The sequence below is a fragment of the Cupressus sempervirens genome, chromosome 7 (genome assembly GCF_028749045.1).
Source record: "Cupressus sempervirens isolate cs-2001-9-10 chromosome 7, ASM2874904v1, whole genome shotgun sequence".
Classification (NCBI taxonomy): domain Eukaryota; kingdom Viridiplantae; phylum Streptophyta; class Pinopsida; order Cupressales; family Cupressaceae; genus Cupressus; species Cupressus sempervirens.
In genome coordinates, this window is record NC_143124.1 from 809,367,864 (window position 1) to 809,512,042 (window position 144,179).

Consider the following 144,179-nt stretch of genomic DNA (forward strand, 5'->3'; position numbering starts at 1 on the left):
ATCCACAATAATTAGGAATATCCAAGTAGTTGACGTTGAGCCCTATATGGAACTCATCGTACAACTGTTGTGCAAAATAAAGGGGTATATGGTCGTTATTAGGATAATGACCATGTGTAGCTAAAAATCGTGGATAGATCATGCTAGCAATAATAGGGTATGTGCATCGTGTGACTCTGTAGCCTCTCACCCTACCCCGTGTTCCCTCATAAGTTGGAAAGATATCTCTTTGGATGACATCTTTGGGGGCTACCCTCTTGATGTCATCGAATGATGCATCTCCTGAAACCTCAGCCCTAAGCTCCCTAGATATGGAAGCTAATATGGCAGGAGTAAATGAATGGTGAGCTCTAAATCTAGCAGTCAAATCCTGTAAACTCCTACATATCGTAGTACATATGTCTCTATAAAGACCATCATCAGAGGTCAATATAGAGTGCTGCAGTCTACCAACCTCCTGCTCTGAAAATGCAAATAAAGCATTGATATCGATGCATGGAGGTGGTGTAGTAGGACATTTAGCAGGAGCTGCAGGTGCAGCCTGACCTGGAACGAGAGCTGCACCAGGAGCCATGACAGGACCTACACCACCAGGAGCCGGAACATGAGCTGCACGATGAGTCCCACCAGAAGCTGCAGCATGATCCCCACCACAAGCTGCATGAGGAGCCAGATCAAGAACTGCATCAGGTGCTGCAATAGGAACCTCATCAACCTATGCTGCAGTAGGAGCTATAGTAGGAACTACATCAGGTGTCGCACCAGGAGCCACATCAAGATGATCATGTGAAGCCATATCTGTATAAATGTATGAAGAGCTAAACTCCCTACTGTACACACAATTTTTTATTTTTAACATTAAAAATTATACACATGTAATAAAACATACATCACACATCATCGACCTAGATAATCTGTAACACATCCAGACCTAGATTAATTTGCATATAAGTATAAGATAACTTTAAAGTTGAGAGTTTGGTTATGGTTAGAGTTAATTTATTGTTCTAATATTTTATTATACTTTGGGGGGTATTATTAGAGAATTCAATTAAAGGGTAATAAATTATTTATATTACTCTTAAATGATAATGTTTCGAAGTTTAGGTTTCAAGTTGGGTTACATATATATCATTTAAAACAAGGTTGAATACTTCATATATGTACATGTATTTGAATGTATGTGCATGTATCTCAAATGTAATTTTTAACAATTTAAGATTAGGGTCAACTTGTTTTAATTTTATGTAAGTTAGGCCTCAATTAGGTTTTGAAATAGGGTTTTAGTGTAATTAGGCTCAATTTTAGGGTAAGATTTACGACCTTATGACATTGTTAGGGTTTACACAAACTTACATAATTTCTAGCATTAAATTTAGGGGTTAATATTAAGGTCCATGGTTAAGAATTTAGCATAAGGGAACTTAGCATATGAAGTTTATGATTTTGTTCAAGATTATGATTTAGGGTATTTATTATCATTTATAATCATGGGTTTAGAAATTAAATTTTAAGATCAAGGTTAGGGTTAGGTTTAGGGTTTGGATGTACATGTATGTTATATTCCTACGTAGATATGCAAATTAATCTACATTCTTATATATGTATAATTTAGGATCTCCCCTTAAGACATGTCATTGAATAACATAGTTAATTATATACTTCTAATTATCAAGACATTAGAAATAATAACATATGTACATTTAAGCATGAATATTGAAAACATATGTATGCACATCTAAATCTACCACATGAACATATTTTCATGTACATTTATGAAATAAAATATACATTTTAATCTACATTCTTATGTATAATTTATGATCTCCCCTTAAGACATGTGTTATTAAATATACTTAATTACACTTAGTTATAAGATAGATTAAGATCAATAGTTAACATATACACAAATTATACAAATAAAAATGTGAATTTATTAAAAATATATACATACGTCTACTTTTAACCATGAACAAATATACATGTACATTTATGTTCAAAATAAAAAATTATACATTCTAATCTATATTTTTACATGTACAATTTAGGATCTAGACCCTTAAGATATGTCATTTAATTAAACTTCTACGATTAAGACATTAAAGTGAATTTGATATATATATATATATATATATATATATATATATATATATGTGTGTGTGTGTATATATATTTTAAATTTGTTTTCTAAAATTTATATTATTATAAATTTTGTAATGTTTTTCTATTTTTTTAAAAATGTTTTTCTAATGTTTTTCTAAATTTGTTTTCTAAATTTTATATTATTATAAATTTTCTAATTTTTTTTAATGTTTTTTTAAATTTGTTTTCTAAAATTTATATTATTATAAATTTTCTAACATTTTTCTAATGTTTTCTCTAAATTTGTTTTCTAAATTTTATATTAAATTCTAAATTTTCAAATGTTTTTGCAATATTTTTTTTAAAAATTGTTTTCTAAATTTTATATTAAATTATAAATTTTCTAATATTTTTTCTAATGTTTTTTTTAATTTATTTTTTAATAGTTTTTCTAAATTTTATATTAAATTATAAATTCTCTAATATTTTTCAAATGTTTTTTTCTAAATTTGTTTTTCTAAATTTTCTAATGTTTTTGCAATATTTTTTCATAAATTTTCTAATTTTTTTTTAATGTTTTTTCTAAATTTTCTAATTTTTTTTATATGTTTTTTCTAAACTTTTTAATTTTAAAAAAAAAGTTATAAATTTCTTTTTTTAATTTCATATTAAATTATAAATTTTCTAATATTTTTGTTATGTTTTTTTCTAAATTTTTTAATATTTATTTAATGTTTTTTACATTTTTTTTCCTAAATTTATTTTTTAAATTTTATATTAAATTATAAATTCTCTAATATTTTTGTAATCTTTTTTCTAAATTTGGTTTCTAATGTTTTTTCCTAAATTTTTTACTATTTTTTCTAATGTTTTCTAATGTTTTCTATATAATATTTTTCTATTTTCTAAATTAATATAAATAAACAATAAAAATATTAAGTTAACAATTAGATATGTTTTCAAAACTATTAAAAACATAAATAACATTCAAATATATTTTCAAAACATTAAAAAAATGCATTGAAAACATTAAAATCTACTTTGATAATATAAAAAAATACTTCTAAAACATTGAAAATATTAAATTAATAATATTTTGACATACTTGATAACGAAAATTAGAATGAAAACGACAAGATGACATCGCCGGAAGTAGCACAAACCACATGTTTTCCCGAACGCTCAATGAACAGGACTTGCCGTGAAAATGACTTCGAAAAAGTTTAAAAATCGATTTAAACCGTTGAAAATCATTCCAATATGGGTTCGCGTGAACATGTACAATGTGCATGTTCGTGCAAAAATATGTGCATACACGGGCATATGTTCATGCGAACATGCACATTGTACGTGTTCACGTGAACATGTCCAAGGTGTTCACGCAAACGTATGGTAAATCAAGATTCAAAAATTTGCTAGCTTTTTCAAGTTTCTTCCTTCCACTAAAGTGGAACCCATTATTGTGGGTTCACCCTGGTCTTGGGTGAATTTTGATCTAAAGAAAATTCTTACATGGTATTAGAGCCATAGAGGCATCATTTCATAGCCATTGGAGAAGGATTTTGCTTCACCTCTCCAAGTACACCTCGACACAGATCTAGAGAATCCACAGCTATTGGAAGTGTCTAGACCAAAGTGGACCTCACCATTGCATCCAAAGCATCGATTCAGTAAAAAGTGACTATAAATTTGTCTATGTTGGGCCAAAGTCAATTTTGAGACAAATTTGTTTTTGCAAATCAGCACCCGAAGGCCCCGATTTGCAAATCTAGTATGATCTATTAGATCTGCACATTTAATTTGTTTCAAATCTATAATGAATTTTTCTCTACAATTATTTTTGAATCTCTATATTTTTTAGAATTTTTTTTGGCCAGTAGGGCCCATAGATAAATTTTTCTGTAGGAATCAGGTGGTGAAATCTTGGCCCCTACAAGCCGAATATTCCATCGGCATATTATTTGGCATATTCCATCAATGGTTTACTTCATAATTTGGCAAGCTTTCTGAACATTTCCAGCCGAGACCACCAACTGAACAAATCCAAATTTATGGTGGCTTTTTTTACACATTATGGCATTATATTCCATACTTGGAAAACTTGGCAAGCTAGAGCCTAGCAACCTCAACTTCAAGCTATCCTCCATGGCCAAGTGTATTAATACATTTGCAGCTCTCCCCACCATGTGCATGTAGGACTAAGTCCCTACCGCTTTTTACATTTTCGACGTTTATGAAGAGCTTTCCAGTTCGGTGAAGAACTTTCTCAGCAATTCACATAAGTCTCTCCGATTGCCGCCGAATTCTATTTGACTCAGATCCAGTCATCACTTTCTGGCAACCTCGACAGTGAATCCATGTAAGGGACAACTCACCCTCCAATCCACGCATCGCATAGACAATGCCCTCTACGTGGCACATTAGGCTTCTTGCGCAGCCAAGAGACCCCTCTAACTCAGCAAGCTGACTCATCTGCCTTTTCAGCAAGTATGACATTATTGTGTTAGTCATCATACTTTTTTGTACATTGCTAACATCATCCTAATATCATCTAAGGGGCCAATTTTTAACTGACATCATCATTTCACTCTATTAAAATTGATGGTTGTTTGACTATCATCCTGAGGAAAATTTTAATTGTTGCAATAGCCATTTGGACGCCAAATTTAACCTCCTATTTTTCTGATCCAACCCATCTCTAGATTCATTTTTGATTTGGCAATCTAACTTTGGGAGGCCATATCTCACTCATCTGGGCTTCAAATCAAGTGCAATTTAAAAAAAAAAAATTGGCTAGAATTTTCAGAACTTTTTAGTGGTGTAGTTCTTTTCTGGTTTTGGTGCATGGATTTGATAAAAAATTTAGTTTTTCATGACTATACCTATCCAATCCTACATTTTACAACTTCAAACACTCCATACGAGCTCATCTGGACTTGAAATTAGGTTCTAGTTTTTTTGAAAGTGTGTTATTTTTCATCTACTTTCTAGATCTATAATTAGATTATAGGCTTGTGTGGACAAATATATCACTTTCAGAATTAGGTCCTTTTCTGCATTGTAATGCTTCGATATAACTTTAGAATTGTTGTATATCTGAGATACATTGTCATGTTTGAGTTTTGAACTCGAAAAGGAGATTGTAAATAGAAAATAAAAAGTCCACTAATGTCAAAATTGGCAAGTGGCCCTTGTAAATGCACTAAGTATAAAGTGCCAAAATCACTCATTTGAGTGGGGGGGGAGTGTGTTTCCTGATTAAGCAAGTAGGGTATTTCTTGGTGTTATGTTCTTCTTTTTCTATTGTTATCTTTCACTCCTTACATCATGGGATATCTTAAGTTTCCAAAATTAACACCACATAACTATGCTACATGGTCTATTAAAATGCGGTGTCAATAAATGCATAATGAAGTTTCCCAATATGTAGATGGTATCTAAAAGTGAAATTATTGCTTGGGAAATGAAAAATATAAAAGCCTTGGGTGATATTATGTTGGGGGTTGAAGGAAAAATCTTCTATCAGATCGAGAAGTATAAGACATCCAAGGATGCTTGGGATGCCCTTAAAAACCTATATGGTAAAGTATCTAAGGAGGATGTTTACAAAAATTGAAGATGATCTTGTCTCCCTAGATCCTAAGACATTTGATTCTATACATGATTTCATAATTAAGGTGAATGAATTAATAATGAAGCTTGATGATTGTGGTAGTCCTATTAAAGATGATAGTTAATCTATCTCATTCATAATAAGCTTCCATCTTATTACTCCACATTTGTTTCCTCTTACAAAACCACAAAGAATACATTATGGGCTACCTATCAGAAACTCACTTTTGATACTTATGCTCAACTGTTGGATGATGAAGAAAAGAAGTTGAAATCAATGGAAATTCTCAAGTCATCGAAGTCTAAGGCACTAGTTGCTAATAATGAGGGTTCTCAAAATTCAGTTGCTCAAACTTCAAATAAAGGAAAGGGAAAAAAGAAGAAGTGGAAGAATAAAAAACAAGAGGATACAAAAAAGACAACACCACCATCAAATCAATAAGGCAAGTCTTCCTCAAATACAAACAAAAAGGGGGACTCTAATCAAGAGAAGAAAAAGTGTGCTTATTTGTAAAAGGATGTGTCATACTGAACATGAGTGCTATCATAAACATATTTATGAGTTGAAGCACATCATGAAGAAACAAAATGTTTCAGTGTCTAATGCTTATAAGGACAAAGGAAATCCATCCTTAGATTCAAAGGGAAAAGGGCATGCTCTACTCACAAACACTATTAGTCATGGAGAATGGATCATAGATTCAGGTGGCACACATCATATGGGTGCGTCAAAGTGAGGTTTTTCTTCCATGACACATTTATAGGTACCACACATCTTTGTAGGTGATTATACTAAGGTGGAAGTTGAAGTTAAAGGCGATGTTGAGATGAACAATGGAATGTTCAAGGATGTTTTATATGTTCCTAACCTTACATCTTATCTTCTTTTAGTCTACCAAATTACTCACTATGGAGGTGGTAACAAAATGGAATTTCTTCCAAATTCAATGGCAGTGAAAAGCATTAAGGATGACTCAATGATTCAATAGGAGAAGCTAATCATGATTCAAGGCTTTGCAATTTCTCCTCCTTTGTGCCACATCAAATGCACAAGCCTTGTTACTACATTCAAATGTAAAAAGTAAATTGTGGCATGAGAGATTTGGACATCTCAACTAAAGATATCTTCAACAGCTTAGCAACAAGAAAATCTTCAATGGTCTACCTCAAATTCAGTTTTTAGAAGGTGTTTTTTCAAGTTGCTCACTTGGAAAACATCTAGAAAAATTGTATGAAAAGGGGAAGTCTTTGAGAGCACAATGTGCTCTTGAATTGGTCCATTTTGATGTGGTGGGGCCATTTCCAATGCCATCATTTGGCAAGTCTCACTATGCACTCAACTTCATAGATGACTACTCTTGCTTTACCTAGGTTTTCTTCATGACTCATAAGAGTGAAGTATTTGAAACATTTAAAAGCTTCAAGGCTCAAGTGGAAAAGTAGTCAAGGAAATTCATCAAAGTTCTTCGAATAGACAATGGGGGGGGGGGGAGTATGTGAACAAAAGACTAATAGACTTTTGCAATCAAGAGGGTATCGATCTTCAGAATTCACTACCATATATGCCACAAAAAAATGGTGTTGCTGAAAGGAAAAATAGAACTCTCAAAGAGATGACCACTTGCATGCTACAAAACAAGTCTCTTGATTGAATCTTTTGGGAAAAAGTGATGAATTGTGCTAGAACTATATTAAGAACAAAAGTCCTCACAAATATTTGGATGGTGTAACTCCTTTTGAAGCATGGATCAGTGGGAAACCTATAGTTAAGAACTTCAAATTCTTTGGTTGTCCTACATGGGAAAGAATATCTCCATAGAAATGCAAGGCATTAGAAGCTCAAAGAAAACCTTGCATTTTTGTTGGATATGCACTCTCACATAAAGCCTACAAGTTAATGGATCTAGAGACACATGATATATTCTATAAGTGGAGTGTTAATTTTGAAGAAAGGAGTCCAACCTTTTCATCTTCAACTCCTCCTTCTTCCTCCATCATTGAAGAGAGAGATATTGACAATAGTGACTTGGTAGATGTAAGTCCCTGACCAAAACAAAGGCATCAAGTAGTTGAAGTTGAGGATACACTTGCTACATCTTCTTCCACTAGACCTAGATGGGCTAAGCAGACATTGGATGTAGTAGGACCATTGGTAGGGAATCCTTCTAATTCAAGGAGGACAAGATCACAACACAATTCACTCCCACATGCTTATATTTCAGTTGCTTCAGATCTACAGTCATTTAAAGAAGCATCAAGTATTCTGGAATGGGATAGAGCAATGGAGGAAGAATATAACTCTCTTATGAGAAATGATACATTTAACTTAGTCTCTCTTCCTAAGGGAAGAAAATTGGTTTGGTGTAAGTGGATCTATGAAACCAAATTCATAGCGGATGGAAGTGTGGATAAATATAAGGCACGACTTGTTGCAAAAGGTTTTTTCTCAGGTACTTAGGATTGATTACACTAAGACCTTTGCACCAGTGTAGAAGATGAATTCCATTCATTTGACCATAGCTATAGCAATAGCTTGGAGATAGGTTTTTCATTAGATGGATGTAAATAGAACATTCTTGAATGGTGATCTATATGAGGAAATATATATGGAGCATCCACAAGGATTCATATAGGATGCTACCTTGGTTTACAAATTAAAGAAGTCTATCCATGGACTTATAGAAGCTCCCAAAGCTTGGTATGCCAAGATGGATTCTTTCCTTCTCTCCAAAGGATTCACCAGATGTCATTCTGATCTAAATGTCTACATTCTTCAGAGGGATGATTCACATTTTCTCATTATGCTTTATGTAGATGACTTGATTATTATAGGAAGTACTGCATCCATCATTGACAATGTTAAGGCTACTTTTTTAGGATAGGTTTTTGATGATAGACTTGGGACTACTACACTATTTCCTTGGTATAGAGATACATTAGTCTTCATCAAGGATGACACTATCATAGCCCAAGTATGCTCTTGATCTAGTAGCTCAGTTTCACATGAGTGACTACAAGGTTTCATCCACCCCATTCCTTTTCGGTGTTAAGTTAGAAACCAAGTGTTTCACTCCACTTGTCGATGTGACATTGTATAGAAAGTTGGTTGGAAGCCTTATCTACTTGACACATACATGCCCTGATATCTCATTTGTAGTTGGCATGGTTTCTCGCTTCATGCAAGAGCCACATGAACTTCATTGGAAGGCAACCAATCGCATCGTACATTACATATAGGGTACACATACACATGATATACACTATGCAACTAGTATAGGTCTTTAGTTAGTGAGATATACAGACTCAGACTATGCAGGGGACCTTGATTCTCACAAGTCTACTTCAGGATATGTGTTTCATCTTGATTATGGCCCCATTTATTGGTAGAGTAAAAAGAAAAATACCATTTCTCTCTCATCAACTAAGTATAATTTAGGGAATTATAATTCATATTTTATTTTCTTATGTTGTTTATTTGTTTTTACTAATTAAATTAATTTTTTTTAGATTACTTAATGACTTAAATTCAAATTTTCTTACTTTATTTTAGTAAATAATACATTTAAAAATGTTTTATTGTAGTTACCTCAGACTTCTTGAATTGGAACATAACTAATATTACATCTTATTAATCATTGCCTATAGGGAACTAATGTTTTCATTAGCTCTCCATTCTTTTAGTTTTTAGAATGACAAAAAATCTTACAATCTAAAGTTTCAAATGTTTTATTTTAAAAATCTATATTTGGATAATGATTTCTAATTTATGATTGGATAAATCTAATTTTGTTAGGGGTTAAATTATTTTTAAAAGTCCCAATTTAGTTAGAAAATATAGCTAGAAGCTCTAGAATTTTTTATTCATTCCAAGGGATAACTAGAAATGAGAGGATGGTGTGATTTTCTCTCTTCTATGTTGGTCAACATCAGTAAGCTGAATATTTTAATGTAGGTTTGAACAGTGGGTAGAAAATTGTTGTGTGCCTACTTTGCCATGTCAAGTAACTCATTAGCTAATCTTGATGTTAACTTCACCATGTTTATATTATTTTTCACCTTAAAAATTCTAAAATTAAATTTTTTAAAATCTTGTGGAAAACTCCAACCATCTCTTATTAAAATTATTTGGACACCTTGGCTCAAATCTAGAAGCCCTAGTATTTAAAATCTTTATGAACATCACTTTTATCATTTGCAAAATGTTGTGATTATATCGTAAATTTTAAAATTTTGACAAAGCAAAGTAGGTGGTATTGGTGTTTGGTGGGACTATTGTATAAGATCGTTACACAAAGTTTTAGACTTTCCTTTTGAACTTTGTCAATCTATTTGTTTAACAAAGGGGTGATCCCACAATAATGGGTTCCACTTTTTGACCAATTTTGACACTAAAATCAATATTGTTGGAACAAACCTCACGTTCGAGTGACTATATCTTTCAAACTATGAATAATTTCAAGATGGAATAAACTATGTAACCATATTTTTTAATTTTAGAAAAAAAAAAATTATTTCAATTTTTTCTTCTCCTCTGAAAAGTGGTACATGTTAAAATTCAATATTTTTAAAGACTGACAATCTGTTTGACACACAACTTTTTTTCTAGAAAAGATAATGAGGTAATTCTTTGAGTGTTGGATTTTTAACATCAATATCTAGAGGATGCATTTGGTTTGATTCAATTTGGTTAAATATTGTATAGTTTATGAAGTTTTGAAGTGAACAATTGTAATTCAGATATACGTTCATTTTGACATAGATAACTTGAACTCAATTTACCATAAATCTAAATAAAAAAAATTGAATAGAAAGTTATCTCAATAACCTATTTCCTAGATATTTTTCAAAAAAAAAATTAACCTAATTTACTAATTTTTCTGAAGTGTTGAAGTCAGTTGATCTTCAATTGGTAATGAACCTATAATGAGTTAAACTCACATTTGAAAGTCTTAATGAATATAATATGTATTACAGTTATGGTCGTTCGAAAGCTTGCTCCAAGTAGCACAAATTAGCATTTTTTATTTTATAGTAGGAGATCAATTATTTTCAATTTTGGTTGTCAAAAGAGCCAATTTTATTTATGTTTTCAAAAAAGAGGGTCAAAATTTTGTAATTTGACATGTTCATTGCAAACATATTTTATGGGTTCGTTGCAAACATGTGTTCATAGCAAACATCCACACCTAAGTTTTTCGAAGGCCAAAAATTCAATTTAACATGTTTGCCAAAACATGTCACATTGTTTATTTTCACACAAATGTTCAAAAAAATGCTGACACCACTAGCAGATAGGTTAGTTTTAAAATAATGTGAAGTTATATTGCGAAGCTGTACTAGGCAACATGTTTATATAGTTATTGCATGAAATTTATCTTTAGGCAAGGGGTAATTTTTTTTTTAATAATTATTTTATAATGGGAAACAAGAAAGGAAGGAAAAAAAATATGCAAGGAAGAGATCTGACAAAGCAAAACAAAGAAATTTTTAGAAGACTATTGCATGTTATCATCGAATTAAACAAGGTATGTAATTTTATATATTAATTATTTTCTATGGTCTTAAATTTAATTATGTTTCAATGTTATTTTTTTATCTAATTTGATTTATTTATAAATTTGTTGCAAACAATCAACAAGGTGAAGAAAATGTTGAAGAAGGCTCAATAGAAGTAGAAGAAGTGCATATGGGAGAAAGGTCAAGAACACTCCCTATGGAATCTAAAACAATGAATTTTGAAGAAGGTTCAAGAGCACTCCCTATAGAGGTTCAAAAAAAAAGTCGGAGAATGGTCAAAATCTTTCACTATAGAATCTCAAAAAATAAATGTTGGAGAATGCTCAAGATCACTTCCTATAGAAATTTCAATAACAGAAGTCAGAGAAGGGTCGAGATTAGGTGTAGGAACTGGTGTGGGCGAACTCCTAAATATTGCCCAATCTGTAAAGAATGGTATTTCTCATAAAAATTTAGATCATTTACTTAAAATGGATGTGGATAAATTGACAAGACTTGCAACTACTATTCAACCCTTAAGTTTTTCTAAGAAAAGGTCAATGAATAAGAAGATAAGAGAAATTATGACTAAATTTGATAACACCGAAACACTTGAACAAGCTCAGTTGCTTTCAATTTTTCTTACATAAAAGAAGTTGCAAGATGTATTGAAATTATTAGGTGTAGACATAACATCAAAGAAGAGAAAATTTTCTAACATGCAAACTAATGTGATTGAAAATGTTAAACAAGGTTTGAGAAACATAGGAAAATACTCTCAGACTAAAGATACATTTATGGCAAGAAAAGTGATGTTAATGTCTGTTGCAAATAAGAATATGACCCAAAATAGACAAATATCTCCAATTTCATCTGAAATGGGTTTTAGTAGGAAAACAATGAGAGAATATGTTGAGAGAAGATTAATTGTGGATGACAGTACTATGGAGGGCAACTGGGAAATCATATGTAGAGCGCCTCATTCTAACAGGACTAAAGAGTTATCAAAAAATATAGTCATATCATTTTAAATCGATAACACTGATCCTTCATCAAATAGTAGAGATGTTATCAGGCATAGGATTGCATCTAATCAATATGGACATCATACAAAACATTGGTTGGACACAACACAACATGAGTTATATGTGTCATTTTGTAGTGAACATCCTAATGTAAAAGTTGGGCAAACATTGTTTGAAAAATTGAAGCCATACGTTGTGAGTTCAAACAAAGTTTTTGAAACATGTTGTTGTCATCATCATATTGAGTTTGATCTCCACTATTAGGTATTTTGAATGTTTGTAGAAGACACATATGGTTTTCACACTACTCCTCCTAGTAGGAGAAGTGAGTTTATATCATCCATTCTATTTGTAAAAATAGATGATCTAGCTGGTCAAATAAATTGCATCAAAGGATTATGTGAAACATGTTGTGAATTGGCTCTATTTCTTTTGAAAATTGAAAATATTGATGTAACAAAAAAATTGAATTGCAAAAGTTACAAGTATGTGAAGAATGAAACAAAGTTGGGGAAAGAGACAAAAATGTTGGAATATGTTGAAGAGGAGTTACCTAGTCTAACATTTATGGATAGATTTAAGAATTTGATTCAACCTTATATTCATCATGCCTTTTTTGCAAAGTGGCAAGAACAATAGTTTTAAACTTTGAGAGACAATTTCCCACTTGGAATTATTGTATCAGTTGTTGATTTTGTAGAGAACTATTCCTTTGTTCATCAGAAAGAAATTCAATCAGATTATTTCTTTTCTGAGCAGATAACTATTATGGTACATGTTTGTTATAGACATGCACAATTAGATTTGGATGGTGTTCAGAGTACAATTCAAGCACGAGTAATTAAAAGGAATATCATTTTTATATAAGTGATGATAAAGAACATGACATTCTGTATGTAGAACATTGCTTCAATATGTTCTTTTCTTATTTGAAAGAAAGAGACATAAGTTTTGATAAACATTATGTTTGGTCTGATGGATGTGCCACAAAATTCAAATCATCTAGACCATTTTATGCACTAAGTAGATATCATTGCAATGAAAATATAAAACACATATGGAATTTCTTCGAGAGTGGCCATGGAAAAGGTGAACATGATAGTGTTGGAGCTTGCATCAAACGTGCTCTGCGAAAGTATCAAATGAATTATTAGGGAGTTTGTGTAAATGATGCACATGATGTTGATGAATGGTGCAAGACACATTTTGCATCAGATGAGGTTGGGAAATCATCCACAACAAGTTGATAGGTACCATATGTTGGCATTAAGTTATTATTGCCATTAGTGACAACACTTATCTGTATCAATATAGCTACCGAGCTTAGCACTCAGTTTCCTACACTAACCGAGCTTCACAGTTCACACCGAGCATTCTAGTGTTAACCAAGTGTCACAGTTCACACTAAGTATTCTAGTGTTAATTGAGCTTTGCAGTTCACACCGAGCATTCCAGTGTTCACTGAGCTTCACAGTGATTACCGAGTGATGGAAGTGTAGTGTTTACCAACTAATGGAAGCCCAATATTTACCAAGTGATTGAAGTACAATGTTTATCAAGTAATGAAAGTGTAGTGTTTATCGAGTGAAAGAAAGGTAAATAAAGGATTCAGTTTTTACCGAGTGATACTATATCTACCGAGTCTCCAATGGTTACCGATTTCAGAACTACATCAAGTGATTAGTATGGACCGAGCCTTCACTTCTACCGAGTGCATGAGGATGCTGAGTAATGCAGTGGACACTGAGTATCAGAAGGTTGCTGAGTCAGTTCAATGGACCCGAGTTATTTACTGTTTGGCCGACTCAGTAATATTTTGTTCACTTGTGTTTTAGCCAACCTTGCAATTGTAGTTATTGGAATGGTATATGTGTAATATATTATATCATTTACAAGGTATGTAAGAAAGTAAGGATAAAAAGATAGCCATGTAATTTTTTGAGAAGAATGAAAGAAAATTATCAGAAGAGCAAAGTATTCAACAAGGTCTATAAGGAGCAGTAAAGATTCATCAATCACTAGAGGTGATCTATACTTCAAGGATCTAATCAGCAAATCAAGTTTGTAAGTAGATCCACTATTTCATCCTAACAGGTGAATCAGTTTTGTAAATCCTTTAATAGGGTAGACTTAATAGTCTTTGTATAAATCTCCTAACAGAGTGCATACTTCAATGTATGTTTGTAAATCCTCTAACAAGGTGGACCTAGCAGTCCTTTGTGCTCCTAATAGGGCAAATCACCAGAAGTGATCAATGTAAGCCTTAACAAGCCAACTTCATACTTTTGAAAAATCCCAGGCTAAGAACAAAACAAAGAAATACTATTGTGAAACTTGTTCTATATAAAAACATAGAAAATAGGGTCTTATTAGCTACATTCTAACCAAAAAAATTATAGAGTACATAAAATGAAAGTCCTTGAAGATCAAAAATACTTGATATCAAAAGATATCAAAGCTATACTTGACATGTCAAGAGTATTGAAAGAATTGCAACCTGTGTATGTGTAAGCGTTTCACATCAATATTTAAGAATCTTTATATAGGTGATGATAATTTATTGGTATGAAAAGAGTGATCACTTGGAAACATATATATTACTCCTTGAGCTCTCTTTCATATCTCCAAGTGAAATGATGAGAAATAATATCTTTTGAATATAAACAATAAACTTCTCTAAGATATCATAATAAATTTTATGAAATTAAGTTATAAAATTTTATTGTTAAGTTTTATCTTTCTATTTGTTGAAGTTTAAATTTAATTTTTCCATATTTTCAATTTAATGAACTTTCAGGTGTTAGTAGAAAAAAAAGCATGTTTGCAAGAGGATAGAAAAGACATGTTCCTTACATTCAGTCATGAGTATAGATAATTGCAATTGGACATTGAAGACAAGAGAATACTCATGTTTTTGTGATAGTTTCATTGATGAAGACTATCAAGAATGCATCAATCAAACATCTGGATATATAGGTGCATGGATTTTGGTACCACTTGATGTTATCGATACATTTGATAAAGATGATGAAAATTTTGATGATATTCCATTGATTTCTGATGACTATAATCATATCTCTAGATTTGTAAAAGTGGGTAAGTATTATAAAAATTAATCTCAACTTGTCAATTAATTTCAACTTTTTATTTAATTATCAATTTTAACTATCTTATATATACTGTACACATGTATGTATACTTGTTATGCAGGAGATGTCTTTGCAGTGATTGCTAAGCCTAGAAATCATGAATGTGTCAATTATTATTTATTGTGATGTACTGTAGAGAGGACAAAGTTATATGATCCAAAAGAAAGTGATGGAATGTTGTTCCCCATAGGTATTATACATACATGTGTGCATGCACATATATGAATAAATATATATATCTAGGTAACTTTATATCTATCAAATTTTAAAATATTTAAATTTGTGATGCAGGTTCTATTGTGATTGAGGGAACATATTTGAAGCAAGACAAAATAGTCCAACATGAAATACACTTTGTTGATTATCAACCTAACAACAAGATTTTACAATACAACCACTTGGTTGTTGCTACTGGGCTTTGTCTACATTCAGTCAAAATTAAGCATGTATATTGCAAGTGGAGACTAGACAGTGAAGATCATGAGAAGATATTGCATGTTATAAGTGTACATCATGGTTGAACTAACCTTTGAGATTTATTTTTTAATAATTTGAATTAATTTAAAGTTTTTAGTTTACTATACAGGGTCATAACTCTTAGTTTATTAGTTTATTAATGTGTTTTTAAATGTACATACATTTTAATAATATTAATTGCCATGGATGAATTTAATAACAAAAACTTAATATAAATAGGCAACACAAGTTTGTTGGAACTTACACAATCATTAGATAGATATGTATCAAAGATAATTTAATATGTTAGAATTCTTAAATATCAACTTCTTTTGAAACTATTGAATTTCATCTTGAATTAAATGTGTTTTTAATTGTAGGAACATACTCTTAGTTATCATTAGTTTATTAAAAAACTATATAAATTAATAATTTATTAATTAGATACCATGGATGAATTTAATAATAACTTAATCTAAATAAGATTGATCTATGTAAGTTAGTTGTCTAGAACTTACACAATCATTAGATAGATATGTATCAAAAATAATTTAATATAGTTTTTTAAATTCTTTTATCAACTTATTTTCAAACTATTGAATTTAATCTTCAATTAAATCTGTTTTTAAAATTGTACGATCATAAGTTCTTAGTTATCATTAGTTTATTAAAAAACTATATATTAATGTTAGTTTATTGTAAGGTCGTACTCTTAGTTTAAATTAGTTTATTAATGTGTTTTTAAATATTATATTTTGTAAAAAAATTTTAAAATAATGTATGGCTTAACTAGTTCTAGAGCATATTTTTATCCACATAAAACTAATATTTATCTTTAGCCCTACTAGTTGATAATTTAATTTAACAAATATGTATCCTTCTAACTTTGTACTAATTGATTTAACAAATTTGATTATTTGATTATTTTATAATGGTCACAATAAAATCTAAAATCTAAAGTTTAAATATGTTCACAATAAAATTTTATAACAATCATGTAATAAAATCTAAAGTTTAAAATCTATAATCTAATTGATGAAGAATGTTCTACTAATTTTTTTTTAAAATACACATACATGTATGTCTCAAGAATAAACATCTACATCTAATATAGACTAGATACTAAAATGCATACATATGCAAACTATAAGTCTCAAATAAACATGTATATATGTACCAAAAAATAAAAAGTCATATACCTATGATCATCCAAATACTGAAGTACTAAATAGTCAAATAAATAGTGAAACATGTATGTGTTCCATCAAGGTACTAAAATACACGTGTATGTAAGTCTCTAGAATACATACAAAGTCTCTAATATATAAATGCATGCATCTAGTATATAAATCTACTACTACTAAAGGGACCTCTTGTACATCCTATGGCTAAGGTGCATCAATTTAGCCCTGCAAAATACACACACACACACACACACACACACACACACACACACACACACACACACACATACACACACACACACACACACACACACACACACACACACACACACACACACACACGTGTGTGTGTGTGTGTGTGTGTACATGTTCAAATTAAATACGAGTGCATATATATCTAGTTTGAAACATAAATAACTTTACAAACTATTTAAAACTTATACTTGAGCACTAATGGGTACCTCAATAGAATCATCTCTCTGATGTACATGCCCTGATGCAATACTAGATGTAATCATGTGCCTAGCAACCTATGCTTGCATGATTTATTATAGTTCTTAAATTAAAGATCTATCTAAGCTGAGTTTTTTAATTTCATATATTTGAATTTAAAAATAAATTATGTTTGTGCGTGTACCTGAGTCTTCGAAGGTGGAGGATGATCTGAAGAAGAATCCATCATATCAACTCTGATGCACCTCTACTACCTAAAACATCAGTGCATCCCAATACTCTAGCATCATCTCCTGAAACTCTGACACATACTAAACCATCCTCAGCACCACAATCTCCAACTACTAGTAATGATGAGTGAAGTGGACTGTGTAACTGGCTGGGTAATGGTGTAGAATCAGTGTTGGGTATGAATAACATGTCCATGTATGATGATAATCCCATGCTCAGACTAGTATCAATCTCAGAAAGCCCTTGTAACTACTCACCAAAATCATCAAGGCCCTTAGCTATGATCCTAACATCTCCAAATCGTATGCCTAAGCCATCTGTAGAGTGTCATGATCCTAGTGCAAAATGTTGTGAGCTATGCATATGTGTATCGATTGTCACTAGTGTGGTCTGTGCCTCTAGAACTATGGGGCTCTAATGGTGTCTAATGGTGTCCATCACTAAGTGATCCGGCATCCCCTATGTATCATAAATATAACTGATACTGTGCAACAGATCCTCCAAAAAATACAATGCTAAATCCATATGTGTATGTTGTCTTGAAAGAGCACAAACATTGCTTGGTAATAGTAATCTAGCAGCACTATATGCATCATTAGAGGAGGTGCCTAAAGTGCTACTAGATGCCTCTGAAGATGGTCAACTTGGACAACTCTATTAACTATGAATATAATGACCAAAAGAATCAAATTTGATACTAGCAGCCACAGATGCAATGTGTCTAGTGTACAATACTATCAATTGCTCCCCTTTGAGAAGCAATGAAAACTCTATCTGCAATAGGTGCATGTGCTAGAGTCATTGGAGCCAATCAATATCCAATGAATAGTCTCACATCTAGAGGTGGTAGACATTGTGCACTACGATACTAGTCCATGATCTATGATTTGACCACGCCCCTATCTGCAATAACTCAGAATTTCTAAGTAATTGACATTGAGCCCTATGCGGAACTCAACATACAACTGTTGTGCAAAATAAAGAGGTATCCAGTTGTTATTAGGATAATGACCATGTACAGCTAAAAAATGAGGATAGATCATGCTAGCAATAATAGGATTTTTGCATCATGTGACTTGGTAGCCTCTCACCCTATCCTGTGCACCCTCATATGATGGAAAGAGATCTAGTTTGATGATGTCTTTGGGGGCCACCCTCTTGACATCATCAAAAGATGCATCTCCTGAAATCTCATCCCTAAGCTCCCTAGATATGGAAGCTAATATGTCAAGGGTTAATGAATGGTGATATCTAAATCTAGCAATCAAATCCTATAAACTCCTACATATAGCAGCACATATGTCTCTATATAGACCATCATCAGAGGATAATATAGACTATTGTAATCTAGCAACCTCTTGCTCTGAAAATACAAGTAATGCATCAATATCGATGTGTGGAGGTGGTGCAACAAGACCTCCACTAGGACTTGTAGGTGTAGGACCTCCAACAAGAGCTGCACTAGGAGCCACGCTAGTACCTACACCACCTGGAGCTGCACCAGGAGCTGCAACATGAGCCCCACAATGAGCCCTATGACGAGGCATAATAGGAGCCCCACCATAAGCCACATCATGAGCCCAACCATGAGAAACATGATTAATTACATAAGGAGCTGGAACAACAACTTCATTAGGTGTCGCAATAGGAACTGCATCAGGTGTCATAGCAGGAACCGCAATAGGAGCTGCAACAAGAGCTGCAATAGGATCCACAGTAGGAGCCACAACAGGATGATGAGCAAGTTGATCATGTGAAGTCATATATGTACAACATTTGATGGAGCTACTTTATATAAAATTTTTAAATTGTACATATAATACATATGTTATAACATGTACACATGTCTGTCTAAGTTTAGTACAAACAATTTTTTATTTAAATTAAAAGATATATGTAATCGTGTACATCACATGTCTAGATAATCTGTAACACATGTACATATCAATAAAATTTCTATGATTACATACATATGAGAGTTAGAGTTAGAGTTAAAGGGAACTTGAGTTTTCAAAACTTTAGTCCAATTAAAGATTAGTAGCTAGGTTTGACTTAAACTGTTCAATGAGTTGGACTAGGGTTTGATTAGGATTTCATTTAAATTAAAAAGGGTTTGAGTTTTCAGTTCTAGATCACATTAGAGTTTGAGTTAAAGAAATTAGGGTTAAATGAGTTTTCAATTACTTGAAATCTTACATGTTAGAGTTTGAGTTAGATTAAAGGGTGGCATTTCTAGATAGATAAGGGTTTGAGTTTTCAGTTAGGATTCTAATATTAGATCTAGTTTGAGAACTTAGATTATAGTTTGGGTTTGAAGTTAGGATATAATATTTATTAGGGTTTGAAAATGATTTAGAAATACAATTTAAAGCTCACAACTAAAAAAGTGTAGAACTGACATAAAGTAAAGTTATCAAAAATATATATACAATTATAGTTTGTTGTTGTCTATAATAGAAGTCCTCAAATATAAGTTATTTGAATAAGTTGGCACTTGCATCACATATACATGTCTTACAAGTTCATACTAGACCACTCAGGTTTCTAATGGAAGACAGGGAATGAATTGTGAACATAATTTAAATATATGTATATATAGATAACTTAATAAAAGAAAAAATATTGTAATCCTATTAATATTTAGATTAATAAGAGATTTTTTATCATTCTTACTAAACTAAGATTAAATTTGGAGGAAGAGTGGGTCAATATTGGAAAAATGCTAGAAGAATTATAGACCTTAGCCTAGGTAAGATCCTAATTTTCCTTATAGTTCCATCATCAACGTATAGGGGAATGTAAGTGAAATTTAAGGAAGGATGGTCAACATCTTATGAAAAATCCCAGGCTAAGAACAAAACAAAGAAATACTATTGTGAAACTTGTTCTATATAAAAACATAGAAAATAGGATCTTATTAGCTAAGTTCTAACCAAAAAAATTATAGAGTACATAAAATGAAAGTCCTTGAAGATAAAAAATACTTGATATCAAAAGATATCAAAGTTATACTTGACATGTCAAGAGTATTGAAAGAATTGCAACCTGTGAATGTGTAAGAGTTTCACATCAATATTTAAGAATCTTTATACAGGTGATGATAATTTATTGGTATAAAAAGAGTGATCACTTGGAAACATATATATTACTCCTTGAGCTCTCTTTCATATCTCCAAGTGAAATGATGAGAAATAATATCTTTTGAATATAAACAATAAACTTCTCTAAGACATCAAAATCCTTGCAAAGACCTTTGAGTTTGAATAGTTTTGAGCATTATCTACTTCTACATTTGTCTTGATAGAGAAAAAATTTATGGGAGTCAATATTATGAAAGATCTCATAGTGACTTGAAAGGTGTTAAGGATATATATTTTCCTTCTTCCTTCTTACATTATTTGTCTTCTAAAGCTATTCTATTGTTTGGAGGGAATAGGAAAAATATTTTAGAATCCATTAGAGTACCATGGTTAATGACAAATATATTTTTGGAATGTCATGAAACATGAATCTATTTGAAGATTTTTTTGTTCATTTATATCTTACATTTTAAATTAATTTTTTCCGTACACTTGAACATGAAATTTTAGTTAGTCTTAGGGTTGTAAAAGGGATAGCTCAAGTCACCTTCTCTTATAACCACTATATGAAGAGGTTTTATCTTCACTTGTTAACATTATAAAGGATTTAGCAAGTATAATCAATGGTAAAATTACTTAGATAAAGGGTTTGATTACGGTTCAAATGGTTTAGATTAAAGAGTTTTCTGAAAGTTAATGATTACCTCATGTGATTCTAGATTTTGATAAATAGAGATCTATCTAAGGGTTTGGTTACTTGGTTTTCTTTATAGGGAACTTACATGGTTAGATTAATAGGGTTTGTGTTAGATTTAGATTTGATTAGGATTTCATTCTAGGGTTTGAGCTAGGGTAACTTGAGTTAGATTAGGGTTTCAATTTGAGTTAGGGTTTAAAGATTAGGATTTCAGTTATAGTTAGGGTTAGGTTCTAGGGTTATCTAGTTATCCATTAAGATTAGGATTTGAGTTAAAGATTGGGGTTTGATTTAAAGGGTTCAAATGATTTCTAGATTAGGGTTTGAGTGAACTAGATTTTAAATGGTTTGGTTGGGTTTGGTTAGGGTCTAATTTAAAGGGAACTTTCAATTTAGATTATTAATTTAGGGTTTGAGTTAAAGATTAGGGTTTGGTTAGCATTTGATTTAAAAAGAAATTCTAGGGTAAATGAGTATATATTAGTGTTTGAGTTTTTAGTTAGGAAATTAGATCTAAGGGTTTGATGTAGATTAGGGTTTGAGTTGGAGATCTAAGGGTTTCAGTTAAATTTGGTTCGGATTAGATTATGGTTACGGTTCAACCTAGGGTTACATTAGCTTGTTTCAGTTACGAAACTCTAGGGTTAAAGATTTTTCAAATTAGGGTTAGAGTTTGAGTTGGGGTTAGAAACTAGGGCTATAGTTTGAATTAGGGTTAGAGTTATGGTTAGTGTTATTTTTAGGCTTATAGTTAGTTTTAGGGTTATGTCCAGATCTAGCTCGTTCTAATATTGTTTAATTTTCTACACTATTTTTTATTTTTTATTTTTATAATTTTTTTCTAATAATTCAAGTTTAATGTTTTTTCTAATATTTTGTAATTTTTTCAAATATTTTATAATGTTTTTCTAATATAAACTATTTTTTTCTAATATTTTGTAATGTTATATATACTAATTTATTTTCGTTAATGTTAAATACTAATATTTCCTAATGTTATAATACTAATTTATTTTTCTAAAATTTTACAAGAAATTAACATTTTTTAAATATTTCACTTAGTAATGTTTTCCTAATAATTCTACACTTTTATTTTTTAATATTGTATAATTTTTTTCTAAGATTTTCTAATTTTCAAGAAGTTAATATTTTTAAAAATATTTTCTAATATTTTAAATGTTTTTTACTAATATTTTCTAATGTTTTTTCTAATATTTTTTAATATTTTTAAAATATTTTTCAAACTAATATTTTTAAATATATTTTATAGTATTTTTCTAATATTTAAAAATCTAATGTGTTTTCTAATGTTTTTCTAATAAAATTAATATTTTTCTAAATTTGTTTTTTATAATTTTTTTATAATGAAACTTATTTTTTTCTAAAAAAATTGTTTCTAATTAATCTAATTTCTTTCTCTAATAAAACTAATAATTTTCTAAATTTTATTTTATAATATTCTATACTATTATTTTTTTAATATTTTATAATGATTTTCTAATATTTTGTAATTTTCAAGACTAACGTTTTTAAATATATTTTCTAATATTTTTCCTATTATTTTTCTAATATTTTTTAATGTTTTCCTAATATTTTCTAATAGTTTTCCAATAGTTTCCAAACTGATATTTTTTAAAATATATTTTCTAACATGTTTTTGTAATATTTAAATGTAATGTTTTTCTAATGTTTTCCTAATAAAAACTAATATTTGAATGTAATGTTTTTTCTAATATTTTTATGTAATGTTTTTTCTAATGTTATTATATTCTAGATATTAATTTTTTTTAATATTTTATAATGTTTTTCTAATATTCTAAACTATTATTTTTCTAATATTTATCTAATTTAACAGTAATTTTTTTCTAAATTTTTTTCCTAATGCTATATTAATATTTTTCTAATATATAACAAACATATACAAAAAAAGTTATAAAAATTTAATTAATAGAATTAAGTAACATAAATAAACAATAAAAATATTAAATTAATATTAAAATATGCTTTAAAAACATGAAAAAATTCAAATAATAACATATAGACATACCTGAAATAGTGCAACGATGAGAATCTAGAGGAGAAAGACGAGGCATGCTAACCAATCAAGCACGTTCGCTCCTATGTATAAGTGAAAATCAATGGGCCATAAAAATGAATAGTGAAATTAAGAAAATGATGTTTAAAAATGTTACAGTCATCGTAAAGTATGTTCACTATGAACATATTAATTAGGTATGTTCATAGTGAGCATACCTAATAAATGAAAAATATGTTCACTGTGAACACTTTTGTAATATATGTTCACAACAAACATGCTTAATATGTTCATGTGAACAAATGATAAATGCAATTAGAGAATTTTGCAATTTTTTTGGATTTTCTTCATCCTGCAAAAGTGGAACCCATTATTGTGGGTTCACCCAAAGTGTAAAGAAACGATGACATATTTGTCTTTTCAACATTCTAATAGATTATATATATATTTTTTTAAAATTATAAATAATGATTATAAAATGAGTTAAGACTCATAATAAATAATATTGATATAATTATTTTTCTTTGACATATATCTTAATCTTTTAGTAAATTATAATTATGGTTTTTTTTTTTTAAATTTGAAAACATTAGATCACATGAATATAAATTTTCCTATTAAATATTTTTATTTGAAATAATATTTACATTTTTATTTCTATTATAGTAAAAAAATTATTTTAAATATTATTATTTTAAATAATACTAAAAATGTTATTTATAAATTATACTATTATTTATGTTTGACTAAAGAAACACAAGTTGTTGAGGTATTGACACATGGAAACAAGAAATACAAGGCATGAAATGACTTTCGTATATTTTAAAGTGGGGTTCCATTAAAATCTCTTTTTACAATTCAAGTAATGTTGAAAGTGCATATATTCTCTCATTACAAAAATTTGATTCATTTTTATTTCTTAAAAGTTGTAGGTGCTCTCCATAAATCAATTATTCAGAAAAATTATTTGTTTTTTACTTATCACAATAGGCAGGGACTCTTGCTCCCATAGAGCTCTTGTTTAAAATGACATCTTATTCCTAAATCCTAAATTTTAATATTTGAATTCATTAATACTAGTGTAATTACATAAGATCATGAGAAAGCAAGAGCCCTATGAAGTTGGACTCCTTGTCTTGTAAAAGATAAAGTAAAAAGAATTGTTAGAAGGGTGCAAAATTGACGAAACATATAAAAATGTATTGAAGTTTGAAGTAAACATTGTCATTTGTAATGCTTTAAAAATTGTCTAGTGTGTAGCTTAAGTGTTTCAAATTGCTAATTGAAGAAAGCACGGAAAATGCAACCTACATTATTAACATAATTTAAACATTAGTTGTGTGACCAAAATATTCATATTTAGTAAAACATGTCAATATATTGTAATTCAAATAAGTATCTATACCTATATTTGTTGAAATTATAATATATTGTATTTTACTATATATATTACACACCTACACACATTATGAAAAATATTTTAGCAAATATAAAGTACATTGATAATGTATGAAATGTGTGACAATAAATGGACTATTGAATATTATTTTACTTTTTTGCTAGAATTTGATTTTGAACTTCTACACTTAGAAAAATGACAAAATAGACCTAGTGAATTAACAATATATATATAAAAACTAGTAAGAAAATCTTATGACATTAAATATATAGTTAATATGTCTTTCCTCTATAAAAAACAACCTTTATAATATGTCTAACTATGTAACAATTTTTCTTATGTCTTGGTTTATCTCTACTATAATATGAACCCAATATTTGGTTAGTGTTATTTGTAGACATTTGAAGAAGCCAATTAGCTATGTTCTATAGAAAATAATATTTTAAAATACCACGGTTAAAATAGCTTAAATCTTTTCTTGTTTTAGGTATGGCTATGAAAATATTTATTTTTAGATTTTTCTTGTGTTTTCAAAGAAAAGTCTTCAATAGTGAATTCCATAAATTGGGTAATAGTAGATAGTCTTAATATCTTAATATCTTATACATGAATTAATACTTTTGGTTTTTATAGTCTTAGAAGCATGTGATTTTCAAATAATTCTATCATATCTATACCTGCAATCTACATAAAAGTCAAACATTTACACACACACACACACACACACACACACACACACACACACACACACACACACACACACACACACACACACACACACAAATGTGACTACAATTCCCTCCCTTAACCACATCGGAAATGTCAAACATAAAGTAAAACATACATGTACACCATACACATGCAAGTATGGGGTAAATAACCATAAAACCGCATATAAATCATTCAGATAACTTGTAATTTTGAAAACAAGTGAATCACTATATGAAATATACAAAGCATCATCATCGAAAGAATAATGATGAACACATGAAATAACCAAGTATAAAGTAGCTCGTCAAATATATAATCTAAGTATGAAATAACATTAATCAAATTAGGTAACCAAGTACCACTAAATCATAACACATAACCATAAAAAGATGGCCTAAATGAATTCAACAATATAACATGAAAAGTAAACTAGGGGTAGTCACTACATTCTCCATATTCAGAGAGAAATCCCGACCATAATTTAAAGGCTCTATGATATTTTGGAATGAGTCACTATTCATATTTACTGATGACATAGTAGGAAATGGAGCTAAAATAGAAGTAGGAGTAGAAAGAATAGGTTGGGACTATGCATTTAGTGAAAAAGTATACTTATCAACAGAGACATAAGAATAAATTCTTTGATAGGTACTTCCTATGATACTAATTGAAGAACCAAAAAATTTGTCTCATTAAAGACTATGTCTATACTCCACACAATTTTCTTTGTATTGGGATCCCCTAATTGAAATCCAAACTCATCTTCACCATAACCCACAAAGGTACACTACTGTGGTCTTGAATCCAGATTGCTACTTCTACTGTGGTTTTCTTTAGGAACATGAACAAATGCTTGATGCCCAAAAACTCGAAGATGTGATTAAGAAATCCTTCTTCTAATCCATTCTTCTTTTGGAATTCCAAAATCCAAACAAGATGAAGGACTTTGATTAACCAAAATAATTGTTGTATTACAAGTTTGTGCCTAGAATTCTTTGCCTCATTTGGCATTAGAAAGTATGCACTAAGATTTCTCAAGAATGGTTTGATTGAGCCTTTATACTACCCATTTTTGTTGAGGGGTGAATGACAACTTTCACCTATTAAATACCATGATTTGCACAAAATTTATGAGACTCCAATGAATAGAATTCACCTTTATTATCTATTTTTAAATATTTGATTTTGTGCCCACTCTAATTTTCAACAAGAGGTTTAAAAACTTTAAATTTTGAGAAAACTTCAGATTTCCTAGAGATCATATAAATAGAAACAGTTCTAGTACAATCATCAAGAAAGGAAACAAAACATTTTTCTACTCCATAAGAGGTTATCTTTGTGGTCCACCAAAGACATCCAAGTCCACTAACTCCAATGGTGTTGTCTTCTTGTCAAGGCCATTCTTCAAAAACATGACACGTTTTTGTTTCCCATGAAGGCAATGTTCACAAATTTCTAAATCTGTTGATTGGAGACCCAAAAGTTGATCTTGATTAATCATAAATTCTAGCTCCTTTGTCCTCATGTGGCCTAATCTTTGATTGCAAAGTGTGGCATTGATGTCCACAACAATCATAACAGCTCCCACCTCATCATTAGTTTCTACAACATATAGCCTGCCAACTTTATCTACTTTGGCAATAACCATTGAACCCTTGGTAATTTTCCATGTGTCTGTGAGAAGTGTAAGAAAGCCTTGGCTATATAACTAACTTACCGAAATCAGATTCCTTTTTTATTTGGGAACATGCCTAACATCCTTAAGCAATAATTTAGCACCTCTTTCTATTGATAATAGAATATCACCCTTTCCTACAATTTCACAAGCTTTGTTATCACCCAAATAGACATTCCCAAACTTACCTTCTTTGTAATTTTTGAAGGCTTTGATGTAGGAAGATGTGTGAAAGGAAACCCTAGAATCAATTTCCCCATGAACTTGAGGTTGTGTCACTTGCTGCAAGAACCAAAATACCATCATTCTTATCATGAATGATATTTTCTCTGTTGTCCAAAGCCTTTTCTTGAGCACTTTTATATTTTTGACAATCCTTAACGTGACCAGCCTTTCCACAAAACCAACAATCATTTTGTCTACCCCAGGAGTGTGATCTTCTAGCTGATTGAGATATATGATTGCAATTACTTTTGCCTATGATGAGTTTTTCCTCTATTTTTTGTGCTCACTAAATTGTTCTAGAGCATCACCAAATGAAGAATCTTTATTGCTTCTTCTCATGTCTTCACTAAGAGAAGTAGCTACAACTTCATCATAGACCCTTTTTTTTTTCGATAATGGAAGTGTTGATTGACCTGATTACACCATCTTGATTATCTTGCACGGAGCATAAGAAGATCACAAATTTTTCGTCATCTTGAGGCATACTAATGGAGTTTGCATGACATAGAAGAGTATTTAACTAATTTAGGTGACTTGACCTCATTGTCTCCTCCTTCATCTTTAGCTTGTAAAGCTTCTTCATGATGAAAATTGTGTTTGTAGCAGATGTCATTTCGTACATGATTTGAAGCTTGTCCCATATCGCCTTTGTTGTCTTTTCATTATTTATATTGAACAAGACATTCTAAGATAGCAAAAGAAAAAAATTGCCATCGTCTTTTCATCAATTGTATTCCAATTCTCATTTCATCAATTGTAATCCAATTCTCATCTATCATACAAGATGGTTTTTTTGCCTTTCCTTTGATTACGGCTGTGAGATCTTGCTTAATTAATAATGAATGCATTTGACTTTCCATAGAATGAAATTCTTTCCTAAGAATTTTTGCACTTTTGATTCCTCCATGACTGCGGAATTCAATCACTGAAAATGATCATAGGCTTTGATACCAATTGAAAAGAAAATTTGAAAGTGCAAATGAAAATATAGACAAGACACATAAACACATGTTTATAGTTGTTAGCTGCAAATCATGGCTATGTCCATGCTAAGAGCGGAGGAATTATATTGTTTGAAAAGAATGAGTTTACAATAGATGCTATCAACATTTATAGATCACAAATGATCAGCTAAAGAGACACAATAAATTGGAGGGAAAGACCCAAGCGACTATTGGACTTCAAATACTTAACATGAACCTTATATTGGATGTGACTATTCTCTACCAAAGAACCAAAAAAAAAACTTAATATGCATCCCTACAAAAAGTCATTTTAACATATCACAATAGATTTTTATGAATGCCTTACTAATTTGATCTTCATATTTAATTTTACAATGATGTAAAAATGCGATTTTTAAAAAAAATTTATACAAAAGCAATTATGGTAATTTGTTTTTATCAAGTGATATCATTTTATGTGAAGAATAAGCAGAACTAGAAACTTTGAACTCCTAAAATGAAAAGGCGAAAAGAGCTTGAACACGAGGACATACTATAAATCAGATAATAATTTGACTGCCTCTCATTATATAATTATTTCTTTACTTTATTAAAAAGTGAATACATGCATTGCCGTATTGATGTGAGATACCAACAACTGCACTGGATGCAAATTTTCAAACACGTAAGGTGTAGATTCGTTCCATTGAACTCGGAGTTCATGGACACCGTCCCGTCCAACATTACTGGACATGAAAGTTTGCAGCTTTAGTTTTTCTTCTTTGAAAAGCACCCGTACCAGGGACAGATAATATGTGATCCAGCGGGCCCATGAGCATCTTGCACGAGCAAGGAAGCGCTCGTTATTAAGAGTCTCAGCAGAGAAGACAATCTCGCTAAACATCTGTGTCGGAGGTGGAAAATATGAAAGAATTAACAAAGCCTGAGAAGTTTACTGAGCACAGATGGGTTGTTGAAGTTGAATCAGAATTACAAAAGGAAGAGAGATCAGATGAATCCCATGATGCTCTTATTCATACCGTTCCAAAGTCTCTCATGAGTGATAAGACAAAGGTGTTCTATCTTCCCCAAGTCATCTCCTTGGGTTCTTCCCATTTCAAAATAAAAGATCGAAGGAAAAATGACATGGAACGTCTCGGGTCAGAAGTAGCAAGAAAGATGGACCGAAAAATCAGCATAGAAGGTGGCTTAAAGTCAGTGATGGAAAAGTTCAAGGTAAAAAAGATGCTATTGCTTCAACTTTATATTTATGAATATTGATAAGTAGAGTTTGTGACTTTTATAAATGAACGAAATAGTCAGTGATATTGTAGAATGGGGCAAAATGAGGGACTAAGGATTTAATGTGATTGTGTTGGTATGGATGTCATTGATGTCAACTTTTTGTTTCTATCATTTGTAATTATTTTCTATAAATTTTTTCAAGTATATTGTTTCGCATATTCAGTATGTTCAAACATACGTGATGAGATATTAGCTTATTTTTTATTACTCTTTGGAGATATATATTTTGAAGGTTTAGTGGTTTAGAATGAGATACAATGAATTTGATATCTATTTGTATACTACTATGGTTGATAGTGGTTCTATGAGAAAAACATGCTTCATATTTCTTTAAGATTCTTTGATGGTGCACTCCTAGAAATGAGATATTAATGTCCTTAGCTTCATTCATTTCAGATGACAATATATTTTATTTCAAAGACAATTTCAAAGTTCATTATTGTTTCTACTTTGGGTTTCGTCAGCCTTGAAAGTATTTACACTTTAAATTATTGGTCTTGGTTAATGCAATATAGAATGTATTGTGTATAATAACATTTATGGCCCTAATATGGCGTGTTGTGGTTGAATTCTAATTTATTCCCATTATGAAAATTATTAGTGTTGAGTTGCTTTCAAATTGATTTTGGCTAAAGGCTTGGTTGACATTGAGAAAATTCATAAATTATGGATTAGTATTTATAAGGGATAAATCATTATGAATATAAGTGTATAGTGTACTTGGATAATAATTTTGTGCAAGTGCATACTTATGCATAGATGACATATGAAAGAGGATTTGTCTCCTTGATTGTTTTTGAAGTAATTGATAGCAGCAAAAAAGATGGGGGGATGGCCCTAGAGTACAAAAAGGCTGAGAATTCAGCTAGAGGTTACCTCCTAGTTATCTAACCTATACCAACTTTATACTTCAAAAAGCATAATATGGCCATAGCTGAATTGTCAATAGCAACAATCCTTACTCTACTATGCATAAGAAACTATAAAATAAACCAACAACATTTAAACAAATTGTTTCTATTAGTCTTAATAATCGACATAACCCAAAAACCCCCGTAGGGTGTAAAGTTCAAAGACATGAGTATAAAAGACAATGACAAAAAAGGTCCCCCTGATTGTTTGAGGTACTAAATTTTTTTCTTTTTTCTTTTTTCTTTTTTTAACATATAGTGTGGATATTAATGTGTTATCCATAGTTATAGAGAAAATAAATTAGATGAGTTGGTGTTGTTTATCAGTAGTGAATTTATTCTTTTTTATTTTTATTCTCCAACAATGTGTTATCTCAATTTAGACCTTGTCCTTTGGTAGTGGTCATACTTTTAAGAATAAACTCCTCTATGGTTTTTCCCTTAACAAGGTTTTCCATGAAAATATAGTGTTTTATGTATTTGGTGATTTTTGTGCTCTCATATTCTTAACTTTATGCTATTAAGGACTAATGCATGTTTCATGGAACTAGAAAGGTTGTGTTGAGCATTAAAAATTTGCAGACGATTCAGACATCCCATATTAGTTATATTTCATATTCAATAAATAGATTATTTGGCATAAGAATGAAATAAAAAATGGCTTAAGAGAATTTTTATTTTTTTTGAAAAATATTTTTCCACATTTGTACAAAATCTAAATAATACTTGGAGAAGGTGATTTATCACTCCTTATAAATGTTATTTTATTGAACTCCATAATTTCTCTCACATGTACAAAGATGCATTTATTTGCTCCAAAAAGAATTTTATTTTCTCCCAAAATATCTCTTTATCTGTCTAGAAAATGGAAAACTGGTTTTTAGATATTTTAGATTTTCAAAATAATATAAATATTTATCACTTTATAGAATGAAACTTGAATGAGATTATACTTTCACATAAAAATGTAATCTATTGACATAACCCTTGCACCCTTTTTTTGGTGTGTATGCTAGTGACACATTATTGACAGATAAAGACTGATGTGAGATTCCTTTTGAATTTCTGCTCATTGCTACCACATCTAAGCATCATACCTTAGATAAGTAGTCAAATTAAGATTGGTGTTAACACTGGATCCTATCTGTAGAGCTCAAACCTAACCTGAGTGAATCATTTAGAGAAGAAATTTTCTCGGCAACATTAATAGTTGTACAAGTACTTTGCCTCTTTAAATCTTGCTAGCACAAATAGATATTCATAGAAATGCAACTATTTTTGGTGTTTTAAATATTGTAATTCTTAAATAACTACCACTATTACCTCACAAGTCCAAGGGACAAGTGGATTGCTAAATATCCATTATTTTTGTTAGAATTTTGTTTTAATGGATTATGACACTCAATGGTGCCAAGGTGCATTCACATTGAAATCATGTGAATATCATTTTTAAATGTAATCAATTAAAATAGTGGCAGAAATTTTTTGAATCTAATTTATCTTTACAAATATACAAATTATTGACTTTGAATTTACTTACAAATATTACATTATGATTTAATACTGCTTACTTGTCCAAATTAGAAGCAAAAACCCACAATTGCTACTACTCTCCTCTCCCTCATGCTTCTTCTCCTCCACCTATTTTCTTTCTTCCCCACTCCTCTGTCTTATGTTTACTCACACATGTAGATTTTACTTCCTTCCTTCCTATCAATATCTTAAATTTTCCCTCTCTTTATTTAAAATAAAAAAGCACAATTTGTATTATTCATGAGAATTATACAATAATAATTATGAGAAATAAATTTGATACATAAAATAGATTGTTATCATTTTTACAAATCAAATAATAGATTTTATATAAAATAAATACATTTACAATGATTGTTTACCTATATCTATTTACAATGCAATCAAATCTATGAGACATGCAAGAGAAAAATATAATAAATATCAAATTTAATAGTTATACTTCAATTGAATTTACATAACAAGGTTTTAATTGAAATGTCCAAAAATTTATATTTTATCTTAATGAGAAAGCTTTCATGATTTATTGTTGAAGGAATTGTTAACTTCATAATGGTTTTTGACACTTGAGTGCCAATACACTTAACTACTTTCTATATTGAAGCCGAGTACACCATGTATGTTGAGCCACAACAAACACCAAGTCAGGAAAGACTTCCGGTGCCAAGTGATCTTCATGTGCCGAGTAGTTTTCCAATGCCGAGTGAAGATTAAGTGCCGAGTGAAGAACAGATGTCGAGTGACTTTTAAGTACCAAGCAGAATAAAGAGCCGAGTGATATTCAAGTTTCGAGTCATAGATGATGTTGAGTATTACAGAAATGAATCTAGTGCCGAGTAAGCTAGTTTTGTTTAGATGTTGAGTTATCCAAGAAATAGCATGTGTCGATCATCAGCAATGCTTTAGGAGCCGAGTAACTCAGAATATCAGCATAAGAGTTTGTAATTGCACAAACTATGATGCAAACAGTTTTTGTAACCAACATAAGGTAAATCAAAAAGGATTAAATGATAAGATCAAATCTTTTATCTTTCCTATGCAATCTACATGCAGCCAATAAGAAAAATGATGGAGGCATGCAACCAATGGAAGAAGTACAAAACAATAAGTAGAAAATAGAGATTGAATATGGACCGTAGATCCATACCTAACCCTAAATCCTCAAATGTCTTTATAAGGAAGATGAAATTTTATTGTAAGATATACGAGTGGATATACAAGGTTGTATGAGGGAATCGACTTTCAGAACTAGGGTTATCAGATCACAAAGGATCAAGATCTAAGAAAGCAGAACAAGTACCTACATTGATCAATCAAGGATTGTAATCTACCAGGTTCATTGTACCTAATACTTTCTAGCAATTGTATTAGAATGAAAATCCTATGGTGATAGGTTGGCTTAATAGCTATTTCGTAGATCCTTTAAATAGGTGATTAAATCCTTTAATAGGGTGACACTTCATGTAAGTTGTTTGCAAATCCTCTAACCAAGACATTATTAATACAGTGTAAAGCCTTTTACAGGGCAGGCCTTTAACAGGGCAGACCATCAGAAGTGGTTGGACAATATTGCTGCAGTAATTTTTGTGGGTATCATCCCCACTCCAGTTTTACCTTCTTATTCCTAGAGGGTTTATGGGTTACCAAATTCCAGTGTTATGTGTTGTTGATGCATGTCTTAATTTCATGTTTACCTGATGTATTTACATGCATGCAATTTACTTTCAGTTAAAATTTCTATTGGTTAAAGTGGGATACTTCTGATTCACCACCCCCCCCCCATAAGTATTATTCCTATTTGAATATTCCAAAAATCGGTATCAGAGCGTGCAGGTTCTCACAAGGAAAAATTTGACAGCTTGGAGAAAAAGATCTAAAGATGGAAGTTTTCAAACTTGGAAAGATCATTGAAAACCAGGTGATTGATGTGCATCTCGCTCTACAAAAAGTAGAGGAAGCAAGAGTCGAATTAAGAAAATCCTTAAAGAGAAGAAAGGAGATAGCCATAGCTGAAAATGATATACACTACAAAGATGTTGATACCACACAAGTGTTTGCCAATGGAGACACTAAAGAATTTGATGCAGCAATAGCAGAATTGATGGAGAAAAATAAAGTTTAAGTAGAGGAGATAAGATCTCTCAAGATGGAACATGAATCATAGGCCATAATATTATGTGAAATCACTGAAGAAAAGAAAAGAGCAGTTGAGGATAAAGTCATGATGGAAAATGACAAAATAAATCTTGCAAACAGACTTGAAGAAAAATGTACTGAATTGACAAGGATCTCAAACATTCAGATGGATACACTTGCCCAAATAATGAACCTTCATCATGAACTCAATGTGAAAGATATTGAGATCTCTACTTTGAAGATGCAAAATGAACAAATGAAGAATGAATTGAACAGAGAAAAAGAGGTAGCAGAGAATCTCAAAAAGTCAAGTGAAGCCATCAAATATTTTGAACAATTGATGAAAATCCCAAGATCCACCCATAATATATCAAGACTTGGATACAATAGCACTAAAGTTGGAGAATCATCAAAGAGTGTTGAACAAAGAAGTGACAAAGGTAAGAAATCAAAACCCACTTGTCATTACTATAATAAGAAGGGGCATACTGCTAATGTTTGCAGGAGTAGAAGATTTAATCAAACACACCCAAGAGTAAGAGTTTCTGTCACAAGTGCAACAGGCAAGGACATATGACACAAGATAGCAAATCCAATATTTCAAAGACTCATAGATTCGATGGACATTGCTACAATTGCAAAAAGTATGGACATAGAGCATTTGAATGTAGATCAAAGCCTATATGGACATCAAATCAACTAGAAAAATCAAAAGGGAATGAAATTCATTATCATTGGGATTACAACACCAAGCATAGATGTCACTATTGTCAAGAATATTGACATATACCCCAGAACTACATAAGAACACATTTCAAAGGGAACTACAAGAGATGGTTGAACCAAACCACATGTTTTAGTTGTCTAAAAACTGGTCATACCAGTAGAAACTGTCCTACAAGGTCAAAGGCACCCAAGACTGAAGAAAATAAGGGCAAAGAAAAGATTGATGTCGAAAAGATAAGAGGGAAAATGAATAAAATTGGAAAAAGAAAGATGAGTGCAACACATCAAGTGGAGGGATCACTTCACCCAATGGGTCAAGTGATCACACTTCATCAAATTAAGCATGAGAAGTATACAGGACTGATATACAAAGCTATATCACACATCAGTCCCAAGACAAAGAAGCTATGCAAAGTATAAATCTACATAAAACAAGATGTCAAGACAAAATCTGAATGATATTGCCAAGCTATCTTTGATACCAAGTAAAACTCCAACACATGTCGAGCTCCTAACAGCGACTGAGCTGATAATTGATGCCGAGTTGGTCAACTCCAATGGAAATTGAGTAAAATGGAGATGTAGTACAAGCCGAGTTAGGTTAAAAATTTTCAAAGATCGAGTTGGCAGTTGAGCATTTAATGCGATGAAAATAGGGTATATTATCACAATTTCAATTAGTTTTCCTCATCACGATCAAAGAGCAAAGAAGAGGAAAAAGAGTAGAGCGACTTCAAAACAAGAATTTAGCACTTCAAGTAGATTGCAACCTCACTCAATATGTTTTTTCATCGATCTTGAGGTATTTTCATTTGTGCCAAGCTACACAATTTTATATTTCGTAAAACGAAAACCCTAGTTTTCATAAATGGTGTCAAGTTCCAAGAAAAATGAGGAAAAAGAGTCAATTGAAGTTCAGTTAGTGTCAAATGAGGTCAAGCAACCCAAATTTCATCCCATACCTGAAGTTGCATACAAAAATGACCCAGCCGGAGCTCTCTCCCAAATACCCCCAAAAGTTGTAATGGTTCAAGACGTGAGGAAATGCTACAATTGTAAGATAGGTGCTCTAGGAGATATGGAAATAAGGAAAGCCTATGAGAAATTGTGCATAGATGGAGTCTTGAAAGATGAATTCAAAATTTTAGAAAGAAAGGGTTTGACCCAAGTTTTGAGTCTTCCCACTGTATTCAAGACAGAATGGGTTAGACTTGTGCTGAGCAGAATTCATGGTGGTAATCTATGGTTAGAAGATATTCCCATCAAACTAACCAAAGAAATCATACATAGAGTAACAAGTTACCCAACCCTATATCGGTTCAAAACCTTGAGAAGTGAATCGAAGGAGGTTATTGAAAAGAACACTGGTGCTCAGTGGAACAAAAGAGGAATGACAATTCACACCATACAGGATCCTCTTCTTGAATTTTCTATTAGAGTCATCGTCCATAAGTTCTACCAATCCAATAGACTCAATAGTGTACCATGTATTGCAATAGATGTAGGCTACAAATTGGTGAAAAAGGATCATACTTATGATCTTGCAGAACTACAACTACAACAGATTAATGAAAACCTAGCTACCATAAGAAGGATAAAAGGTACTCAATGCAAATTTGGAGCAATTCTAGTTTGTGTATTCTTTTATGTTCAGAATGAGTTTCCCTCTTTTGGCAAAGTGACATGGAGGAATGATAGAACAATCATTTCCCAAATCAATGAATATATAGAACAAATGGGAGAAAATTTTGATACCCTGATGACAAGCTATTTCAAAGATTTCAAGAAATCCATGAAACAAAGGGTGAGAATACAAGTTTCTTTGGTAGAAGAACATGTTAATGATATATGTTTCTTGGTTGATATTGACTTCACATACATCCAAGCATCAATTCCAAGAGTGAGATGGCTAAGGCCATTTGGATATGAAATTAATGTTGATGAGGCATCTGCAGCAATAATTGCATTACTGGCAGAAGAAACAGATAAAAGTGCTCCACATTTTGGCACTTATGATGTAGTAAGGTCTAAAATAAACATGGAATTAAAGACTGCTTCCACATTAAAGAAGAAAGACAAATTGTTAAAGAATATTAAGAAGAAATTTGGTGAAGAAATTGAGGCTGAAGTAGAAGAAGAAGAAGATAACAATGATGATGAAGATGAGCAAGAACAAGGCCAAATGGAATTAACTCAAGGCCTAGGTGAAGACAAGGAAGAAGGTGCAGAAGATAAAGAAGCCAAGGAAGCACCAACTGAAGTTGAGTCAAAGAAAAGAAAGGCAACCGAATAGCCTCTAGCTTAGTAGAAACCTAAGAAATCTGCCATGCCATCACCTCAAAAGCCTACAACACGAGTTGCAACAAGGGCCTCCACTCGAAAGGCTAAAGAGGAAGTTACAAAGAAGAAATAAATCAAGGAAACATAAGAAGAGCCAAGGAAAAGAAGAAGATATGTGGCTCAACCTGATACTGATGAAGAAGATCAATCTAAAAAGGTAAGCCATTCTTCAGTTGATATTTTATGTAAAAAGATTGGAAATGGTGATTTAAGAAACTTAAATAAAGTTGATTTTAATAAGTTTACCAAAGAAGAATAGAATAGGATAGAAGAAATAGTTTATGGAATGATGACATAGTTCAAGTACACTCCACTTGAACTAGATGGACAATTGCCAAAAGAACTGTCTAAAATTGTTGAAGACAGATGGCATTTTTGTTTGAAAATGGAGAAGGAGATGAGGGAATCAACCCTAGCAAGCATATTGCTAGATTTGACTAGGGAACAAGTAAAGAATGCAGTCAAAAGGCATAATAATAGGTTTACACCTAAATACAGGGCATTCTTCGTACTCCAAAATAGGATGGAAGAAATTGTTCAAAGAACAATGAAATCATCGAAAAGCTTGTACAAGAAGATTGAAGATTTTCTTGAAGAAGAATACAAGGAAGAAGCTACCGCTCCACCAGAAGAGAGGAGAAAAAGGAGAGAAGAGAAGATAGTAGTAGACAAGGTAGAAGAAGAAAAGAAGGTAGAAGAAGAAAACAAGGTAGAAGAAGAGAAGAAGGAAGAAGGAAAGAAAGATGGAGAGGAGGAAGAGACACAGAAACAAGATATAACGGCAACAACTGAGCAAGAGCAGCAACTAGATCAGAGTGTGCAAGACACACAAATGCCACCCTCTAGCACTCTTCATGTATCCATCACACCTACAGAGACTGTAACTATTATTGATGTTCCCGACACTTTTGGTCAGAATATCAATCAATTAACTGCAGAAGATCTCAAAAAAATCCTTGACCAATCTACACAACAAGCAATATTATGTGCAAATCCAGTATTGGTCAGTATGGATGAATTGCAAAGACTAGTAGAAAGCACAATTAGAGATAAGGTGAATCCACAAGAACCACCTTCCATCATCTCTATAGCTACTAGTGGTCAACTTCATATGCCAATAGTTATTTCAACAGGCATAGTTGATACTACAATATAGAAGTCAAGTGCAATTGTAGAAAAACAAGCAGAACAAACAGAACAAATCTAGGACAAACTGTTACATCTGATCCTACAGCACAAACACAAGGTGCACTTCCTAAGATTACCATAATTGATCAAGATAGAAGACAATAGGAGGAGGTAACAGTGGAAACCCCTAAAGAGCAGGAGGCAATACAAACATTAATAAATTTGCCTACCTCAAGAACTCCTTCACACCAGCCATTGCAAATATCTGTACCAACATCTAGTACTACAAAGGTTTCAAGGATACTTCACTATAGAGACCCTGAATTAGATGAGGAAATAGTCATACCAAGTTATGACTCAAAAAATATAACCATTGATCAAATAAATGAGGTGCAAGAAGCACTGAATAGGAGAAAGAGACAAGAGATACTCAGGAAGGAGTATAAACAAAAGCAAACACTACATGAGATTAACGACATCTTTATGGATGCCTTCAGTTTGCAATCACCAGATGAGTCAAAGCATATCACAGAGCAATTGATAGATATTATTGACCAAGTGACAAATGAAGACCAAGAGACAAATGTAAAACTTATGGAATGGTCTGAAAGAAAATTCCACGAAAAAGTAAATGAGAAAATATCAAGTCAAATTGTCCTTTCCCAGGTTGAATTGGCAAAGCTAATTGAAAAAGTGAAAAGGTACTTGAGAATATATTCTCATTGTACAAAAAGTTGTGTGACTTTTCGTACTTCACACAGGAGACAATCCAAAAGATAATGAGCTTGGAAAGAAATTTAAATATTTCTAGCATGCAGCTACCTAAAGATCTAGCTCAAAGTGAGAAGCATTTTACCCAGATGCTTCACACTCAAAAGGAAATAGTTGTGTTAATAGCAGAAGAAGCCAATATCAAGGCAAAATTAATACAGCTCTAGTCCTCCATTACCCCACATTTAGAAATACTCCATAAAGAGCAAGTCTATGCTGAAACTGTTCTCAAGAAAGACCCTAATCTTTCTACATTAGATGGACTTATTCATCTTGCTACAGAGACTACCATCCAACATAAGTCACTAGAAATTGCCTTAAACAATTGGGATGCAACTCTTAGGATGATTATGGAGCTAAACAGATGATTTTTGGCTAAATATGGTCTTAACCCTTAAACATTCTTTGACATAAGTGTCAAAAAGGGGGAGAATAAAAGAGACATAATAGGGGGAGATACAGATATTATTACATGAATTAATGGGGGAGAAAAGATAAAAGGAGGAGCATATACAGATAATGTCACATAATTGGCACAATCAACTCAGGGGGAGTTACAAATTTTTTTGAGGTATATATTGTAAGTTACAAATTTTGATCAAGTTTTCTTTAAACTTTGTATATACCAAATAGATTAGTAAATGTACTCATAAGGTCAATTAAGTATTTTTGTCACTCATGTCAAAGGGGGAGATTGTTAACTTCATAATTGTTCTTGACACTTGAGTGCCAATACACTTAACTACTTTCTATATTGAAGCCGAGTACACCATGTATGTCAAACCACAAAAAATGCCAAGTCAGGAAAGACTTCTGGTGCTGAGTGATCTTCATGTGCCTAGTAGTTATTCGATGTTGAGTGAAGAACAGATGTTGAGTGAATTTAAGTATCGAGAAAAATAAAGGGCCGAGTGATATTCAAGTGTCGAGTCATAGATGATGCCGAGTTTTATAGAAATGAATCTAGTGTTGAGTAAGCTAGTTTTGTTTATATGTCAGGTTATCTACGAAATATCATGTGCCGAGTGTCAGCAATGCTTCAGGAGCTGAGTAACTCAGAATATTAGCATAAGAGTTTGTAATTGCACTAACTATGATGCAAAAAATTTTTGTATCCGACATAAGGTAAATCACGAAGGATTAAATGATAAGATCAAATCTTTTATCTTTCCTATGCAATCTACATGCAGCCAATAAGAAAAATGATGGAGGCATGCAACCAATGGAAGAAGTACAAAACAATAAGCATAAAATAGAGATTGAATATGGACTGTAGATCCATACCTAACCCTAAATCCTCAAATGTATTTATAAGGAAGATGAAATTTTATTGTAAGATATATGAGTGGATATACAAGGTTGTATGAGGAAATTGACTTTCAGAGCAAGGGTTATTAGATCACAAAGGATCAAGATCAGAGAAAGCAGAACAAGTACCTACATTCATCAATCAAGGATTGTAATCTATCAGGTGCATTGTACCTAATACTTTCTAGCAATTGTATTAGAATGAAAATCCTATGGTGATAGGTTGGCTTAACAGCTATTTTGTAGATCCTTTTAAATAGGTGATTAAATCCTTTAATAGGGTGACACTTCATGTAACATGTTTGCAAATCCTCTAACTAGGTCACTATTAATACAGTGTAAAGCCTTTTACAAGGTAGGTCTTTAATAGGGCAGACCATCAAAAGTCATTGAACAATATTGCTACACCAATTTTTGTGGGTATCATCCCCACCCTAGTTTTACCTTCTTATTCCTGGAGGGTTTCTAGGTTACCAAATTCCAGTGTTATGTGTTGTTGATGCATGTCTTAATTTCATGTTTACTTGATGTATTTACATGCATGTAATTTACTTTCAGTTAAAAGTTTTATTGGTTAAAGTGTGATACTTCTGATTCACCCCCCACCACCCCCCCCCCCCCCCCCCCCCCCCCCCCCTCTCATAAGTATTATTCCTATTTGAATATTCCAACAGGAATCACCTCCAAGTTTTGTTAGCCTATATTTTCACCTTGTTTAAATCTTGTGAAATTTATTGTGAAAATCCAAATTTGAAATTATGCACTTAGGGTTTGTTTGTTTTCTGTTGTAGAGTTATCTTAGAAAAACCCTAGTTTTTTGTCCATATGTATGTCTAATTAGAAACCCTCCTTATTTTAAAATGTGTTTCATAGCCTTATAATACTTTTTTTGAATTTTAAGATGTGACCATATGATCAAGATGATTGCATGGTCGTGACCTGGTTAAGCTCTTAATCCTTTTACGATAGTCCAATCATAGTCAAAGAGCTCAATGTACACTTTGTCACAACAATTTATTACAAAAGGTCTTTTCAAATAGTAAAGGAACAACATGGTTTGTAAGTAGTGGATCACAGGGTTGCATCATTAAATAGTGATGTTAGAATTGAAGCTGCGACCATGCGAAAAGGGAATTCACTTAAGTGGTAAGTGCACCAAGTTGTGGAGCCAAAAGGGGGGTATAAGTGGCCACTTTTTTTTTTTAAATCAACAATTTCTAAACTTCGACAAGAATTTGTAGATAGTTACGCTCAAAATTTTAAGATATGACACAAACAAAAATAGTAGTCCTTTGAATCTAGCTTCTAAACTACAATTTTTTTTTCAAAATGGTTTAGTTTTAGGTCCTCAAAAATGGGGTCCATAGAAAGTGGTACTATTTTTTCAGAAAAAACATAACATAGTGCAAAATGTGCCTCCCCTAAAATTTTAACTTTAAAAAAAAAAATTCTTTAAGCACTCTTGTCAAAAGTTACCTAGCAATGTGTAGTTTATCCTAGATTTTTTTGGTAGATTTTATAATGTGTATTTTTTTTAAATATGAATTTTTGTAATTGGACACATCCCAAAAAATGTGAAATATATGTGTGCTCCCCCTAGAAATAATTGAAAACTAATCTAAAATCAAAACTTCTTTTTTTCAAAGTGTGTAGAATGGAGTCTAATTTCTTAAAAATTAAGTTGTTGAAAAATTAGATTAATGAGCTAAAATATACACCCCAATTAGTACATGTTAATTTTTGAGAAAAAAATCGACATATGATGTAGAGAGCACAACTAAGAAGCTTGAAATGGGCTTCCCACTCTTGCAATCAACCAAATGGCTATCAAATCTTCAACCTTCTTACAAGGTTTCAGCACACTTCAATCCTTCAAGTGATCAAAGAAACACACTTGCCAACTTCACCAAGAATCCAAGGACAAAGAACCAATCTTGCCCACTTTATGGGTTTTGCACCAATCTCCTACAAGAAGCTCAATACTAGGAAAACACCCTAAAAGTTTGTCCCAACGGTTCTAACATGTTAAATTATCTTAGGGAACCTATTTACCATAGACTAAACCACTAATTTGAATCATACACTTGCACAAAGCCTCAAACCCCAATTTGGCCTAATAGCCCTATGAGCCCCTTTTAGCCCTCCTAAAATGGATTTTTGGATCAAACTTCACAAATTTTCAAAAAAGACCCCAAGTTTTTGAATACCTTATTCAAATTTTCTTCAAACCCCAAAGCCCCAAGTTCTAGCCTCACTCCAACATTCCCTTTCCTTCAAAAAGAAACAATGACCTAAGTAATCAAGTTAGGCATGGTTTACAAAACAACTAGTAGGAAATGGGGTAATGGAAGTAAAATAAATACTTAGGAATGATTGGTAACACTAAAATAACTTATTTCCAAATGCTCATCCCTTCACCAAGTCCTGAACTCCTGCCATTCACAAATCAGCACACTACAAGAGGCCAAATCCTTCATGGCGCTTGACCTAGGGCTTTGTTGGAAAAATCACAAAACACATCCTATAGTTTTGGAACCCTATAATCTTCAAGAAAACCTACTAACTAAAATTTCCCAAATGTCCATGAAATTCCAACCAAGGAAATTGTAGTTAGAGGCCCATCTTTGCCGAATCTAGCAAAATGTTGTCCTAAACACCTAGTTTCACTAAAAATGCACTAAGTTGAACAAGAAAACACTTAGAATGATGAAACTGGAAGAAAATGAAAGATTATTAAAATCTCTAACTCAAAAATCCATCAGATCTAGTCTGATAGTTCGTACAGTATGTGCAACATGCAAAAAACAATAAAAATGACTCCAAAACTGAATTTTTTTTTTGCAACTTCTTCCAATCCATACATTAATGCCCTTAGAACCTAAAAAATGTGGTATATATCTCTCCTATATGTATTTAAATAGTTACAACCAATATCTTAATGCTTATAACCCTTTTCCCACTAAGTTTCAATTTTGAGCAACTTTTACAACTTTTCAACTATGCAACTTTGCACAAAAACTGCAATTTTTGCATTTTCCATTTGATTTCATTTCTAAAGGTTCCAACATACTTAAAAAAAACTAATAAAACCTAATCATATGATTTCTTGACCAAAAACACTAAAAAACACAAATTTTCCTAATGAGCAACTTTTTCTTATAAATTGCATAAAGTGCCTTAAGCATACAAAATGGTATCGTGCTTTGACAACCATGGAATTTTCATCCAAGGTTTGTTTATTCTAGCCTAAGTAGGTGAAAAAAAACATGAAAACCAAAATATAAAGCAAGTTCCTTGGTGCTCTGGACCATACTCCCCAGGTGAAAAGAAAGTCAAGTCTCTTGAGTTGGAATATCCTCAAGTCTGCTCCCAAGCTTGATGATGTCTTTCTCTAAAAGCCAACTTGCATCCTCCATTGTTTTATTTTCCCACTTAACTAGGTATTCATAATATACTTTCCTCCTTTTCTTTTGTATTTGTCTTTTACCCAAAATGGCTTCAATGGTAGGTTTAGGCACTTGTGGTAGTTCTTGTAGTAAATCTGATTCTTCTTGATGTTGCATTGCCTCAACTTCCTCATTATCCTTTGGACCCTTGAATGCATAAATATCTATTACATTAAAGATAGTAGAGATCCATAAATCAATAGGAAAGTCAATGTGATAGGAATTGTTTCCACATTTCTTTAGAATTGTAAATGGCCCTCTCTTCGTCATCATTAACTTAGTATACTTCTCCCTTGGAATTCTCTCCTTCCTTAAGTTAATCATTACTAGACCCCCTACTTGAAAATGTAAGTCCCTTATCTTCTTATTAGTATGTTCCTTTTGCTGGCTGAAAGGTCCAACTTGTCCTTAACTTGTTGATGGATGTCCTTCATAATCTATGCAAAATATTCAACTTGTGTGCTCTCTTGTGACTATCTCCCAAGTATCTAAACTCCAAGAATCCTCTTGGATGGCCTCCATATAAAATATGAAATAGATTTAAACTTGTACTTCTATTCACTAAATCATTATATGAGAATTTAGCCCATGGAACTTGGACAACATCCCAAGCAACTCCATGTTCTTGGTTAGACATCTTAGTAGGTTACCCAATGACCTATTGATAGCTTCAGTTTGGCCATTTGATTAGGGATGGTATGCTAAAGAAAATGATAGTTGTGTGCCTAGCCTCTTCCATAATGTTCTCCAAAAATGTCCAAGAAATTTAGCATCCCTGTTAGACACAATGTATAATGGTAATCCATGGAGTCTACAAACTTCCTTAAAGATGATACTAGCTATGTGAGAAGCATCATGAGTTTGTTTACAAGGTAGAAAATGAGCCATCTTAGAGAACCTATCAACAACAACAAAATATTCTATCAAATCCACTTTTAGTCCTAGGCAACCCCATGAAAAAGTCCATGCTGATGGAGTCTCATGGCTTAGTGGGTGTAGGTAAAGGAGTATATAGTCCAACACTTAATGATCTCCCTTTGGCCTTTTGACACATCATGCAACATTCTAAAAAATTCCTAATATCTACCTACATCTTTGGCCAATAGAAAAATCTTCTAACCTACTCTAAAGTCTTATCAATGCTAAAGTGTCTTGCAAGACTCCCACAATGTTTTTCTTTGACAATTTGTTCTCCCTAACTGATCCTTTAGGTACACAAAGTTGATTACAGTTAAATAATAATCCATCTTGTAATATAAACTCATAAAAATCAGTATGATACCTTTCACTCATTGTTTGACAAACCCCCATATGCCTCCTTGAAGTCTTCATCTATTGCATACATGTTCTTCATGGCTTCAATACTAATACTACTTACTTGAATTTCTTTTACTGTCAAATTCCTCCTACAAAGGGCATTTGCAACTTTGTTTGTTGTCACCTTCTTGTGTTTTGTGGAGAAAGTGTAAGCTTGGATGAATTCCATCCACTTCATGTGCCTATGGTTCAGCTTTTCATGCCTATTCAAGAATCTCAAAGGTTGATTATTAGTAAAAACAATAGATTCTTTGGGAAAAAGATAATGCCTCCATTTTCTCAAGGATTGAACCAAAGCATACATTTCTAAATCATAAGTTGAATAGTTTTGTTAAGCTTCATTTAGCTTTTCACTAAAGAAGGCTATAGGCCTCCCTTCTTGGCTTAAAACTCCTCCTATTGCCTTGTTACTAGCATCACATTCCACGGTGAAGACCTTGTGGAAATCAGGTAATGCTAAGATTGGTTGCTCTAAAACTCTCCTCTTAAGATAATCAAATGACTTATCTACCTCATTATTCCATACAAATTTACATCTTCTTCCACCTTTTATAGTATGAATCAAAGGGGAACAAACACCACTAAATTTCCTCACAAATTTTCTATAAAAACTTGCAAGACCATGAATTTTTTTACCTCAGTGGTTGTCCTAAGTGTAGGCCAATTTAGAATTGCTTCTAGCTTGGATGAATCCATCTTTAACTAATTTTTTGAAGTGATGAACCCAAGGAACACCAACTCCTCCTTCATAAATGAACACTTCTACAAGTTTATCCTCAATTTCTCATTAAGTAACCTTTCAAGGACTAACTCCAAATGCTTTAGGTGCTCCTGCCAACTCCTATGGAAAACAAGAATGTCATCTAGATAAAGAACACAATATTTTTTAATAAATTGCTTTAAGAATTCATTCATAAGTCTCATAAATGTGCTAGGTGCATTGGATAGACCAAATCGCATCACAAGCCATTCATATAGTTCTCATTTTTCTTGAAGGCTATTTTCTATTCATCACCTTCTCTTATCTTGATTTGATGGTAACCACTCTTTAAGGCCATCTTTGAATAGTGACTTGCACCTACTAGACAATCCAAAAGATATCCAATTCTTGGCATGGGGAACCTATATCTGATAGTTTTCTTGTTAATGGATCTAGAATCTATACATATCCTCCATGTACCCTCCTTTCTAGGAGCTAGTATGATAGGTACAACACAAGGACTAACACTCTTCCTTATAAAGCCCTTGGCCAGCAATTCTTCAATTTGCCTTGCTAATTCTACATTTTGTTCAGGGGTAAGTGTGTAGGATGTCTTATTAGGTAATGTAGCACTTGGTATAAAGTCTATGCAATGGCTTATCTCACTTTGTGGTGGAAAACTTTCTAGTTCCCTACCTACAAAAACACTCTTATATTGGTCCAACACCTCCTTGACCTGTCTAGGTCCTACTTGATGTTCCATGCTCTTGGCTTGGGAAATAACTTTAACTTCTTTCTTAGGTCTGACTATGATGGAAAAGCATGGTGTTTTCTCCTCCTTAATGTTTTTCAAAAGTTATTTACCTCCTACCATCATACGACTAGTCACACTATTGCTTCCATCATCATCAAGTGGCCTCATAGTATAGGTTTCTCCATCCTTGGTTATGCTATAAATGTTTTGTTTTCCATTATGCCTAACATCTACATCATACTACCAAGGCCTCCCTATAATTAAATGGAAAGCATCCATTTCTGTCACATTACATAGAATTTTATCTTTATACTCCCTAATTTGAAATTGTACCCATACTTGTTCACTAATCAAGGCATGTTGCTCCTTGTTCAACCAAGACACTCTATAGGGGTAAGGATGAGGTATTGTTTGCAATTCCAACTTGTCTACCATCTCCCTAGAAACCAAATTAATAATTGAACTAGAATCAACAATAACTTTACAAAATTTATCACTTACCTTGCATGTGGTTCTAAACAATGACCTTCTTTGTGGTGGCTCCTTATCAATGAGTACCTTCAAGAGAGTTCTTTTCAGCATGAGGCACTCTCCTATCTCTAGATCTATTTTATTGGCATGAGAAATTGTACTTTGTACATCCTTATCTTGTAACAAGTTGATTCTTCTTTCACTTGGGTTGTTCACTGATCCTTGCTTCTTTGGACACCTAAAAGATTGGTGACCCACTTGATTGCACTTGTAATACATTTCTATGAAAACACTTGTTCCCCTTCCACCAAATCTTCCTCTTTGATTAGGTCTCCTTCCTCTAAAGGAACCTCTACTATTGTTATCATTCTGAACACCTTGACTACTTCTAGCTTCCCCTTGGTTTCTTGGGTAGTTTCCTCTTCCTCTAAATGAGTTCCCTCTTCCTCTACTACTTTTCTCTCCTTTCCTTTTTTTTTTCCTCCTCAATCCTAAGGGAAACCTAATAACATTTGTGGACTAATTCTAGTGTCACCAAGGCTAGTTCATCTCGTATATTATATCTAGGTCCACTATTATACCTTGTATATTTTATGTTTTATAGTATAAGCACTTACATCCATGTCCTTTTCCTTGAGGTTATTTATTCTTTTGTGGACCATCGCTTCAGAGTCTTCTAGAAAAAAATGCTTCATGATTTATGCCATCATCCTCTTCCATGTCGCAATGGGCTACATCTCCTCTTCTATCCTCTCATTTTGGAGAAAGTTCCACCAACTTAGGGTTGGTCCCTTCAACTTGGTCTTTTCCACTTCCACCCTTTGATTTTTAGGTATCTCCTCTACTTCAAAATGGTTTTCAAGAGCCTCCAACCATTCCATGCATGCCTCAGGTTCCAACATTCCATCAAACATAGGTGAATCCCCATTGTCTTTTCTTCCTACCCTTTTTAGGGCTGCTATCATGATTCTCTGATCTTTAGGCACGTTAGGAAAGTTATCTTCTTCTTCTTCTTTTTCAAACTCCTCATGGTCTCCTCTTCGTACTTGCCCTTTCAACTTATCAATCTCTCTTTTTATTGCTCCATTTTCTCCTTTGACCGCCCTGCTCTTAGCCATTTGTTCTTTCACTATATTTTCCAACTCAATGTTGGTTATCATCAAAGGGATACCTTCCCCTTCTATCATCTTTTCTTTCCCAAAAGATACTTAGTGGCTTTGATACCACCTGATGCAAAGAGCACAACTAAGAAACTTCAAATGAGCTTCCCACTCTTGCAATCAAGAAACTAGCTATCAACTCTTCAACCTTGTTACAAGGTTTTAACACACTTTATTCCTCCAATGGATCAAATAAGCACACTCTCCAATTTCACCAAGAATTCAATGACAAAGAACCAGTCTTACCCACTTTATAAGTTTTGCACCAATCTCTCACAACTAGGTCAATACTAGGAAAACACCCTATAAGTTTCTCCCAAGGGTTATAAGATGTTAAATTATCTTAGGGAACCTATTTACCATAGACTACACCACTTTTTTGAATCATACACTTGCACAAAGCCTCAAACCCTAATTTGGCCTAGGAGCCTTAGGAGCCCCTTTTAGCCCTCCTAAAATGGCTTTGTCAATCTAAATACACAAATTTTCAAACAAGATCCAAAAAAACAAGGTTTTGGTATACTCTTTTCAAAGTTTCTTCAAACTCCAAAGCACCAAGCTCTAGGCCCACTCCAGCATTCCCTTTCCTTCACAAAGCAACACAAACCTAAGTAATCAAGTTAGGCTTGATTTACAAAGAAACCAATAGAAAATGCGGTCATGGAAGTAAAATAAATACTTAGGAATGATGGGAAACACTAAAATAACTTATTTCCAAATGCTTAGCTCTTCACCAAGTCCCAAACTCCTGCCATTCACAAATTAGCACACTACAAGAGGTCAAATCGTTCATGTGACTTAACCTAGGGCTTGGTTGGAAAAATCACAAAACATGTCCTCTAGTTTTGGAGCCCTAGAATCTTCAAGAGGACCTTTATAACTACCATTTACCAAGTATCCATGAAATTCCTACCAAGAAAATTGCAGGTAGAGACCCATCTTTGCTGAATGCACCAAAATGTTGTCCTAATACCTAGTTTCACTAAAAATGCAATAATTTGAACAAGAAAACACTTAGAAAAATGAGACTAGAAGAAAATGAAATATGAAACAAATCTCTATCTCAAACATCCATTAGATCTAGCCTGACAATCCTTATACTATGTGCAACATGCAAAAAATAGTAAAAATGACTCCAAAACTGAATTTTCTTCTTCGCAACTTCTTCCAATCCGTACATTAATGCCCTCTAGACCTCAAAAATGAGGTATATATATCTCCTTAGTCTATTTAAATGGTTACAACCAAGATTTTAATATTTATAACCATTTTCCACTAAGTTACAATTTTGAGCAACTTTTACAACTTCTCAACTATGCAACTTTGCACAAAAAGTGGAATTTTTGCATTTCCCATTTGATTTCATTTCTAGGACTTGGAAAAGATTCCAACATACCTAAAAATAACTAGGAATACCCAATACTAGTATTTTGTGACCAAAAACATTAAAAGACACAAATTTTCCTAATGAGCAACTTTTTCTTTTAAATTGCATAAAGTGTCTTAAGCATACAAAATGGTGTCTTTCTTTGACAACCATGGACTTTTCATCCAAGATTTGTTTATTCTAGATTAAGTAGGTGAAAATAAATAGGAAAACCAAAATCTAAACCAAGTCCCTTGGTGCTCTTCACCAACATACATTCAAAAGAAATTATAGCTGAAAGGCTTTTAATAGTAAGAATTTGCAATAAATTATATGGTCATATAGATAATACAGAGATCTAAAATATCATGTAACCTTATTTTATCGATGCTCAACTAGAAGGAAACTTGAAGGAGAGGACACAAGACAAATCAATCATTTTTTGTATGCTTGTAGCAAAATATGTCTCTGACCAGTTTAGAGAACCCAAGCATTTGGCTTGGATCCCCAAGAGAAATCCAAGCCTTAGGCTTGGTGGTATCCAATTCTTGAAATAGTGTGTGCACACTATATTGTTTGTGTGCTATTTAAATCTTGTTTAAATTCAATGCTTACATAGCTTGCATGCACTATAGTGCACACACTTTGTAAGCCTTTTATTTCAATAGAGAGGGGGAGAGAGAGAGAGAGAGAGAGAGAGAGAGAGAGAGAGAGAGAGAGAGAGAGAGAGAGAGAGAGAGAGAGAGAGAGAGAGAGAGAGAGAGAGAGAGAGAGAGAGAGAGATTTAGCTAGAAAAATATGAAGATGAAGATCAATATAGATACAAAGAGAGAGAGAGAGAGAGAGAGAGAGAGAGAGAGAGAGAGAGAGAGAGAGAGAGTGGGGGGCGGGGAATGGGAGAGGGTGGGATGGGGGGAGAGAGAGAAAGAGAGTAGGGAATGGTAGAGGGTGGAATAGGAAGAGAGGGAAAGGGAGGGAGAGATGGAGAAGGGGAGAGAGAGAGAGAGGGGGGGGGGGGGGGGGAAGAGTTTTCACATAGTGCATATGCACTATATGAAAACACCAAAAAATGGTTACAAGGAAAGCTTGGGTCCCTATTGACCCATATTCTCTTTTTTGTCTATTGTCTTTCCTGTTGCTCGAATACAAAGCACATATTTCATGGTATTGGAAGCTAGCAAACACCAAATTCAATCATTGGATACACTATTTGAAGGGTTTTTCAACATTCTTTGTATAGAAAAGGTTAGTGCAGTCCTTTTTAAATATTTTTTTTACTATAGAGAAAATTTTCATTATGATTTGACAAGTTGTTTAATTTATAGTAACTAATTCATTGAAATTTGTATGTTTGAATGAATTTTTATTTGGAAATGGTTAGAAATTTTAATGCATGAATAATTTATTATAATTTTACAATTTTTTTGATATATATTGTGTATTAATTTAAATAATTGTAATTTGTATATGTATTGGAATGATTTGTTATTTACAAAGTGTAAGTAATTCAGATATTTGAATAATTTGACATATGGAAATCATCATCATGCCAAGGAAGAAACCAAAAACTCAAACAATGGAAGAGAGAGAGAGAGAGAGAGAGAGAGAGATTTGGCAATTAAAAAAGATAAAATGAAAGTACTTTGCAAACAAAGAAAATTACAATGAAATAATGAAGAATTGTCTTTTGAAGAGGAATACAAACCATCAATACAAAGAAACAAAGAAGAAGAATTGGAAAGACAAAGAGAATGAGACTCTTGCACTCAAGAAGACAATTGAATTGTGAAGCTACGCCATCTTCCAATGTCAGCATAAAATCATCATATCATGTTGAAGAGATGCTAATTTTTGCATCTAACAATGTACACACTCCATCATGTCATGTTGAAGGCACAACATCAACATATCAAGTAGGTGATATTCCATCTCTTGTATCTTATTTCCAAGACACATCATCTTTGGTTCAAGGTACAAAAATAACTTGACCTTATGTTGATGGTGAAAATGTTGAGGGAAAGGAAGAGATTATAACACCTTTTAGAATTCATTTTAGAAGACCAAAATATTTGGTTGATATTGATACTAACATTTTGAAATCAATTCCTAACAAGATTAGTAAGCACAATTGTCAAAGAAAAGTTAATCATATGTGGAGATTATTCTTTGAAGAATTAAATATGACAAGTCAATGCCAATTATTTTTTGAAATGATGAAGAATTTTAAATTTAGGCCTATCATGAAGATTCTTGGGTTTAGAACAATGGATAATTCAAACAAAAAAATCATTGTAAAAAATCCAATGAGTGCATATGACAAAGTGGGTTCTATATCATGCACCAAAGATAGTAATATCATGAGATGCATACTTACATCAATATTAGTAAGTACCCAAATGAAGAAAGATCGACTCATTAGAAAAACAAAAAAACATTGAAAATCAGTAGAGGTACTTTAAGGAGAGCCATGGTAAGGCATGTGAGAGTGGAAGATCCAACAAAAAATAAGTTATGGATATTTAGTAGTAGACTACCGCAGAAGGATAAAGAAGTTAGTGAAGCTTTGAAATCATTAGTTGAAGATTTTTGGACAAATAACACATGTGTTTCCCCTAATCAAATAGATGATGTAAGAAGAAATATTGGTAGCTGAAATCATGATCCACATGTGAAACATTTTTTGGACTCAACTCAAACACAATTTTTTGCAAAAATTATTTGTATGTAATATCAAATTCGAATAAGTCAAAGATTTTTTTGTACGGGTAAACCTTTTTATATAAAGATAAATCACACACACACAACTTGTTGTTGTAGGATACATGCATTGAATTTTCTAACCATTTTTTAATTTTTAAGGCATATATGTGTGCTTTTGCATTCAAAGTTTGTTTTGTAGAATTGTGACATGAATGAGCCACCTAGATCTTCAAGAGAATTCATATCCAACATTTTATGTGAAATAGGGGATGGTAATTTTTTTACAAGATGTCATGCTTGGATGGTACGTGCATATTTTGTGGTTCTTTGTAGCTTTTATCAACTTGTGAACATATGGATAGTACACATGCAATTCAAAATTAGATAGTAGATTACAAAAAATATAAGATAGTGGCATATTCTCTAAAAGATGGGAAATAGGGTAAAAGATGTGATTTAGTCATTGAAAACATTCCAGTGTATGAGTTTATGAAGATTTTTTGTGAAAAGATTATTTACAAGAATGCAAGGCATACACATAAAGCTCAATGGCTAGATTTGCAATTCAAGTTGTGCAAGGATACATTTCCACTAGATACCATTATTTTAGTTGTAGACTTCATAGAGAACTACACTCTACAACCACAAAATGATGTGCAAGAAAAGTATTATACTTCTCAATAGGTTTCCATATTTGTTCACATAACATTCATGTATTCAGCTACAAGTACAAAGGATAATAGGAAGATATTGAAGGAGTACCAGTTTTACATCACTAATGATCGACCACATTATACAGAGTTTGTACATGGTTGTTTTCAACTATTTTATGGAGATTTGACTAACAGGGGCATACCATATTGCTAGCACATTATTTGGTTAGACAATTGTGCATCTCAATTCAGGAATGTAAAGATGCTTTATTGGTTAAGTAGGATGCACAAGTTGTTTAGAATTTCATATATGTGGAATTTCATAGAGGTTGGTCATGGAAAGGGAGAGCACGATGGTGTAGGTGCATGCATCAAAAGAGCCTTAGATTGTGAAATTTTAAAGTACTAAATGGAGAAACATTGATAGATGCAAAATCCATTATCTATTGGTGTAACTCTACAATGGGTCCAAGTAAGGAAGGTGAGTCTACAGTTCATATATTTTCTTGGTTAATATATAATACTAACATTGCACCATATGAGAATTTTTACACAGTGATAGGATCAAGTGAGTTGCACTCTTTTAGAATCTCTAATGTAAGTTCATGGAGTATCCACACACAAAAAATTGCATGCTTTTATCCATCATGTGCAGAGGAAAATTGGGATGAGTGTGAGTCAACTAAATGGGTAGACAAATGGAATATACGGATTTTGGAGCCAATTGACACCTATCATCCCCACAAGCACTAGAAATGGTAGAAATGAATTCATCCATTAACTTTGACTTCTTTTCAAATTAAATGCAACTTAGTAATATATATATATATATATTTGTAAATTCAATATTTAACTTTATAACTTTTACCTAAGTATTTGTTGAATTAATGACATCGTTATGTATATTTATTACTGTAGGCTATGTTTTTGTTGTTATTGCACCTAAAGACAATGAAGAAGGGATGTATTATTATTTCTATCATTGTATGTAGGCCAAATAAGATAGGATCACTCAGTTAAAGATGGTAAAGGTTTAGAGTACCATATAGGTGTGGTGGTTTTAATCGGTACATGGATTAGATGATATTCTATGAAGAACCCTAACTTGTGGTTATTCAAGGATTGGAAAAGAGAGAGCATGATTCTTGATTATTCTAACCTTGTTGTCATGTCAAATCTCCACCTAATAAAATATGAAGGAAAACCACATAATAAGACTCTTTGGAAGGTTCATGAGTTAGACCATGAGGCAATACCTGAGACATTAAAATGTAGAGTAGATCAAGCTAGTTCATTAGATTGAATATAATTACCAAAAAAATGATGTAGCATTTATATAATTAAGACCTTGAGAGTCACTAAATGCCATAGGGTAGAAAAATTTGACAAGGCATATCTTGGAGCTCATCCAAAGTATGGATGCAATGTTGGGTTTACAAGATTGTGTTATCAACACCTACAATAACCTCTCTCACTTTTTGGAGATTGGATTCCATTTTGATTTTATAGCCCCATCTCAGGTGTTGTTGAAACTTGTAGTGTTGACCAGTACAAAAACACCAACTATTGAATCTCTCAAACTGTTTGTCATGGGACTCAACTATTTAATCTGTTAGCTTCAAGTGGTTGTGTAAACCATAGTCCCAAGCTCATCCTATCCTATTAAGCACTCAAACATGTTGCAAATTTGTTTAGCACTCACCTCAGGATTTGTGACAAGGGCTTAACTACATCCTATGTACTATAAGTTGAGTGGTTGTATCGGGCATTGATAGATCAACCTTTTGGTGCAATGACAACCCCACTCTAACAAGTGGTATCAGAGCTTGGTCACAAGTTTGAATCCTCAGACGCTTGGATAACATTGAGGGGGAGATTGTTGGAAATTTATTCATCAATCCCCTCAAGATTTGTGACAAGGGCTTAACTTCCTCCTATGTACTATAAGTTGAGTGGTTGTATCGACCATTGATGGATTGGTCTTTTGGTGCAATGGTAGCCCAACTCTAACAAAACATTCTTGAGCATGTTGAACAAAATTGACCCTGAGGGTCACTATATATACCATAGGGAAAAAAACTTTGATGAGGCATATCTCAAAGCTCATACAAGGTATGGATGCAATTCTAGGTGCTACAAGATTGTGTTGTTGACACCTACAATAACCTCTCTCTATTTTTTGAGATTGGATTTCATTTTGATTTTGCAGCCCCATCTCGATTGATGCTGAAACTTGTAGTGTTGGCTACTACAAAGTCACCAACTAGTGAATCTCTCTAACTATTCATCGTGGGATCAAAATTTCTACTCCATTAGCTCTAAGTGGCTAGGTAAAACCTAGTCCCAAGCTCATCCCATCCTGTTGATTATTTGAACGTTCTTGAGCATGTTGAATAGAATTGAACCTAAGAGTCACTAAATACCATAAGGGAGCAATCTTTGATAGGGCATATCTTGGAGATCGTGTGAGGTATAGATGCAATTCTGGGTGCTACAAGATCATGTTGTTGACATCTATAATAACCTCTCTCTCTCTCTCTCTCTCTCTCTCTCTCTCTCTCTCTCTCTCTCTCTCTCTCTCTCTCTCTTTGGAGATTGGATTCTATTTTAATTTTGTGGCCCCATCTTGGGTGACTCTGAAACTTGTAGTTTTGGTCAGTACAAAGTCACCAACTGGTGAATCTCTCTAACTATTTTTTGACTATCATCATGGATGTACTAGTGGATGGGGAACATTTTAGTTTTATTTTTAATAGCCTCTTGTTCTCTTAGCTTTTTAAATGATGCACAAATGTTACCTTTTGTTATGTCTTTGTTTTTACATCTTCATAGGATTATTTTTTTGCATAATATCTTCTTTGTTTTTCTCCCTTAACATGCCAAATATCCAATTGACCACTAACAAAAGCTACCTGGATCATAATGGACTTAAAGGAGGATGTCAGTTGTTCTCTCATAGAATTAGTTTTCCCACAAGCTTTTAACCTACCAATGATTACTTGTAATTCAATTTCCCCAGTTTCTGTTTCATTCATTATATTATCTTTGGTGCAAGGAGGAGGTCATTCAATTGGTGGAGGTTATGGAGTTCTTTCTTTTCCTCATGAAGGTTTCTATTTTGATCTTGGGGAGGGTTTTCATTTTGATCTTGTGGAGGGTTTTGTTGTCACAAAATTTTGCACACTTGTCCAAATTTTTTAACTAAGGAAAACCTTGTGAAACATGGAAACAACCTCCATGTTGTGGCACTTGAACTATGACATTGAGTCTCAAGAGAATGCCAACTTCCTTTGCTATTAGGATGCACCTAACTACTTTTGGAGGGGAAAGGGGAAGAAAGTATGCATAAAAAATTAACTTAATCTATCCTAAGGTTGTGATGCACTAAAATACAGTGTTCAAACCAATCTCTGCCCATACATGCACGCTTAAACTATTATGAAATCAAAGATATACACATTTAGACTTGTTTAAACCCAATAATCACATGCAGATCAGATAACCAAAATGAATAACACAAAGAAGAAAGGAGTTTACTTACATATCATCCATAGGTCAAAGACATACAATCATGCAAATTGTAGAAAGCCACAAAACATTGAAGAGAGGCCAATGAATCTTGCATAGTATATCAATAGATGAAGGGGATAAGGAAGAATTCCATTGGGTCCAAAAGAAAAGAGAATTTACAGTAAACTCATACAAAAATATCAGAGAAAACAAAGAAGAGTCAACCATATGAAGGGCTCTGAAATGTATCTTTATAGCTCAAGAATAGACTCTAGATCACTTCACAGCCTAACTAATACATTGAGTATGGTCAAAAGACAATTGGATATGATCCGATCAATAGATTTGATATGGTACATCTTTGGAGGTGATAAATCATCAAAACCCTAACCTAGAGGAAACCCTAAAGGGATAGAAATGAAGTTATTAATTTCCCTAACAAAGTAGATGGATAACAAAGTGATGGTCAAATTTTCTTTGTACTATTTCTATCCCAACATTTGTTTAGAGTGGTGAAGGTAGATTGTGGAGGTCAGATCATGCAACCAAAACTACCTTCTTCTTCATTTATGGCTTGTCAAACCATCAAAATTAGTAGTCAAATGAATCCACCAACCATAAAAAACCACATGGACCAATGACCTTATTTCAGTTTGTCACCTTAAAAGGTCTTTGTAAGTTTGACCACTTCATAATAAAACCCCCACCACCTTTTCTTATTAAACTTTACATTCACTATGCCAGAAAAATATTACCTGTTACAATCGGCATCTCATTTTAACTATTTGTGGATAACTCTTTGTGAACTGTGGGAAATTTGTACATGTGGTGGCTTGTCATTTTGTCACATGAAATAACTACCTTGCATCTCTACAAAGCAACAAAGTGACAAACATGGATTCTATAGGAGTTTTAAAACTACTGAGCAATAAAAAAGCTCAATACCATAATGATAATACTCAAATAATCTTAAGATAAGCCAATTCCTATAATCAATTACATAATTAGATCATTTGGACCCAACTTTAATGAAACCAAGGATGGTTTCCTACTCTTCAGGCTCTATTAAACCAAGGTTGGTATACCTGAGGATGATTCAAATGCAAACTGATGTATTACAACTATCTTAGTTTCATTCTAATTCTCATCTTCTGTCCTCATGCACTTGCATAGTTTACCGATTTCTTTAATGCTTTCAAATCCGTATGCATCCCCTATAAGAAAATCTAGTCCTAATTCTCCTAGAATTTACAAGTGTTTCTGGGAATAGTAGCTGCCTATGACTCATAAAACTAAATGTAAACAAGTGGTGACTGGCACTATGACCTTGAAAAAAATAGAATGTGGATGATTTTGAATTTATAATATTTTTAGCATGTAGAGGAAGAATTTATTCTCAATCATCTCTGATTTATGAGACCAGTACCTTATCCATTGGGCACAAAGAATTACTTATTGGCAGGAGACCTTTTTCAATTAGCTCATAATTGAATCTATCAACTATAATCACCTATTTCTATTCTTACAAGATATCCTCTTCATAAACTCATGAATTTTACTGATCTATTAAAGCATTTACATAATTCATTGAATTAAAAGAAACAATATAACCAATATACACCCCATCTAGAATGCATTCAGTCAAATGAACATTATCCAAATGATCTGAAAATTGATAAACTCGTGAAAAGGAGATAGAAATAGTGACACATATTTGGTGAAAGTATCCCTTTGAATTATCCTTTTTGCTAACTAATACAATAACCAATAAGAACTTAGTAAAGAACCCAAAAGATCATGCTAGTTCTGCATTTCTATTTTTTATTAGAAGAATACATCACTGAAAATAAACTCAAAACAACCACATATGACTAGACCAAATGTACTTTCTTGATAAACTAAAAACATACAAAATTTTTGGACCCTCACAATGCCCTAAAAACTCATTTATATAGGCCTGTGGGTTGCAACAAGAAAAAGACAAATTTTATTTACAGGTGTCCTTCACATAAGAGATTCAATACACCTATCAAAAAAGATAAAACTGCAAATAACAGAAAAACATGCAGATCAAATATTCCTTTGCAGGTCCCTTTCTATTACATTTCTACATTCTGATTTGGCTTCTACTCTGATTCCTTCATGTATGCAATTGCTTTGTCCACCAATGATAAAATCTGTTCTAATGATTGCAAACTAACCTCAACCCATGGGTTTCATCATCATTATACTATACTATGAGAGTCACTTTTACTTATCATTGTTCCTTGGTTATATCAGTATCCTAGGGTTATTGGATTGTCACTTAATATAAAGCATTTGAGCTTGGAGGAAATGTGGCTGTCAAATATTTAAAAATGGGCATTTTTTGATTCCTTCATCATATCTACATTCAAAACCATTCCTCTACCAAAATGTGTCCCTCTTTTGAAAAGAAAGATGTGCATTAACAAAAAGTAAGAGTAATTATACACATGAAACTCATGGGTATGAAATATTCTTCACCCTCTCCAAAAACAATGCACAAGGCTCTATATATCTCTACTACCCTGGTATTGAAGTATACTTTCTTAAAAAATTCTTTAGAGAATGATGTTATTGCTGATAGGGTTCTAATTTTGCCAAGTTCACCCTTTGCTCTTTTCACTACCTTAGTGGCTCAATCATAGCTCTTTACCATAGTCTCAAGGAGATTATAATCAATAAAAACACTTGGAACTACTAGTCTTCCTTGGTCAAAGTTCCATATCCTAACATGTGGAGCAAACAACTTCTTCTCTCAAACCATCTTTTGAACAAATTTAAAACAATTCGTGATGTATTAGCATCCCAGACCCAATTACCTTCATTAAGCAATCCCTTTGCTATCCACAACCTATGATTTGATGAGTCCATTGGAGGCATTCTTTGACTATATCTTGCAGGACTGGAGCACAAAAAAAAAGAAGTATAGTTACTTACTTGAAGTTCTTTCTTATTCCTTTCTATAATTCCACAACGTCTCCATGAACAAATTGCTTCACACACTTGCCAAAATCAATACAATCTTCTCATTAATTACTTTTGCTCAGAAATGGCTTGAAATTTCTATTCACACAAGGTGGGACTAAGAAAATCTTCTATGTTATACTCTATTTTTTACACATGTGAAGCTTTCATATCTAATAAATACATAGAGTGGCACCACCTTTTGTGCTTAAAATTGCGCCATCGATCTTTAAAAGTCCTATGATCAAGGGATGTAGAAAAAGGTGACAAGTATTCTACTTGACAAGTTGGCCAGTCAATGTAATGAGAACTGACCATGTATACAACTCCCTCGCTGATTGCATCTCCATTTGGACCCACTAGCAACTAAGGACACATGTCAATAGGTTGCTACCTCACTATACATAAAGAATGAGCACCTTGACGTAGCGAAGAAGCAATAGTCATTGATTCAATTTTGATCTTGTGGATGACACGCTACTACATTGCTTAGAAGAATAGTGGTGGGCCCCATATTCACTATCTTGTTGTACATATCCTTTGAGAAACTCTTCATAGCAAGATAGCGACGGCTATTGATCTGAGATCAATCTACGAGTAAAGAAACTACATAAACCTCTTAATATGAGGTGGACCCCATATATGCTACCTCACATAGAGTAAACCATGCACATCTTTTTTGTAGTGAGATAGCGAGAATTGTTGATCTTAGCTTGATCTAACGATCAGAATCCCTCCTATGTTTTATGAATGGGGCATGGGTCCAGAAGACTGATGATGTGATAAATCTTGCATAGCTGGTGAAATAAAAACCATATTTTAATTCCAGTCATCTTTCCATGTTGCTTAGGTCCCACTGTATGCTCATTTTACGAAAACTCGCTATGTCGCTAATGGTGAGATTCCTAGATTTTCTGATAGCAAGGTAGCAACCTCCAGTGACTTAACAAAACTCAACATCGAAAAGAAAAAGCATGTCACATCACAATCACCCACTTTGTGGTTCTAACACGACAATGATATCATCATTTATTATGCCACTTGGGACTCTTAATGACCATCGGGAAGTTTGACGACTACCGTGACATGGGTTTCTAGGTTGATCGCTACCTCGCTATTGATAAGAGACTTGAATTTTTTGACAACAAGGACATAGGTACTAGAGCCTGAAATATTTTTGGGATCCCTGGTTACTTTTCTAGCTTAGGTAGCAAAAATAAAGTACACGTGAATAAAAACCTATACAAACAATTTTTGGTCACTGCCTCTATTTATCCAGGCACCGTAGCTTAGTTTAATGGAAATCTCTATGTTTCTATGGTCACTTCACTCACATCTTATGATAGTGACAAAATGATAGCCATCGATCTTGCTACAATCGAGCAGTGACTCTTAAAAGGAAAAAGATGCAGGGTGTGAAATCTAAAGAATGTAAGGGAATATTCGAAAACTTTAAAATGTTTGCACCCAAATTTAAATAAACACAAGAGACCTAGGGTTCACTTAAGGTATTATAATGGCTGTGTTGAGGGACAAACCTTGAGAATTTAATAAATTTCAACAACACATGAATCAAGGCACAACTAGGGTAACCTAAAATTATGAAAATCATGAGGAGTGAAACCCTATCCTACAAAAATGCAATGACCTAACTGATTTTTCACCAAAATTTCAAACCTTTTCTCTATACTGTGAAAATTAGACCAATAGTGGCTCTCTCTAGGGATGATAGACTACTTGAGTCTATGCAAGAATTTAGAATCTATGGAAGAGTAGACCACATACTTGACTTTCTAAATGACAACTTCTTCAGAGAGCACAGAGCAACACATAGAAACAAGAAACCAAGCTGTATAGAGATTTACAAGGATCTACAAAATATACACAATGTACAAGAACACACGGAACCTAAAATATTGTTCATGGAAAAGAAGATATCTTAAGAAAAATATCTCTTTAATAATTTTCCATGAATTGGCAATTCAAGAATATCTCGAGTTAGATCTCTCAAAAAATATGAATCTTCTCCATTTGTATCACAAATGTTATATGGGCTAAGCCAGATTGGGTAAAATTTACCATGCTTTCCTTTATGTTCCACTTTAGCATTCTACATCAGTACCATTTCACCTATTTTGAATTTTTTCTCAATGGCTCTTTTGTCATATAAATGCTTCATTTGTGATTTTAACTTGGCATTGTGAAAAGAAGACTCTTTCCTTGCTTCCTCTAGTTGCAATATATCATCCATTCTGAGTTGCATTTCATCAATGATATCATCTTCATATAACTGAACAAATTTATACATCACTTTTAGGCTATTCTATGGAAGTCTAGCCTGTATACCATAAACTAGGTCAAATGGAGCACATCCAATGGTCTTTTACACAATAACCCTATCAGCCCATAGGGCTAATGGCAATTTTGAATCCTAGGCTTTTTTATTTTCTCCTAAAATCCTCTTAACAATTTTTAATATACTCTTATTACTTGATTTTTCGTAACCATTTCCTTGGGGATGATAGGGTGATGATGTGTACACTATAATGCCATACTTGTTACAAAATAATTCATATTCCTCTGATCTGAAACACATAGCATTATCAGTTACAATCCTCTGCGGGCATCCAAATTTGGTCACAATATTATTTAGAATGAAATTAATCACCACCTTACTTGTTGCATTCTTAGTAGGGACTACCTCAACCCACTAGGTGAAATAATCAGTGGCTCCTAAGATCCATGAATGTCCACCACTGGATTTATTTGTGATTTCTCCTATAAAATCGATTCCCCATTGTTGAAATGGCACCTACACTTCAACTGGTCTCAATTACAAATTCCTAGAGAATTTTAACTTTCCATTAAACGTTTGACAAGCATCACAAACTTTTACAAATTCATGAGTATATCTAAAAAGTGTTGGCCACCAAAAACCAGCCCTAAGAGTTTTATGAGTAGTGGTTTTAGCCATATAATGACCACCACATGCACCTTCATGCATATCTTTCAAAATTCTTTTAGACTCAATCTCATCCACACACTTTAAAAGTACCCCTTCCATACTTCTCCACCACAATTAACCCTGCACTATAACATAGCTTATGGCTTGCAATTTGAGGGATCTTTTTTGGTTATCTATTAGTGTTGATGGAGATTTCATGTTTTGTAAATAATAAATTACATCTTTGTACCAGTCAAAGGTATCCATATCACAAAGATTATCCTTGCAACTATCATCAAGTTGGTTAATTTGGTTTGCCTCTAGATTGGCTTCTATCATCAATTTGGCCAAGCCTTGAACCCTGACCAATTTGGTAATCTGAATATTAATATTAAATTCCTATATCCTATTAATCCATCTACACGTCCTATCAGATACCTCTTGTTGTGAAAAGATGTTCTTCACAGCAGCAATAGGAACAAAGGCAATGACAATAGCTCCCATTAAGTAACATCTAAAGGCCTTAACCCCTTTCACCAGTGCATATGCCTATTTTTCATTGATGTCATACTTAAGTTCTACTACTTGTAAAGACTTGATGAAGAATGCAATGGGCTGCTCATAACCTTCTTCCTTTTTCTGTAACAATATTGTAGCAACAGTGTGAAACAAGGCAAAAAAAAATATACGCATTGGTTTATCATAATTTGGAGCTCTAAGAATAGGGGCATCTTTAATAGCTTGCTTAATTTATTGAAATGCAGTTGTAGGTTTACCATTCCATTTTATCTCAAATCCTTTCTTTAGCATCCTTGATATAGGCCTACTAATTTCTATAAAATTTGTAAAAATTCTCCTAAGAAAGTTGATCTATCCAAAGAATGACTGAATGCCTTTAACACTTTTGGGTTTATGAATCTTGTCTATTGCTTCTACCCTTTCAGGGTCAATCCTCACTCCATGCTTGCCAACTAAATGTCCTAGCAACCTTCCTTCAGTAACACCAAAATTACACTTCCTTGGATTCAAAGAAATACCATACTTAAGGGCTCTGATAAATACCTTTTCCAAATGTAGGCAATGATCATTCTCATCCTTGGAATAGACAGTGAGGTCATCCTGATACACAACCAAAAATTTGTCAATAATGTTAGCAAAAGCCACATCCATAGCCCTTTGAAAAGTAGCTCTAGCATTAGTAAGCCCAAAAGGCATCCTGACATAAACATAAGTACACCATGGAGTAGTGAAATTAGTCTTGAACTATTTTGATTCTTTACCAACCACTTGATTGTAACCTAAAAATCCATCCATCATTGACATAAGCTATGAACCAGTAACCCTTTGCAACATAGCTTCCATGTTCGGTAGACCATAATTATCTTTTAGTGAAGATATATTAAGATTCCTAAAGTCAACACATAACCTTATATCTCAATTTTTCTTCCTGACAGGAACTAAATTGGATACCCAAGAAGAATGTCTAATAGGCTTTATGATTCTTGCATCTCTCAATTTGATTAGTTCCTATTGCATTTTGGGAGCCAAAGTTGGATTTATTGGTCTTTGCTTCTGCCTAAAAGGTTTGGCATCTAGTTTCAAAGCGATCTCATGTTGAAAAAGATCTTCCCTATAGGCTTTTAGGTCATCATATGACCATGCAAACACATGTCTATACTTCCTTAGTAGGTCTATCAAATCTTTCCTAATTTTAGAAGGCAATTTCTTACCAATATACACCATTTTAGGTGTTTCTTGAGTTCCCAAGTTCACCTCCTCCAAATATTTGGCATTGTATTCATTAGTATTCATTTGTGACCTATCCTAGTTATCAAAAACTATTTCAAAAATAACTAGACCCTTAGGAATTTTATTTGTCTTCAATTGCACAACTTCCTACCCAAAAATAGTATCTTTTCCATCTATATTCTCTACATAAGTTGCGCAATCAATTTCTTGTCCTAACAACATATTATCACAGTTCAAAAATCTTAGGATATCCTTATCATCTTCAAACACTTGCCAATTCTAAACATTATCAGGGATAGAATGTCTAGTTTGAATCTCAATTTTAGATACACCAGCAAATGTGATATCATCAGGCTTTATTGCTATGTTTTCTAGTAAGTCTACCATCTTATTATTTGTCCTATATTTCCAAATTATCCCAAATGCATCAAAACATTCAATCATATCCCACACTGCATTTCTATACTATTTTAATCTTTTGTTCTTTAACACATAAGCATTTCTCACTTGGGATACCACCAATTCAAAATCTCCTACAACATGTAAACACTTTATCCCATGCTTATGAGCTAGTCTAAGACCTAGTAATAAAGCCTCATACTCTGCTATATTATTCGTACAAGGGAAACTTAAAATAAAGGAGAATTTGTATGTTACCCTTGCTGGGGATATCAACAAAATGCCTGCACTAGATCCATCTTTGTAGCATGCACCATCAAAAAACATAGTCCATAGATCACCCTTGTCTATTTTTGTGTCAGCTTCCATTTCCATCTGAGACTTATGCTTGGACTTTTTCAAAGTCAAAACCTCAACTCTAAATGCATTAATATCTATATTCAAAAAATTTGTCATATTGTCTTCTATATCTTCCTCTATCATGTATATACTTTTAGGTTCCCTATTGACTTTTATCAAATTTCCCTCAATATTAAAAGTAGCAAATGACAAATCACACTGTAGAGTCCCACCCATGGCAACACTCCACTTTCTTGATAACAACATGCCATACTATGGTGGAATGTTAATACCCAATACACTCATTGTAAGCTCTTTGTCAGGATAGGTTGTTAATCTATATGGCAAAGAATTTATAATGCCTATGACTGTAACTTCTCTTTTGTCCATGGCACAACATCTTCCTTGAGTAGTATCCACCTTTAAGCCTAATTCCTTCCTTATTTCAAAAGGCATCATAGTAGTGGAAGCTCCAGAATCAATCATACAATATTTTAATGTTTTACCATTTACTAAGATGTTTAAGAAAAATGGTTCAACATTTCCCAAACACTAATTTACAAAATTATCCAAAAACATTTGAAGAATTTGAGAAACAACTACTTCAGCTTCATTGTCCTTTACCTTTTCTTTACTACTCTCTTTGGGACTATGGTTTTCATTGCATTCATGTCTCACATTTGTACTAGTATTCCCAACTATGTTAAAGCTTTATGTTTATGTTCACGGATCCTTAACAATTCAGACAAAGGAACTTTGACAGTGATTTGTGATAACATTTTAGTCATATCTATAAAAGAATCAGATGAGCTATCTATGATTGTACTCCTCTTATCATGATGGTTATAAAAAATACTTACCTCAACTTGGTGATTCTTATCACTTAAAATGATTGCTTTTGGTATCTTCTAATCTAACTTCTTCAGAACACTATCTGGGGACTCACAAACTTTAGGATTATTTTCCTTCTTTGGTTCCCACCTTTTATTTGTAATCTTAACCTTCTTAGCAAAGTTCTCCTTAGGCTTCATAGCTTCCTCCTTTTTAGAATTAATCCCCTTTATAAATATGCTAGCCACCTTATCATTTCCTCCTCTTTTAGCCATGTTTCTAGTCTATACTTGAGCTATCATGTTTGTAGTAATTTGGTCAATCTCTTCCCTAGAGGGCTTTCTTAAAGTGATTTCTTCTTTGGCACTTACCATGTTACATAGTGCCTTCAACATCACTCTCATGAGAGAAAACTTGTTGTTGCACTTTATTCTGAAACTGCCTTTGCTCATTTACATCTCTTTCATGATCCTCATAGTCAGAATAATCATAATGTGACTCAAACATGTTACACCCTACATCTTCTTGGTTTTCTTTATGTTCTTGACATTTTTCTACTACATTCTGATTTCCAATGAAAGAAAAGGCTATTGCACAAGATTCAAGAGCATGGGGCAATTGACACACAAAACACCATATAGGTTTAGTGGTAAAGTCAAGTTCATCTACTACATTCATAGAATTTCTAGATAAGGGATCAGGGATGACCTTTTTGTTAGTATTCTTGGGGGAAGGGACATTAGGCTAACCATCTTTCCAAGAGGTAGTATAAGTGAAATTTTTCAATCTATTCTGTCTATTGAAATTTGACTAATAAGGAGCCCTATTCTCAGTAGGATTCCTGTCATTTTTTACCTGAGGGATATTTAGACTCTTTATAACATTTAGAACTTGAGCTATCTCACTAGGCTCTTACTTCTTGCCACCTACACCTTTGTTATCCTCCTTTCTCTTTCCCTTATTTCCAAACAATCTAGGATCATCTCTTTTATTTTCCAGCCTCCCTGAAATCCTCAAATTGTTTTCCACATTGATAGCAATTTTGAAAGCATCCCTTAAAGTCCTAGGTTCTTTATCTCTAAGCTAATATGCAATTTTTCCATTAAAAGCATTCAAATAAGTAATCAAATAGATCTTTTCTTCAACTCACATGGTTTTGTATGAATTTATACATTCTCTTTTGGAACCTATTATTAAATTTAGTGACAGATTCATTAGGTAACCTCTGAATATCACTGAATTCACTTAGGATATATAACTCTAATTCTGCTTATCACCATATTGCCCTTTGAAGCAGTATTCAATATGCTTCCAATCAAAAATAGATAATTCAGGGAGTCTTTTGAACCATTCTCTAGCATCTTTAGTTAATGACTGAACAAACAATTTCATAATAACATCGTCAACCTCAACCTCATAATCACTCATCATATCAAGAAAAATCCTCAAATGGTCCTCAAAGGTGATAGCATTGTTCCCAACAAATTTAGGCAACCTTTTCCTTATTTCTTTTGGGATGGGGTTAGGGTAACAAAGGATTCCATCAAAAAATATTTTCCTATAACCTTCTAACTTGACATGTCTTCTTTGTAAATCAATTTTAGGTTGATGATCAACTTCTTGTCTAGTATTATCCACAATATTACTAGTGTTAGCATCACCAACAGAGTTGTTAAGATCTACTTTATGTGAAAATGAGGATGAGAAAGGAGCATGTACCTTGGTAGTATTTTGATTTGCATCATTAGATCCACCATTATCTTTAGGCATTACTGCAGATTGCCTTCTAGCATTGTGGAACAATTTGATCTTGTTGTTTATCTTAGCTATGGCTGCTTTATTTTCTGCAATCTCTAGTCTCTTTACTAGAGCATCTTTTTCCTTCCTCTTCTTTTCCAGCTCAATATCTAGAAGTGACATGGAATCATGGATCTGAACAATCTATGATGGTTCATTAATCTTAACACCAATCTCCTTTTGTTTCCCCTTATCTTCAGCCTCAACAGCTTGCCCCACATCTTTTGCTTTGTTGTTGTTAGCTTCCAGAGCACTATAATTTTTAATCTATTTTATTACACATCCTTCTAAGTTTACTTTCTAAGCTTGCAACATCTTTTTTTCCTACATCTTAAGTTGTTCAACTTAACCTATAATCTTTGGTTTCCATGCATTAGCTGTTATTTCATTTTTCTTCTTTAGGGTAGCAATTTTCCTAAGTAATGTCTATTTTTCTTCAAAGGATTTTGTAATATTTTCCTCCCTTTCCTTTTGCAATTTTTTATTTATGGCTTCTTTCTTAGCAAGTTGCATTCTTAGGACTTCAATCTCATCAGGATCTGGGATAGTGAACTCAGAACTAGCAGTTTTTTTCATCATTGAAATTTTTAAGATCTAGATGTTTCAGTGCTACTTCTCTTGAGAATAGTCAGATGAGAAAGGGTTCATACTTTGTTGAAAAATATTATTACTATTCTTTTTTTCTAAACTGAGTGTATTATGCATCTCTACAATTTCTTGGCATATCACTTTAGTTGTGCTAAAAAAGTCATCACCAGATAGTCCAGTATGGGATCTAGAACTTTGGCAAGATGATTCCCTTTCCATAGTAGAGAAATGAACATTATCTCCCCTTATTTCTTGCTCTTGAGGATGGTCTTCTCTATGCACATGAGATCTTTTCACAACCTGATTTTGCCTTCCCCTAGGAAGGAGATCAGTTTGTAATTTGATTCTCGGGTTTTTCTCTACATTTTCCCGTGTGTTTCTTTTGTTTTCCATGATTTTGTGATAAAAAATCTTCTAAATAATGACACTAGTTAAAACCTTATGAGTCACCACCCACCCTATCAGAATGGGAAAAACTTTTGAATGGATCATAATTTTTTTAAACTAAATTCCACAGACAAAATATGAATAACCCTCGAGATCAAAGAAAAGCTCTCAATAAAAACATCTACCTCAAACTCTAACCAAGGGAAACATAGATCTTAAAAGATACACTAGTTTATGACACAAAGCATTATTCCCCAGTAGAGTCACCATTTTTTTGGAGTTTTAAAACTATCGAGCAACAAAAATGCTTAATACCAAAATGATAATACTCAAATAATCTAAAGATTAGCCAATTCCTATAATCAATTACACAACTAGATCATCTAGACCAAACTTCAACGAAACCAAGGACGATTTCCTGATCTTCAAACTCTGCTAAACCAAGGTGGGTATACCTGGGGATGATTCAAATGCAAACAAATGCATTACAACTATCTTAGTTTCATTCTGATTCTCATCTTCTGTCCTCATGCACTTGCATAGTTTACCAATTCTTTTAAGGCTTTCAAATCTGTATGCATCCCCTATTAGAAGATCTAGTCCTAATTCTCCTAGAGTTTACAAGTGTTTTTGGGAATAGTAGCTACCTATGACTCAGAAAACTAAATGTAAATGAGTGGTGACCAGCACTATGACCTTGAACAAAATAGAATGTGAATGATTTTGAATTTATAATAGTTTTAGCATGTAGATGAAGAATTTATTCTCAATCATCTTTGATTTATGAGACCAGTACCTTATCCATTGGGCACAAAGAATTACTTATTGGCAAGAGACTTTATTCAATTAGCTTGTAATTGAATCTGTCAACTATAATCACCTATTTCCATTTTTACAAGATATCCTCTTCATATATTCATGAATTCTACTGATATATTAAAGCATTTACATAATTCATTGAATTAAAAGAAACAATATGACCAATATACACCCCATCTAGAATTTATTCAATCAAATGAACATTATCCAAATGATTTCAAAACTCATAAACTCATGAAAAGGAGACAGAAAATAGTGACACATATTTGGTGAAAGTATCCCTTTGTATTATCCTTTTTGCTAACTAATACAATAACTAATAAGAAATTTGTAAAGAACCCAAAAGATCATGTTGGTTCTACATTTCTATAAGTTATTAGAAGAATACATCACTGAAAATAAACTCAAAACAACTACATATGACTGGACTGAATGTACTTTCTTGAGAAACTAAAAACATACAAAAAATTTTGACCCTCACAATGCCCTAAAAACTCATTTATATAAGCACGAGTTGCAACAAGCAAAAGGAAAATGTGATTTATAGATGTCCTTTACACAAGAGATTTAATACACCTATCAAAAAATACAAAATTGCAAATAATAGAAAGACATGCAGATCAAATATTCCTTTGCAGGTCCCTTTTTGTTACATTTCTACATTCTAATTTGGCTGGTACTCTAATTCCTTGTGTATGTAACTACTTTTCCCACCAATGATGAAATTTGTTCTAATGATTGCAAACTAACCTCAACCCATGGGTTTCATCATCATTATATTGTACTGTGTGAGTCACTTTTACCTGTAACTATTCCATGGTTATATCAGTATCCTAGGGTTATGGGATTGTCACTTAATATAAATCATCCAAGCTTGGAGGTAATGTGGTTGTCAAATATAACAAAATGGGCATTTTCTACTTCCTCGGTCGTATTTGCATTCAAAACCATTCCTCTACTAGAAGATGTCCCTCTTTTGAAAAGAAAGATATGCATTAACAAAACATAAGAGTAATTATACACATGAAACTCATGGGTATAAAATCTTCTTTAGCCACTCCAAAAACTCTGCACAGTGCTCTATATATCTCTACTACCTTGGTATCGAAGTATACTTTCTTGAAAAATTCTTTAGAGAATGATGTTATTGTTGACAGGGTTCTAATTTTGCCACATTAACCCTTTGCTCTTTTCACTACCTTAGTGGCTTGATCACAACTCATTACCATAGTCTCAAGGAGATCATAATCCATAAAAATACTTGGGACTACTAGTCTTCGTCGATCAAAGTTCCATATACTAGCATGTGGAGCAAACAACTTCTTCTTTGCAAACCATCTTTTGAACAAATTTAAAACAATTTGTGATGTATTAGCATCCCGAACCCAATTAGCTTCATTAAGCAATCCCTCTGCTACCCACAACCTAGGATTTGATGAGTCCATTGGAGGAATTCTTTGACTATATCTTGCAGGACTGGAGCACCACAAAAAATATAGTATAGTTACTTACTTGAAGTTCTTTCTTATTCCTTTCTATAATTCTGCAACTTCTCCATGAACAAATTGCTTCACACACTTGCCAAAATCAAAACAATCTTCTCATTAATTCCTTATGCTCAGAAAAGGCTTGAAATCTCTATTCGCACAAGGTGGGACTGAGAGAATCTTCTATCTTATACTCTATTTTTTTGCACATGCGAAGGTTTCATATCTAATAAATACACAGAGTTGCACCACCTATTGTCCTTAAAAACTGCACTGTCAATCTTTAAAAATCCCATGATCAAGGGATGCAGAAAAAGGTGACAAGTATTCCACTTGAAAAGTTTCCCAGTCAATCCAATGAGAATTGATCATGTATACAACTCCCTCCCTAATGGCATTTCTATTTGGACCCACTAGCAACTAAGGACATGCGTGGATAGGTCGCTACCTTGATGTACGTAAAGAATGAGTACCTTGTAGTAGCAAAGTAAGGACAACCATTGATTCAATCTTGAACTTGTGGATGACATGCTACTACATTGCTTAGAAGAATAGTGGTGGGCCCCATATTTTCTATCTCATTGTACATATCCTCCGAGCAACTCTTCATAGTGAGATAGCAAAAGCCATTGATCTGAGATCAATCCAAGGGTAAAGAAATTGCATGAACCTCTTAAGATGTGGTGGGCCCCATATTCACTACCTCACATAAAGTAAACCATGCACATCTTTTTTGTGGTGACTATTGGTGTTTGAAAATGTTACTAGTTTCCAATTACCCTGATGAGAAAAAAACACATCTAGGGGCAGCTAACTCCAATTTTCAACATGCCCATTCAGACACCAGGCCAACTATAAGGCTTGACCCTTCTTCTTCTTTAGGCTCTGCAAAACCTAGGTGGGTGGACCTATAGATTTTTTACATGGTACCAGTTATCAAAGCATACACTAAATCTAATATGAAGTAGATAAAACCCTTATTTCTCCTAATGACTCATGAAATGACATGGATTTATAGTAGCTAAGTGCAAAGATATGAATCTCATAAGCTGAGTTAGGGCACTCTATTATAGCTCTTCAACATGAAAGGGAAAAACATTTGATTATTAATGTTGAGTTTCAACAAATCCTCAGATATGCAGCAGTAAGATTTAATGATCCTGTAGCTGATTAGTGCCTTAACCATTGGGAAAATCCATGAACCAAATGCATACATATGGATATCTAATACTTATGTGTATCTTTAGATATCTGATCTATCTATTCAACTTGTAAATAGACATCTATGTTCAGTTTAATCTCATTCTTACCTGATATCCCCTCAATGAACCTGCAACCCTGTTGAATCTCTAAAGCATTTACACAATTCGTTGAATTATCAGCAATAATGAAACAACATACAACCTTAAGGGACTGCAACTATGACCTAGGCTCTTTGTTCCAAGACCATAAAACATCATAGCTCAATTGATAAAGGAGACAAGATTTAAACTGAAACTTAATCATCTATTGCTCTATATTATTTCCTTGAAATTATACAATCATATGCATAAAATTAACTCATAAAGAACCTAATAGATCTGGACTATCTGTATTTATCTTTATATTGTTGTTCATTCAAGAAGAATTTGCTAAAGAATGGAGGTGGAATCACAATTTTGGATCTAAAGCAATGGTCTCACAGAATGACTGCAAATTTCCTACCAATAATGGTTTCTCAGTAACAAAAAACTAGAATCCTTACAATGGATTAGAGAAAGAAAGATATAGACAAGAAAGAATTCTCGAATTGAATCTGTAACCGACATCTGTCCACTAGGAATTCAATTTTTTGCAACTGAAAACCTCTTTCATTTTTTTACCCATCTGATCTGATCTTTGTTTTCATCATTTCTTGTAACTGATTTGCAAATGTCTGTTTTTGAATGATGAAAGCTTGCTAAGTCACCAAAATATTTGATTTGCCTACTGAAATGCTAGTGAAATTTTAGTTTTTACTGAATGAATCTGAACAAATTTTGACCCAAACTAAATTCTCACTACCTTTTAACCATATTCAAGTCATCACCTCGTTAGAAAACAATTCTAAAATTTCATACCTGAATACAGTTACAATTTGAGTACCTAGTAGAAAACCTCCTATTGCTCAAACAGATGGATTCCTATGCAGAAACTAACCTCATATTCGAAAAATTTAGATCTTCCCAATTTTGGTGGTATATGATAGGGCATACTTAGCCTTCCAGAAACCCACTGAAACTCAGTTTGAAAAATGCCCTCCTTGGTAGAAAACCAGGTCTGTAACTCTTTGATTTTAAATTTTTGAAAAATTCAAAAATTTCTAAAGTTAAAACTTTAGATAAAACCCCTTTTGAATTTAAAAATCACGTGCATCCCTTTTTACAAAAATAATTAAAAATTATTTTTATATTCATCAGAATTTTTCTTTCCCCCTCATTTGGCCCACTAAGCGCCACTCGGGCTGCCACGTGGCAGCCCTTGATTGGCTGTCAACCTGCCACCAGTCTACCACATCACCATCAGCTCGGGCCCCACTTGCCACTTGTCAACTACCTGCATTCCCACAATATTTATCTTCCTTGCATCTTCTTTTTGTGGGAATGCGGGCACACAGGATCTACCACATGGCAGCATCCTATGCCTCTGTCTGTAACTGGTTGTCTACACAATCTCATCACATTTGGGTCCTGCACTGCCACATGGCACAATCCCACTTTCTCACTTTATTTATTGCCCAAGCATCTTGATTTTGTGGAGAAGCAGGCACCAATGATCTCTGCCACATGGCGTCATCTCGCGCAATCTTTATTCCCAGTGCCATGTCACCATTGATGCATCTTCGTTTAAAATTTGACCTACATTATTCTGACGTCACTCTCCATATTTCCACAATGGTCCCACGCACAGTGTGAGTAATAATATTTAAAGGTCTATAAATTTCATTTCCCATCGAATGTGGGATATTACTTTTTACCTCCCTGTGACTGCGATTTTTCTTTTTGTCAGTGTGGCGTGAGCTTCATTTTAACAACGTCCCCTGCCTTGGATGTCTCCTGTCTTTCCACATGAAGCTCCTCTACAATGTGTGGTGTTCATCTTATGTGTATGGATTTTTCTTTGTTTAACGCCTAACTCCACATTAGCATGAGTAATTTCCATTCTTGGAAATCTTTGCCATCTCTTCTGTATTTTGCGTGACTGCAACTCTATTTGGTGATGCCCTTGCTATAAGATGCCTCAAGTTCCTTGTCTTTGGCAGTGTAGGCTTCTTCTTACCTTTCATGGCACAGACTCCTTTTTGAAGCGTCGGCTCCCTTTTCTTTTTATGCTTGTTGAATGTCCCCTGCGCTGGTCTTTTTATGCATTGACTATTTCAAATTCACTTCTCTACCTTGATTTCACGTTGTCCCTACTCCTGTCTTCTTCCTAGTTTAGCATGAAGACTCCATTCTTTACTGGCGGCTTCCCCCCTTGCTCCTACTTTGCACGCGTGGGTTTCACTTTGCCCATTTTCATATCTGCAATGGCATCTTTGATGGCAGCAGGGGGCTCATTTCCAGATGGGTCTCCAAATATCAAAGCATTTCTAAAGAAAACTTAGAGGCATTTAAAACAATGGATTGCAATTAGATTTTTGCAGCTGTAAATCACAGTCAACCTCATCTTATCTCCATGCAGAGACGTATTTCTATTCACAGCATATCTAAATACTAGTTCACCATATTACATCTACTCCATTTGAACTTGGCATGTTCTTCACTCTGGGTGGCTTAATGTTGGACATCACTCAGCGGCTTTTCCTTCTTTTTCTTGCGTGTGATTTGTTTTTTCTTTCTACTGCTCACCCTTGCATCCATCTTGCATGGGATCTTTGATGATGGATTATTCTAAACTCCAATCCAAAAACACATGAAATTGCTAATTTATCAAATTGAGCCCAATCTCTATCACTATGTTTCTACATTTATTCTCATAGGTAACCATGATAGAGTCTTCAATGCCAACTGCGCCCAAGCTTCATCTCCTTTATCATTTATGAATTCAGTAGCAACATAGCTGGGATTCCACAAGTGGTGCGAAGTAAACCATCCCTAACTTGATGAGACAAAGCACTAAGGCCAGAATTAGATATTTTCAAAATACCGTATGCGTCTAGAGACAAACTTTCTAACTTCAAAACTATATGGTAAACATCTCTACTATAGCAATAATCAACAACATTGATGAGTTGCTAGAAATATCTCCTTGTTTCATCTTCAATTTTTGAACCTCGAAAGATGTCCACCCAAAATTATTACAACCTTTCAATCTTAGGGAACTTTTGAACCCTGACATATCCTATTCGTTTGATACCATTTAGTTGGGCCCCAAAGCGGGTCCGGCTAAAAAAATTTCATTTTCAAACAATTGGCATAGCAAATTGATCCATTGATCTTCTCGAACTAATTGAAATTGACTTTGAGCATTAATTTGATCATTAAAACTCATTTGCCACTTTTTGCAAACTATGAATTTGGTGCTAAAAGGTCCATTGACTAGCCTTAAAAACTAACTCAAACCTCTGACCGGGTTCTGAAATATGGCAGACTGAATCTCTGTACCACATTCTTGCACACTATCAAATCTCATCTCATGACGAATTCTCAGTTAAAAGATATTGACCCTTGAAGTTTCCTTCTCAGAATTGTCTGCAAGTGAACACATTAGAAAACAAGAAACTGGGTTTGGATTTGGCTTGGAAAACTGGGGAAACGGACACTTGAAGTTTTGAAAACTAGGACACTGGTACTTTTCAATGAGGATAGTATGATTCTATAATTTTGGCTCATGACGAATCACAGGTCAAATTTGGCAAGCATCTGAAGCTGGCTACTTGGATTTTGCAAACTGGGAACAATGACAGAAAGTGATTTTTGCAAATGGAATTGGCTTGGAAAAGTGTGCATACTAATTCGTCATGACTTGCAAACTAACACACTTGGAGTATTTTTAGAGAAAAACACAGGGGTATAATTCATTTGACTTGACCTGTCACTAGTTTCAAGTTATTATGTCCCGAATAGGGCTACCAAACAATCTACAAATGCTGACACAGTAAAAAGATAGAAATTTCCTTTAGAATTGCGCTTGAAAACTGATCAAACGGATTCGTCATGAGCTAAAACTTGAAACATAACAAGTCTCTAACATCTAAAATATAATGCAAAAGAAATTTTCACGTTTCAATCAACTAGATCAAAGTTATAACATGCCAAACAGGGCTTCCCAAAATTGTGTGCAAAGTGCAAATGCAAGAAAATAGTAATTGACCAACTTTGAGGGATTCAAAATCTAATCAAACAGATTCAAAATGGCTCAAAATTTAAAACATAGGTTCTCTAGTGTGGACACTAAACACTCGCAAAGCGGTGAATCATGACACAATTCTGGGTGCAAAATATTCAATGGAAAACACAGCCTCCTGTCACTATTTGACACTTAGGGTAAAAATGTAGATTTGAAGCTTGCTCAAAACGAGACTTCACGGGAAGGTTCAGAATGTCAATTTATCATTATGAAATGCTTAGGCATGCTAAATGAAAGGTGCTAGAAGCATTGAAAACCTCTTAAGCCTCAAAGGTACAATCAAGTACATATGCATTTATGGGGCTTGATTTGGCTCAAAATTTCAAATGGATGCTCAAAATGGGAATGCAATTTTGAGCGCCAACAGTGACATAGCAAGAATCGTTGATCCTAGCTTTATCTAACGATCAAAATCCCTCCTGCATTTTATGAATGGGGCATGGGTCCAAAAGACTGATGACGTGATAAATCTTACATAGCGGGCAAAATAAAAACCATATTTAAATTCTAGTCATCTTTCCACATTGCTTGGGTCCCATTGTATTCTCGTTTTATGACAACTTGCTATGTCACTAATGGTGAGATGCCTAGATTTTTCAATAGCAAGGTAGCGAGCACCACTAACTTAACAAAACTCGATGGTAGAAAGAAAAAGCATGTCACATCACAATCACCCACTTTATGGCTCTGACACAACAATGATATCATTATCTATTATCCCACTTGGGACTCTTAATGACCATTGGGAAGTTTGACAGCTACCGTGACATGGGTTTCTAGGTTGATGGCTTCCTCACTATTGGCAAGAGACTTAAATTTCCTGACAGCGAGGACACGAGTACCGAAGCCTAAAATATTTTCAGGATCCCTGGTTAGTTTTCCATCTTAGGTAGCAAAAACAAAGTAAACATGATTAAAAATCAATGTGAAACTTTTCAAGTCACTACCTCCATTTATCTGAGCACCATAGCTTAGTTTAACAAAAATCGCTATGTCATGATGGTCACTTCACTCACATCTTATTATAGCGACAAAATGACAGCCATCAATCTTGCCATGATCGGGTGGTGCTTCTTAAAAGGAAAAATATGCAGGGCGTGAAAGCTAAAGAACATAAGGGAATATTTAGAAACTTTAAAATGTTTGTGCCCGAATTTAAATAAACACAAGATACCTAGGGTTCACTTAAGGTATTATAATGGCTGTGTTGAGGGACAAACCTTGAGAATTTAATAAATTTCAACAACACATGAATTAGGGCACGACTAGGGTAACCTAAAATTATGAAAATTATGAAGAGTGAAACATTATCCTACAAAAATGCAATGACCTAACTGATTTTTCACCAAAATTTCAAACCCGTTTTCTATACTATGAAAATTAGACCAACAAATTCCATCACATCTGATGGTCCTAAAGATACACCAAACTTGTCAACACATTGACTAATAGAAACATGACCTCACACTAGCTCATATAACACTTTGTCAACTTCACCCATGGCCCACAAAAGGAAAAGGATCGACCTACCACATGTCACAATGTTGCTATCTTGCTATGATAGAAAGATGTACATTTTTGCATTGTGAGATAGAAACAACCATCAATTTTTCAAGATCTGATGGTGGAGTAAAATTTACTGAAGAAGCACTAGCTCATGAAGCAAAAGTGAAACAAAAATTGCCAACTACACTCCTGTTAGAGGATTACCAGCCACAAATAAAGAAGGAACACTAGGTACATGTGTCATGTTGTCAATTTGTCACATAGAATATATTCTACACACTTTTGGAAGGTGACAAAGCAAGGGATGTTGATTATGGAAGATCAAATGATGGAGAAGTTGAACCAACTGATGACTGTGCTGACCAAGGAAAGGGGCCCATGGAAATATGTGGTAATTTGTCACTTTGTCACTATGACAAAAGAGACTACAGTTTTTGACAGCAATTAAGAGATAACCCTTGATCCTTCTTGATCTGATGGTGGATAAAATATGGGCTTGCAAGGATATTAAAATGTACGTTACTTAGGAAAAATTATAACCTAAGGTCATAACATATATTTTATCATGCCCTAATATTTGAATATTTCAAATATATGAATGTTATATTGTTTAAATTCAAATATTTCCATTTTGGCGGGAGGGTAAAAATAGCCAACAATTCTGTTGACTTAGGTGGGATGCAAGCCTGCTATGCATGGACTAGTAGCTTTCACATCCATTGGGAAATAGTCATAGAAATCATGAAGATCCACCTAGAAAAACCCTAAAATTGTAGAAAACATGCCCAGTAAAACCTCAAAATTGCTCTTTGCAACTGTAAAATGGGAACCAAAACCCTCTACATCAAACCATGTGCTCGTACACTTCTTGGAAAATAGGAACAGTTAGAAAGAAGACTAACTTGCTATGTACATGAAACACTCATTTCTATGAGAAATAGGGCTTGAGGTATATTCTATTGACTAGAATAGAAAAGATTTCCCCATTAGGCCTAGTTAACTGGAAAGCATTAGCTTTCTTACAACTAATAATCACATAGGGACTAGTCCATAATGTCTCAAATTTTGAGTGCCTCCCTATTTTTTCCCTATTTTCATCCCATTTCAGCACAAGGTCACCTTCTCTAAAAGTTCTAGCCTTAGCCTTCTTATGAAAGATCTTATTCATCTATTGTTGGTGTGCTTCCAAGGTTTGCATGGCCTATTGTTTTTTCTCCTCTAACTCCATCAGTTCTGTTATTCTAACAGATACAACATCATTCTCAATTAGTTCCAACTGATTGGCCAATTCTAGGGATGAAAAATCCAATTAGATAGGAAGCATTTCCTCCCTACCATATACTAGCATGAAAGGTGAGTATCCAATAGCCCTCTCAGGTGCTATTTTGTTAGTCCAAAGGGAAATTATCAATTTTTGGTGCTAACACCTTTGATTATCTTTAATTGTCCTCTTAATGATTCTAAGCAAATTCTTATTAGAGGACTCAGCCAAGCCATTACCTTGGGGGTAGTAATTGGAAGTACTCAAGTATATTCCATAATCAATTACCGATGCACAAATATAAGCTCCTACAAATGATTTTGCATTGTCTTAAATTATCGTGGAAGGGGCACTGAACCTTGTGACAATCCCGTCTAAGAATTCAACAACAGAATTCTCGGTAGCACCTTTTAATGCAATTTCTTATGTCCATCTAGTAAAGTAATATGTAGCAGTTAGGATCCATTTATGACTAGAGCTAGAAGGGGGATTGATGGAGCCTATGAAATCTAATCCCTATTGAGCAAAAGGTTGATCAACTTGGATAGGATGAAGTTGAAGGGTAGAAATCCTTTGCTTACCTGAAAAGAAAACACATTTTTCACATTTCCTGACATACCTATGGAAATCCTTGAACAAGGATGGCCAATAATATTTCACCCTAATTATCTTCATGGTAGTTGTTCTTTCTAAAAAGTGGCCACCATTAGGACCATCATGAAGCTCCTTGATCATTCTCTCTACTTGGTTTGCATCAATACATGTTAGCAAAGCTCCATTGAAGTCCTTCCTAAAAAGAATACCATTGACAATGGCATAGGGAATGGACTACAATCTAATCTAGCTTCTTTTAGCCCTATCCAAACATTGAGGATATCCATTACTTGACAAGAAGTTCCTCATGTCCTCTATCCAATTCCTTGGATTCTCATCTCCTACTCCTTATTGTTCTGTCAATACTGTAGCAACTTCCTCATCCAATTCCTAAGATGAGACCATCTGCTTGCACAATCCTTTCCCTCTTACCAACTTGCTAATCTAAAAGTCCACATCGTACTCCAACACCCTGGTGATCCAACCTTATCTTTTCTCACTAATGTCCTTTCTCAAAAGGAAATCCTAGACACTTGCATGAGGGACCAATAAGTGGATCCTGTTGTGTGATAGAAGGTGCTTGAGCTTCTTTAAAGCTGTTATGACTGCAAGGGCTTGCTTCTCCACATAGCTATATTTGTCTTCATACTCTTTAAACCCTTTACTAAAGAAAGAAATAGGTTTCTCTTCATTCTTATCATTTGATTGAGTAAAGATAGTAGAAATTCTTGACTCACCTCCTAAGGTATAAAGAATGAAATCCTTCTCAAAATTTGGATTGATGAGAGTAGGGGTTGAGGCTATGGTTGCCTTGATCTCTTCAAAAATTTCTTTCCCTTCCTTGGTCCATGCAAAGACCATATTATTTTTAAGTATAGTGGTAAGGGTTTCAACATGGTAGCAAGATTAGGATTAAATCTTTTTACAAAATTTATCCTACCAAGGAAACTTTGCAACCTTTCTTGTGACTAGGAAGAGAGATAGAGCAAGTATTGCCTTTTATCTCTTTGGATCAATTGTTAGACCATCTTTAGATACAACATGTCCTAACAAATTTCCTTGATTAGTAGAAAAGACACACTTTCTTGGGTTTAGGGGTACTCTAGACTCTCTACAACTTATGAATACTTGTCTGAGATGGCCAAAATGATCTACTACATTCTTTGAATACACTATGATATCATCAAGGTAGACCAACAAAAACCTTTCAATCATGTTCTTGAATTCCATGAAATGTGGCACTTGCATTTGTTAGCCCAAAAGGCATTTTACTATAGGCATACATGCCCCACTCGATGGTGAAAGAAGTCTTATATCTATCAGCCTCCTTGACTAACACTGTGTTATAACTTGAGAGTCCATCCAAGAAAGATAATCTCCTTGAATTAATTTCCTTAGAAAATATTTGTTCCATGGAAGAGAGAGGGTGATGATCCTTAAGGGAGGCTTGGCTAAGATCCCTAAAGTCTACACATAGTCTAATTTCTCCAATCTTCTTCCTAATAGGGACAAGGTTTTCTACCCAAGATGAGTGCTTGATAGGGAAAATGTTATTAGCCTCAATCAATTTGGATAGCTCTTTTCTCATTAATGACTCAATCTTGGGATTCACTAGCCTCTTAGTTTTCCTAATAGGTTTGACATTATCAACTAAATCTATGATATGTTGAAATAAATCTAGGTCAAAACCCTTTAAATCATCATATGTCCAAGAAAATACATCATTAAATTCTTGACAAAGATGAACAAGACTTTCTTGCTCAGTTTCCAAACATACCTTCCCCATGTTTAGAGTCCTTCCATCAACAATTGCAACTAGTATACCATCATCCTTACTTCTAGCAAGGTTCGTGCATCTATCTCTTGCTTGGTCATCAGGATTGAAGACACTCCCTAAGGTGATGAGACCCTTAGGCAACTTGTTGAAACTGAGATAAATGATTTGATCCCCATATTGGTCATGTAACCTTAACTAATTTCTACCTAAGAGCTCTACTTCATTCTACAAGAAGCTTGCAATTTGTGCATCAGATTCAAAGACTTGCCAATGGGTATTGTTGTCTAGGACTACAAGCCTAACGACCACTCTAATCGTCTACTTCTTCTCATCCTCAAGGCTCTTTGGCACATCATAATATGCACCAATTGTTGCAAGTCTATTAACATGTTTATTCTCTTTTCTAAGAATTCTTTGAATATTAAATACATTGAAACTTTCAAGAAAATATTATACTCTATGTTAATAAGACTTGAGAAAACCATTCTTGGCGATATTTTGGTTTCTCACCTAATCAACAACCAACTTACTATCTCCACAGACCTTCAAGGCTTGATTTCATATTTTTTGAGCAATTAAGATACCTTGAATCAATGCCTCTTATTCTGCTATATTACTAGTGCAATTCTATTGAAGCCTAAATGAGAAGTAGAACCTTTCTAGTGTAGGAGAAACCAACTTCACACTAGCCCCTAATTTAATCTTATTCCTTGACCCATCAAAATACATACTCCATATCCCACTTGTATTTTCTTTGGTCTTCATAAGATTGGGAACAAGAGTATCCTTTTTTGATAGGAAATAAGTACCAAGGCCTACCTATGGGGCTTCTAATATAGGATCAAATTGATATGCATTAGCCTACTCATCCAAAAGAAAATCAAGAACCTCTACCAATGAAGTAGTACACTCCCTTGCTATGTCTTTATCCTCTATTTCATGGATGGTACAATTTAGTTTTATGGGACTTGGTGTGTGGGGCTCAATATGATGGAGGGCTAGAGGCTCTGCTCTAATTAAAACCTTGGTTCCATATCTTGTTCTAAAAAACATGTATGACCAATTAGAGGATATGTAACCACTTATTTAGGTAGTGAAATCTCTTAAGAGACAGATGGAAAAGTGTGGCTTAACTTCAACAGCTGATATATCTTGGACTACAGTACAAATAGGGCATGCATGTAGAGCCATTTCAATATTCCTAAGGATTCCTATAGTCTTGAGAGTACTATCACCCAACTGCAATACATCCCTAACAATGGGCTCATATTTCATTTCTAGGACATTAGCTACACACTTAGGCATCACTGAACTACTAGCCTCTGAATTAATCATGTAGTTGTGGACTAGTTTATCCCCTATAATCAAAGAAACATAAAATGGAGGAGGTCTAAACATTTTACTTGTTTCTACCTCCCTTGATGGTTGTATTAGACTTGTGGCACTCTTAATGCTTGATGGTTGATCCATTGGTTAAATGCTCTCCAACTCTTGTTGCAGTAACTTCTTTTTCATAGGTATAGTAGCAACAACTTCCCACATAGAAATGTTCACATTTTTTTTATTCATCTATTCTACCACACTGTATGATGCATTAGGCACTTTGGTAGAAGCTTTGAGAGTTGCATGAGTAGAAGGTTGAGATGGAATAACTTGGGGGCCATTTACATCTCCTTGGTTGCTGTTATGTCTTTGTTGTTGAGGAGCATTGGCTTGATCATTCAATGCATTTACATGAGGTGTTGCATTTGATGTTGAAGCCTAATTAGGAGGAGAGGCAATAGCATCTGCAAAAACTCTTCTTTTGCTCCTAGTAATATGAGCAATGGAATCCTGGTTTACATTACAATGCTCTTCCACTTGGTGATTCATGAAGGAGCAAAAACCTTGTCATTTCAAATGTAAGGCATTTCTAGATTGGCTCTCCTTGTATGATTTCCCTACTGTGGGCTCTTGAGTGGTCAAAGCTAAATAAGATTCAACCTTTTGACACATACAATGGGCATATCAGTAATTTTAGGAGGGACAAAAATCTTGATCTTGAGCCATATTGTTCTAAGGGACTAGGGCTCTACTTTGATTTGCATTTGAAGTAGAAGCATGATTATTCCACCTATTATGATCAAAAGGAACATTTCCTTGATTATTATTTGGAGTTTGATATTTCAATTGAGGAGCCTTATTACCTTGAGCTTTCTGCCTCTCCAAAGTCACTACTTTATTGCCCACCTTTTGCATCACTGAGAGGCCATCGTCTAGCTTCTTCTCTTGACCTTGCAATCTCTTATCTATGTTTTGCATCATTGACCCTATCATCTCCTTAATTTCATCTATTCCATTTGAAGGTGTGGAGGTTGCAAGAATAATGTCAAGAGATTGTGATGTGGAAGGTGTGGGAATAGGGGCTACTATTGGTTAGTGAATTGGAATATCAAGGAAGAAGGGCATAGTAGGCCTTGGAGTTAATTTATCTCCTTGTATCAAAAGGTTCTCTACCTTTATTGCTATCTCATAAGCATTAGGTAATGTATCTCCTCCCATGGTTTGGATTATAGTGCCAATATCATTGTTAAAGGATATGGGGTAATGTAAGAAAACATTACAAGGGGTATGCTTCACTACAATAGGTATTCTATCCCATGTTTTCTAAAATATCTAATTAAAATCAGTCATGTATTCATGGGGTTCTCTTATAATAGTCAACTGCTCTAAGAGTGAAAGGTAGTCACTTTTATCCTCAAAATATTGGCATGGGGCTGGTCCCAACCCATCCCAATCTATTATAGAGCTATGAGACAACCCTTTATACCATCTTCATATATTCCATGTATATTATAAACATTTTCAATAGTAAACTCAGGTGTACTTTTGAGACCAAATACTTGTATGTCATGTCTTTGAGCAAATAGGAGGAGACTTTCACGATTAAAGGCGGAAAAAAAATGAGCTCTACCATATAGGCAAGTGATCTATTAATATGAGAAGATGGTATTCTAGGTTGAGATCTAACAACATGAGGAGTGAAGATAGATCTTACAAGGGTATGTGTTACTGTTGCACACCTGACTGGTGATAAAGATACTCTATTCCTAGGATTTGGAAATGAAAGCTTTGCATATTGAAACTTACCTCTAGAAGATGCCCTTGTTTTAGCTTTGGGCATGAATCACAACAACTTTCATCTGAAACTAGATGTGGAATGGAATAGAGTTGCCAGGTTCTAGAAAATAAGCCCCTTAAAGGCATGAAATACTAAGAGCAGCATTGTTTCCTCAACATCAACTTGAAATTATTCTCTTTTGACACTAGTAGACTTAAGATCTTGAATATTTGTCCCACCAGGCATGCCAAAAACTATTGTCACAAAACTTTGTACCCTTGTCCAAAGTTTTTACCTAAAGACAACCTTGTGAAACATGGAAACAACCTCTGACCTATGGGACTTGAACTATGAGGTTGAGTTTCCAGAGAAGGCCAACTTCCTTTATTATTAGGATGCACCTAACTAATTTTGGAGGGAAAAGGGGAAGAAGGCATGCACAAAACATTAACCTAATCTATCCTAAGGAGGTGATGCATTTAAATAGAGTGTTGAAACCAATTGTTACCTCTAGTTTTACCGCCAAGAATTTAAATTTTAAAAGTGTGGCTCATGCAATGGCTAGTCTCGAATAAGTGTTTTAATGTTACAACCTGCAAGTTTTTGGCCGTCAGATCTAAGAAGACCAATGGTTGGCACCATCGCGCTATAAGGGAAATGCACGATATTTATTATAGCGCGATGATGCCCTGACAACACGTTGCGGGGGTCGGTCCAGCGTTCTGCGGGTTGGAAAAGGTTTTGGACGCGCTTGGCGCTATGTCGCTATCGCATATCAGCCGAAAAATCTCCATAGCGACATAGCGCCTGGCAAAAATAGTCACAGCAACAAGTTTCAATGACCGATGTGATCAGGTGTTGCGATGATGAATCAGGAGGAACCATGTGTGCTAGGTCAGAGTTCCTGTCAGCATGGCTAACACAGTCGGGGCTTACGTTTGCCACCGTCGGATCAGCTCAGATCAATGGTAAGTGCCATCGTGCTATGGAGGAGTTGCGCGAGGGTTATGACAGTGACATCGCACCCTGGTGATGCATGTCAGGTGGGGCCGTGTCTCAAGCGATGCCAGGTGTATCAACATGGAGGGCGAAAGCACAAGGTACAACGAGTCCTCACAATCGTTAGATTTGGTCGCATCAATGGATGGCACCATCTCGCTATGGTGAAGACATGCAAATTTTATCATAGCGACATGGCAACCATCTGCCATGTGGATCGACAGGACCAGGTCTCACCAAGTCTCGCCAGGTGTCATCCAAGGTGTGGTGCAGTTACAAATATGGCAATGAGTGGGATGGGTCCGATCACAGGTCGCAGAGTACGGTAGGTCAAAGGTTTCATGGTGGCAGGTAGACAGGTTCACGGCCTGAAGGTTTCAAAAACACGGCGAGGCGCTATGGCACCAATGGAAAACCTATGCATTTTCCGATGGTGACATAGCACCCAAGAGGAAGGTTCACCATGGCAAGAAATGATCAGACGGATGGGTCCCAGCGGGTACTGTGCAAGCGCAATCAACGTGGCGAATATGTTGGGGACACACATAAATCTTAGGGCATGCTATCAGTGGGCACCATGGCGCTATGGGAATTTTGCCTCAATTTCCACATAGCGACATGGCACCTAGCTGACACGTAGTCGCTTTGCGGATCAGGTCTCGGGTTGCCAGCTAGTCTTCATCGAACCAAATAAGGAGGTTCCATGTGTATGAATCAGCGCACGGCGTACAGTGGGCTCAAAAATTCAATAGAGAAGGTGGGTCGTGGGAGGACAAGTTTTGTGACCGTCAGATTGGAAATGGATCGGCGGCAGGCGCCATCTCGCCATGGCAAAGCTGCAGGGTTTTTTGCATAGCGACTTGGCACACTTTCGCCATGTGTCAGTGGGGTCAAGTCTCGCTAGGATGCGTCGCTAAGGTGGTGCCAAACAGGATGGGCCCAGTCGCAGATTGAAATGTTCGCGACAGGTCAGAAGTCTCACGACAGGCAGACTGCGTCGTCAAAAAGGTGTACCGACGACGATTAGTTTTATGGTGAATCAGGAATAGCCATGTGTGCTGAATTAGAATATAGACATGAGGTGGCACCAGATCTTAGCATGAATAGCGAGTCTTCACGATCGTCGAATCCACAGGGATCTACGACTGGCGCTGTCTCGCTATCGAGACTTACCCAAGAATTAACGTCAGCGACATAGCGCTCGTGCACCATGTGTCCTAACGGAACCATGTTTCATACAGCTAGTGCAAGAAGGATTAAGAAATTGTCAGACTAATGGGGGAAGTCCCACATGTGCCGCGGGCCCAGTGATTTACAAGGGAAGAGGTTTCAGAATGACGAGTCTCCATGATCGTCGGATCAAGGCCGATCGATGGTAGGCGCCATCGCGCTATGGCGGACATGTGCGAGGGTTATGTTGGTGACACAGCACCTTGTCAACATGCATCCTATCGGCTCAGTCTAGGATGGCAGTTGGCAGTTAGTGTAACCGTCACAGTCATGATAGTATTCAAGGTGGTGCAGTTAGTCCAATGAAGGGTGGTTAACCATGGGAGGACCTCCAGGTGGCAAAATAAAGAAATATGATTGGCCCGCACGGCCTAGTTGACACATAAGGAGCCCGGTTGATCTTTTGACTTCAACAGATTCATGAACCAGGAGGTGAAGATAATCGATTTTGTCATGCGATCTAATCTCCATGATCAATATCGACGTACCAGAGTAAATGTAAAACATAGGATGACACTCCACCCACCCGTTGATCCATCTACCAGGTCGGAGCACAGTTATGGCACTGTTTTTAGTCTTCTTAAGACATTATTGGCGAAAGAGATCAAATTTTCTGGAGATTTTTTCCATGATTGTCTTCCACGGAACTCAATGGCAGGTAGTTGCAGGGTCATTTCAGCAAAAATAGATCTCAGTTACGCCTGAACTATAAAGGAAGATTTTGTACATTTTGTAAGGGTTGACTCTTCCTAATTTTCTCTGTTGTTGCTTGTAGACTTGTGGTGTAAAATCCCTTTGTCTCTGAGCTAAATAAACATCTTGTATCATCTCTTTCAGCCATCAACGTGTATGTGTATTGTTTTGCCCCTTGTTGATGCATTGTTGAGATCATTGGTCTGCATACTGTATCTATCTTTGGCTTATTGAATAATATACAAGTGAAATCTTCCATTCTTGGTGTTATTCAATTGGTCTCTTGATCTATATGTGGTTGTTGGTCGATATAAGTCTGAATGAATGTATGACCTTGAATGTTACCCTGGTTCCGTAGTGCATATATGGGCAGAAATGAGTCTGAACACTCTGTTTTGGTGCATCACTACCTTAGATTAGACTAGGTAGATTTTCTTTAATGCTCTCTTTCTCCCTTTCCCTTCTGAGAATAGATAGGTGCGCCCTGACAGTAAGAGGAAGTCGGCTTTCTCTGAAGACTCAACCTCGTAGTTCAAGTCCCACAGCTTGGAGGTTGTTTCCATGTTTCGCTAGGTTGTCCTCACGCATAGGCCTTGGACAAGGGTGCAAACCTAAGTGACAACAATTTTTGGCATGCCCAATGGGACTCATATCAGAAGATTTCAGGTCTACTGGTGTCAAGAAGAAAAAATTCTAGGGATAAATGCTGAAAAAGTAGTGCTGGATTTAGTTTTCGAGCCTTTAAGAGGCTGATTCTTCAAGTACTTGGCAATTTTGAACATCAAAAAGTTTGGTTCCAGACCAAGTTTGCAGTAATTCATGCCCAGGACTGAAACAAGGGCGTCTTCTAGAGGTAAATTTCAATATCAAGAGATTTCTCTTTCAAATCCTAGGAGAAGAAGGACTAGAACTTCATTATCACCAGTTAGGGGTAGAATAACAGTTGATATACCTGTAAGATCTATCTCTACTCCCCCTACTATTCGAACTTAGCCTAGACTGCCATCAACACTCATCAATAGAACACTTGTTTATATGGTACAGCCAAGAGTTCATGCATTTGCCACCTTTAATAGTGGAAGTCCTCTGTTGTTAGCCCAAAGACATGATATACCAGTATCTGCACTAAAAAGTATACCTAATTTTACTGGTGAAACTTCTATTTCCCCTTTAGAGCATATCCAAGAGGTAGCAAATGTCTGCAATATTCATGGTATTACAGAGGACGATGTTGCTGTTAGACTTCTAGCCTCATCTTTAAAAGGAAAAGCATTACAGTGGTCTAGAGGCTTAGCTCATCGTTCCATAACTGATTGGGATGGACTAGGAGCAAGATTATGCAAACATTTTGAGGATAAGAGTGACCATTTGTCACTACTAGAGCAGCTGACTACAATAAAAAGAGCCCCCCATGAATGTATGACTGATTTTAATTACAGATTCCAAAAGACATGGGACAAAATACCTACTATAGTGAAACCTACCCCTGGTAATGCCTTCTTGCATTACCTTAGAGCTTTCAATAGTGACATTTCCACTACTATCCAACCTATGGGAGGAGATACATTACCAAATGCTTATGAGACAGCTATAAAAGCAGAGAATATCCTAATACAAGGTGGAAAGTTGGCTCCAAGGCCTTCTATGCCTTTCTTTCCTGATGTTCCCAACGACCAACCAGAAATAGCCCCCCTTCCTACAATTTCTACGTCACAAGCTCTTACTCCAGTTCCCCAAGCTTCCACATCCTCGAACGGAATAGAGGAACTCAAGGAAATGCTCCAAGGTCTAGTGCTGAATACAGATAAAAGAGAGAGGACTCTGGATAAAAAATTGCAAGAGCAGGGGAAGGAGTTGAAGGACAAAGGGAAGAGATTAGAGGATAGTTTTTCTCTAATATAAAAAATGAGTAACAAGGTGGTGGCCTTAGAAAGGCAGCAAGCCCAAAGTGGTAAGCCCCCCCAATTACAACATCAGGATCTAAGTGGTGGTAGGCCTCCTAATCATTGGAATAGCTCTTTTGATCAGAATAGACAAAATAGTCATGTTGCTGCTTCAAGCTCAAATTAGAGTAGAGCTTTAGTTCCTCAAAATAACTTAGCCCAAGATCAAGACTTCTGTCCTTCATGTAACTATTCTTATACCTACTGCCTATGTCAGAAAGCAGAATCTTATTTGGCCCTAACTGTCCAGGAGTCTGCAGTAAAGCAGTCACACAAGGAAGATCATCCCAAGGAGGCCTCATATGTTCAGAGGCAGGGTGATTGCTCTTTTATGAATCACCAGATGGAGGAGCATTGTAATGTAAACCAGGATTCTATTGCTCATAACACAAGAAGCAAGAAGAGAGCTATAAAACATACTGCCCCCCTTTCTCCTGAGCAAGCCTCAACTTCGAGTGTTATACCTCATACACAAAAAGCAAATGAGCAGACAAACACTTCACAACAGCAAAGGAAAGGTCCAAGAAAGGAGGATGCAAGTGATCCCTATGTTGCTCCATCTCGGCCTCTCATGGGTACAACTCCCAAAGTTTCTGCCAAAATTCCTAATGCACCCTTGAGTGTGGTAGAGCAATTGAAGAAAACCAATGTAAGAATTTCCATGTGGGATGCAATTGCCACCATACCAATGCAGAAAAGGATGCTGCAGCAAGAATTGGAAAAGATTGAGCCCAAAGATCAGTCATCTACCATGGAGAATGACACTAGTTTAGTACAACCATCGGGTAATGTGGAGACAAATAAAAAGGTTAGACCTCCTCCATTCTTTGTTTCTCTAATTATAGGGGGCAAGTTAGTCCATAATTGCATGATAGACTCAGGGGCTAGCAGCTCAGTAATGCCTAGGTGTGTTGCTGATGCTTTAGGAATGAAATATGAGCCCATTATTAGGGATGTGTTACAACTAGATGGGACTACTGTCAAAACCGTAGGCATCCTTAGGAATGTGGAAATGGCCCTACATGCATTCCTTGGTTGTACTGTGATTTAAGACATATCTATTGCTGAAGTCAAGCCCTATTTTGCCATCTATCTTTCAAGAGACTTCACTGCCCAAATAGGTGGATTCATATCTGCTGATTGGTCTTATATGTCATTTAAGACCAGATATGGGGCTAATGCTTCAATTATAGCAGAACCTCAAGCCCTTCATCACACCAAACCCTACACCCCCAACTTCATTAATATGAATTGCCCTATTTTGGAGATGGATGAAAATGACATAGTAAATGAGCTTGCCACCTCCATAGTAGAGATTCCCGATTTCTTCTTAGATGAGTGGGAAAATACATGTCAGTTTGAGCCTATGTCGGAAACTCTTGAGATAGGCCTTAGTACATATTGCATCATAGAGAAGGAGGCTTAAGTTCTTGATCTTGTTGCAGCTAATGGTGACATAAGTGGAATATGGAGTATCTACTTTGATGGCTCAAGGAATAGAAATGGAGCAGGGGCCGGTGTTATGTTGATCTCTCCTGCACAAATAAGATACTACTTCTCTTTTAGGCTCCAATTTAGTTGTACCAATAATGTGGCCGAGTATGAATCTTTGATCCAAGGTCTCCTACTTGCCCAAAAGAGGGGAATTCAAGCCTTGAAAGTATATGGAGACAGTGAGTTGATAGTGAACCAAGTGAGAAATCAAAATATCACCAAAAATGGCCTGCTCAAGTCTTACAAACACAGAGTCTGGGATTTGCTTGAGGGTTTCCAAGCATTTAATATCCAAAGCATTCCTAGGAAAGAAAACAAATATGCTGATAGACTTGCAGCAGTGGGTGCATCTTATGATGTGCCATGGAATCTCAAGGAAGAGAGGAAGCAACAAATAAGGGTGGTAGTAAGGCCTAATGTTCGTGATAATAACACTCATTGGCAGGTGTTTGAGTCTGATGAGCAGATTGTGAGTTTCTTGCAGAATGAAGTAGAATTTTCAGAAAGAAATTAGTCAAGACTACAAGATCAGTATGGTGATCAGATCATTCACCTCAGTTCCAACAAGTTGCCCAAGGGTCTCATTACCTTGGAGAGTGTCTTTAATCCTGATGATTAGACAAGAGGCAAAGGAATAAATCTAACTGCAAAAAAGGATGATCATGCCCCAGTTACTATTGCTGATGGAAAATCTCTTAACATGGGGAAGGTATGTTCTGAGGTTGAGCAAGAAAATTTCATTCATCTATGTCAAGAATTTAATGATGTGTTCGCTTGGACATATGATGACTTAAAGGGGTTTGACCCTAGTTTGTTTCAGCATACCATAGATTTAGTTGATAGGGTCAAACCAGTAAGGAAAAAATAGAGGCCAGTGAATCCCAAGATTGAACCCTTAATGAGGAAGGAACTATCCAAGTTGATTGAAGCTAACATAATTTTTCCTATCAAACACTCATCATGGGTGGCTAAGCTTGTCCCTGTAAGGAAGAAGAATGGAGAAATCAGATTGTGTGTGGACTTTAGGGATCTTAATCAGGCTTCACTTAAGGATCACCATCCTCTCCCTTCTATGGAGCAAATTCTGTCCAAGGTCAGTGGGTCAAGGAGGTTTTCTTTTCTTGATGGATTTTTTGGTTATAACCAAGTGTTGGTTAAAGAATCTGACAGATATAAGACATCATTTACTACTAAATGGGGCACCTATGCTTATTGCAAGATGCCATTTGGACTAACAAATGCAGGTGCCACATTCCAAAAGGTGATGGAGGTAGCTTTCAAAAGATTAATCAAAAATTTTGTCTTAGTATACCTTGATGATATAACTGTATATTCCAAGAATGTAAAAGATCACCTCGATCATTTGAGCTAGGTATTTCTAAGATGTAGAGAGTTTGGGGTTTCCCTCAACCCAGCCAAGTGTGTCTTTCCTACAAGCCAAGGAAAATTACTGGGACACATTGTATCTAAGGATGGGTTGACCATTGATCCAGAAAGAACAAAAGCCATACTTTCCCTTCCCCTCCCCAAACACAAGAAAGAGCTGCAAATTTTCCTTGGTAGGATAAATTTTGTAAGAAAGTTTATTCCTAATCTTGCCATCATGGTGAAACCCCTCACAGCCATGCTTAAGAAAGATATGGTCTTCTCATGGACCAAGGAGGGGAAGGAGAGTTTTGAAGAAATTAAGGCAGCCATAGCCTCAGCCCCCACTCTCATGAACCCAAATTTTGAGAAAGATTTCATCCTCTACACTTTAGGTGGTGAGTCAAGTGTTTCTGCTGTCTTGACTCAGACAAATGACAAGAATGAGGAGCAGCCCATAGCCTTATTTAGTGAAGGACTCAAGGAATATGAAGATAAGTATAGCTTTTTTGAGAAGCAATCCCTTGCAGTCATTAGAGCCTTGAAGAAATTTAGACACCTCTTATCCCATAATAGGATCCATTTGTTGGTACCCCATGCGAGTGTAAAAGACTTCCTGTTAAGCAAGGATATCAGTGAAAAGAGAGCTGGATGGATCAGGTAATGGAATATGATGTTGATATTCAAATTACCAAGTTGGTAAGAGGGAGAGGATTATGCAAGGAAATGTTATCAGGTCAGGATTCAGATGAAGGGACTGCTATGGTAACTGCAGAGCAGCAGGAGGAAAGAAATGTTAATGCCCCAAGGAGCTGGATGGATGACACGAGGAACTTTTTATCTGGGAATGGATACCCTCAGGGATTGGATAGAGCTAAAAGAAGACAATATAGACTGTAGTCCATTCCCTATGTTGTGATTGATAATATCCTATTCAGGAGGGATTTTAATGGGACCCTGTTGAGATGTATTGAAGAGGATCAGGTTGAGAGGATGATTAAAGAACTTCATGATGGCCCTGATGGTTGCCACTTCTCTACAAGAACAACCACCATGAAGATCATGAGGGCTAGATATTACTGGCCATCTCTGTTCCATGATTGTTATAGGTATGTGAGAAAATGTGAGAGATGTGCTTTTTTCTCAGGCAAACAGAGACTTACAACTCTTCCTCTTCCCTCCATTCAGGTGGATCAGCCCTTCACCCAGTGGGGGTTGGATTTTATAGGCCCCATTAATCCTCCATCGAGTGCAGGTCATAAATGGATCTTGGCTGCTACCGATTATTTCACTAGGTGGACAGAGGCAGTTGCCTTGAAGGATGCTACAGAGCCATCAGGTGTTGAATTCCTTGATGGAATTGTATCTAGGTTTGGAGCTCCTTCTACTATCATCTCAGATAATGCCAAATCTTTTGTTGGAACCCAGATTTGTGCATGGGCAATGAGTCACAATATCTATCTGAGCACCTCATCAAATTACTACCCGCAGGGCAATGGTTTAGCTAAATCTTCCAACAAAAATCTGATCAGAAACATAAGGAGAACGATAGAAGACAATTAGAGGGTCTGGCATAAAAAATTAAGGACCGCTCTGTGGGCTGATAGGATAACACCCAAGAGATCTATTGGGAATTCACCTTTTGTGCTGGTGTGTGGTAGGGAGGCCAGACTTCCAATCTCATTGGAATTCCCATCCTTGGAGTTGGCTCATCAGTTGGAATTGGTTGAAAATAGTTCTGTGTCAGTAAGAATGGCAGAGTTGATTGAACTAGAAGAAAAGAGAAAAAAAGCTATGCAAACCCTAGAGATACACCAACAGCAGATGAAGAAGAGTTTCTATAAGAAGGCAAGGGCCAGAATCTTCAGAGAGGGAGATTTAGTTCTCAAGTGGGACTCAAAAAGAGCAAAACCAGGGAGGCACTCCAAATTTGATCCACTATGGAGTGGCCCTTTTCTGATCTCCGGTTGCAAACAGGCCAATCCATTCTAGCTAAGTAGGCCAAATGGTGAAATTCTGCCCATTCCAGTCAATGGGATCCATCTGAAGCCCTATCTCTAAAAAATTTGTGAATCCATGTGCATAGTTAGTTTAGTTGCTTCCTATTGTTCCCGTTTTACAATAAGTGCGCGTGCACATGGCTCACTTATTGAGTCGCCAGTTCCTAAAGTTTTGACAAGTCTCAGGTTGCTGAGGGGGTCCTATTTTTGTTTTCAAGTCACAAAGACAGAGCCAGAGTTCAAGGGTTCTTTAATGTTTTGATTTCCTCATTTAGGGTTAGGGTTTCGTGCAGCTCTCAGTTCTGTAACTTTTGGGCCCTCTATTCTGACTCCATGGCCCAATGGATCATTCTCAGGCACTGGTCATGCATTAAGCAGGCTCATGCCCCCTACGAGTCGCTAGAAGTGTTACCTCTAGTTTTACCGCAAAGAATTTAAATTTTGAAAGTGTGGCTCGTGCAACAGTTAGTCTCGAATAAGTGTTTTAATGTTACAACTTGCAAGTTTCTGGCCGTCAGATCTAAGTAGACCAACGGTTGGTGCCATCGCACTATAAGGGAAATGCACGATATTTATTATAGTGCGATGATGCCTTGATGACACGTTGCGGGGGTGGGTCTAGCATTTCGTGGGTCAGAGAAGGTTTTGGATGCGCTTGGCGCTATGTCGCTATCGCATATCAGCCAAAAAATCTCCATAGCAACATAGTGCCCGGCAGAAATAGTTAGGGCAACAAGTTTCAATGACCGACATGATCAGGTGTTGCGGCAATGAATTAGGAGGAACCAAATGTGCCAGGTTAGAGTTCATGTCGGCATGGCTAACATATTTGGGGCTTACGTTCACCACCGTCAAATCAGCTCAGATCAACGGTAAGCGCCATCACGCTATGGAGGAGTTGCGCGAGGGTTATGACAGTGACATCATGCCCTAGTGATGCATGTCAGGTGGGGTCGTGTCTCAAACAATGCTAGGTGTATCGACATGGAGGGTGGAAGCATAAGGTATGACGAGTCCTCACGATCATCGAATTTGGTCGCATCAACGGATGGCGCCATCTCGTTATGGTGAAGACATGCAAATTTTATCATAGCAACATGGCAACCATCTGCCACGTGGATCGATAAGACTAGGTCTCACCAAGTCTCACCAGGTGTCGTCCAAGGTGTGGTGCAATTACAAATATGGGAATGAGTGGGACAAGTCTGGTTGTAGGTCGCAGAGTACAGTAGGTCAGAGGTTTCGTGGCAGCGGGCAGACAAGTTCACGGCCCAGAGGTTTCAAAAACATGGTGAGGCAGAAAACCCATGCATTTTCTGATGGTGACATAGCACCCAAGCGAAAGGTTCACCATGGCAAGAAATGATCAAACGGATGGGTCCCAGCAAGTACTGTGCAACCGCAGTCGGCATGGTGAATATGTTGGGGACACACGTAAATCTCAAGGCACACTGTCAATGGGTGCCATGGCGCTATGGGAATTTGGCCTCAATTTCTGCATAGTGACATGGCACCTAGCTGACAGGATGGGCCCAGTCGTAGATTGAAATGTTCGGGACAGGTCGGAAGTCTCATGACGGGCAGACTACATCATTAAAAAGGTGTACTGATGGTGATTAGTTTTATGGTGAATCAGGAATAGCCACATGTGCTAAATCAGAATGCAGACATGAGGTGGCACCAGATCTAAGCATGAATAGTGAGTCTTCACGATTGCTGGATCCGCAGGGATCTACGAGTCATGATGTCTCGCTATCGAGACTTACCCAAGAATTAACGTTAGCGACATAGCGCCCATGCACAACGTGTCCTGGTGGAACCATGTTTCATATAGCTAGCGCAGTAAGGATTAAGGGATTGTCAGACTAATGGGGAAGTGCCACATGTGTCGTGCGCCCAATGATTTACAAGGGAAGAGGTTGCAGAATGATGAGTCTCCATGATCGTCGGATCGACACCGATCGATGGTAGGTGCCATCATGCTATGGCAGAGATGCACGAGGGTTATGTTGGCGACACAGCGCCTTGTCGACACGCGTCCTGTCGGCGCAGTCTAGGATGGCGGTTGGCAGTTAGTGTAACCGTCATAGTCATGATAGTATTCAAGGTGGCACAGTTAGTCCAATGAAGGGTGGTTAACCATGGGAGGACCTCCAGGTGGAAAAATAAAGAAATGTGATTGGCCCACGTGACCTAGTTGACACATAAGGAGCTCGGTTGATCTTTTGACTTCGACGAATTCATGAACTAGGAGGTGAAGATAATTGATTTTGTCATGTGATCTGATCTCCATGATCAATCTCGACCTACCAGAGTAAATGTAAAACACAGGATGACTCTCCACCCACCTGTTGATCCATCTACTAGGTCGGAGCGTAGTTATGGCACCATTTTCAGTCTTCTCAGGACATTATTGGCGAAAGAGATCAGATTTTCTGGAGATTTTTTCCATGATTGTCTTCCACGAAACTCAATGACAGGTAGTTGCAGGGTCATTTCAGCAAAAAAGATCTCAATTATGCCTGAACTATAAAGGAAAATTTTGTACATTTTGTAAGGGTCGACTCTTCCTGATTTTCTCTGCTGCTACTTGCAGACTTGTGGTGTAAAATCCCTTTGTCTCTGAGCTAGATAAATATCCTGTATCATCTCTTTCAGCCATCAACGTGTATGTGTATCATTTTGCCCCTCGTTGATGCATTTTTGAGATCAGTGGTCTGCATACTATATCTATCTTTGGCTTATTGAATAATATATAAGTGAAATCTTTCATTCCTGGTGTTATTGAATTGGTCTCCTGATCTATATGTGGCTTTTCGTCGATATAAGTCTAAATGAATGTATGACCTTGAATATTACTCTGGTTCCGTAGTGCATATATGGGCAGAAATGAGTCTGAACACTCTGTTTTGGTGCATCATCGCCTTAGATTAGACTAGGTAGATTTTCTTTTATGCTCTCTTTCTCCCTTTCCCTTCTAAGAATAGATAGGTGTTCCCTGACAGTAAGAGGAAGCTGTCCTTCTCCGGAGACTCAACCTCGTAGTTCAAGTCCCATAGCTTGGAGGTTGTTTCCATGTTTCACTAGGTTGTCCTCGCGCATAGGCCTTGGATAAGGGTGCAAACCTAAGTGACAACACCTATCTCTACCAATACATGCACAATTGAATAGTTATGACATCAAAGATATAGTGATTCAGACTTGTTTAAATCCAACAATCACATACAGATCAGATAACCAAAATTAATAACATAAGGAAGAAAGGAGTTTACTTATATATCATCCATAGGTCAAAAGAGATATAATCATGCAACTTGCAAATAGCCACAAAATATTGAAGAGAGGAAAATGAATCTTACATAGTACATCAATGGCTGAAGGGAATAAGGTAGAATGTCATTAGGTCCAAAGGCAAAGGGAATTTGTAATGAACTTATAGAGCAATATAAGAGAAAATAGAGAAGAGTGAACCATATGAAGGGCTTTGAAATGTATCTTTATAGCTTGGGCATAGACTTTGGATTGCTTCACAACCTAACCAATGCATTGAATATGGTCACAAGATGATTGGATATGATCTGGGAAATAAATCTGATCTAGTACATCTTTGGAGGTGAGAAATCATCAAAACCTTACCTAGAGGAAACCTTGAAGTGATAGAAATGGTGCCATTAACTACCTTGACCAAGTACATGGATAACCAAGTGGTGATCAGATGTCCTTTGCACTATTTCTAACCTTGCATTCATTTAGAGTGGTTGAGGTAGGTTGTGGATATTGGTTTGTGCAAAGAAAACTACCTTCTTCATTTCTAGCTTTCCGAACCATTGAAATTAGCTATCAAACATGTCCAGCAACTAGAAAGTACCACATGGACCAATGGCCTTATTTCATTTTTCCACCCTACAAGGTCTTTGTAAGTGTGATAACTCCATTCTAAAACCCTATCCACCTTTTCTTATTAAAATTTATGTTCACCATGGCCAAAAAATATTAACTATTACTGTTGGCATCTCATTTTAACTATTTGTAGCTAACTCTTTGTGAACTGTGGGCCATCTATACACATGGTAGCTTCTCACTTTGTCACATGAAATAACTACCTTACATCTCTGCAAAGTGACAATGTGATGACCATGGATCCCATCACATCTGACGGTCCTAAAGATACACAAAACCTGTTAGCACATCAACCAATAGAAATGTAAACCCATGCTAGCTCATTTGACACTTTGTCCACTTCACTTGTGGCCCACAAAAGGAAAAGGACCCACTTGCCACATGTCACAATGTCTCTATCTCATTATGACAAAAAGATGTAAATTTTTATATGGCAAGATAGTGACAACCATTGATGTTCCAAGGTACTATTGGCTTCCCAATTAGATCAATAACCTAGTTCTAAAAATGTAACTCATGGATTGGACATCCAAAATGAGTAGCTATCTTTCTTATGGGGAAGAATCATTTAAATTTTCAACTCAAGGACATATATTTGAAATATATTTATGAGGTATATGCACTACAAAACTCTCTAAGTAATTCTATCACTGTAAAACATAAACTCTAACAATCCTAGAAATAAATCTAAATTCATAGTAATGGCTATAGGAACTCTATATTACAAACTACAACTTATATATATCCATCTATTTGTATACATCTATATCAAATACTTGATTACAATTTTGAATATATAAGATCATTGAATCTCTAAAAACCATCTAATAGGTTTCTCATCATTCCTTTAAACAAGAAAGAGACTTATTACAAAACTAATGCCTAAGTGTGCTGATTTTCTATTCCACATTTTCAGTAGTCCACTCAAATGCATTATACTCCTTTATTATTAGGAATTAGATCAAACCCTTTTACCATTTTGTTCTCCTCCTTTCTATATTTTTATATCGTTTTGAAAATCTAAATTTCATTGAGAAATGTGAAAGATATGATCATTTTACTAAAAGTGGTATTCTGTTGCCTTAAAACATGCCACCTTTTTACTCAGTCAACTTTTGATATGTGGTGATCATTGACTATTCTGAACTAACTCAAATGATCAAAATGGTTTGAGTGCCTTGTTTTGTAGCTTTCTAAATATATAAGCCATTCTTAATTCAATTAATAATTGAGAGAGATGTGCCTATTTTACGAAAACTTAATTTTAACTTTTTTTGCATTTCCTGCAATTGTTGAATATGGACAAGTGTCAACTTGTTTCTCCTTCTTAGCTACATGAACAACTCAATTATCTCAAAAACAACATGCTAATCACCTCAAAATAATTATGATTTAATAATAACCATTTATTATAATAAATCATCATAATTTAGCATTAACTATCTACACATACAAATGCTAATCAATAAACCATTTATCATAGTTAATGCTTCATAAATCAAGTTAATGTATGCAAATGATTTGGAAATATATTGAAATAATGGGGTTAATTATTATAATAAATGGATATAGATATGACAATTTATAGGCTCATCAGATTCAACGGTAGAGTAAAATATTCTGAAGAAACATTGGCCCACAAAGTAAAAGTGAAACAAAAACTGCCAACTGGACTCCTATTAGAGGACTTACCAACCAAAGAGAAAGAAGGCCCACCACGTACACTTGTAACACTATCATTTTGTTTCATAGAATATTATTTGTGCACTTTTGGAAGGTGACAAAGAAAGGGTCGTCGATCATAGAAGATTAGATGATGGAGAAGTTGAACCAACTGATGGTCATGCTAACCAAGGAAAGGGGCCCATGGAAATATGTGGCAATTTGCCACTTTGTCTCTATGACAAAAGAGATTGTAGTTGATGACAGTGATAAAGTGACAAACCTTGATCCTTCTTGATTTAACAGTGGATTTTTGAAATATGGGCATGTAAAGATATTAAAATGTTCATTACTTAGGAAAAGATATAACCTAAGGTCATAACATATATTTTATCGTGCCCTAATATTTGAATATTTCAAATATATTCACATTATACTTTTTAAATTCAAATATTTTCATCTTGTCAGGAGGGCAAAAATAGTCAATAGGTTTTCATTTTGATTTTGTGGAGGGTTTTTTTGATCAGGCTGGGGATTTGGTGGTTGACTATTCACATTTCCTAATAAGAAACCAATTGTATTTTAAATAAATAAACAAACTTGAGGAAAATTTTTTAAAAAAAACATACAAAACTATGCAAAAACAAGATTAAAAAACATACTTGATGAACCCAATCTTGATCTCCGACGACGAGGAGATATTTTGACGAGGAGAGTGAGCAAAGATTTCACCTTCTACAAAAAATGTGTGTGCTATTGTGGGCAGAGAAGGCAACCAAAAAAATAAAAACCAAAAAATGGAATGGGTTGTGGGTTGTAGTCGATAAATAAGTTTTTAAAAATTGTGTACACACAACTTGGTGGATTTGGCCTAAGAGCATAAGGATTTGAAATGTGGAGGCATTTGAGAGGATTTTCTTTTTATAACATAAATTTTATTGTGTGAAGGCATGATTGAAATTAGCAGAATCCCCTTACAGTTTCACAACCTAAAGCCAAAGAAGTCAAAGTGATAGAGTGACTTGGAAATCTCTTTCATCACATAGTCACATAGCTAAGTTTGAAGTTTTTTAGAAGAGTTATTATTGTTAGAGTTTTAGGTGACTCTACAATACCCCCAGGATCAAATGAAAGACCAAGATAACTTCTACAAGAGAATAACAAGACAATTGCATAAAGATGCAAGAATATTATTATTGATAATGGACTTGATTAACATCCAATGGATTGATTTAAAATGTACATAATAGGCCTCCTTATATAGGAGAGGTGATAAGAGACAATGATAAGGAGAAGATAAGTTATCACTCACACAAGGTGGAATCACATGTCCACCAAAGGTGGATCATCCTCCATTATGCAATGAAGTATGTGTGATGATGAGGATGATAATGTGATAAGTACACTAAAGGTGGAATAAGATAACAACTATGACCACCTAGAGTTGAATTCTCCTACACCATGTGTTTAATTGAGGTGCAAACTCATAAGTTTCTCAATCACAAACTACTATGCAATGCATTATCCTAAGTAATCTTAATTAAGTGTAATTAGTGAATATTTAATTACACCAACACCCCTCCTTAAGTGCAACTTAAGGAAATGCAATTGAACTCACAATGCAAGATGGGTTCTGGCTACTAGGCCATTTTAGATACCCATGGACAATATGCAATGCAATGCATGAAACGTAATCTCTCATAAAATGGAGAAAGAGAGAAAACCTAATGGGAAAAACCCTTCTCCAAAAAGGGAGATGAAAACAAGATGCATGGATGGATGGAGTACTCAAGATCCCCCAAAAATTGCATAAAACATGTATATACAAAAAATGATCCCTCCATAGGAAGGTAATAAGGAGACATGATATCCCCACCATAGTGAAGAAGCTCCAATGTAGATGAAGAGTACCTACAAAAAAGAGATAATCCAAAATCTACCAAAAACATGTCTCTCCTTAGGAAGAGATAAATACATCAAAATATGAAGAAGCCACTCCATGTAAAAGGTGAGGAAGGAGGAAGAAGGTCTCCATGTATGCATCTCTGAAGACTAAATAGGTGTCTCCAAGCTCAAAGATTTTTTCACACCATCAAGTTGACCTATGAGATGTGAAAAATTAGGAGAACATGAAGAGTTGGGAAATCCAAACTCCAAAGAAGGTGAAGAAGTATCTCGAAGAGAAACCTCCTCAGATGTATTAACCAAATCTACATTATGAGACTCGTTTGAAAGAGCATCCAAGAATTCATCCCACACTGCAAGATCTAAAGCATAAAGATCATCCTGATGAATAGTAGAGCTCATGTCTAAAGAAGTAGGAGGTGGAGGACCAGGAAGTTCAACATTTGTCTCAAGAACAAAATGATTCAAGTGTCCAATGTTCTCCTCACATGAATTATTCACCCTTGATAAAGGGTTAGGTACATCATGAATATCATCATCATTATCAACAAAATGTGTAAAAGAATACAAGTCTAATGTATGATCAACAACTCCCATAGCTATGACATCTCTAGTCTCCATGTCCCTAATATAGACTTAATCAGGAGTGAACTCAACAATTTTACCTTGTGCACTAAGAGTAATTTGGTAAATGGAAAGGATATTAGTGGTCAAGGATGGTACACAAAGAACATCATTAAATGTACCCTATCCCATAAGAATAGAACCTTTCCCACAAACCTTCATGTATGTATGATTACCCATCAATATAGGTAGAGAATTACATTGCTCAATAGAAGAAAACATATCCATAGAAGATGCCATATGATGTCATGCACCTGAATCAAGAGGCCATTTTCCTTGCTCAAGATGTGTGGAAGCAATGAGTTCTTGTCCTTTGCCTCTAAATGATGATGTAGATGTAGAAGTTGCCTAATATTGAGAAGAAGGAGAAGACACTGATGAGGACAACTAGATATTGTTCTTTTGAAAAATGTGAGTAAGCTCATCAATCTTCTTATGGAAACATTTATGCTCATCACGTCCTAACTTTTTGCAATAAGAAAATTTATCTCTCTTTTTTTCTAGAAGATTCCTCTCTTGAAGAGGACTTGGATACAATATTATGTTGTGAAGGAGAGTCATCACCTTTTTCATGTTGCTTAGGATCCTTGTGTTGTTTGTTTCTCTTTCCTTTGGGAGCCTTTGGAGAGGAGTCATTTGCAACCAATGCTTGATGCTTTAAAGGTTTCAATTGATCCATGTGTGCTAAATTTGCTTGTTCCCTTGTGAGCTAACTTAAAAATTCATCAAGAGAAGGAATTTTGTATACATTACCAAGAGCATCCATAGTAGCATAGAATGTGAAAACAAAGATTGAACATTCAGGACCTAGCTTGGAAAGAATAGATAATATCAATTGCTTATGATCTTTAGTAATACCACAATTAGAAAGCTCCAATCTAATGAAATTGAACTTAGAGAAAAAGTCTTGAATATTCTCAAAATCATAGGGACTTAAGCTCATTCTCTAATTTGAATTTTCTTATCCTATGAGGTCTATCAAAGATTCCTTCTAATGTAATCCAAGCATTATAAAGATGTGTGCAAGATGCAATATGATATAAAAAATCATTGGAGATGCTAGATCTAAGAAAGCCAAGTGCTTTATCCCTTCTCTCAAACAATTTCCTTCTTTTTGCAACTCATGTAGCTAGTTCTAGATCCTATCCAAGAATCATTCTAAGCAATCCAATACTCATAAACTAATTAGAAACTGCGTGTTTCCATTCATGATAGTTATATGGAGTGAGTAATGGTACTTTTAAAAATCCATAATGAATCAAAGAATTACTGAAATAAGCTGATAAGTCCTTCAAATTACTAATTCAATTAAGAAAATTGAAATCCAAGTATTTACCAAGTGCAAATATAGCCAAAAGAGATATATTTCTGAAAGTGATATGTGCACTCCAAATCACTGAAATCTGATTATAGATCTGGAAAGTAGAGCAAAAATCGTACACTCTCAAAAAAGAAATTACACCTAAAAATGTTACTAGATGTGCCCAAATAGAGCCTTGAAAGTTGCAAAAAATGGGATTTGTGATTTTTAGAAAAATTTAGAGACATAGATCCAAAATCACTTGCACCACTATGTAGATTGTGAAATTCTACCCCAAAACAAAAAAGAATACTTGGAAAAAGGAGTCCATATGAGGGAGATATCGTTGTTTGATAATTGCCTCTAAAATTATTTTTTCTGAATCACCACCGCCACACCTTCAAAAATCAAATGGCTCTAGATTTGGCCTCAAATGTTTAATTTGGATGAAAAAGAATTTGATTTAGGGATTTTTGGACCTCCTCTATATGATGCAAACCTTTGATTTTCACCAACAAGCTCCAATTTTCACTTGCAATAGAAGGTCACAAAATAGGACTACCAAAACCTCCTCCAAATTGTGATGTCCAAATTGCCAAATGCTACACCAAAAATGAGTTAAGCCAAGATTGGACTTCTTGAGAAGAAGTCTTTAAACCATGAGAGCTCTAATACCATGTTAGAGTTTTAGGTGACACTACAAGACCCCCAGGATCAAATGAAAGACCAAGATAACTTACACGAGAGAATGACAAGACAATTGCATGAAGAAGAAAGAATACTATTATTGATAATGGATTTGATTGAAATTCAATGGATTGATTTAAAATGTACATAATAGACCTCCTTATATAGGAGAGGTGATAAGAGACAATGTTAAGGAGAAGATAAGCTATCACCCACACAAGGTGGAATCACATGTCCACCAAAGGTGGATCATCCTCCATTATGCAATGAAGTATGTGTGATGACGAGGATGATAATGTGATAAGTACACTAAAGGTGGAATGAGATAACAACTATGACCACTTAGAGTGGAATTCTCCTACACCATGTGTTTAATTGAGGTGCAAACTCCTAAGTGTCTCAATCACAAACTACTATGAAATGCATTATCCTATGTAAGCTTAAGTAATTGTAATCAGTAAATATTTAATTACACCAACAATGATCATGTGAAATTGTTAGTGTAGCAAATAAATTGCTTGATCACTCAGTCATGAGGTCTAACAGGTGCTAAGAAATATAAGCTATGACTTTGCTACATAGTCAAGAGCTTCAAAAGTAAGCTTGGATCATCTAGTTAGAACATAAATAAAAAGGTGAATTCATGACCTAGAAATCTCTTTGATTACATAGTCACATGTTTATATGATGTAGTTAGATGGATGCCTATGAATTGGTGAAGTAGTTAGTTTTGTGTATGAAATGCTTTGATTGCATAGTCACATCATCAAAGAAAGAAGTCAAGTTGTATGCATTAGACATTTTGTCACATGGTCACATAGATAAAACCCTAACGTGAAAAGGAAGTTGTAAAGTAGCAAAATAGTGAAGAGCTTTTAAAAATTCAATGTTTGCATGGTTGTATAGTTAAAATGATAAAAGGAAATGAAGGCAACAACCAAGTGATCACTTAAATATAAGAGGTTTCACATGGTTGCAAGCTTTAAATGTTGATGTTGAATTTGTTGGCAGAATGAATGCTCCTAGAAATGTGTACACCATAGCCCTAGACATACAAGACTTGCACCATTATCTAGGATATGATTTTGTGGCCCACATTATAAATGTGATGCACAATGAGATTACTATTTCTTAGGGAAAAGAGATGGGGGATTTAAAATTCCACTACTCATTCTTGATGCACATAATCCTATACAAAAATATTGGGCATGCTAGTGCTGATTTCATTTAAGGGACAAAGGACAATGGAGAAAGCTTGCTGGTTCAACTATGGACCAGATTTTGGAAAAGGATTTATCCCTATTTCAATTCTATTGCTTTCTATAATCATTTTTTTCCCATTTCAAGTTACATGTTAGCTAATAAAATAAAGAGGGTTCCTAGGGGGTTAGGATGCTAATTAGACCCTCTGTATGCCCTAATGGGGATAGAATGTTAAACCATGATTGGGTACGTCTTTTCCTTTTTGATATTTTTTCTTTAATAAGGGTTTATGGATGGCCCCAAACCCCTCATGTTTTGCCCAAATACATTCCAGAGAGAATGCAAATTGTGGAGTTTTTCTAGAAAATAATAATGATGAACCAAGAGTACCTAGGTCCCACAATAAAAAAATGGTTCTTTTGTCCCTAGAAATATCAAAATAGGGGATTTTTTCATAGGGAAGGATGCAACTAAAAAGATAGATGCATTCATGAGTGAATTCTTACTAGCCCTTAGCCCTTTTTAGGACCTATGATCTTAATGACCTAGTTATCCATGCCCTAAAACAAATGAGAAAGTTAACTGTTCCAAGAAGAAAGCCCTATTGGGAAGAAGATGTGACCATAAAATGCTTAGAAATAGAGGACTATAGAGAAAGAACCCTGGAATGGATAGAGCTTATGAAGGTTGAAGAGGAAATGAAAATAGAAGATCCCTCCTTCAAGGGTTTCTATCCTGAGGAGAGGTATGTGGACAAATTTAATAAATGCATCAATAATTTTGATAGCATAATGTCTTAGGTCCCTCTTGAAATAAGAGATAGAGTAGTACCTCAATTTCTTGAGCATGATGACATTATATATATTGATGTTGAAGATGATCAGCCAGAGAGTTCATTATGGGCCCAAGGTGGAAGAATGAAACAAAAAATGATTGAGATCCTAGAAAAGGCAAGGGAGAAGACATTGAAAATCCTACCAAGGGGGAAAAACTATTTTAATGATATTAGGCACAATTTCATAATAAAGCAAGTAGGCTAGAATGAACGAATCCCTAATAAGTTTGAGCTTGAGGCAAGGATGTTGGATGAAAGGATTATCCAAGCTCAATAATTTATGAAGGATGACGACTTCATAAATTCTAAGGAATTTAAATCATTCATGTTTAATTAAATAGAATGTACTTACTCTTTAACTACAACCAAGAGATTCCCAAGAAAAATTTGGTGAATTGGTGTAGATGATACAAGAGTATGACCCAAACAATGACACTCTCACTATGGATCAAGCTAGAGAGCTGGTAAAAAGAAGTGTGATGTTTCTTTTCCCATGATGGGAGCTCAACTCATCCTTTATTGTTGACCAAACAAGAAGGAAAAATAAATCAATCTCATTTGAGGAGACAAATATTGGAGGAGAATTGCAAGGGTCTATATTTAATGTTGACTCCAAGATAATGGTTGTCTAGAGCATGGACCCTAAATCTAACAAGCCTACTTTGATGGAAGTTAGACTTACCCCAAGGTAATGTGATAGTTTGGAATGTCACAACAACATCAAGTGACTAGATTCACAGCCTACTGAACATTGTGTCACTCATGGGGAAGAGTAAAATGGATATGCTAGAAGAACAATTGTATCAAACATACAACATATCCATTGATATAAGGAAGAAATATCAGGACGAATTGAAGAAAACATATGTGCTAGAGTAAAAAGTGGCTACCCTCAAGAATGAGGTGATGACTCTAAGGAATGTAATCAGACCTATCACAGAGTTTAGAGATCAAGAGACCCAAACTGGTGCTAATACAACAAATGTGGGTGTGGACTAGCAAATGAAAGTCGATTATCTAGAAGTGGGAAGGGAAATTGAAATCAGGACTATGGAGAGCAGGCTCTCTCATAAAATAAATTTTCTCAAACTAGCTTCTTAGAATCTTCAACACAGCTACATCCCATTGTAGGAAGCAGAGTACAAATCTACAAAGACATTATCTATTCTTTCTCCCTTGTTCACTAAGTGGGGTTGCTACATTCCATTCTTTGATAAGTTAGTCCCAGTTTTGGCTCAAAATAAAGAACAACCCAAAGAAATGATCATTTCCACAAGGAAAATGGTAAACATGTTTAAAGAATTAAATGCATTCGTTACTAGTAAGTTGTAGTGATAAGAAATAAAATTAAGACCATTTCCAATGGCACACCTAGTTTTATCCTTAAAATAATTGATGATGATAATAAGTTAAGGGTATGGCAAGAGTGGTCAGATTCTTTTGATAACATTTTGATGCATGAAAGTTTGTTGCCTACAATAATGGAGAAACTAACATAGAAATAATTTTTGATATTGTTGATCTTCTATACAGGATGGAGGTAGACATGAATAAGATAGTTGAAAATGTTAGAGCTTTAATTGATGCAAAATGGAATAAATGCCTAAATAAACTTAATATAGTTAGAGGAGCCGCTTGGCCAGATCAGGAATCATATATTACTATCTGGGAGATTATAGCTAATGACATAAAGGAAATTCAATTTGGAGATAGCGACTTAGCATGCATAGAATAGTAAAAGAACATTGAGAGGGAGGAAAACGATCTAATAGAGACACCTTATCTTTTTGGTTTACCTATTGTGGGTGTGCTCCACTTAGAAACTATGAAGTTCATCCTAAACATCCAGATTGACAGTTGTTCTAATTTTGGCTATCTCCAATATTCTTTTTGTAATTGGTTTGTCTCATATATAAAAGTTGTTGTATCTCATTTTTGAACATGTATCCTCCCATATAAATCTTGTCACAATCCTTATTATATAAAATGATCTCCAAGATGTGGAGTGAGGGTCCTAGATTTTTAGTTTGAGAAGATTTTTGTTCATTTTTTGAGTCTGTCCATAGATTGTATAAGTTTTTTCTAGAGATAATAGAAAGTTAACAATTGCCAATCTAATTGAGTTTTATTTATAATAGCAGTTATCATTGAATTGTATACATTTCAAATAAGTTAATAATAAATGCAGAAAGTTGGCTTTTCATTCTAGATCTTGTCTCTTCCTTTGATTTCCATTTTATTCTCTACAATTTAATAAGCAAAGTTCATTAAATTTTTGTTGTAATTTTTTTTGAATTATATTTCAATTTTCTTTTACTAATAATATAATGGCTATTTAAATTCTTAATGTAAAATTTGAGAATTTTATGGTTTTCATTGAAGATTCTAATAAGTATGAGATCTGGAAATGACTATTGATAATCTTTTCATAAAATGTTAAGATAGATCCAGAAGTAGATGTCAAATTCCTATGAGGTAGTAGCCAAATAGATAAGGCATGGGTCATCCTTCAAGTTGATCTAGGTTGGAATATCCATATGGTACTAAATTCTTCTAAATCAATCATTTTATTATTAGTTTTGTTGAAGATTTGAAACATCGGCCTGGGCTTAATTCATGAATTTTTAGGGTTTGATAAAGTAGCCATTTATCATCTCTTTTTTAGTCATAGAGTTAGAAGAATCAAGGCTAAAATCATCTACTATTTTGGAATTCATGTTGAGATATTGAGTTTTGCGTAGATAAAGATTGAATTCCTAGGTATACCTACCTTAATCTTGCAGAGTTCAAAGTGGAGAAGGCATCAGAGTATTGTTAGTTGGTCCTCTTATTGTGTGCCTCAAAATACCCACTATGGTTTCTAGCTAACTACTAGGTTTTTTGATCTTATAAGAGGCTTTTAAATTTCTATAAAACCAAGAACCAAAAAGATGGCTTCTCTACTAGGGAGTATGTGAAGATATTCATTGGTAAAAGTATTGGAGTCTTTGGTCAAATTTGTACATTTGCAGTCATATATTTCAGTTGTGAATTTCCTATTTGACTTAGCCAACAAGATGGTGACTCTATTGGGGAGTATGTGAAGATATTCATTGATAAAAGTAGTGCAGTCTCGGGTATAATCTATACATTTTTAGTCATATATTGTAGTTTTTTTTGTCCATCTGAGTCAACCAACAAGATGGTGCCTTTTTTGGGGACTACTTGTATTGGTTTTTCTTAATAGATAAACCTTGAGAATCTACAAATTTCTAATACAACAAGAAGTACATGACATGGGTTCTATCCAAATAGTGCCTTCTCTATGTGATAGAGTTTTCATTTACAAAAGTGCATCATGACAAAAGTTCTTGTCTTAGAATTATAGTCAAATATTCTATTCTTGCGTTATTTTTTGTCTTCTATCCATATTAAATAAAATTTCCCCTTAATGGGTGGCAACTTAGTCAAAGGTTAGTAGCTAGTGCTATATTTTAAGTGTTGTGTGAAATGACAAATAGAAGAAAAAAAAAAGTGTACACAAAGGAAAATCTAGAGGCGCCTCTATACACAAAACTACCTCATATGGGTAGGAAGAACCAACCCAAAAGGAAAGGAGTTCCTAAGCACAAATGGAAACCTAGAGAAAATGCCTCAACCCATTCCCAATATCATCATTTGGTAGAGAGAGAATCCTCATCCTTAAATTTTGAATTTGAGAACACTAGACTTCTAGGTGAAATATTCACAACCCCATTACTAGAAGAAAGAATCTACCAAGATAAAACTATCTCTTCTATAAGAGATACCACCTTTAGACCCAATATGTCTAAATAAGTAAACCAATGGTGGGGGTATAAGAACACCTTGAGTGCTAGAAAAAACCTAGGGAAAATTCCATACATTGACATGAATCACATAGATCTAGATGATCATGTGGATTTTGAAATTACCTCTATAGACCCTAATGAATTGTTATCTTAAATTGAAACATTGATGAAGAAAGTTGCTGAGGAAGATGCCAAACACATTTTTTTGGAAAAGGAGAAATAGGAAATTCACATGAATTATCTCATAGAGATAGAAGCTTTTCCTAGAAGGATGGAAGCTCTAAAAGAGAAAAATAGAAAGCTAGAAGAGAAATCTACTACTCTCCACTCTAATATATTTGGAGATGTTGCAAAGATAAGGTTAAAAATCCAAGATCAAGAACACCTTATAAGAGAGAAGGATGGACCTATTATTTTCCAAATCCAACCCTATAAACCTATAGAATAAAATGGAATAGATCTTACTATGAAGAATCCTGATAAAGGAAAGTAGAAGGTTATAGTGATACAAATCAATGAGCCTTAAGTTGCCTCTAAGAACCCTATTATGTCAAAAATTGACTTAGAGTTGGAGAGAGAAAGAAAAAGAGAGGGAAGATTTTGCAAAAGAGTTGGAGAAAGTTGAAAATGAGGTTGAAGCCATAGAAACAAGGAGGCAAATTCATTTCCTTAAATCCACCTCTAGCTTAGCATCTTGGAAAAACCAAACTTCACAAGTTGTACCTACTATCCCAACTTTTGGACCTATAATAAATAGCCAAGGTTTCTCCTAGTCAATACCATCATCCTCTTCCATTACTACTAGTGCAATAACTACAACTCAACAAGTGAAGATTCCCATATAGACCCAAGGGGTTAGACCTAGTACCTCAAATGTCTTACATCTTCAAAAGAGGCCCATTTATATCGAGAGATAAAAAAATGTCCTTTGTAGGTATCTTTGGCTTTCCCCATCCCATCTCCAATGATTTGAGAGATAAAGTTACCTAGCTCTCAACAAAAAATGCCATAACTAGTGAAGAGCATCTCAAACAATTCACTAATATGCTAAATGATTATAAAGTGGAGCATGAGGATGTTTTTATGAAGTTGTTTGTGCATTCACTCACTTAGAATGCAAGAGATTAGTTCAAAATATTGTCTGATGATAGTATTGGTTCTTAAGATGATCTAAAAAAACTTTTCAAAGAGTAGTATGGGTACAACACTAATGCAAGCTTCATATTGAATGAGATCAACAATAGTAAAAAGAATCTAAATGAATCCATATTTGATTTTAATGTGAGATTCCAAAATGGAATATATAAGTTATTTCAAGTTATGAGACTAGGTGAGAATGTGTTTCTCACTACCCATTTCAATGGCTTTGATAGAAAAATGGCTTATATTAAAAGAGATAAATATCCCAGGACATTAAGGGATACTTTCAAGATAGCTATCAATATTGAAAACAATAGAAGAGCATTGGGTAAGCTGGGAAGGAGAGATGATCCAAAGTTGTTCAACCCTAGGGGAAACAAAAAAGAAGGTGATAAGCCTATTACAACCAAAAATCCTAAGGATGACAAAATGGATCACATTCTAAATTTTCTTAAGAGTTTGAACCTACCATTGAACCATGGAAATAAGCCTAATATTGGTGAAAACCCATAGTTCAACAACAACTATAATAGGCAGACAAGATTGTAGAACTACCCTTATAAGGCATAATGGAAGGATGGTAAGCCCATTCCTAACCCTTCCCAAGGCACAAGTGACAAGAAGACACTAGATCCACTACAGAGAAATTATTTAAATATGATGGAGGAAATTCCTTGGTGTATTATTTGCCAATCCTCATTCGTCTTTCTACTATGATGCTTCCCAATCATTTTCTACACACCAACAAATATAGCTCGAGGAAGGAGAGGAAGAAAAGAACCATGATGATGTGGCATGCAACATGGGTAATTTATGTGATAATTATGAAGAGTAATCAAGAAGAATTTGAAATTGATGTTAGCAATCAGTGAAGCATGTATCAATTGTACCAACAAGTTTTCTCAAATAATGAAGATCAAGATGAAGATAAGATGTGTAACATGATATCAAATATTGAGCACGTGAATTTGAGAAAGCCATCCAAAGAATAAATTGACATAATAACTACTAAGATGGTGGCTTGAGTTCACAACACATAGAATCTAAGGAATACGATAGTAAACAATGTTTTTGGGAAAGCATCTAGTATTTTTATTAAGGACAAAACCCATAAGATGAATGATGGTCATAAAGAAGAGATTCCAGTGGTTGTCAAGGTTAAGAACAATAAGGCTAGGAAGAAGGAGCCCAAAAAGAAGATAAATTCTCAAGGCATAGAACCAATTAAGATAAATGCAGAAGAAAAGAAGTCAAAACTTGATGTTGTCAAACAAATGGAGGAGCCTATTTTTCACATGCAAGAAGCTAGAGGTAATCTATGAAAACCTCTTGTTAATGATCTTGTTAACATGATTTCTATGTTATCACATATTACTATTAAGGTCCCTTTATCTGAAATGTTTAGGATAGAGGAACATAAGAGTATAGCCCTTTCTTGCTTAGGAGGGATTAGAAACAGTAATGCTATCAAAGGTGAGGTGTCATTAGGGAAGGAGATACCATTTTTAGTAAAATAAAAGGAAGAAAAAGGAGTCATATCTCAGATACCTTAGATTTATTTGGATAATTCATCTGCAATTTACATAGAAAATATTCATCCCTTCTTCCTTCACCTATTTATAAATGGGAAAAAATTTTTTTTAAATGATTGACTCAAGATCTTCCACTACTATCGTGCTTTTTAAGATCATGGAAGCCCTTGGTCTAAAGGTAGACACAAAATAGGTTAGGTGTAGAGCTATGGATGCTAGAAAAGTCCTTGTTATAGGTATAATTAATGCGTTGGCATTTAGATTAGCTACTTATCTTGATGTCAACATGACTATGACTATCCTAGTAGTTGATATTCCTCCCCAATATGGAATGTTTCTCTCAAGAAAATGGAGTGTTTTTACAACTCCCCATTCAAGAACCCAAAAGAAATAAACCTAATATGTTACAAAGTTTACTGGACTATTTTTCTATTTATAAAGTTTATTCAACATCAAAGTAACAATGCAGAAGCAATATACACAAACAAAACATTTACACATGCAATTATAATATAGATTTCATTCCTCAAGGGTTCCTTCATATTGAGTCATGTTTAAGATTTTTGATTAATTTTTTAAATCTTAAATACAATTCCCATTATCATAAAAATACAACATATTAATCTCATAACAAAAATCATGAATAGAACTGATACAATGAAATATATCTAATGGATAGCATCCATTCCACATGTCACAGGGTATGCAAGAATCGATACAAGTATATCAAAATACAAGATACACGATAACATATAACTATATCAACTAAATAAAAGTCTCCAAGATAGGGATAAGAATGATAAAGTATAACTAGATCATCAAACTTCCAACATTTGTAAATATGAGGAGGACCCAAATGGTAAGAAGTCACTACCTCCCGACTACATGGCTACCAAGCTAGGCTTCCACTCCTACCATGGAGGCAAGATGATGAACGATCCACATACAAATAATCAAATCATAAAACATTCCTAGGAAATGAATCCTAATAGCCAAATCTACATCAAGGGTTACACAAACTACTCAAGAAGCAAAGATAACCAAAGTTGAAAGAACATTCATCCAATACCAACACCACATACCAAGTCAACATACATATAGAAAGTATATATTGAGCACCAAAATCATGAGAAAAATTCCACAAAAGATATGCACCTCAAATCAAAAGACACATGTCAAAAGCACAATCACCATGAATCACCAATCATCATCAATGAAATTAAACACCAACAATAAATACGTCCAATAATAAGAATAACACTAATAACTACACTACTAGAGGCAAATACAAAATCTATGAAGGAGACTTAGGCTACATACTAGGGAGTGTCATCACATGATCAAACTACTTGAGTTACCCTAGACTAGTCTATCATTAGACCCCGAACCCTCAAGCATTGAGTTACCTAGAGTAGTCACTCTAGAACTTGGAACCTCAATGTGACACATGCAGAACTAGAATAACCTCTCATGAATATGAGGAAAAATAGTCATACCTCTCACTAGGTATCATCACATTCTCATCCTTAGCCTATACAAGTAGTCAAGGCATGAGCAAGGCACATCTCTAACTTATCTTTTTAATGTATCCCAAGGAAAAAGGGTTAGGCAAGATATTTTAATTACTATGTTACCACTTATTACACAACTTACAATAGGTTACACTGGTGCTAACCACTTTGGGTCTTGGAGCCCTGATGCAAGCCACTCCCAAAGACACGTACCTAGATAACCTTCCCTAAGCACATAAACCACAATTTTGTCCTAAACCACAACACCCATAATGATAGAAATCTGTTCCTTAACAGGCAACCCCAAAAAAAAAAAATTGGTTCTCAAAACCAAAGTCATCATATTTCCTCACCAAATAAATCTCATAAACATAAGCCCTCAATTTTGAATCATAAAGTACGTCCTGACAGGGTAAAAGCATAGATCTGTGTCAACGTTTGTGATACAAAAACCTGCTTTGGTCAAATCTCATTTCTCTATCAAAACTCAATTTTAAAAAAAAACTAAAAATACCCTTTTATAGATTTCAGATTCAATATCATCATTATATAAATTTTTGAGTGTTTTGATTAGTTATAATATGCTATAATCTAAAAATATTATAAGTCGATATTTCAACATTTCAGAAGATGCTCTCTCAAAAAATGAAAAAAAATAGTAAATCATATCAAAAACATAAAAAAATATGTTTATCACTAGAGGAGAGAATCCTCTTCATGAATATGTAATTTTTTTCAAGAAGGTATAGATTTGATATGGAAGTTTTGACGGGAGGAAAAAATTGTTGGATTCTGACAAGGTCGAACTTGAGTACTTATAACAAATAAAATATACATAAAAAATAATTTTTTTTTTTTTTGTGCACTAGCTATACATGTCATCTATGAAATATTTTCAAATCATAACAAAAAAAGATGATTTGCACATACTTGTTTGACGAGAATTACATCCTATATTTTTTACAGTTAAAAAAGGGACTCCAAAATAAAATAAAATGAATAAATTCTTAGTCAAAAAAATAATAAAAATTATAGGCATAAAATTCATTCAATTCTACACATTTCATCAGTTTACATCATCTTCATATTTTAAATGCAAATACCATTTTTTTTGTCATTAATGTTGAACTATCACATTCTGATATCACTTTTCTTTATAAAAGGTGACACAGGTTTGTGCTTTTACCCGACATCTAGTCAAATAACCATCATAAAAGAAATCTTAAAATACTCCTTTGGTGCACATCCTAGTTTGTCCAACTAAATAATTCACATAAAAACCATCACAAAATAAAACACCACATTAAAATTTCCAAAACTCATCACAAAAAAAATTCCACAAAACCTCAATTAGACACACACCAAATAGTACAAGGTTCTATCGAATGACTTAGATTAGACTATTTTCAGAAGTTTTGTTTGATTATATAAAGGTTATAAAAGTTTAGATAAATTTAGTTTGTTAACTATCTAATACATTTGGAATTAAATATTTTATATGTTAAATCAATAATATTTAAAATAAAGATAAAATATTTTCAAAGGTCATAACATTGAGTTTTTATGCATTTTCTCTATGTAAATTAGTTGGTATTTTAAATATTATAATCTCATATGGAATGGTAAAGATCTACAACCTATATTGATGGAAACAGAATTTAATTTCACATATTTTTCATTATTACCAGTCCTAAAGAAAAGTTCATTTGAATGGTTTAGAATATGAACATTCTTAGCAGCACTATTCATAATAGAATTATTTATAATCACAAAGAAGATATTTTCCTAAATATGTATTTTGTAAAATTTATAAGTAATTATTTGTGTGTCTCTAATTGAAAAATCAAGCTCAAATAGGCCTTGTTTTAGCATGATAGTCAATCTTTGACTATTTCTGTACCAAACAATCATATATGATTTTTATATATGCTAAATAAAACTCAAATGGGTCTCTAAAATTATCTTTATTTTAGATAAAATTTATAGAAAAATCACATGTTTCAAACCCTCAAATTGACACACAAGAAATTGCAAAATTTTTTATTCATAATCAGGAAAACACGAAGAAGACAATCTTTCCAACATAAATCACAAAGACATTTAAAAACCCCTACCTTCAAAAATTAAGTAGAATTTACTCCCAAGCTTTCAAAAAAATCTTTTACATCAAAATCTGAATGCATAATGTGTAATTTCTCTCCTAAAATCTCTATTGTAAATTATCTTATTGTTCTCCAAAAATCCTCCCCCAAAAAGACCAGAATGACGTCTTAATACATAATAAATAAATAAAACTAAGGTTACTAAAATAAGTCAACTTACAAAAGAAAGTAACTCGACTAAAATAAAATAATAGTTTCTTTTGTTTTCTAATATCTTTTAAAAAAAAAATAGAATCACTTTTTTAAAAAAAATAAAAGAACTACATAATTTCTACTTTTTTTCTATTTCTTTTAATATTAAATAAATCCATATTATTTATTTATTTACTTTCTTTTCACAAAATAGATTTATCATTTTTATAATAAACTAAATAAATATCCTTTCTTTTAAGTTAAATAATTTATTCCCTGCTCAAAAATCTTATTTTAATTTTATTAATTAATGTATAATTAAATTACATATAATTAGTTTAATCATTAATAATAATTAAAGTCCATTAATTATGTCCAACTCTAATTTTATTATCATTGATTAAATATTCATGATACATCAATATATAGTCTTTAATATTTTAATTTAGCCTTTTTTCCAACTTTCATATGTAGACTTTTTAAATCAAGTCTTTTAAATAAAAGAACAAATGTTTAATTAATTTAATTTTCCAATTAATTAAATATCATGATATTATAATTCTTCTTTTTATTTAAATAATATTTAACAATTCTAATATTATGTGATTGATTTAAATATCAAAATTAAACCTTTTACCAAATAAATAACATAGTCATATCCACATAAGGAAAACTATTCAAAATCCAAACTCAAACAACACACACAAAGAAAAACTTGGGGTTTTAAAAGGGGTAGAGAGTCAAATACAACTCCTCCTTGCAGCACAAGTGTATAGGCTATGGCTAGGATTGGACCTGATCATTATCTTCCCATTCTTACTATTGAGTTATTGTGATAGGGCACGCTCATCCTAGCAATTCAAGAAAGTCGATGCTCGGTTCCTGAAGCTTATGTAAAAGATGTGCATGTGCATATGCATATATATAACTAAACTTGACATGCAATGGTAGGGCATGTGGTACATCGTGTAGATCCTGACTAGCGAGTGACTATGACTCCCTCCCTTAACCACATCAAACATGTCAAACATAAAAGTAAAATAGACACGCGCAACATACACATGAAAGTATGGGGTAAGTACCATAATGAATCACGAGTCAACTCATCAAATTCTCATATATAACAATGCATTACTATGAATATAAAACAATCATCATTAAGGATATATCATCTGATATCATTATGAAAACAATCATATTTACTAACTAAGAATCATTAAAGCAACATTAACACATAAGTAATCATAATCATTATACAACACATGAAATATAATCAACCATGTAATCATAAATGATATTTTCAAGTGATGAAATAACATCATACCATATATCTCTAAAACTAACACATGTATGAAATAGGCCTAAAAGAGTTCAACATATATAATATAAAGAAAACTATGGGTGGGCATTACAGCTACTATGTGAAGCAGCCTACAATGTGACTTGTCTTTTGCTACATTTCACATAGGGTACAAGGTCATCGAGGTTGATAGAGAACCAAGGATTACCCACATGATTGAAGATAACAGTGACAATAATTCCATATGTTTCTTAGACACAAAAGTAAATGATTTCAGAGTAGAGATTGCTATTCAAGAAATTGAAAAGTTAGCCCCATTAGTTTCACAGGAAGTAGCAAAATGCACAAATTTACAAAATGTTTGGACAATGTACTATGATGGGGCTAGATCCAAATAAGGGTCAGGGGCTAGAGTAGTTTTCATCTCTCCAGAGAATAACACATTTAGATATTCATTAACCTTGAATTTTACATGTACAAATAACATAGTAGAGTATGAAGGAATTTTATTTGGGTTGGAGGTAGCTATAAACCATGGTATTATTGGTGATTACGAATTAGTTGTATCCCAAATTAAGGAGACATATGCATCTAAGAACAAGAGGTTGAAGTATTACAAAAATGTTGTATGGGATCAGATTGAAGCATTTGATGCTTTTGGAATAACTTGGACGGATAGAAGTAATAATAAAATGGTTGATCTACTAGCTAATGTAGCCATTAAGCCTGATGATATAGATGCAAAATAGAGCATCAATCCCTAATAATATAGAAAACTAGCAACTATTTTAAGATTATAAAGATATTGTGAATTTTCTTTTAAATGAAGATAAATACTATGGCTAGGAATTGGACTGCATCACATTAGTTGAGAAAATACATGGGAAGGACACCATCTTTTGCCAAGAGATCTTGCAACTAAAGACAAATAAGCTTCCTAATGAGTTGGTAGTGTTGGAGAGTGTGTTTGATAATCAATATAGGGTCCACTTAGAGGCCAAAGACAAAAAATGACAAGATCTTGAAGAAGTGAATCTTGGAACTAATGAGTCTCCGAAAAAGCTGTACATAGGTAAGACTCTATCTTCTGCCATGAGAAAATCCTTGATTTATTGTCTAAGGAAATTTAGAATTTTTTTCAATGATCATATGATGACCTTAAGGCTTAGAGGGAAGATTTGTTTCAACATGTTATTCCATTAAAAGAAAATGTTAAGCCTTTTAGACAAAAGTAGAGACTAGTCAACCTCACATTAGCCTTTAAGATGCAAGAAGAGCTAATAAATCTTAGGGATGGGGGAATTATTAAACCTATAAGAAACTCCTCATGGGTATCAATCTTAGTATTAGTCAGGAAGAATATTGGTGATATTAGGCTATATGTAGACTTTGGGAATTCGAATATTGCTTCCTTGAAAAACAATTATGGTTTGCCAAGCATGGAAGCTATGCTACAACATGTCAATAGGTCTGAATTGATGTCCATGATGGATGATTTTTCTAGGTACAACCAAGTATTGGTTGATGAGAAGGAACAATTTAAGAGAGCCTTCACCATACCATGGGAAACATATGTATATGTTCGAATGTCATTTGGTTTGATCAGTTTAGGGGCTAATTTTCAAAGAGTTATGGATGTTGCTTTTAAAGAGTATATAGATAAATTCATGGTTGTCCACTAAGATGACTTGGTAGCTTATTCCAAGAAAGTTGAACACCATTGTAGACGTATAGAAAAATATGCTCTTAAAGGCTTTGGAATGTGGGGTTTCATTAAACCCAAGGAAATGTACCTTTGGAGTTATAGAGGGAAAATTGTTGGGTCACATAGTTTCTAAAGATGGAGTTAAGATTGATCCAGAAAGGGTAGCAGCAATAGATAAGGTCCTTAAGCCAAAAAATGTCAAAGGTATTCAACCTTTCTTTAGCCAAGTTCTTAAAATTAGAGAAAAGTTAAACATTGTCTTATCATCTACATTTTATTTCATGGTGTATAATCGGTCACAAAATTAAATGCATTAAACAACAATCCTTATTTATTGTTTCACCATCATTTCAACAAAAATGTGACGAGGATTGTGTAAGAAAAATAAGCTTCCCAAAAAGACAAAACCATATTGATTTGAAAGCCACATTCATCATATCACATTCCACATAAGAAACCTACAATAATTGGTGTTGTTGTTCTTCTCGAGTTTATCTATTGTTTAGGCAAACTTCCAAGACTATGATTGCTTTTAATCCTTGTCATCAACATGACATGGATTGTGATTTTTTTAAACATGGGTTTCTCTATTAACATATTGAATTTTGAATCTAGATAAGAAAAGTTAGATAGAGACAGTATACAACTTGATAACGATGTCAACAAGTGTGCTAGGTTAGATGTTGCACATGTGAGAATTTTTAAAGAGTGTGAGCTAACAATGTTGTGTAATTATAAAATGATTGTAATATCTTAATGAGGTCCTATTATAATTAAGAGGTGTAAAGAAAATTTTCAGTGGATTTTGGGAGATGGTATTGTGAGAAGGGTTTTTCTCTAGAATTTGAAAATATTGTAAGCCCATAGAACATGTAGTTGGGTATTTTTTTACTTTAATGCATGTTGCAACTCCTCATATCATATAATATAAGTCTCCTTTTCAGTTGTGTTAATTTTGTCTCAAGTTGGACATTCATCAATAGTATCCCTCCCTTTTAGGACGAAGTGCTCACTTAATTCCTAGAGTGGCTTATCATCCACTTGGTCAAGGCATTATTATAAGTTATATGCATGATGTTCATGATGAGGAAAGTAAATTTTTATGATATATTTGAATAAGAATGATCTTTATGTCATTACATAATTGAATTAAAGAATTCACTAATGGTATACCTCATACATATTTGGTCAATTATCTTTATGATTTATTACCCAATGTATGATATGATCCATGGATTCTTTATGTTGTTGAGCCTAACTTCTATATGTTCTAGTTATCTATATAGTACACATTCTTCTCTTCATATCCAAAATTCTCCCATGGATATTGTACTTATTTATATATGTGTTTATTATTTAGATTTATATAAATATAATTAGGGGAATATTATGTCTATTTATTATTAATTTGATATATTATTCTTAGATTTTATTAAATTAATGGACCATGGTTTCATTCTTACTCTAGATTTAATCATTATAATTTCTATGCAATTCAATAATTTTATTTTAAAATATATTTGTGTTATAAAAATATGAACCTTAGTTTACTATTGAATGGTTTTTGAAGTATTAGATAGTAGCCGAAAAAGGGGGTGTTGATCCAGGAGTACAAAAAGGCTGAAGAAAAGTAGAAAGTCACCTCCCACTTATCTAACTGATACCAATTTTATACTTCAAAAACCAAATAAAGAATAACTCCAAAAAAGAGTAATCCTTATCAATAATCCTATCCCTAATAAGAATACAATATGGAAAATTATACCAACAACATAAAAACTTATTGCTACTACTAGTCCACTTCATTATAATAAACATAAGAAAAGACCCATAGGGTACCAAGTTTAAAGGGATCCAAAACTTAACAATACCAAAAGAAAATGAATCAGGGGCTAATTTCCCACATTCTCTCCCTATTCCTCCTCTTTCTTTTCCTCAAGATTCTCCATGTTCAAATCCACCCCCTCCACTTTGACAGGTTTATTCAGCAGTATCTTTAGCCAATCCTTCACTAGGAAACTATAGATGGAGCAAGTAGTTTCACTTGCTTTGCCAACATATTTCTTATCCTTGTTCACTTGTAGAAAATAGAGAGTGGTGATAGTAGAGTGCATGACCTTTGTGATAAATTCTGCCAATGTGCCAATTTTTTTGGAAAATGTCGATATGGTTTTCTACAAGCTCCTTCATCAAATTCTCTAGTCACTCCAACCAAGCCTTTCTTTGGCTCTGTTCATAGCTATGTCTCCCTTTCTTCACCCTACCTTTGAGAGCTTCTCTCATGGGGGAGGTGATATCCTCCCCCTCCTCTTCTATTCAGGGATGAGATGGCCTCTAGGGTGTTTGAGATGTGTGAAGGGCTAGTCTTCCTAATATTCAGGAGTTGCCTCTAACTTTTGGTGGGTTTTTTTCTCTCTTTATGGACTCTAAACTAAAATCTTGTTTGGAGGGGGGGCATTTAATTTTTCAATTTGGAGCCTTTTACTATCTCTCTAGCATTTTTCTTGCTCCTCCTCATGTTTGTGTCAGACTCAAGGACACTTATAATATTCATCTTAGTACTAGGTTTGTTTTTTTCACTCTTTTATAGTCTGAGCCAAGGCTAGGGTCTATGGAGACTTGGGGAGTAATAACAACTAGTGGATTAGCAAGAAAAGGTAGGTTTATGGCAAGGTGGTATTTGTAAAGTTTGTGCATGAAGCCCTAGTGGATGACATAGAAGGGTTTTTCTTCTTCTTTCTTTTCCTAGCCTTAAAAACATAGTCTTCCATGGAATGCAAAATAAGGTGAAGAAAAGAAATCAAATCATGGTTCTTAAAGTGGTTGAGCATCGGGAAGTGGTAGTAGTGTAGTACCTGGAAACAATATTCAAGAGTAATATATTACATAATGGAGTAACAAATCACATCCTAGAGCTTTGGTAGATCCTCTCTGGAGAATGCACCTCTCATGCAAACTAACTCCTCTTGAGGTCAAAAGAACTTCCTTAGACTTGTTTCATCAGAAACCTTGGCCTACTTACACCAATTCCTGCCCTTCAGGGATAACTCTCTAGCCTTAGTGATGAGCTCCTCTATTATTTCAAATGCCAACCCATCAATATTTACCTTCTTGTCAGTCCAAGAGTTGAAAAATTCCATGGAGATGTGATTATTGTGCTTTTCCATGCCTTCCATGCATGAAAAAACTCCTCCTTCTCACAAGTAAACCCATGCATCATTGCTCTTTCGAGTGATGTAATCCTCATTCTCCACTGGTTCAATGTAGTCACTGGTATCCATTTCTTCACCAAGATCAATGACCAACTTCTCATAGTCTTCTGACATCCCCTTATTGTAGACAAAATTGCAACACTTGTGGTAGATTAAGTATTTCAAATTTAAGGTGGAATTATGAAGGCAACCAAAACCCATCATAAGATCACAAGGTTTCATAGTTTCTAAAATCCCTCTCTTAGAGGCATATGTGATTAGTACCTTTCCTTTTAAAATTAACCATTGCCAGTTATAATTGGAGTGAGGCTTGATACAATTGTACTTGAAATCCTTCCTAGTCAATTTTTTTATTTTGATCAAATCCACACCACTCATCCTTTTCTAGAAACAACTAATGCTCCTAGTGAGAGAATCCAAAAATCAATTCTTCATGAAATCTTGCCAAAGATCAATTTTATGATAATAGATCCAATGGTTTTCCTATCCCAAGTGGAAGCCCATTTTGTATCTCGTCTTCCTAAGGGTTTCAGGGCGAGTTTCCATCGTTGGATCCCACTACATTTCGTTAAGAGCCTTGTTACCTACTGAACCACCACTAAACTGGGAGTGGCTTTGTCCTTGAAGATTATGTTATTTCTCTCCTTCCAAATTTCCCATGAAACATATAGGGTAATTATTCTTCATAAGGTTTTAAGACATGGGTGATTAGAGGGCTCATCCCAATTAACAAATTGATGTAATTTCTCATTGACACACCATTAGAATTCCCATAATGCAAGGATCCTCCTCCAACTCCAACGTAAAAGGGCAGTGAATGAGGAGTTGTGGGATAGACTCTACTTCTCTATAGAATAACACACAATAGTTAGCTAACTGACACCCTCTCTTTCGAAGATTATTAATGGTGAGAATTGTCCAATGGAAGTTTGTCCACTAGAAGAAATTTATCTTTGGCAAGATCCATGGGTGCCACACCTTCGTCTAATCCCCCAAGGCCTCATCCCTCACAAGACAAAAAATGTAAGTGGATTTTACTATCGAATGGTTATATTTGAATATCGATGATATTTTTGATGATTAACATTAACAACAGTATTCATGGTAAATGTAATATCAAATTGGATGTTTATATGAAACTTAATTTTGGACATTAATATGTTAATTTTCTATTAATTTTTAAATGATATTTTTTAAAGATAATCATTGATAATTTATAAATATTGACCCTTATCCTTCATCCTACAAGAATATCTAAAACTTGATAAGGATTCAAAACTATATTTATTTGGACATGTAGACCTTTGCATGCCCTTGTATCTTGGTATCCTTTAATCCAACTGCATTCACCCACTAATTTGGATACTTGATAAGGATTCAAAACTATATTTATTTGGACATGTAGACCTTTGCATGCCCTTGTATCTTGGTATCCTTTAATCCAATTGCATTCACCCACTAATTTGGATATTTAGAGAACTTACTGAAAATATATCAAATAGAAAGACTTCATGGTGGTACCTTGAGTCATATTTAATAGTCCCTTTTTCCTTTACATCTCACATTCATGTCAATTCTAGGGCTCAAGAAAACCACACATAATTAAAGAAGAAAAACTCATAAACTCACAATGTAAAATCTTCATTCTTTTCACTTTTCTTTCTAGCATGTGCTTCATGAAACATTATTTTCTAGCATTCTTTTTCATAAAATATTTTCATACAAAAAAATGAATTTTCTAATCACATGGACCAATAAAGGAAAATGATAGTTAAGCTAAATTTAAATTTATAATCACAAAAAATCCTAAAATGGATATTTTCAAGTGTGCACCAAATTTGGATCTCTTATATTTTGACCAAAGAAGGAGAAATTCATTAATTTATGTCTTTTAGTAAGTCATAAAAAAACCCAACCTCAGTCAAAGAACTTGTCCACGTTTATTAGATCTAGGAAAAAAGAGCCTTCATTTGACATTGAAAGATGAAAACTCTTTCTAAAGAGTAGTTTAATATAGAGGTTACATCTATCATTCAATATTAGAGGAATTTAGCAATAGTTTAGATAAAGACCACCATCTTGAACATTTTCAATGCATCTATATAATCAATTGAAGTTGTTTCAAAATAGTGTTCCATATGGAAATGTATTTTTTGTGTTATAAAATTTTATGTCTTTTTAAATTTTGTAGTCTACTTCCCCAATAGATATGTTATGAATTTTAATTCAACTATTATACATGAATTTTTTTTAATAATGATCATTACTTACAAGTATTAGGATAAATTATTTTTTCCTCTACACAAAATAAAATAGGCTTAACATGAATAGTTTTACCCCACAAAACATGAAATGTAAAATATAAATATAAAAAGATTTAAGGACTAAATAAATTCCAAGATAATAAAATGCTCCTTATAAGACAAAAAGAATATTGATCAAATAGATCTTTTTCTTCCTATAAAAAAAAAAATAGAAGAGTTCACTAAGGAGGTGTTCTTTAAATAGAAAAATGCAGAGGAAGTGAGGGGAATCAAGATGTTATTGAAGACTTGAAAAAGAAGATGGAAAAAATGGAAAGGTGCACTAAGGAGGTGCCCTCTAAATACCATAGATTTTTGGAATCTTCAATGGATCACTTGAAAAAGGTCTTGAATGTCACTAATTAGGGCAAAGAGGTCAAACTAATGTTGGATCTAGAGGGACCATATAAGGATGAGGAAGAAGAAGGACCATGGAAATGTACTTGCTCTAGTAAAAAAAAGAAATAGAAGAGGGAGGCTTAGATTGATCCACTTGACATCTTGAAGGTTATGGAGTAGATAAAAGATATTGAGCATGAGTTGAAGGAAAAAGTTCAAGATTTTTCCTAAGTTGCCTTTTCTTGTGGTGTTCTCTTTTTTCCTTGGTTGCTCTTGGTAGGTTTTTTGTTTGTTTCTTTTTGTTGTTGTTTTTTTGGTGTTGGCTTAAGCCAGGTGTAGCTTGAAATGGTAGTGATTGTGTCTACTGGTTTTAATATTGTTTCGTTTAAGGACTTAATGCTTTTGTTATCTTCTATAAAAGTTATGAAGTTTAGGGTCCCCTATTAAAACCTTATTTTAGCCTTCATAAAAAACATTTAGTAATGATCTATACAATAAATAACCTTTTAATTTCCAACACTAAACCTTATTATTTTTTATGTCCATACCCTCTTTCATAGCTCCCACTTTCTCATAGGTTGTGAGGATGTAGACTCTATCTTGTTGTATGCTTTCCAAACACATCACCCAATGAAATATTATAAATCCTTTTAAACAAATGAAAATGTATTTTGTTCATATCCTAAAATTGTAGCATTGTGTTAGCATACATATCTTTGATGGACTATATGAAATAGACATGTATTGTCTATGATACCATAATTTTTCATATAATTTTATAGAGCATTTCTCAATGAGATATCTAAAAGTTATTTTTTCTTTGATTCATTCCTCTATCATTTCACTCCTTTTTACACAAGATGGGAATTTTTGGATGAAAAAAAGTTATCTAATCAAAGATATTCATGTAAAGGAATCCTAGATGACAAAATCAAACTTCAAAATCAAACTTCAAGGGAGATTTATGTTGAACTGAATGGAAGTAATAATGAATGAAATTTGTTGATCTCAATTTGGTTTTGACAAGTGAGTGTCAACACACTTAAACCATTTACTCAGTTCATGTTGAACTAGTAATACATGTCAAGCACAACATACAAATATTAGACCAAGTTCAGTTGCAATGAGTGTCAAGTCACTCAAGTGCCAAGTAGATAGACCATGTTGAGTGATTTCAAGTGCCAAGTAAATATTGGATGTTGAGTAGTTTAGACATATTTGTTTGTAATGGCACAAAAAAACCATGTAAACCATTTTTTAGCTAACTTAGGGATAGATTTTGATCTTTTGGAGATAAGGGTGAATCTATATGTGGATTCCCTATGCATTTGCATGCAACCAATTAAAAAATGGGAAGGTTTAAGTGGCAAAATGGATGAATCTTAGACGTAGATTCATACCTAACCCTAAGTCACCAGAGTCTTCTTAAGGAGGATGAAGTCGTAAATTTTTTAATGATGATAAGAATAGTGCACAAGGGGTGAATGATCAAGTTGGAAGGGTGAACAAGATAGTTTGCAAAGCATTCAAGGTGACTTAGTAGTAAGAGTGAATTGTAGAGTCAATTAAGTGAAGAACAGAGGATAGAGGATACAACATTAATATATCAGATCATGAAGGACCAATCAAACATTGGATAGAGGTGATCTATTACCAAGCAAGCAAGTTCTAACCACAGGATCTATGTTGAGACATTTTAATAGGTGATTTCAGTTAATCTCTTATCAAAGTAGTCCTAATAAGCTGTATGAAATCCTTTAATAGGGTGCTTACATAATTGTAAGTTGAAGTCCTCTAACAAGGCACACTTCTAATAGGGTGTTGAAATCCTCTAGCAAGTTTGGACTTAACAGTCTTTGTAAGCCTTTAACATAGTAGGCCTTTCATAGGGAAAACCATGATTCATGGTCAAAACATTGTAACCTTGACTGGATACAATTTATTTCTATAGTAGTGAAGACTTGTGGGTGTCATCCCCACCCCAGTTTTACCTTCTCACGTGGAGGGTTCCTAGGTAATCATATCTAGTGTTATGTGTGTGTGTGTTTGATTACATGTTTACATGATTGATGCATATATTTTACATGGTATTTTAGTTTATTAATGCATGTGATGGATGAATGGTGAAAATTTAATAGATCCAAGTTTAAATTCCTAATTCAATCCCCCCCTCACTCTCAGAAGTTTACTCTCTTCCTACTTGTAAATCCAACAATTGGTATTAGAGCCTAGTTCTCTAAAAGAGAAGCTTTGCAACTTAGAGGAAAGATCCTGAAATGGAAGTCTACAAGTTGGGAAAGACTACTAAGAACTACAAGATTGAAATACATCTCATACTACATCAATTGAATGAGACAAGAGAGAAACCAAAGAGATCCTTGAAGAGAAGGAAAGAGATTGTTATTGTAGAGAATGACACACTATATAAAGAGATAGGCACCACCAAGCTATTTGCATATGACAACTCTAGTGAATATGATGCAACAATTACAAATCTAATGGAGAACAATAGAATCCAAACTAAGGAAATTAGAAATCTCAAGTTGGAGAAAGAATCACAAGCTATAATGCTATGTGAGGTGACCAAACAAAAGAAGAAAGCCATGGAAGAAAAAGCCATGATTGAATAAGACAATAGAATTCTAGCAAATAGATTGGAGGAAAATTCAATAGAGCTAACAAAGATCTCCAACATGCAATTGGATACTCTAAGTCAAAAGATGAATGCCAACAATGAACTGAATGTCAAGGACATTGAGATAACCACATTGAAGTTGTAGAATGAACAATTGCATAATGATCTGAAAAGATAAAAGGAATTTTCTGAAAGTTTCAACAAGACAAATGAAGCCATTAAATACTTTGAGCAATTACAGAGATCCCCTAGATCCAACAAAGACACATCAGCATTGGGCTACACAAGCATTGGAGAAAGGGAATCATCCAAAGTTGCTGAAGAAAGTAACATGAAAGGTAAGAACTCCAAACCTACTTGTCATAATTGTGTTAAGAAAGGATATACTGCTAATGTGTACAGGAGCAACAATGCAAATTAGAATGTCAAGCCTAAGGACATGACCCATTGTCATAAGTGCAAAAAACAAGGTCATCAGGCACATGAATATAGAACCAAGACCATTCAAAAATAAAGATTTGAAGGATATTGCTACAACTATCAGAATTATGGGCATAGAGCCTTTGAATGTAGATCCAAATCTATGTGGTCATCAAAAAAGCTAGCAAAGGTAAGAAGCTATAGAAACTCTTATAATTGGGATTAAAATACAAGATATAGTTATCACTCTTGTCAAGAATATGGACATGTTCCTAAGAATTGTATTAGAACACACTTCAATGGTAACTTCAAAAGATGGTTGAGTCAAACTATATGTTTTAGCTATTTGAAGACTGGTCACATTAGCAAGGATTGTTTGACTAGGTCAAAGGCACCAAGTTTTCAATTTGATAAAGGAAAAGGGTAGGAAAATGTTAAACACATCAGAGATGGGATGAACCAGACATGGGAAAAGAAAGATTCTAGTAGCACATCAAATGCAAAAGGGATTAGTTCACCCAATGGGTCAAGTGATCAAACCTCATCAAATTGAACAATCAAGAGGTATGTGGGACTAATATTCAAGTGTAATATCATACATTAGTTCCAAAAGAGCTAGTACTATAAAGAATACATTAGCATGAATATAGATGCAAGATGTTGCTGCAAATCCATGTTAAATCTTTAAAAGTTTTCATGTTGTTACCGAGCATGAAATTTTTTCTGTGTATACCAAGTGGAATGTTAGTTGATGCCGAGTTGCAAAACTATCTAGTTGATGCCAAGTCTATAGTGGCTACTGAGTGATGGTAATATTGATGGATGCCGAGTGATTTTGAAATCAAATTTGATGTTGAGTTTACAACTGTACATGCACTGAGCATTAAATGTAAGGGTTTTGAAGGGTACATGATCATTTTTCACTCATTATTCATCATTTTGAATTTGAATAAAGAGAAAGTAGAGCAAAAGGAAATTCAAAAACTTGTTCATGAAATTTCCAAAGGATTTGATAGTGATCCTACACCAATTCTTTGGATTTTACAAGGTATTTATCACAAGCCAAGCTATGAGTTTTAACTTGCATAAACCCTAGTTTTACAAATGGCATCTAGTTTGAGGAATGTAGAAAAGAAAGAGGTTTTGAATGTTCAGCTTGTCGATAATGAAGTCAAGCAATGTATATTCAAGGCCATCCCTAACATAGCATACAAATAAGATCCTTCAGGCACCTTATCTATGACCCTACCAAATGTCATAATGGTGCAAGATGTAAGGAGATGTTATAATTGAAAAATTTGTAGCATTGGGAACTTAGAAATAAGAGAAGCATATGATAGATTATGTGAAAATGGTATTTTGAAGGAACAATATAAAATCATTAAGAAGAAGGCTTTAACACATGCCCTAAATTTTTCCAGTGCATTCAAAATTGAATGGATTAGAATTGTATTGAGTTGAATACATGATGGATCCTTATGGCTAGAAGGTGGACCAATTAAGATCACCAAGAGGATAATTCATAGGGTGATTGGCTACCTAACCCTAGATCGACCCAAGACTTTAAGGAGTGATTCAAAGGAAGTGATAGAGAAAAACATGGGGGGGAAATGGAAGAAAAGAGGCATGACAATAGATATTGTCACTGATGCACTGTTAAAATTTGTTGTAAGGGTAATCTCTCACAAATTCTATCAATCTAGTAGATTGAATAGTGTACCCTATATTGCAGTAGATGTTGGATACAAGATTGTGAAGAAAGATCATACTTATGATCTGGTTGAGCTTCAACTCCAACAATTGATGGATAATCTTGGAGCAATTAGAAAAATCAAGAGCGTTAAATGTAAATTTGGTTTAGTTCTTGTTTGTATATTCTTCTATGCACAAAATACATTTTCTTCCTTTGGTATAGTAAGCTAGAACATAAATAGGTCAATTGTAGTGCAAATCAATGAATTTATTGAACAGATGGGAGAAATTTTTGAATCATTAATGACAAGTTATTTTGAAGATTTTAAGAAGTCAATGAAGGAAAGAATGAGGATATTGTTTCATTGGTTGAGCAACATTAAAATGATATATTTTTTCTAGTTGATGTTGATTACACCTTTGTACAAGCTACCAGACCAAGGGTTAGATGGTTAAGGCCACTTGGATATGAGATTAATGTTGATGAAGCATCGGCAGCAATAATTGCACTCCTAGTAGAAGAAACAAAAAAATTGCTAAAATCTTTAGGAATTATGATGTGATGAAATCAAAGATTGAAATGGAATTAAAAATTTCCTCCACACTCAAGAAGAAAGATAAAATTGTAAAGAAGCTAAAGCCTAAATTTAGTGAAGATATAGGTGAGTAAGAAAAGGAAGAAGATGAAGAGAATGAAGAAGAAGAGAAAGAACAAACACAAGGACCTCTTGCATTGACTCAAGGTATGGGAGAGGATAAAGAGGAGAAATAGAATATGCTAATGAAGAAAAATCCAAGGAAGAACCTACACAAGATGAGTCAAAGAAGAGAAAGGCCAAGGCACAACTAGCGGCTAAGGTAAAGAAAACTAGTAAATCTAGCCAAGCCAAGCTGAGTGCACCGACCACCAGAGCTAGCACACAAGCCACAACACAAAAGGTCAAGGAGAAATCCAAAAAAATAGATCAAGGAGGCCAAGTGCAAAAAAAGTAAAGAAGAAAATATGTTGCACAGCTAGATTTAGATGAAGAAAGAACTAAATCAGATGGCATAAGCCAATTCAAAGTGGTAAGTTACAAACCACTTTCTAATATTGAAAATTTGTGTGAAAATGTCAAGAATAATGTAGATTTGTCTAGATTAAAGCATATTGATTTTGAGAAACTTGAGAAAGAAGAACAAAATCTAGTGGAAGAAACCCTATATGCAATGATATCTAAATTTAAGAATACACCATTAGAATTTTCCAACTTAGTACCCAAGAAGTAATATGACTTAGTTGAGAAAAAATGGCATTATTGTTTAAATTTAGAAAAAAAAATAAGGGAAACCACTTTAGCCCAAGTAATGCCAGAACTTAAAAAGGGCAGATTGCTAAGGCTACTAAGAAATATGGAGTTAGGTTTACACCTAAGTATAGAACCTTAAACATACTTCAAAACAATATTGAAGATGTGGTCAAGAAATCAACCTAAATATGGAAACTTATCTCTCGGTTGACCACTATTGAACAAGGAGAAGTTGATCCTTCTAAAGGAAAACTTGATGACAAAGAGGATGACAATGATGATGATAACAAAGAAAAGGATGATGAGGAAGATGGTATAGTGAGGAAGGAAACTAAAACACAGACTAATGACAAGGCTACAACTGAACAATAGTGAGATGAACAGAGTGTGCAAAACACACAAGTGCCAAGTGTCAGTCCCCCACATGACATAGTCAAGACTACTGAAACCATTATTATAAAGAATGTCTCTAGTCTTTTAGCTTAGAACATCAGTCCCTTGACTGAAGAAGACCTAAAGAAAATACTGGACCAATCAACACTGCACTCTAAGTTGTGTGATAATCCAATTTTGGTCAGTATAGAAGAGCTCCATAAGGAAGTAACTAATGTCACAAGGGACAAGGTGAATCCACAAGAACCACCTTCTACCATCCCTTTAGTTACTCAAGTACAAAATTTAACCCAAATGACAATAGATACATCTACTAAGGTTGATACATCTATTAAAGCTAACATAGTGGAGCAGAGGCAGACTAAAGAAGAAAAAGATAGTAGTACTAAATAGCATAAAGTAGGAAAGGCATATTCTTTTGTACCTAGAGTACAAGGGCAAGGTACAGTTCAAGTCATTGTATTAGACAAGAGCAAATTTGAAGAGGGTGAGAAAGCACCTAACATAAAGGAGCAAGAAGCCATCCATGCATTATTAACTCTACCTAGAAACTCTACCTACATCTAACATTTTTGTTACAAAAGTTCTTCAGAAGTTGAGCATAGAAGCTATACCTTTGTAAATCTCAGTGCTAGGCTCAAGCTCTTCAAAAGATGAAAAGGTAATTCACTGTGGAGATATCACTCTTCATGAAGAGGTTGTTATTCCTAAATTTGATTATGATACAATGGAATTAGATCAAATAAGCATTTTTCAACAAGCTTTAGAGAAGAAAAAGCATCAATAAATGCTTAGGAGAGAACACAGGTAGAGGCAAGTGCTTTAGGACATTAAAGACATCTTTCTGGATGCATTCAGCTTGCCAACTCCTGAAGAGACCAAGCCACTACTAGAAAAACTATTGCATATAGTGGACAAGATCAATAATGAAGACCTTGACACTAATGCTAAACTTTTAGAGTGGTCTCAAAAAAAATTCTAGAGCAAGGTAAATGAAAAAATATCTGGTGATATAACACTCACTCAAGTTGCATTGGCAAAAAAGGTTGAGAATGTGAATAAGGTACTTGAGAATTTTATTCACATTATACACCAAATTGTGTGACCCTACACTCTTCACCCAAGAGACTAGACATCATATTCTCAGTCTGGAGAGAAATCTACACTTATTAGGTACAAGGCTACCTCTAAAACCTGCTTAGAGTGAGAATCATTTTCATACATTGCTTCAAAAAAAAACTCAATTAGTTGTGTTAACAATAGAAGAAGCTAATATAAGAGCCAAATTAACATGTATTCAGGCGTCCCTCACCACACACATGCAAATATTGCACAAGGAACTAGGTTGTGGAAAAACTTTATTGAAGAAAGACCCTAATCATTCTACTATAGATAGCCTAGTACACCTTGTTGCTAAGCTTGCTATCCAAATCAAGTTATTGGATGTCACATGTGAAAATTGGGATGCATCTTTTAAAATCACAATGGAGGTCCATGAATCATTTTTTCACAAACACACTATACATGCAGAGCCCATTTGACATAAGTGTCATAAAAGGGGGAGAGATAAAGAAAATGGGGAGAATAAATTGGACATTGGGATCATTGAGGAAGATAAAGCAGAGATAAACCATGGGAAAAATAAAGTAAGAAGAAGAGAATAAAGAAAGGGGGAGTAGAGAATAAAATAGAGAATAAAAGAAAGGAAGAAATAACAAAGGGGAAGCCTTGTAATAAAGTTATATTATTGGGGTGATATACATTTTGAGATATTTTGAGATTCATTTTTGAAAGAAAAAGTAGTAAATAGATACATATATCAGCTATGACAGAGCATATTCGATGAAAGAATATTAGATACAACACAATGAATTCAAAGAGAAGCACATATTGTGGATACAAAATAGACATATTAACTCAGGGGGAGTTATGAATTTTGAGGTATATAGGTTATTGCAGAATTTTGAAATTTTTGAAGTTTTGTATATACAAGCTAAGCAATGGATATATTATACTTGAGAAGTTAAGTAGAACATTGTATATTTAAGTGTTTTTGACACTCATGTCAAAGGGGGAGATTGTTGATCTCAGATTGGTTTTGACAAGTGAGTGTCAACACACTTAAACCATTTATTTAGTTCATGCCGAACTAGTAATACATGCCAAGCACAACATACAAATATTAGACCAAGCCAAGTTGCAATGAGTGCCGAGTCAATCATGTGCTGAGTCACTCAAGTGTTGAGTAGATAAAGCATGTCGAGTGAATTCAAATGTTGAGTAAAAAGTGGGTTCTGAGTAGTTCAAGTGATGAGTCAGAAGTAGAAATGCAACATACATCGAGCATTAAAGACTTCATATGCCGAGTGAGATAGTTTGGACATATTTGTTTGTAATGGCACAAAAAACCATGTAAACCATTTTTGAGCCAACTTAAGGATAAATTTTGATCTTTTGGAGATAAGGATGAATCTATATGCAGATTCCCTATGCAATTGCATGTAGCCAATCAAAAAAAGGGAATGTTTAAGCAGAAAAATGGATGAATCTTAGCCATAGAGTCATACCTAATCCTAAGTCACCCAAGTCTTCTTGAGGAGGAAAAAGCCCTAAATTTTTTCACGATGATAAGAATAGTGCACAAGGGGTGAATGATTGAATTGGAAGGGCAAACAAGATAGTTTGCAAAACATTCAAGGTGACTTAGCAATAAGAGTGAATTGCAGAATCAGTTAAATGAAGAATAGAGGATAGAGGATACAACATTGATACATCAAATCATGAAGGATCAATCAAACATCGGATAGAGGTGATTTGTTACCAAGAAAGCAAGTACCAACTGTAGGATCTATGTTGAGACATCTTAATAGGTCATTTCAATTAAATCTCTAATCTCTTATTAGAGTAGTCCTAACAAGCTATATGAAATCCTTTAATAGGGCGCTTAATTATAAGTTGAAGTCCTGTAACTAGGCACACTTCTAATAGGGTGTTGAAATCCTCTAACAAGGTGGTACTTAACAGTCTTTGTAAGCCTTTAACAGGGAAAGCCTTTCATAGGGTAGACCATGATTCATGATCAAATTATTGTAACCTTAATTGGATACACTTTAGTACTGCAGTAGTGAAGATTTGTGGGAGTCAGTTCAATTTATTAATGCATGTGATGGATGAATGGTGAAAGTTTAATAGATCCAAGTTTAAATTCCTGATTAACCCCCCCTCCCCCCCCCCCCCACCCCACCCCAAGAAGTTTACTCTCTTCCCACTTGTAAATCCAACAAAATTGTGGATACAATGAGTTGAATGGGGCCCACAACCCATTCTAAGTGTCCATAGCTTTGAGTGTGTTGGTTAAGTTGAATCTTTTTTTACCATGTGTATTGACCTTTTGTTACTAATAACCAATGATTGCCAATGAAGTGTCATTAACAACATCTATGCTAGCATCAATACCATGAGTCTACATCATCATCCAACCTCTAATCATTCTTGACTATAAATTATTGTATATGAAGATTTTTTAAATTTTAAATATTGTATGTTTTACAAAACTATTATTATATGTATCTATTTTTTTTTCACGTACAAATAATTACTATTACAATGTTATTTAACTAAGCAATGTGTTATATATTTTACTAATTGAAAGGAATTAGCTTTTTTGTGTATTTATTAAGATAAATATTTTATGTTTTAATAATTAAATATAATTTATTCAAAGTTAAAATTTTCTTATTACTATCTATGAAAATATTTACTATATTATTATTATAAATAAAATATTTAAAAAGTCTAACTTTCAATTTAAAGATATCAAGATTTCAATATTCTTATTACAATTTAGAATTTTTTTAATTTCAATACAAAAGAAGATACTATAAGATGAATATGACATACATCCTCTCATTTGAAATTTTAAGATGAATATGAAATGAAAAGTAATTGAAACATAGAGATTAGGGAATCTCCTTTCATGAATGATACCAAAATCATTCAAATATTAATAAGAAAAAGAGTGATGTAAAATACCAACTAAAATTCCACTATTTAAGTCACATTAGTAAATGTCATACAATTTTCAATGTAAAATTTCTTCGATGGAAATTTACGAAAGTATAAGGTGCAGATTGTACCCATAAAGCTTGAAGTGCATATACACCACCCTGTGTTGTTTTAAAAGAAGAAATTGGTGATAAATTTAGTCTATATTCTTTAGTAACTACTGACATGTAGCTTGGTAGTGTATGAACTAGCCTCAAGATTCTACCTGAATAAGTTTCATTGTAATTAAGCTGATACACTTATTTATATTAGGCCCTGTGAAAAACAAATGAAACTTTTTGTCTACTTATACTATAGGCACAAATATAAATAATAAAACACATGAAGAATTATCAACAACTAAGATATTGCTCTAGTCACTAGATAATATGTGCACGTGCAAACAATATTGATCATTATTAATTCATAAACTTCTCTTGGTAAGTAGTAGGTAGGCTTTTAAGATTTATTTTTGCACACTTACATATAAAAAAGTGCAATGTTTTTTTATTTGTTATCAACCTAAATTCTTACCTTTTAATAACCAAAAAATAAAAACCTCAATCATTGCTTGATACAAAAAGGATGTAGAAGAAGAAAGACTACATCAAGAAAGATTATCTAACGACACTAATGAATCATCTCCTTATGATTCCCAAATCAAGAATATTGTGATTACAAAGAGCCCAAAACTCATATGAATAAAATTTATACTTTGGTGTTAGAGACAATACCAAGAGCTAAGCCAAAAATTTGCATAAAACTTCCCACCATTGATCTACATCCAAAACTCCAATTACGACTATGATATTAGAAAGTCATTTGATGCAAATGCAATCCAGTACCTTGAACTGCATAGAATATCTCAAAAGAACAAGTGAGATTCATAAAAGTAAAAACATGTGAAATCGTAGAGAATTAGTCATTTACTATCAAATCAAATATGAGAAGGGCTCAACATAATTCTAAACATATTCTTTTGTCATAATATTAACCAGTTGAGAAAATCAAGGAGGTTGAAAGGGGAAAGTAAATAGTTAATATAAACCCCATCAATACCCAAATTAGCCTGACAATCAACTAAAATATTGCCTTCTCTATAAGTATGCATGATATAACATTCAAAGAATGAATCAAGAAGAGGCCATACTTGATACAAAATATATTGTATGGACCAATTATATATATGACATTTAATACACACATTAATAATAATGGTTGAATCCTCTTCAAAATGTAACATAGATATAGATAGTGATTTTGCAAGTTCCAAACCAAAAAGCAAGGCCAAGGCCTTAGCTTTTTTATTAGTACATGGAGGGAGAGCAGGCAATTTTTCTGCAATTACATGACCTTTAAAGTCTCTAATGACTATACCATAGCTAAAGTTGCCTAGATTTCCTCTAAAGGCCCCATCGAAATTGAGTTTTAAATAACCCTCACTTGGAGGAATCCACTTGGTTTATGCTTGGATAAGAGGAATCTTGGATGGACACAATGCAGCAGAAAGAGTAAACTTAGTTTATGATTAGGAAAAAGTAAACCGTTCCACCGATGAATAACATAGTCGTCCCAAGGCAAGAAAACATGTTTACCCTTTTATTTACTTACTGAAGAATTAACAAGATCAAAAATTAATCTCTCTAATCCTTCCATAAATTGAGGGATTAGAGATGATATCTATCTATAAATTCTCTTGTTTTTTCCCCACCAAATTATCCATACTACAGATGCAAGGATGCACTTCCAAAGACATGAAAATATTGATTCAGAATATAAGATTGGTCGTGCCTAGAATAAATCTCATGGAGAGTTAGGTAATGGTATGTGGAAATTAAGCTTATTAAGAATAAAATCCCAATAATCTTGGGCAAAAGGGTAGTTTAAGAGGAGGTGATGTGTTATTTCTATAATTTGTAGATACAACACATAGTTAAAGTGTTCAAAAATGTTCAATCTATGAAGTTGATCACTAGTTAAAATTTGATTCTTTAATGAAAGCCATGAAAAGCATCTCAGTTTTGGCAGAACTGAGCTATTCCAACAGAATGTAAAAGGATGTTGTGTAGTTTGATTAAACTAGTTTTATTGGAGAGCTAAGTATCCTTGTTTAATAGAGTACTTACCATGTTTAGCTAGAACTTAGAAGAGGCAATCTAGTTAATTAGACATTAAAAAAAATCTTTTAAGATAATACTTATTTGAAAGAAGTAGTCTAATTGTGGAATATAGGAAGAATTGGGGGGTCTTTTCAAATGACTAGTTTGTGAATCAATGTTTAGCTGAGACACAATTAGAAAAAGGTGTCCCTCAAGCTTGAATCACTATGTTTCAAAAATCCTTTAAAAAGTAATAATTAGGAATGGCAAAGAGAATAGTTTTGATAAGAAAAATTCTGCCCAAGAGGGATAACCAGTGAACCTTCCAAGCACTAATTCTACTTTTGATACAATTAATCACAAATTTCCAATAATAAGTTTTGTTTAATCACATAAAAAGGGGAACACCAAAATAAGTAGAAGGCTAATGATCAAGGAAAAAACCAAGAAGATGGATTATTCTTTGAGTAACCAATTGGGATGTATTAAAAACATAAATTTTAGATTTAGTTGCATTGATACATTTTCATGAAACTAGTGTATATAGATCAATGAATTTCTTTATACTTTGTGCTTCTTGATATGTAGATGGTCTAAAGAGTAAAGTATCACCAACGAAAAGAGAATCGGTTATGGAAAAAGATGTACCCACAATATTGATACCTTTCCGCAACCCTTTTTGATTAAAAGAGTAATAAGTCTGTTGAAGGCCTCTGCCATAATGATAAACAAGAATGGAAAAAGAGGGTCACCTTGACAAACTCCTCAGGAAGATTCAAAGAAACTTGTTGGTGCACCATTAATGAGAATAAAAAAATGTGCACTTGAAATGCAAGCTTGTGTTGGAAATGTAGATGGAGTAACTATGGGGGGGAGGGGTGTGAATTAATTACCACAAAAACAAATCCACAAATCCCTTAGATTTCAGATAGGTTACTTACTGTTGTCACTCGGTAAACATTCGTAAAAATGGTCTAACTCGGTAGATTAACTTGTTACTAATCTTTAGGCATTCATAATTATTAATATGCATGCAAAAGTAAATAACATGAACACAAGAGACACTAGATTTAACATGGAAACCTAATATGAGAAAAACCACCAAGTAACTAGCTACCAATTTTCACTCTTCTGAAGTGAGCCCTATTAGGAGCCAACCCTATTAAAGGTTACAAAACACACTCTTAGGTGTGAACCTATTAGAGGATTTAATCACCCTAATAGGAATGGCCTTGCTAGAGGTGTTTAGAAAAATTCAACTAAACTATCCACCTTGTTAGAGGATTTACAAAATGGTTGTTAAACCAACTCTGTTAAGAGATTTAGGAAGTATTGTTACAATGGTGAGTAAGTAACAATAAGTGACCTGAATGAGATGCAACTGCACTTTATTGATATAGATCTCTACTTTGCTTCAATAGATCCTTGTTGATCAAATACAACTCTACTTCTCCTCAGGATATCTGATCCTTCTTCAAAATTCACTTGCACTACCTCTTCACACAATCAGCTCATTGCATACTCATTACTTACAATTAGAATCCACATCTTGATCTTTTATTTATACACTACAAATTGTCAAGTCTACTTAATTACAAGTTACATTTACCAATAAACCATACATCAGTTGGCTAAAAATATTACATTAAACAAATAAACTTTATTTTCCAAAACAATGAAATCCTTCATTGGTCGACCCTGCTCAGTAAACACTACTCTAGAAAAAAATTTCCTAAGTTAACCATCTCAACTCGGTTAACCCTACAAATTCTACAAAATCCTTTGGCTGCTGAGTGAACTTAATAAGAACAAAATTTCCTTTGTTAACCATGAGAGCTTGGTAAGAGCTATTCTCTGCGATATTTTCTTTTGATGACCGAGTAAGCTCGGTAGACACTAAATTTCATTTGCTAACCTTGAAAGCTTAGTAACAACTATCTACATGAGGTAAAGTCTGAGAATGCTCGGTAGATGCTATAAATCTTCTTTGCTAACCTTCTAAGCTTAGTAGACTCTATCTTTTGCCTTGTTGACCAACTGAGCTCGGTAGACTCTAACTGATAACTGATATGACATTTGTGTAACATCAAAGACAACACACAATTGAATAATTCTATCCAACAATCTCCCTCTTTGGCATTGATGGCAACACAACATGTCATAGCAGAATGAAATTTGAAAACAAGTCTTTTCTAATAGAATGCTTCTCCTTCTTACATTTCATTCCACAAAACTCCTCAAGTACAACAATCTCCCTCTTTCATAGTAATCTCTCCCTCTTGCATACACTCTCTTTTTCTTGAAAATTTTAGAAAGATATGATAATAAAACTCTCCCTCTTTGACAACACATACCAAAGACAACACAACTCAAAATGAATTTCAATGTACCTTAAGTATTGATTCATATGCAATGTCTTCATTACTGTGATGCATCAACTGATAGATCTTTAATTTTGTTCCTGTTGATGCATCACTAAAACTTGTAATTTAGTGAGCTTCTAATAGGGGAATGACCCCTAACTTACCTCTTACATATAAGAATGCATCCTTAGGTAAAGTGTAAGGAAACTTGGCAATAAAGAATATAACCGTTTCCACATAACCCATAATAAATCTAAAATAAACACGGAATTAAAATATCCACATGCAAGAGAATAGACAATATACCCATAAAATTGTGACACAAGATATACCCTGGGAAACTCTCATTGAGGGAAAAAAAACCAGCCTCCAAAAGCATCCATCATCATGTATTATTCAGCAAAAATACCATTTCCATACAACCATGGAAGCCTTCATGGCCATAGCCACAACCGAGCAAACTATGTGAACAAGCATGAATCCACACATCCCATGCCATACTTTCAACCTTCACAAATGCTCCCTTGGCTAACCTGTCAAGCCTTGTCCTGCTCGACTCTTGCCTTTTGTCTTCTCCTTGTCACTCTCTATATCTCACAACAACTACCCTTGTGGCTGCTTATATAATAGCAAGTCCCACAAAACCACCAAGTGGTATTACATAAACCATGTGATAAAACCATGTGCTACCTAACCCACTGACCCCACATTTAATATTGGGCATTTAATTCTTTTCCCCAATATTAAATAATTACATGAAATATTTTCACAAGGTTACAATACAACTCACCAAGAATATTCCATGGGAATCTTTACATGTTGTACGTCCATCTAGGTACAACATTACATAATAAAAATAAAATAATAAAATAAAAATATTATGCAATGTGTGCAACACCCATTATCTCAACAATCTCCCACTTGTTGTATAAATTGCATAGGGTCAATCCGTAGCCACATAAATGAACAAGGGAACAATCCCTCCCAGCACATCCACCATCATGGATCAAAATACACCAAGTGCTCCATCCTAGTACCCGCAACAAAATCAAAGTATCCAGCATCTCAAACATGAATGATCTCACCTCCTATTATGCCACTCCTACTAGACATACATAGAAGCCATCCAAAGAGAAAGCCACCCAACCTGTTGCATTAGAAGATCATAAAATCCTGTACCAACTGAAATTCCAAGCACAAAAAAAAAAAACTTGATCCAAAGGTAATCACATGTATCTGTAGTTGTCAAAATATCCATAGTTGAAATAGCACCCATAGCAAAGTGCCAACCCATCCAACTATCCATACCTCAAAGGTATAACAAGTGAATCTTATATCACTGACATATCCAATCTGCAACCTGCAATCACAAGCCTCAAGAGTAATACCTGCCACATATATAACAAGAAGCTCCCACTACAAAAGATAATGTCAAATCTATGACCAATCCACTCAACACATCTCAAAGAAGTGAATCCATGTAGTATCAAGGACATCCATAATACATAAACTGATATCCTGCAAGAACAACTCTCATAACAAGTCTCCAATAGTCTCCCAAATTCTCCACAACCAACAGAGGAAAGAGAAAGAAATAACCATGTCATCTCTCACATGATATACATGAGCAAAAACCAGTGATCACAATGTCTAACCAATCTCAAATCCAATGTAGGCAAAACTGAACATCCAAGAAGATAACCAAGACCAAAGAAACTATGCAAATCATAACTTGTATCATGTCCTTCTACACACACCTCTAGATGTAAACTGTGCAAGTATGATCTCCTCCATAAAACTCCAACAAGAAGCCTCAACAACACCCAAATCATACCATATAACTAATCATGGATGTAAGCCTCTCACAAGAAGATCAAACTCAATAAAACCATTCCTAAATCAAGGAATAACCATTCCTAATCCAAGGAATATGCCCAATATAAAACCATCTCCCAAACTCAAACAGCATAACAACATATGCACATGGAGATAACCAATGCTAAACCATCTCTCAAATGAACCCTCCAAAACTAACTCATGTACCATAGTTCAAGATCCACCCATGAAAGACAAGCATAAATATAATGCAACTGAGAGAAAACAATGGGATATACCTCTCAAGTAGCAAACCGTCGAGTAGACCAAGAGTGGGGAATGAGAATGCTCATCAAGATACCCAAGTCTCCAACCAAGACTCATCTAAGAACAATCTCCTCTCAAGTCCATATCAGGTGACTGCCCCTCGGACTTCCTGCTGAAACCATCAACTGTCCCAACAAATACTTCTCTAATCCAAGAGAAATCAACATCACCACCATCTCTAAGTATCTATGAGCACCTGTAACCAATCAATCCATGCCAACTCCAAATGCAACATAGCAATATCATGAAGTATCCAGCTTATGATTAGTGTACTCAATACCAAGAAACTAAACCAAGATCAATGTCAAAGTTCCAACCATGGCCTCAGGAATATAAACATGACAACATGATCTTACCATCTCAACTAAAGAGATAACATGCTCCACATGAACACACCATAACATGTCACAACTCTAAACGCGTATCAAGAGTATACCATGACATAATAATGAAACCATCCTCACACCAAAGATAACATGCCAAATAAAAGCATAAACCACACCTTTGCCAAGAACCCTGTAAGTCCTCAAGATGCAACCATCTCCACACACCATGAAGAAAAACATCTCCACATACCAGGAAGAACCATCTCCACACACCATGAAGATAACCAAGAACTCCATAAGTCCTCAAGATCTAACCATCTTCAAACATCATGAATATAACAAGTGCACCATGTAAATGTCAAAGATGCTTCTGTAGCAACAGGATCTAATACAAACCTCCAACATCTGCAAACACTCAATAAATATATCAATGCCAACAACTCTCACTCAACTGTGGTACCAAGTCACCTATGGCATCATAAAATCCATCCTCTCCAAACCAAGAAGATATAAACCAAACCAGGAACTAATCCTACACTGTCACCCCATCATTGTCACAAGCTCCCACTAAACCATGTATCCAAGCTATCCATGACATAATGATGAAAAACCATCTTCTAACCATGAGAATCAACCAAGGAATCAAACCATCAAAGAACTCAAAGTGCACATCATGAGCTCCTCAAAAGAAAATTAAATAACCATGATCCTCAACCAAGAAGATATACCACCATAACTATATCAGAAATCCAAGCTAATGAACATCAAGGATGTACCTATATATCCAATCATGTCATGCCAAAAATCCATGACACCATGATCACATCCATGAATTGAGCATCGGGCTCTCAATATGTCCAACCTATCAGCATAGTCAACCACAATCCTCCACCATGACTATACCTGGTAACAACATCTCATCCCTTCTACATGAAAAAAATAGTAAATCATGTGACTTAGGGCATAGACAACCCAAATCCAAGCCACCAATCTGAATATGCATCAATAATGAAAGATCAAGGGGCAAAGACAACCCATAACCAAGCTATAAATGCAACCTGTAAGTATAGACTGCTTACAACAATGTACAACTTGTAGACCCAACAAGTCATCATGCATATCCAAACCAAACACTAATAACCATATCATCATGAGACCAATCTGAGTAT